At 44.8% G+C, this 144,179-nt stretch overlaps 1 protein-coding gene across 4 annotated transcripts; it reads left to right on the top strand.

The window, feature by feature from the left end:
• Nucleotides 1-31,944: 31,944 nt before the first annotated feature.
• SMARCD1 (SWI/SNF related BAF chromatin remodeling complex subunit D1) lies at nucleotides 31,945-126,277 on the top strand. 4 transcript variants are annotated; one of them, XM_075851803.1, is made up of 13 exons: nucleotides 31,945-32,220; nucleotides 34,046-34,236; nucleotides 39,609-39,651; nucleotides 39,732-39,854; nucleotides 39,937-40,059; nucleotides 42,860-42,976; nucleotides 47,685-47,786; nucleotides 47,874-48,035; nucleotides 48,119-48,216; nucleotides 48,327-48,462; nucleotides 51,580-51,702; nucleotides 51,787-51,888; nucleotides 51,992-52,995. In XM_075851803.1, the coding sequence occupies exons 2-13, from the start codon at nucleotides 34,055-34,057 to the stop codon at nucleotides 52,043-52,045; spliced, it is 1,365 nt and encodes a 454-aa protein (XP_075707918.1). In that variant the 5' UTR covers nucleotides 31,945-32,220; nucleotides 34,046-34,054; the 3' UTR covers nucleotides 52,046-52,995. The 4 variants fall into 4 exon arrangements, with proteins under 4 accessions (XP_075707918.1, XP_075707917.1, XP_075707919.1 ...); XM_075851802.1 differs by lacking the exon at nucleotides 31,945-32,220 and adding an exon at nucleotides 32,312-32,547; XM_075851804.1 differs by lacking the exons at nucleotides 31,945-32,220; nucleotides 39,609-39,651; nucleotides 39,732-39,854; ... (7 more) ...; nucleotides 51,787-51,888; nucleotides 51,992-52,995 and adding exons at nucleotides 32,319-32,547; nucleotides 84,567-84,744; nucleotides 110,117-110,257; ... (3 more) ...; nucleotides 121,329-121,435; nucleotides 124,924-126,277.
• Nucleotides 126,278-144,179: the final 17,902 nt, after the last annotated feature.

Raw genomic sequence — 144,179 nt, 5'->3', positions numbered from 1 at the left:
CTTAGGATCGAGACTACTTGCTGGCACCCTTTACTACAGGATTTTGTGCTTGGAACTGAGTGCTGCTGCTTCTCTCTGCTGGTGTGTATATATATATATATATATATATATATATATATATATATACACAGTGTAATTGGTGCAATTTTGTAGCTACATTTCATTTTAACTTTTTGAGATACAGCTGCTTTATATCCTGTATACAAAGCAGATTTATCGTTCGCTGAATCCTGCACCCGTCAGGTCCACGGGACTGACAGGTTCAGTGACAGTGGGTGCTTCCAGTTTATAACTTCGATGTGCTCGATTACAGTGACACTGAACCAGTTAGTCCTGTAGACCTGACCGATACAGGCATCAGCGCTAGATACAGCTGTTCTGTATACAGGATACAAAGCAGCTGTATCTCAAAAAGTAAAACTAATTGGTAAACTGTAATTACAAAGTTGCAAACACGCTGATATACTGCTTTATTTATTTTTTTAAATAAAATTTTCAAAGGTGTATGTAGTTTGTATGGGGGAGGGGGATTTGAATGTAAATGCCGTGTGTGGTGGGGACTTCTTTAGCATCTATACACAGGTTATGGACATAGTGTTTTTCTTTTGCAAAACCGTGGCAAATGACATGGTTATAAAGAAATTTTATGACAACTGTTGGAAAAAACGTGATTTGACCTCGACGTGTAGTAGTTCATTTGTGTAGGGTAAGGGGGCTTTGCTGTAGATGTTATTCGAAAAGTTTAGTAATTAAGTTATAGTTTTTGTGTGGGGTAGGGAGGCTCGACTATTTTGTTCTGTTAGGGTATATTCACGTGTAGCAGTTGAGTTGCAGTTAAAAGAAACCGCATCAAAATACGTTTTTTAACCACTCCTCAATCGCTACGTGTGCATTTTATATTTTACTACAGTCTTTAAAGACTATGTAAACATTTGAAGCCATTCATTGTTAATAAATCAATGTTTTATTTAATTTTAAACCACTTTTTAATTGTTATTTATTAAAAAAAAATTCAGATACAGCTTCTATGTATTCTGTGCACATAGAAGCTGAATCTTCCCGTCAAAGCTAAATCCGTCAGGTCTGCAGGACTGACAGCTTAAACGAACGCTGATCGATAATAATATCCTTCATACGAACACTTATTATTTTCAATCTCTTACCTGTGTAATCAGGGCAACAATCAGCCGATGAATGAGCTAGATTATAAAAGAAACATCAGGGGACCCAGAAACCATCAGCCAAGAATCGTCAACGTAAATGTATGACTGACAATGTGTCTTATGTTTTCATGTTCTGTTAATATGAGATTTAAAAGATAAAACGTGTGATTTTAGCATGAAAGCATCACCACCCGCCACCGTCATCTGTTGATGACGGCTGTATTCAATGCCCAGTTACCCCTGCCACCTTTATACGGCAGGTGGATGTAAACAGATTAAGGATGGGGCGCTACTTATGGGCCAGGGCAGTGTGCTAGCCCCCCAGGCTAAAATTTGCCAGTGCAGGCAGGCACGATGACATCACTGGATCACGCCCGCCTACGCAAGGGTCCTGTCTCGACATGTGGCACCATCTACAAAGGGGGAATTTTGTAGCACCATCTACAGGGGCAGTGTGTAGAACTATCTACAGTGTGTTTGTGCGTAGAATAACTATAGGGAGGATAACTATAGGGGCCATAGTCTTATAGATCTCTCCGAGATATAGATCTTTTTTTTGGGGGGGGGGGGGATAAACATAGGTCGTGGGGCTTGTGCCCCTGATCTTTTAAGAATCTAGCAACGCCCCTGCCACATGCCACTACGTCTATGAAAAAATTACATTTTGTCAGGAATATGTCAGGAAATAAAAAATATGCAGCTGTGCAGGCCTGAGGGGAATATTTCTTCTGTTTCAAGAGGCGATCTATCAAGGCCCTAAAATTAGGGAACCAGGAAGGGGAGGGCCCAAACATATCTGCTGGAAGTGTGGGTGCCCGTATTATCCCAGGACAACACATTCCAAGCAAAATTCCCCAAACTGCCAAGGTGCGGCGTGTGGACCAAAAGGGGGATAAGAAAGGACACAATTTATCAGTGCGACACTGTCCTGTACATAAAGGATTGCTTCACAGCGTAACACACATCTATGGATTATTTTACCCCATTATTATACCACCTGTCTATGCCCATGATGTACTCTGCCCAGCTGAAATATACCCCACATTATAAACTGAAATACCAGTAAAACTCCAAACAAAACTACTACCAAGCAAAATCCATGCTCCAAACGCCAGATGGCGCTCCCTCCCTTCTGAACACTACAGTGTGCCCAAACAGCTGTTTACTTCCACATACTGTATATGGCATCGCTGTACCCGGGAGAACCCTTCTAACAATTTTTGGGGTATGTGTCTCTAGTGGAACAAGCTGGGCAGAACATATTTGCCACTGAAATGGCATATCTAGGGAAAAATTAAAATTTTTACTTTACACCATCCGCAGCGCAATCATTTATCGTATCCATCCGAACTATTAGGCCCTGTTTACACAGAGTTTTTAACAGGCAGAAAAGAATGATTACTTACCGGTAATCGGTTTTCCATGAACCTATGACAGCACCCCCTGGTGAGACATCCCATTCGCTGGACAGGAAGCCTGATATAAAAAAGGACACACCTCTCCACACACCCAGTCTTGTATTTATATACAAACACACACGTCGTGTATATATACACACACACGTTTATTTATTTTTTCACCACCTTAGTGAAAACCTACCCCACGCCATAAATATATATTTATATTCATATATATCCTATATACAAGAGATTCTAAGGAAGTTACTGAAGGGGGGGGAACTAGGGGGGTGCTGTCATAGGTTCATGAAAAACTGATTACCGGTAAGTAATCAATCTTTTACCCTTTCACCTGAGACAGCACCCATGGAGATGTAAAATAGAACCCTAGTTTTTAGGGTGGGACTACGGCTTGTGGAACTTTCCTACCAAAAGCCAGGTCAGTGGCTGAATGCAACTGTAACCTATAATGCCTAATAAAGGTGTGGGGTGAACTCCATGTAGCCACCTTGCAAATATGGTCTAGAGATGCATTGGCTCTTTCTGCCCAAGAAGTAGAGTACAGTTCTAGTGGAATGAGCTCCAAAGAATTCTGTGGGTTAATGTTCTGGCCCACGTAGGCGAAGTGTATGGCCTGTTTGATTCACCGTGCTATTGTCGGTCCGCTAGCTGCCAAACCTCTATTTGGACTCTGGAACTGAATAAAGAGATTCTCTGAAGACCTCCAGTCCTTTGTGACCTCTAGCTAGTGTACTAAACACCTCCTCACGTCTAAACAATTAAACTCCTGCTCCTTTAGACTTTTTGGGGAGTCACAGAAAGAGGGAAGAATAACTTCCTGGTCTTGATGAAATGAGAAAATTACCTTTGGCAGGAAACCTGGTAAGCTCTTCATAATTACCCTATCCTCCAAAACCAAAGTGTAAGGAAGAGAGGCAGAGAGGGCATGAATTTCGCTTACTCTCCGGGCAGTGGTAACCGCTAGTAAAAGGGTCACCTTTAGAGTGAGGAAATTTAAGGACAGGAAGAGCATGGAGCAGAGGAGATGCTGCTGAATAGTTTCATTGCTCTGCCATGAACTTTTGCTACTGCAAGCACTCTCAAACTGGGAGCCACAACCAGTAATACGCCACATGCTTAAACAATATTTACAGGCTTGTTCTCCCCTGATGACTCAGTTGCCTGGAGAATCTTTCCAAGCTTGAGGATGTGAATAGGATTCCATATTTATCTATACAACTCTATTGAAAGAGACCACAACAGGAACGGGTAGGGTGGTATATACAACAAACCCCATAGCTACTACAAGTCCTTTTTCATATATGTGGGAAATATATTAGGATCGATACTTTGGAATACCGGCTCTCAAATCACATTCAATCAATGTTTTATATATGTTGCATAATTTGTGGCTTATTTTCTTCATATAGCATGAGGGTTACACTTGCAGTATTAATGTTTATTTAACCCTTTTTTTTCATTATTGAGGATGTCATTATAATATGTCCCTTTTTTCCTCTCTTTTTCTTGCATGTAGTCATTTGTTATATCCATTTTATATTATACTTCAGTAAAAGTTATATTTTATTATAAACTCCAGTGCTTTTCCAGTGATTTTTTTTTGTCCTTGAAGGTAGAAGGATTTGTCATGGGCTCCCCGCTCCCCACCCCTGAGGCCTGGCATCTGTTGTAATATTCAGGGTTGGAGACATTTCCCATGAAAGACCCTTCCTGAGATTTTCTACCTTCATCCACCACCTGTGAGAGTCTGGCTACCGAGAAAAGGTGCAGGGAGAATTTCCTCTTGTCCCACTTCTCCAATATGTCCCTCTGTAGAGGTCTGGACCTGAACTGTGCCCAAATTATGGCTGCGAAACCGGAGGTTAGAAGACCCAGAACGGACATAGCTCTTCTGAAAGAAGTTAAATGATCCAAAAAGATGTCCGAAACCCTTTCTATCAAAGGCTAGATCTTTCCCTGAGGGAGAAAAGACATTTGCCTGGATGAGTCGAGGAGGATTCCCCCAAAAAATGCATCTGTTGGACAGTGTTAAATTCGACTTTATGTTTATATTCCAGCCCCAGATCTATTAAGGTCGATTGTACTGACTGTAGATGGAGTATCAAAGTCTTGGCTGTGTCTGCCACTATCAAAAAGTCGTTTAGGTAGGGAATGAGGAGAATGTCGTTCGTTCGTATATACACGAGGTCATTTCTGCTATAAATTTGGAAAAAACTCTCGGAGCCTGAGAGATGCCAAACGGGAGGGCCCTGTATTGAAGGTGGATCAGGGAGTCGTTCAGAACTACTGCCACCCTCAGATACTTCTGGTGACTGATGCAGACCGGGACATGGTAATAAGCATCATCCAGATCTATTGATGCCATCATACAATTCCTGAAGAGTAGTGTAAAGGATCTGCCAGACACAGCTTCTGTGTCGACGCCCGTGGTTAATCAGTCTGCATCTGCTCCTAGGTCTGAAAGAGTGACTCGATCTGCTACCACTCAGGCTGGTAGGCTGAGGAGTGGGAGAACCTATCACAGACCGGCCAGACGGTTCTAGCTCCCACCCTCGGTCTATTTATACCTTCATTTGCTTCTTGTCTTTGCCTGTGATTCTCTCTTGTTTCCTGGCTCTGTTGTTCCTGCTAATACTACTGACCTCTGCTTCATATCTACCCTGGCTTTACTGACTACGCTCCTGCTCTGCGTTTGGTACCTCGTACACTCCTGGTTTGACTCGGCTCGTCCACTACTCTTGTTGCTCAAGGTGTTGCCGTGGGCAACTGCCCCATTTCCCTTAGCTTCTGTGTACCCTTGTCTGTTTGTCTGACGTGCACGTATTGAGCAAAGGTACCGTCGCCCAGTTGTACGCCGTCGCCTAGGACGGGCCGTGCAAGTAGGCAGGGGCTGAGTGGCGGGTAGATTAGGGCTCACGAGTCTGTCTCCCTACCCCAACATTACAAAATCACAGGCCCATATACCTTTTCTACCCTGGTTCCTACACTATTATGGACCCCCTTGAGACCCTGGCTCAGCAAATGCAGGGTCTCTCCCTACAGGTCCAAGCCCTGGCTCAGAGGTGCGACCAGCGTGATGCTAACCAGGTAGTGCCCTCCACCTCACCTCTTGAACCCCACCTCAAATTGCCTCACCGGTTATCAGGGGACCGGAAGACTTTTGTAATGACGGGGTAGGGAGACAGACAGGTGAGCCCTAATCTACCCGCCACTCAGTCCCTGCCTACTTGCAACGACCCGTCCTAGGCGACGGGGTACAACTGGGCGACGGTCCCTACGCTCAGTAAGTGCAAGACAGACAAACAGACAAGGGTACACAGAAGCTAGGGAAACGGGGCAGCTGCCCACGGGGACACCGTGAGCAACAAGAGTAGTGAACGAGCCGAGTCAAACCTGAAGAGAACGAGGTACAAAACGCTGAGCAGGAGAGTGGTCAGAAAGCCAAGGTCTATAACAAGCAGAGGATGAGTAGTACAAGCAGTAGCAGCAAGGCCAGGAAACAAGAAGAGAAGAATCAAAGGCAAAGGAGGAACAGTAAAGGAAGGTATAAATAGACAGTGGGCAGGAGCTAGCTCCATCTGGCCAGGCTGTGATAGGCTCTCCCACTCCTAAGCCTGCCATCCTGAGTGGTGGAAGATGGAGTCAGTCTCGCAGACATAGGAGCAGGTGCAAACTGATTGCCCACGGGCGTCGACACAGAAGCTGTGTCTGGCAAATCCTTTACAGTACCCCCCCTTTTATGAGGGGCCACCGGACCCTTTCTAGGTGGACCTGGTTTATTGGGGAAACGAAGGTGGAACCTCCTGAGCAATACCCCAGCATGAACATCCCGGGCGGGTACCCAAGTCCTCTCCTCAGGCCCGTATCCTCTCCAATGGACCAGGTACTGGAGGGAGCCTTGGACCATCCTGCTGTTCACAATCTTGGCCACCTCAAATTCTACCCCCTCAGGGGTGAGAACAGGGAGCGGAGGTTGCCTCGAGGGAGACAAGGACGGGGAGCAGCGTTTAAGGAGGGAGGCATGAAAGATGTTGTGCACTCGAAAAGACGGGGACAAATCCAGTCGGAAGGAGACAGGGTTAAGGACTTCAATGACCTTGTACGGCCCTATAAACTGGGGAGCAAACTTCTTGGATGGGACTTTAAGGCGCAAATTTTTAGAAGATAGCCACACCAGATCCCCGACCACAAACAAGGGGTTAGCAGAACGTCTTCTATCTGCCTGTAATGGCAGGAAGGAGGTGAAGGGAACAAGTGAGCCCTAATCTACCCACCGCCCTGTCCCTGCCTACTTGCAACGACCCGCCCTAGGCGACGGGGTACAACTTGGCGGCGGTCCCTACGCTGTCTAAGTGCAAGGGAGTACAAACAGGGAACAGGCAAGGGAATACAGTAGCCCACGGAACGCCGCGAGGAAATGGAGCGGTGAATGAGCCAGTCAGGATCAGGAAGTAGTGGAGTATACAAACGGGAGCACGGAGCAGAAGCAAGCCAGGGGCAGAGCAACGCAGGATAAACGGAACTGAAGCAAGGCAGAAGCACGGCAGAAGCAGGCTGGAGCAAGGCAGCAGTGGGGCCAGGAATCCAAGAAGAATAATAAGCAAGGAGGAAGAGAAAACGGCAGGTATAAATGGACAGGGGGCGGAGCTAACTCTGACTGACCAGGCCGCGATAGGCTCTCCCACTCCTGAGCCTGCCACCCTGATTGGTGGGAGCAGGTGTCAGTCTCAGAGGTCTGGCCTCAGGTGTCGACTGATTAATCCTGGGAGTATACCCAGACGTAGTGCCTGGCAGATCCTTTACAGTACTCCCCCTTTTATGAGGGGCCACCGGACCCTTACTAAGAGGACCCGGTTTAGTGGGGAAGAGAAGGTGGAACCTCCTGATCAATACCCCAGCGTGAACATCTCGAGCAGGTACCCAAGTCCTCTCCTCCGGCCCGTATCCTCTCCAATGGACCAGGTACTGGAGGGAGCCCTGGATCATCCTACTGTCCACAATCTTGGCCACCTCGAATTCCACCCCCTCAGGGGTGAGAACGGGAACAGGAGGTTTCCTCGAGGGGGACCAGGACGGGGAGCAGCGTTTTAGGAGGGAGGCATGGAAGACGTCGTGTATGCAAAAGGATGGGGGCAGCTCCAGACGGAAGGATACAGGGTTGAGGACTTCAATGACCTTATAAGGTCCAATAAATCGGGGAGCAAACTTCCTGGACGGGACCTTAAGGCGCAAGTTCCTCGACGACAACCACACCAGATCCCCGACGACAAACCGGGGGTTAGCAGAACGTCTACAATCAGCCTGAATCTTTTGTACGCTCTGGGACGCCTCTAGGTTCTTCTGAACCTGGGCCCAGACTGTGCACAGTTCCCGATGAACGTCCTCTACCTCGGGATTATTGGAACAACCAGGGGAAACGGAGGAGAACCTAGGATTAAACCCGAAATTACAGAAAAACGGGGAGACCCCTGACGAGTTACTGACCCGGTTATTCAGGGAAAATTCGGCGAGGGGAAGGAATGAGACCCAATCAAATTGACAGTCAGAAATGAAACACCTTAAATATTGTTCCAGGGATTGGTTAGTCCTTTCCGTTTGGCCATTCGTTTCGGGATGGAAGGCGGAGGAGAAGGATAGATCAATCTCCAACTTTTTACAAAAAGCTCTCCAAAATAAGGAAACAAATTGTACCCCTCTGTCCGAAACGATATTGACTGGGGCCCCATGGACACGCAGAATGTGTTTCACAAACAAAGAAGCTAACGTCTTGGCGTTAGGTAGTTTCTTAAGGGGCACAAAGTGGCACATCTTGCTGAAGCGGTCTACTACCACCCACACCACCGACTTGCCCTGAGATGGAGGCAAATCGGTGATAAAATCCATGGAGATATGGGTCCAAGGTCTCTGGGGAATGGGCAAGGAACGTAGTAAGCCCGCAGGTCGGGACCTAGGGGTCTTGGACCTAGCACAGACCTCATAAGCGGCGACGTAAGCCCTAAAGTCTTTAGGCAACCCAGGCCACCAATAGTTTCTGGTAATGAGGAGTTTGGTACCCAAGATGCCAGGATGACCAGATAGAGCGGAGTCATGGTTTTCCCTGAGTACCCTTAGCCAGTATTGCAGGGGGACAAACAGTTTGTCCCCAGGGAGGTTCCCGGGAGCTGAACCTTGATCAGCCACGATGTCAGAGGCTAAGTCAGAATCAGTGGCAGAAACAATTATACCAGGGGGTAAAATACAAGCAGGATCCTTCTCAGAAGGAGGATTAGCCATGAAACTACGTGACAGTGCATCAGCCTTAATATTTTTGGACCCAGCCCTATAGGTAACCAAGAAATTAAATCTGGTAAAGAATAGTGCCCAACGAGCTTGTCTAGGATTAAGCCTCCGGGCAGATTCTAGGAAAACCAGATTCTTGTGGTCAGTAAGGACCGTTACCTGGTGTCGGGCCCCCTCCAAGAAGTGACGCCACTCTTCAAAAGCCCATTTAATGGCTAAAAGTTCGCGGTTGCCAATATCATAGTTACACTCCGTGGGCGAAAACTTCCTAGAGAAGTAAGCACAGGGGCGGAGATGGGTGAGGGAGCTGGTACCCTGGGACAAGACGGCCCCCACTCCCACCTCGGACGCGTCAACCTCCACAATAAATGGCTCCCTTTGGTTGGGCTGAACCAGCACGGGGGCCGAGATAAAGCACTTCTTGAGGGTCTCAAAAGCCTGGACGGCCTCAGGGGGCCAATGGAGGACATCAGCACCCTTGCGAGTGAGGTCCGTAAGAGGCTTAGCGACGATCGAGAAGTTGGCAATAAATCTCCTGTAATAGTTAGCGAACCCCAGAAAACACTGTAGCGCCTTCAGGGAGGCAGGTTGGACCCATTCCGCCACAGCCTGAACCTTGGCAGGGTCCATGCGGAATTCATGAGGAGTGAGGATTTGACCTAAAAATGGTATCTCCTGTACCCCAAACACACATTTTTCGGTCTTCGCAAACAGATTATTTTCCCGAAGGACCTGGAGGACCTTCCTGACATGCTCCACGTGCGAGGGCCAGTCCTTGGAAAACACCAGTATGTCATCAAGGTACACTACAAGAAAATTACCCAGGTAATCTCTCAGAATTTCATTAATAAAATTCTGGAAGACGGCAGGGGCATTACACAACCCAAAGGGCATGACTAGGTATTCGAAATGACCTTCGGGTGTGTTGAACGCAGTTTTCCACTCATCCCCCTCTTTGATGCGGATAAGGTTATATGCCCCCCGTAGATCGAACTTAGAGAACCATTGGGCCCCCTGAACCTGATTAAAAAGATCCGGAATCAAAGGAAGGGGATACTGGTTCCTTACTGTGACCTTATTCAAGTTCCGATAATCAATGCACGGCCTAAGACCACCATCCTTCTTCCCCACGAAGAAGAAGCCAGCACCTACAGGAGAAGTCGAGGGGCGAATGAAACCCTTGGCCAGGCATTCTTGGATATACTCCCTCATAGCTTTACGTTTAGGACATGAAAGATTAAATATCCTCCCGTTAGGAAGCTTGGCACCAGGCACCAAATCGATGGCGCAATCGTAATCTCTATGAGGGGGCAACACCTCGGAGGCCTCCTTAGAAAACACATCAGCGAAGTCCTGAACAAACTCAGGAAGCGTGTTTACCTCCTCCCGGGGAGAAATAGAGTTAACCGAAAGACATGACATCAGGCAATCACTACCCCATTTGGTGAGATCCCCAGTATTCCAATCAAACGTGGGATTATGCAGCTGCAACCAGGGAAGACCTAATACCAGATCAGATGATAATCCCGGCATCACCAGTACAGAGCACTGCTCCAAATGCATGGAGCCAACACGGAGTTCAAAAACAGGAGTATGCTGAGTAAAATAACCATTAGCAAGAGGAGTGGAGTCGATACCCACTACCGGGATAGGATAAGGTAAATCAATAAAAGGCATCTTTAGAGACATAGCAAATTCCACAGACATGATATTAGCAGATGAGCCCGAATCCACTAAGGCACTGCCAGTGGCAGACCGGCCAGCAAACGAGACCTGAAAGGGAAGCAAAATCTTATTGCGTTTAGTATTAACGGGAAATACCTGTGCGCCCAAGTGACCTCCCCGATGATCACTTAGGCGCGGAAGTTTTCCGGCTGCTTATTCTTGCGCCTGGGACAGGTGTTCAGTAGATGCTTGTCGTCCCCACAATAGAAGCAGAGACCATTCTTCCTGCGAAACTCTCTACGTTGTCGAGGGGACATGGAGGCCCCGAGTTGCATAGGTACCTCCGAGTCCTCCGTGGAAGAGCGAGGAGACGGGACCTCGGGGGGGAATCGCAGGGCAGTCAGAGGGGAAAACATTGAAACGTTCATGCTGACGTTCCCTGAGACTTCGGTCAAGTCGTACTGCTAGGGCCATAACCTGGTCTAGGGAGTCAGAAGAGGGGTAGCTAACCAGCAGATCCTTCAGGGCGTCAGATAATCCTAACCTAAACTGGCACTTTAGGGCCGGGTCGTTCCACCGAGAAGCTACGCACCACTTTCTAAAATCAGAACAGTATTCCTAAACAGGTCTCCTACCCTGACGTAAGGTCACCAGCTGACTCTCGGCTAAGGCAGTCCTGTCAGTCTCGTCGTAAATGAGACCGAGGGCAGAGAAAAACCGATCAACAGAGGAAAGTTCAGGGGCGTCAGGAGCCAAGGAGAAGGCCCACTCTTGGGGCCCTTCCTGGAGTCGGGATATAATGATACCCACCCGCTGGTTCTCGGAACCTGAGGAGTGAGGTCTTAGGCGGAAATAAAGTCTGCAACTCTCCCGGAAGGAGAGAAAAGTCTTACGGTCCCCTGAGAACCGGTCAGGTAACTTGAGGTTGGGTTCTAAAGGTGAGGTGAGGGGTACTACAAAGGCAGCGTCAGACTGATTGACCCTCTGAGCCAAGGCCTGGACCTGTAGGGAGAGGCCCTGCATCTGCTGGGTCAGGGTCTCAAGGGGGTGCATGATAGCGTCAGCGTAGAAGAAATGGTAGACTAGGTAAGGGCTTGTTATTATGTAATGGCAGGAAGGAGGTGAAGGGAACATGTGAGCCCTAATCTACCCACCGCCCTGTCCCTGCCTACTTGCAACGACCCGCCCTAGGTGACGGGGTACAACTTGGCGGCGGTCCCTACGCTGTCCAAGTGCAAGGGAGTACAAACAGGGAACACGCAAGGGAATACAGTAGCCCACGGAACGCCGCGAGGAAACGGAGCGGTGAATGAGCCAGTCAGGATCAGGAAGTAGTGGAGTATACAAACGGGAGCACGTAGCAGAAGCAAGCCAGGGGCAGAGCAACGCAGGATAAACGGAACTGAAGCAAGGCAGAAGCACGGCAGAAGCAGGCTGGAGCAAGGCAGCAGTGGGGCCAGGGAATCCAAGAAGAATAACAAGCAAGGAGGAAGAGAAAACGGAAGGTATAAATGGACAGGGGGCGGAGCTAACTCTGACTGACCAGGCCGCGATAGGCTCTCCCACTCCTGAGCCTGCCACCCTGATTGATGGGAGCAGGTGTCAGTCTCAGAGGTCTGGCCTCAGGTGTCGACTGATTAATCCTGGGAGTATACCCAGACGTAGTGCCTGGCAGATCCTTTACACTGCCTGAGTCTTTTGTATGCTCTGGGACGCCTCTAGGTTCTTCTGATTCTGGGCCCAGACTGTGCACAGTTCCTGATGAACGACATCTACCTCGGGATTGTTGGAACTAACAGGTGAAACGGAGGAGAACCGTGGATTAAACCCAAAATTACAGAAAAAGGGGGAGACCCCTGACGAGTTACTGACCCGGTTATTAAGGGAAAATTCGGCGAGGGGAATGAATGAGACCCAATCATGTTGACAGTCAGAGATAAAACACCTTAAATATTGTTCTAGAGACTGATTAGTCCTCTCCGTTTGGCCATTAGTTTCAGGATGGAAAGCCGAGGAGAAGGACAGATCAATCTTCAACTTTTTACAGAAGGCTCTCCAAAACAATGAAACAAATTGTACCCCTCTGTCCGAAATAATATTGACAGGAACCCCATGGAGACGCAGGATGTGTTTGACAAACAAGGTAGCTAACGTCTTAGCATTGGGGGCACAAAGTGGCACATCTTACTGAAGCGGTCTACTACAACCCACACCACCGACTTGCCTTGAGATGGAGGCAAATCGGTGATAAAATCCATGGAGATATGGGTCCAAGGTCTCTGGGGAATGGGCAAAGAACATAGTAAGCCCGCTGGTCGGGACCTGGGAGTCTTGGACCTAGCACAAACCTCACAAGCGGCAACGTAGGCCTTAACGTCTTTAAGCAACCCAGGCCACCAGTAGTTTCTGGCAATGAGGTGCTTGGTACCCAGGATGCCTGGATGGCCAGATAGTGCAGACTCATGATTTTCCCTAAGTACCCTTAGCCGGAATTGCAGGGGAACAAACAGCTTGTTCTCAGGAAGGTTCCCGGGAGCTGAACCTTGATCAGACGCAATTTCGGAGACTAAATCAGAATCAATAGAGGAAATGATTATACCTGGAGGCAAAATACAAGCAGGATCTTCCTCCGAAGGAGGGCTGGCCATGAAGCTACGAGACAGTGCGTCAGCCTTAATATTTTTAGACCCAGCCCTATAGGTGACCAAAAAATTGAATCTGGTAAAAAATAACGCCCATCGAGCTTGTCTCGGGTTTAGCCTCCGGGCAGATTCTAAGAAAACCAGATTCTTGTGGTCGGTAAGGACCGTTACCTGGTGCCTAGCCCCCTCCAGGAAGTGGCGCCACTGTTCAAATGCCCATTTAATGGCTAAGAGTTCACGGTTGCCAATATCATAGTTACTCTCAGTGGGCGAAAACTTCCTGGAGAAGTAGGCACAGGGACGGAGATGGGTGAGGGACCTGGTACCCTGGGACAAGACAGCACCCACTCCCACCTCGAAGGCGTCAACCTCCACGATGAATGGCTCCATTTGGTTGGGCTGAACCAGCACTGGGGCCGAGATAAAGCACTTCTTAAGGACCTCAAAAGCCTGGACAGCCTCAGGAGGCCAGTGGAGGAGATCAGCACCTTTGCGAGTGAGTTCCGTAAGAGGCTTAGCGATGACCGCGAAGTTAGAAATAAATCTCCTGTAATAATTAGTGAATCCCAGGAAGCACTGTAACGCCTTCAGGGAGGCAGGTTGGACCCATTCCGCCACAGCCTGGACCTTGGCGGGGTCCATGCGGAATTTATGAGGAGTGAGGATTTGACCAAAAAATTGTATCTCTTGCACCCCAAACACAAATTTTTTGGATTCAGCAAACAGTTTGTTTTCCCGAAGGGCCAGGAGCACCTTCCTGACATGCTCAATGTGGGAGGACCAGTCCTTGGAAAACACAAGTATGTCATCAAGGTACACTACAAGAAATACCCCCAGGTAGTCTCTTAAAATCTCATTTATGAAATTCTGGAAGACCGCGGGAGCATTACACAACCCAAAGGGCATGACGAGGTATTCGAAATGACCTTCGGGCGTGTTGAACGCAGTCTTCAACTCATCCCCCTCTTTGATGCAGATAAGGTTATAAGCCCCCCGTAGATCAAACTTAGAGAACCATTGGGCCCCCTGAACCTGATTGAAGAGATCAGGAGTCAAAGGAAGGGGGTACTGGTTCCTTACAGTGACCTTATTCAAGTTCCAGTAGTCGATGCACGGCTTAAGACCACCATCCTTCTTCCCTACGAAGAAGAAGCCAGCACCTACCGGAGAAGTAGAGGGGCGAATGTAACCCTTGGCCAGGCATTCCTGGATATACTCTCTCATGGCTTCACGTTCGGGACAAGAGAGATTAAATATCCTACCCTTAGGGAGCTTAGCTCCTGGTACCAAATCGATTGCGCAATCGTATTCTCTATGAGGAGGTAACACTTCGGAGGCCTCTTTAGAGAAAACATGCATTCATTACCCCATTTGGTAAGATCCCCAGTATTCCAGTTAAACGTGGGATTATGCAACTGCAACCAGGGAAGGCCTAAAACCAAATCGGACGATAATCCCTGCATCACAGTACAGAGCACTGCTCCAAATGCATGGAGCCAAAAAGGAGTTCAAAAACAGGGGTATGCTGTGTAAAATAACCATTAGCAAGAGGAGTGGAGTCAATACCCACTACCGGGACAGGTTTAGGCAAATCAATAAATGGCATAGCTAGAGACATAGCAAATTCCACAGACATGATATTAGCAGAAGACCCTGAATCCACGAAGGCAATGCCGGTAGCAGACCTACCACCAAAAGAGACCTGAAAGGGAAGCAATATTTTATTACGTTTCATATTTACGGGAAATACCTGTGCGCTCAAGTGACCTCCCTGATGATCAGTTAGGCGCGGAAGTTTTCCGGCTGCTTATTCTTACGCCTAGGACAGTTGTTCACTTGATGCTTGTCATCCCCACAGTAGAAGCGGAGACCATTCTTCCTGCGGAACTCTCTACGTTGTTGGGGGGACACGGATGCCCCGAATTGCATAGGTACATACGAGTCTTCCGTGGAAGAACGAAGCAACGGAACCTCGGGAGGCATCATGGGGGAGTCAGAGAAGAAGGCACAAAAACGTTCAAGTCGTCGTTCCCTGAGACGTCGGTCAAGTCGTACCGCTAAAGCCATAACCTGATCTAGGGAGTCAGAAGAGGGATAGCTAACTTGCAGGTCTTTCAGGGCGTTCGACAGACCCAATCTAAACTGGCACCTCAAGGCAGGGTCATTCCACCGAGAAGCTACACACCACTTCCTAAAGTCAGAACAGTACTCCTCTACAGGTCTCTTACCCTGACGTAAGGTCACCAGCTGACTCTCGGCAAAGGCAGTCTTGTCAGTCTCGTCATAAATGAGCCCGAGAACAGAAAATAAAAGATAAACGGAGGAAAGTTCAGGGGCGTCAGGAGCCAAGGAGAAGGCCCATTCTTGGGGCCCGTCCTGGAGCCGGGACATAATTATACCCACCCGCTGGCTCTCAGAACCTGAGGAGTGGGGCTTTAAGCGAAAATAGAGCCTACAACTCTCCCGAAAGGAGAAAAAAGTCTTCCGGTCCCCTGAGAACCTGTCAGGCAACTTGACGTGGGGTTCAAGAGATGAGGTGGGGGGGCACTACCAGGGTAGCATCATGCAGGTTGTCCCTCTGAGCCAGGGCCTGGACCTGTAGGGAAAGGCCCTGCATCTGCTGAGCCAGGGTCTCAAGGGGGTCCATAGATGTGTCAGGGACCAGTGTAGACTAGGTATATGGGCCTGTGATTATGTAATGACGGGGTAGGGAGACAGACAGGTGAGCCCTAATCTACCCGCCACTCAGTCCCTGCCTACTTGCAACGACCCGTCCTAGGCGACGGGGTACAACTGGGCGACGGTCCCTACGCTCAGTAAGTGCAAGACAGAAAAACAGACAAAGGTACACAGAAGCTAGGGAAACGGGGCAGCTGCCCACGGGGACACCGTGAGTAACAAGAGTAGTGAACGAGCCGAGTCAAACCTGGAGAGAACGAGGTACAAAACGCAGAGCAGGAGAGTGGTCAGAAAGCCAAGGTCTATAACAAGCAGAGGATGAGTAGTACAAGCAGTAGCAGCAAGGCCAGGAAACAAGAAGAGAAGAATCACAGGCAAAGGAAGACCAGGAAAGGCAGGTATAAATAGACAGTGGGCGGGAGCTAGCTCCGTCTGGCCAGGCTGTGATAGGCTCTCCCACTCCTAAGCCTGCCATCCTGAGTGGTGGAAGATGGAGTCAGTCTCACAGACATAGGAGCAGGTGCAGACTGATTGCCCTCGGGCGTCGACACAGAAGCTGTGTCTGGCAAATCCTTTACAACTTTTTTCTCCTTTCGGGAGAGTTGTAGGCTCTATTTCCGTCTAAGGCCCCACTCCTCAGGTTCTGAGAGTCAGCGAGTGGTTATAATTATGTCCCGGCTCCAAGACGGCCCCCAAGAATGGGCTTTCTCCTTGGCTCCTGACGCCCCTGAACTTTCCTCTGTTGATTTTTTTTTTTCTGCTCTCGGGCTCATCTATGACGGGACTGACAAGACTGCCTTTGCCGAGAGTCAGCTGGTGACCTTACGTCAGGGTAAGAGACCCGTTGAGGAGTACTGTTCTGACTTTAGGAAGTGGTGTGTAGCTTCTCGGTGGAATGACCCTGCCTTGAGGTGCCAGTTTAGATTGGGTCTGTCAAACGCCCTGAAAGACCTATTAGTTAGCTATCCCTCTTCTGACTCTCTAGATCAGGTTATGGCTTTAGCGGTACGTCTTGACCGACGTCTCAGGGAACGACGACTTGAACGTTTTTGTGCCTTCTCCTCTGGCTCCCCATGATGGCTCCCGAGGTTCCGTTGCTTCGTTCTTCCACGGAAAACTCGGATGAACCAATGCAACTCGGGGCCTCCGTGTCTCCCCAACAACGTAGAGAGCTCCGCAGGAAGAATGGTCTCTGCTTCTAATGTGGGGACGATAAGCATCAAGTGAACTGTCCTAGGCATAAGAATAAGCAGCTGGAAAACTTCAGCGCCTAAGTAACCATCGGGGAGGTCGCTTGGGCGCACAGGTATTTCCGGTAAATATGAAACCTAATAAGATCTTGCTTCCCTTTCAGGTCTCTTTTGAGGGTAGGTCTGCCACCGGCAGTGCCTTCGTAGATTCAGGGTCTTCTGCTAATATGTCTGTGGAATTTGCTATGTCTCTAGCTATGCCATTGATTGATTTGCCTAAACCTGTCCCGGCAGTGGGTATCGACTCCAGTCCACTTGCTAATGGTTATTTTACGCAGCATACCCCTGTTTTTGAACTCATTGTTGGCTTCATTCATTTGGAGCAGTGCTCTGTACTGGTGATGCAGGGATTATCGTCCAATTTGGTTTTAGGCCTTCCCTGGTTGCAGATGCATAATCCCATATTTAACTGGAATACTGGGGATCTTACTAAATTGGGTAATGAATGCATGACGTCCTGTTTTTCTGTTAATTTTATTTCTCTCCCTGAGGAGGTGAACACTCTACCTGAGTTTATTCAGGATTTCGCTGATGTTTTTTCTAAGAAGGCCTCCAAAGTGTTACCTCCTCATAGAGAATACGATTGCGCAATCGATTTGGTACCAGGAGCTAAGCTCCCTAAGGGTAGGATATTTAATCTCTCTTGTCCCGAACGTGAGGCCATGAGAGAATATATCCAGGAAAGCCTGGTCAAGGATTACAGTCGCCCCTCTACTTCTCCGGTAGGTGCTGGCTTCTTCTTCGTAGGGAAGAAGGATGGTGGTCTTAGGCCGTGCATCAATTACCGAAACTTGAGTAAGGTCACTGTAAGTAACCAGTATCCCCTTCCTTTGATTCCTGATCTCTTCAATCAGGTTCAGGGGGCCCAATGGTTCTCTAAGCTTGATCTTCGGGGGGGTTATAACCTTATCCGAGTCAGAGAAGGGGATGAGTGGAAGACTGCGTTTAACACGCCTGAAGGTCATTTCGAATACCTCGTCATGCCCTTTGGGTTGTGTTATACTCCCACGGTCTTACAGAATTTCATAAATGAGATTTTAGGAGACTACCTGGCGGTATTTCTTGTAGTGTACCTTGATGACATACTCGTGTTTTCCAAGGACTGGTCCTCCCACATTGAGCATGTCAGGAAGGTGCTCCAGGCCCTTCGGGAAAACAAACGCTTTGCTAAATCCGAAAAATGTGTGTTTGGGGTGCAGGAGATACCATTTTTGGGTCAAATCCTCACTCCTAATGAATTCCGCATGGAACCTGCCAAGGTTCAGGCTGTGGCTGAATGGGTCCAACCTGCCTCCCTGAAGGCGTTACAGTGCTTCCTGGGGTTTGCTAATTATTACAGGAGATTTATTGCTAACTTCTTGGTCATCGCTAAGCCTCTTACGGACCTTACTCGCAAAGGTGCTGATCTCCTCCACTGGCCTCCGGAGGCGGTCCAGGCTTTTGAGATAATTAAGAAGTGCTTTATCTCTGCCCCAGTGCTGATTCAGCCTAACCAAATGGAGCCATTCATCGTGGAGGTTGACGCCTCCAAGGTGGGAGTGGGTGCTGTCTTGTCCCAGGGTACCAGGTCCCTCACCCATCTCCGTCCCTGTGCCTACTTCTCCAGGAAGTTCTCGCCCACTGAGAGTAACTATGACGTGTGCAACCGCAAACTCTTAGCCATTAAATGGGCATTTGAAGAGTGGCGCCACTTCTTGGAGGGGGCTAGGCACCAGGTAACGGTCCTTACCGACCACAAGAATCTGTTTTTCCTAGAATCTGCCCGGAGGCTAAACCCGAGACAAGCTCGATGGGTGTTGTTTTTTACTAGATTCAACTTTGTGGTCACCTATAGGGCTAGGTCTAAAAATATTAAAGCTGATGCACTGTCGCGTAGCTTCATGGCCAGCCCTCCTTCGGAGGAAGATCCTGCTTGTGCTTTGACCCCATGTATAATAATATCCTCTGTTGATTCTGACTTAGTCTCCGAAATTGCGGCTGATCAAGGTTCAGCTCCCGGGAACTTTTCTGAGAACAAGCTGTTTGTTCCCCTGCAATTCCGGCTAAGGGTACGCAGGGAAAATCATGACTCTGCACTGTCTGGCCATCCAGGCATCCTTGGTACCAAGCACCTCATTGCTAGAAACTATTGGTGGCCTGGGTTGCCTAAAGACGTTAAGGCCTACGTCGCCACTTGTGTAATTTGTGCTAGGTCCAGGACTCCCAGGTCCCGACCAGCGGGCTTACTATGTTCTTTGCCCATTCCCCAGAGACCTTGGACCCATATCTCCATGGATTTTATCACCGATCTGCCTCTATCTCAAGGCGGTGGTGTGGGTTGTAGTAGACTGCTTCAGTAAGATGTGCCACTTTGTGCCCCTCAAAAAACTACCCAATGCCAAGACGTTAGCTACCTTGTTTGTCAAACACATCCTGCGTCTCGATGGGGTTCCTGTCAATATTGTTTCTGACAGAGGGGTACAATTTATTTTATTGTTTTGGAGAGCTTTCTGTAAAAGTTGAAGATTGATCTGTCCTTCTCCTCGGCCTTCCATCCTGAAACTAATGGCCAAACTGAGAGGACTAATCAATCTCTAGAACAATATTTAAGGTGTTTTATCTCTGACTATCAATATGATTGGGTCTCCTTCATTCCCCACTCCGAATTTTCCATTAATAACCGGGTCAGTAACTCGTCAGGGGTCTCCCCCTTTTTCTGTAATTTTGGGTTTAATCCACGGTTCTCCTCCGTTTCTCCTGATGGTTCCAACAATCCCGAGGTAGATGTCGTTCATCGGGAACTGTGCACAGTCTGGGCCCAGGTTCAGAAGAACCTAGAGGCATCCAAAAGCATACAAAAGACTCAGGCAGATAGAAGACGTTCTGCTAACCCCTTGTTTGTGGTCGGGGATCTGGTGTGGCTGTCTTCAAAAAATTTGCGCCTTAAAGTTCCGTCCAAAAATTTTGCTCCCGGGATATAGGGCCGTACAAGGTCATTGAGGTCCTTAACCCTGTCTCCTTCCGGCTGGAGTTACCCCCGTCTTTTCAAATACACGACGTGTTTCATGCCTCCCTCCTGAAACGCTGCTCCCCGTCCTTGGTTACCTCGAGGAAACCTCCGGTCCCTGTTCTCACCCCTGAAGGGGTAGAATTCGAGGTGGCCAAGATTGTGGACAGCAGGATGGTCCAAGGCTCCCTCCAGTACCTGGTCCATTGGAGAGGATACGGGCCTGAGGAGAGGACTTGGGTACCCGCCCGGGATGTTCACGCTGCGGTATTGCTCAGGAGGTTCCATCTTCGGTTCCCTAATAAGCCAGGTCCACCTAGGAAGGGTCCAGTGGCCCCTCATAAAAGGGGGGGTACTGTAAAGTATCTGCCAGACACAGCTTCTGTGTCGACGCCCGTGGTTAATCAGTCTGCATCTGCTCCTAGGTCTGATAGAGTGACTCGATCTGCTACCACTCAGGCTGGTAGGCTGAGGAGTGGGAGAACCTATCACAGTCTGGCCAGACGGTTCTAGCTCCCGCCCTCGGTCTATTTATACCTTCATTTGCTTCTTGTCTTTGCCTGTGATTCTCTCTTGTTTCCTGGCTCTGCTGTTTCTGCTAATACTACTGACCTCTGCTTCATATCTACTCTGGCTTTACTGACTAAGCTCCTGCTCTGCGTTTGGTACCTCGTACACTCGTGGTTTGACTTGGCTCATTCACTACTCTTGTTGCTCACGGTGTTGCCGTGGGCAACTGCCCCATTTTCCTTAGCTTCTGTGTACCCTTGTCTGTTTGTCTGTCGTGCACATGTTGAGCGTAGGGACCGTCGCCCAGTTGTACGCCGTCGCCTAGGATGGGCCGTGCAAGTAGGCAGGGACTGAGTGGCGCGTAGATTAGGGCTCACCTGTCTGTCTCCCTACCCCGACATTACAAGTAGATTTACAGTAGAGGGGATACTCTCCATTCGAAATCTCTTGTAAATCAGGAAAGAGTTCAGCTGTTTTAGGTTTATTATAAACCTGAATATGCCTTCCAGTTTCTTTCTAGAAAACGGGGGGAAATAGGAGCCCTTCCTTATCTCTGTTTCGGTACCAGTACTATAAACCCCTTGCTGATAAGAGAAATAACCTCTCACTCTAGAGCCAGCTGTTTCTCTGAATCTTTATGCTTTTTTTGGGAAGGAATCTGTCTGGAGGGGTCACGAATAAGAGTTTGTATACTGTCTTTATGATATCTAGAATCCACAGGTTTGATAAGATCCTTTCTCATTCTTGGAAGAATAGGGATAAACGACCTCCTACCCAGCTCCCTCTGGCGTCATTGTTGGTGATCTTTATGCTTGGGATCGTTCTGAGGCCTAAACAAGAAGCCCCTATTTTTCTTGGGGAATTTAGAGCATCTAAATTCCTGTCCCTTGGGATTGGGTTTTTTATTAAACTTCCTGGGACGAAAGGTGTCTGGTTTGTTCTGAGTAGGAAACTCTTTCCAACTGTCAGATGCTTTTTTCAGATCATCCAGTGGAGGACCAAACAAAAAGTCTCCTGAACAAGGGATAGAACAGAGTTATCCTTTTGAGCCCGCATCTCCCTTCCATGTTTTCATCCATATAGCTCTTCTGGCTGAGTTGGATAGGGCTGCAGATCTAGCTGACAGACTGACAGAGTCCACTGAGGCTTCAGCCAAAAAGTATGTGGCTTTAGACAAAACCGTGAGGGAAGCCAGTATCTGATCCCTAGGAGTTTTGTCTCTTAGATGAAGCTCTAGTTTAGTTATCCAGATTTTAAGGGACCTGGCTACACATGTGGAAGCATTACCAGGTTTAAAGGCCCCAGCAGAGGCTTCCCAGGTCCTCTTTAAATAGTAGTCCGCCTTCCTATCCTAAGGATCAGGGAGGGAACCCAGATATTCAAAAGGTAAGGCATTCTTCCTGGATAAATTAGCCACTGGGGCATCCAGTCTGGGAAAACTATCCCAGTCCTTGCTTAATTCATCCTCAAAGGGATACAATGTTGGGAATGCCTAACTTTCTATCAGGGTTCTTCCATTCCCTTTTAATGAGGCTGGCCACATTTTTTTGAATAGGAAAGGTCCTTTGTTTCCTAGGACCCAGGCCCTCAAACAAAGTCCCGGATGGACAGGGGTTCCTGGGGATCATCAATATTCATAGTGGACCGGAATGCTTTAAGAAGTTGGTCCACATCCTCAGCTGGAAATAGTTTTTTTCCCCCTCCATCTTCGTCAGAGGAATATTCAGAGGAGCATAGCTCCCCATAATCCTCAAATATCTCCTCTTCACTAGAAAAACTAGAAACCCCTAGGCCCGGTCTTGTCTTACCAGACAAGCTACTAGGAAGGTCATGTTTCTTTCAAAGGGAATTCTTAACCTCTGTTCACACCATATCTTTGATGATAGTGTCAAGGCTGGTGGATTCTTCTGTCAGGATCTTATCTAAACATAACTGGCATAAACGTTTCTGATAAAAGGCTGCTAGCTTCCTACAACACATAGCACATTCTCTGTTGCGAGTCTTGTCCAACTTTTTCCTGGGACCCTCTCTGACCTAGATATATACAAGGAAGGACAAAATGAATACATGAAAAAGGGTTTGTTTTTCCTACCATGCTTCCTAGAAGATCCCATGCCGTTTAAATTACCGGACTGGAGGATCTTGCAGGGTCTGACAACTCAGGTTGTTCGGCATGTCCTGCTGCTTCTCCTGAAGCTTCCATACTGGTTGCTTGGCTGGAGAAGGAGCCATATTGGTTCATGGCTAAAATAGGCCTAGGATTGGCTGGGGAGGCTCCCAGGCTACCACAAGCTGTAGCCCTTCCTCCCCAACTGGGCGACCTAACACTGCTTCATGGAACTTTTACGCGTCACCTCCACTGGCAGTGACGTGCGCCGTGATTGGAAGTGGTCACTGCAGTTAGCCGGAAGCAGCCAAACGCTGGGCCACGAGTTCTGGCTCCCTTCTCTGTAAACTGGAGCCAGGCCTGACCCCAGGAAAAGCCTCTCCCCCGAGAGGAGACCCCACCCATTGCGGGAGCTTACCACCTCCGTAGAGGGAAGCGGTGACCGGGAGAGGAGGGGAATATACCAGCCCCAGACTTAAGGCTGCTCCCTAAGAGTCTTACACCTTCAGAATACCTCCAGGAACAGAGGTGAGTACCTGCTGGAGTTTGCAATCCTGGGGAGAGTGTCTTGATCTACAGGATAAACCCATCCGGAGGACAGGAAACCTGACTGGGTGTGTAGAGAGGTGTGTCCTTTTTTATACCAGGCTTCATGTCCAGCGAATGGAGTGCCTCTCCAGGGGTGCTGTCATAGGTGAAAGGGTAAAAAATCTGCCTCAGAATTTCTTCATGAATTTTGAGGCAGACTTTGAACTGTTTGCACGTATTTCTCCGCATTTTTTGTGGCTTTTTTGCCCGTGACCATTGAAGCTAATGCAATGGCCGTGGGAAAAAAACATTGTGAAAAATGCTCAGAAACGAGCACCATGGTTTTTTATCTGCCTCCCACTGATTTCAAGGCTCGGCTGCAGGAGATGACAGAGATTTTAAAGGGGAACTGATCCTGGAATCCTTGTTTCTCAAGCCTGGTGGTGATTTTCCTGGCATTTTTCCTGTTCTCTGTCATTTTCTGTGTTTGACCTGGCTTGTCTTGACATTCCTTGATCCAATAATCTGCGTACCTGTAATGGCAGGAAGGAGGTGAAGGGAACAAGTGAGCCCTAATCTACCCACCGCCCTGTCCCTGCCTACTTGCAACGACCCGCCCTAGGCGACGGGGTACAACTTGGCGGCGGTCCCTACGCTGTCTAAGTGAAAGGGAGTACAAACAGGGAACACGCAAGGGAATACAGTAGCCCACGGAACGCCGCGAGGAAACGGAGCGGTGAATGAGCCAGTCAGGATCAGGAAGTAGTGGAGTATACAAACGGGAGCACGGAGCAGAAGCAAGCCAGGGGCAGAGCAACGCAGGATAAACGGAACTGAAGCAAGGCAGAAGCACGGCAGAAACAGGCTGGAGCAAGGCAGCAGTGGGGCCAGGAATCCAAGAAGAATAACAAGCAAGGAGGAAGAGAAAACGGCAGGTATAAATGGACAGGGGGCGGAGCTAACTCTGACTGACCAGGCCGCGATAGGCTCTCCCACTCCTGAGCCTGCCACCCTGATTGGTGGGAGCAGGTGTCAGTCTCAGAGGTCTGGCCTCAGGTGTCGACTGATTAATCCTGGGAGTATACCCAGACGTAGTGCCTGGCAGATCCTTTACAGTACTCCCCCTTTTATGAGGGGCCACCGGACCCTTATGAAGAGGACCCGGTTTAGTGGGGAAGAGAAGGTGGAACCTCCTGATCAATACCCCAGCGTGAACATCTCGAGCAGGTACCCAAGTCCTCTCCTCCAGCCCGTATCCTCTCCAATGGACCAGGTACTGGAGGGAGCCCTGGATCATCCTACTGTCCACAATCTTGGCCACCTCGAATTCCACCCCCTCAGGGGTGAGAACGGGAACAGGAGGTTTCCTCGAGGGGGACCAGGACGGGGAGCAGCGTTTCAGGAGGGAGGCATGGAAGACGTCGTGTATGCGAAAGGATGGGGGCAGCTCCAGACGGAAGGATACAGGGTTGAGGACTTCAATGACCTTATAAGGTCCAATAAATCGGGGAGCAAACTTCCTGGACGGGACCTTAAGGCGCAAGTTCCTCGACGACAACCACACCAGATCCCCGACGACAAACCGGGGGTTAGCAGAACGTCTACAATCAGCTTGAATCTTTTGTACGCTCTGGGACGCCTCTAGGTTCTTCTGAACCTGGGCCCAGACTGTGCACAGTTCCCGATGAACGTCCTCTACCTCGGGATTATTGGAACAACCAGGGGAAACGGAGGAGAACCTAGGATTAAACCCGAAATTACAGAAAAACGGGGAGACCCCTGACGAGTTACTGACCCGGTTATTCAGGGAAAATTCGGCGAGGGGAAGGAATGAGACCCAATCAAATTGACAGTCAGAAATGAAACACCTTAAATATTGTTCCAGGGATTGGTTAGTCCTTTCCGTTTGGCCATTAGTTTCGGGATGGAAGGCGGAGGAGAAGGATAGATCAATCTCCAACTTTTTACAAAAAGCTCTCCAAAATAAGGAAACAAATTGTACCACTCTGTCCGAAACGATATTGACTGGGGCCCCATGGAGACGCAGAATGTGTTTCACAAACAAAGAAGCTAACGTCTTGGCGTTAGGTAGTTTCTTAAGGGGCACAAAGTGGCACATCTTGCTGAAGCGGTCTACTACCACCCACACCACCGACTTGCCCTGAGATGGAGGCAAATCGGTGATAAAATCCATGGAGATATGGGTCCAAGGTCTCTGGGGAATGGGCAAGGAACGTAGTAGGCCCGCAGGTCGGGACCTAGGGGTCTTGGACCTAGCACAGACCTCACAAGCGGCGACGTAAGCCCTAACGTCTTTAGGCAACCCAGGCCACCAATAGTTTCTGGTAATGAGGAGTTTGGTACCCAAGATGCCAGGATGACCAGATAGAGCGGAGTCATGGTTTTCCCTGAGTACCCTTAGCCGGTATTGCAGGGGGACAAACAGTTTGTCCCCAGGGAGGTTCCCGGGAGCTGAACCTTGATCAGCCGCGATGTCAGAGGCTAAGTCAGAATCAGTGGCAGAAACAATTATACCAGGGGGTAAAATACAAGCAGGATCCTTCTCAGAAGGAGGATTAGCCATGAAACTACGTGACAGTGCATCAGCCTTAATATTTTTGGACCCAGCCCTATAGGTAACCAAGAAATTAAATCTGGTAAAGAATAGTGCCCAACGAGCTTGTCTAGGATTAAGCCTCCGGGCAGATTCTAGGAAAACCAGATTCTTGTGGTCAGTAAGGACCGTTACCTGGTGTCTGGCCCCCTCCAAGAAGTGACGCCACTCTTCAAAAGCCCATTTAATGGCTAAAAGTTCGCGGTTGCCAATATCATAGTTACACTCCGTGGGCGAAAACTTCCTAGAGAAGTAAGCACAGGGGCGGAGATGGGTGAGGGAGCTGGTACCCTGGGACAAGACGGCCCCCACTCCCACCTCGGACGCGTCAACCTCCACAATAAATGGCTCCCTTTGGTTGGGCTGAACCAGCACGGGGGCCGAGATAAAGCACTTCTTGAGGGTCTCAAAAGCCTGGACGGCCTCAGGGGGCCAATGGAGGACATCAGCACCCTTGCGAGTGAGGTCCGTAAGAGGCTTAGCGACGACCGAGAAGTTGGCAATAAATCTCCTGTAATAGTTAGCGAACCCCAAAAAACACTGTAGCGCCTTTAGGGAGGCAGGTTGGACCCATTCCGCCACAGCCTGAACCTTGGCAGGGTCCATGCGGAATTCATGAGGAGTGAGGATTTGACCTAAAAATGGTATCTCCTGTACCCCAAACACAGATTTTTCGGTCTTCGCAAACAGATTATTTTCCCGAAGGACCTGGAGGACCTTCCTGACATGCTCCACGTGCGAGGGCCAGTCCTTGGAAAACACCAGTATGTCATCAAGGTACACTACAAGAAAATTACCCAGGTAATCTCTCAGAATTTCATTAATAAAATTCTGGAAGACGGCAGGGGCATTACACAACCCAAAGGGCATGACTAGGTATTCGAAATAACCTTCGGGCGTGTTGAACGCAGTTTTCCACTCATCCCCCTCTTTGATGCGGATAAGGTTATATGCCCCCCGTAGATCGAACTTAGAGAACCATTGGGCCCCCTGAACCTGATTAAAAAGATCCGGAATCAAAGGAAGGGGATACTGGTTCCTTACTGTGACCTTCTTCAAGTTACGATAATCAATGCACGGCCTAAGACCACCATCCTTCTTCCCCACAAAGAAGAAGCCAGCACCTACAGGAGAAGTCGAGGGGCGAATGAAACCCTTGGCCAGGCATTCTTGGATATACTCCCTCATAGCTTTACGTTCAGGACATGAAAGATTAAATATCCTCCCCTTAGGAAGCTTGGCACCAGGCACCAAATCGATGGCGCAATCGTAATCTCTATGAGGGGGCAACACCTCGGAGGCCTCCTTAGAAAACACATCAGCGAAGTCCTGAACAAACTCAGGAAGCGTGTTTACCTCCTCCCGGGGAGAAATAGAGTTAACCGAAAGACATGACATCAGGCAATCACTACCCCATTTGGTGAGATCCCCAGTATTCCAATCAAACGTGGGATTATGCAGCTGCAACCAGGGAAGACCTAATACCAGATCGGACGATAATCCCTGCATCACCAGTACAGAGCACTGCTCCAAATGCATGGAGCCAACACAGAGTTCAAAAACAGGAGTATGCTGAGTAAAATAACCATTAGCAAGAGGAGTGGAGTCAATACCCACTACCGGGATAGGATAAGGTAAATCAATAAAAGGCATTTTTAGAGACATAGCAAATTCCACAGACATGATATTAGCAGATGAGCCCGAATCCACGAAGGCACTGCCAGTGGCAGACCGGCCAGCAAACGAGACCTGAAAGGGAAGCAAAATCTTATTGCGTTTAGTATTAACGGGAAATACCTGTGCGCCCAAGTGACCTCCCCGATGATCACTTAGGCGCGGAAGTTTTCCGGCTGCTTATTCTTGCGCCTGGGACAGGTGTTCAGTAGATGCTTGTCGTCCCCACAATAGAAGCAGAGACCATTCTTCCTGCGAAACTCTCTACGTTGCCGAGGGGGACATGGAGGCCCCGAGTTGCATAGGTACCTCCGAGTCCTCCGTGGAAGAGCGAGGAGACGGGACCTCGGGGGGAATCGCAGGGCAGTCAGAGGGGAAAACATTGAAACGTTCAAGCTGACGTTCCCTGAGACTTCGGTCAAGTCGTACTGCTAGGGCCATAACCTGGTCTAGGGAGTCAGAAGAGGGGTAGCTAACCAGCAGATCCTTCAGGGCGTCAGATAATCCTAACCTAAACTGGCACTTTAGGGCCGGGTCGTTCCACCGAGAAGCTACGCACCACTTTCTAAAATCAGAACAGTATTCCTCAACAGGTCTCCTACCCTGACGTAAGGTCACCAGCTGACTCTCGGCTAAGGCAGTCCTGTCAGTCTCGTCGTAAATTAGACCGAGGGCAGAGAAAAACCGATCAACGGAGGAAAGTTCAGGGGCGTCAGGAGCCAAGGAGAAGGCCCACTCTTGGGGCCCTTCCTGGAGTCGGGATATAATGATACCCACCCGCTGGTTCTCGGAACCTGAGGAGTGAGGTCTTAGGCGGAAATAAAGTCTGCAACTCTCCCGGAAGGAGAGAAAAGTCTTACGGTCCCCTGAGAACCGGTCAGGTAACTTGAGGTTGAGTTCTAAAGGTGAGGTGAGGGGTACTACAAAGGCAGCGTCAGACTGATTGACCCTCTGAGCCAGGGCCTGGACCTGTAGGGAGAGGCCCTGCATCTGCTGGGTCAGGGTCTCAAGGGGGTCCATGATAGCGTCAGCGTAGAAGAAATGGTAGACTAGGTAAGGGCTTGTTATTATGTAATGGCAGGAAGGAGGTGAAGGGAACAAGTGAGCCCTAATCTACCCACCGCCCTGTCCCTGCCTACTTGCAACGACCCGCCCTAGGCGACGGGGTACAACTTGGCGGCGGTCCCTACGCTGTCTAAGTGAAAGGGAGTACAAACAGGGAACACGCAAGGGAATACAGTAGCCCACGGAACGCCGCGAGGAAACGGAGCGGTGAATGAGCCAGTCAGGATCAGGAAGTAGTGGAGTATACAAACGGGAGCACGGAGCAGAAGCAAGCTAGGGGCAGAGCAACGCAGGATAAACGGAACTGAAGCAAGGCAGAAGCACGGCAGAAGCAGGCTGGAGCAAGGCAGCAGTGGGGCCAGGAATCCAAGAAGAATAACAAGCAAGGAGGAAGAGAAAACGGCAGGTATAAATGGACAGGGGGCGGAGCTAACTCTGACTGACCAGGCCGCGATAGGCTCTCCCACTCCTGAGCCTGCCACCCTGATTGGTGGGAGCAGGTGTCAGTCTCAGAGGTCTGGCCTCAGGTGTCGACTGATTAATCCTGGGAGTATACCCAGACGTAATGCCTGGCAGATCCTTTACAGTACCAATCTCTGGTCTGACCCTTACCTTGCTTCCTGATACCATTTTCTGGACCTAACGCTGTCTGTTACCGACCAGGACTATTGGGGACAGCAACCTGGGAATCTCACCGGCAAAGTCCATACCTCCTTGCAAGGGTTAAGTGTGAAGAACCCCTACCTTAGGCCTCATGCACACGACCGTAGCCATGTGCACGCCTGTGATTTTCGGGTCGGCCGGCAACGGACTGTGAGCCGCAAATCGCGGGCAATGCACATGGCCGCGGCCATTATTTTCAATGAGCCCGGCCGCAGAAGACGGCCGTAATAAGACATGCCCGTTCTTTCTGCGGTGCGGGCTCCCGGGCCATGCACAGACCGTAAAAACTACGGTCGTGTGCATGGCCCCATAGAAATGAATGGGGCCGCAATTCTCCTGTGGATTTTCGGGGGAATTGCGGCCGCAAAAGCACGTTCGTGTGCATGGGGCCTTAGACTCCGTACCCCAGGTTAGCTTTTTGCCAACTCAATAACGGCTTTTGTAATTAATCCTCTTTGTCTGCTGCAAAACTTCTCCTGCACTACACACAACTCCACTTTCGACAAGTTTGTATAGTGCCACTGTATTCTATTCCTGTTTCGCTGCATCACCGCTCCTGAGCCATCATCCAGGTACACTCTTGGGATTATTGTCAGTAAGGAGCGTTACATACCCCTATTCCTGGCCATATCTGACCAGAAAGCTACATTTTAACTAATTATATATGCTTGAGAGAAGTCTTATAATTTAATCCACTGGGTTTTTATCAGAACTGAGGTATATCCTATCTGTTTTAATTGCGTTATCATTATCTCCCTCCCCAAAAAAAAAAAAAAAATACTTTTCTAAATGTAAGTCGTTAAAAAAAATGTTTCAATAGTTTGCGTGCCCAGTATGCTAATGACTTGAGTCGAAGCAGGAGTCGGGTCTGAACTTCTTGGTAGGGGTATCCCGACATGCCCAGCGTCTTCCCACAAACCCCCATGGCAGCATACAGCATCAGACTGTGAGATCTTGCTGGTTATCGTGAGCTCTCGCTGCTCTAAGGACTCATGTACACGACTGTGCTTTTGAGACCGTAATTTATCTGTATATTTGCGGATAAATTACAGACCCATTCATTTCTATGGCCCCACCGTGTTTTCATTTTACGGTCCATATTTGCGATTCACTAATAATGGTGAATTGCTGCGGATCTGTGAGTCCTGATAACACACAGATGCACAAAAAAGTTTTTTGTTGACTTCAACAGGCCCGTGGTTTTGCGGACCGCAAAGCCAGTGTGGTCGTGTGCATGAGGCCTAAAAGAGCGCGGTCTACAGCATTAATACAGCAGAGCGCTGTCTACAACATTAACTGGTTCCCAACCGCCGGCTGTCTATATACAGCTGGGGTTCGGGGTCCTTAAAACCCGCGCCATAGAGTATTTATGGCGAGTTTTAGCTTGCTGCCTGAGTGATCGAGCAGCTGCATGTCGGGTCCCCAGCAGTCAGTGACTGACGGAGACCCTGAGGAGAAGATAGAAGCAGCTTTCGCTGCTTCTGTCTTCTCTGATCATGTCTATACAGCGTTGTGTATATGAAAAGAGGCAGCGCCGCTGTCTCTATTGGTCCCGGTGATCATGTGACTGGTCACATGATTGTCGGGTGCTGTTAGTGGCAGACTGCTGCTGGGTCTAACTAGACCCAGCGCAGCCCTATTAGTGACAATAGTCACTATATGAGATCTGATTTCCCCTGTAACTAGGGCTGCACACCCAGTTACAGTGGAAAAAATAAGGTGCAAAATAAAAAAACAAATGAATAAAGTCCCCCAAAGGTCTTTTCTGACATTTGAGGGACAGGCCATAATAAAAACAAAAGTAAAATAAAGTGCAAAAAAAGTAATAATAAATACACATAAAATACCCACCCCAAAAAAAACATCCCCCCTGCCAATCATTGTCGTAACGCCCTGACCCAATTACCCTAAAATAGTTATGTAATATATCAAAATTTATTGTAGATAATGACGATCACTAATAAAAGGTCTATTTTAGGGTAAAACTATATTACCAGAAAAAAATTGCTGAAAATTAAAAAAGCATACTTTTTTACTATTATTTTCAAGTTTAAGCCTAGAAATTCTAAAATAGCAAAAAGGATGTGTATAAAAATGTTATATAAAAAAAAAAAAAAAAAACCCCTGCATTGTCTAAAAAAAAAAACACAAGAATCACGTCGCTAGCCCAACAAATAAAAAAGTTATAGCCGTTTAGCGCAAGCTAAAAATGGATAAAAAGTGTCTGGTCCTGAAGGCTCAAAATAGCCCGATCCTGAACCGGTTAATAGAAGTAGTTATCAATCAATAACGGCTGTATTAATGCTGTAGACATCGCTATTTTAGTCAGAGCTGCAAGATCTTGCGATTACTAGTGAGAACAGCCGGTCTGCCGCTGTATGCTGCCATGATGGGTTGTGGGAAGATGTAAATACTTACCTAAATACTGCCATCTAAATGAGTCCTTTTGATTCCTAATTGAACAAAAGGATGATCTGTAAGACTTATATTAATTGATTTACATTGAAATATTTTTTTTTCCATAATACAGGCACTCCATGGCAATCAAAAGTAATACTTATTTTGGCGGGAAGAACGGTTACGTCATCAATATACGAAATAAAAACACCACAAGAGGGTGCTGTTGGAACGCCACACCACTAAACTGCGCATGTGCAAACTTTAATTCAGAACGTGTAACCCGCAGTACCGCACAGAATTCATTCAGTAAATATCTGTGTTAACAAATTAACCTATGACCGACCGGAAATATTTTTTCAAAAAACTTGCCTCGGCCATTTCTAATTTGGGTTTGCCATACCACGTAGCCACTCTCAAATATTGTTTCACTGAAACTTTAAAGCAACTCGATGAGCTCTCAAGATTTACATTGGTTTTGGGTATAACGTCGTCCGAAGAGACTATCATTTAATTGCCACGGAATAAACGACATTTAATTTGCCATGTTCCAAAATGGACGTCAGGAAGAAACGCATAGGTTTGAAAATGAGTTCCCAGCATTCCAGGGTATTCCCTTATCCAAAATGGCGATAGCTTACTTCCGGAGTTTTATTCATGCCGGCCGCTTATTCTACCGCCGTTGTGCCAGCATCTCAGCCCCCCTTGCGTGACACGGTACTTCCGGTTCCGGCCCCATTGTTGCAAAGCGATGGCGGCGCGGGCTGGTTTCCAATCGGTGACTCCGGGGGCATCCGGGCCTGCTGGGGCCCCTATGGGCCCTGTAACGCCAGGCCCAGCTGTGAGGATGGGCCCTGCCCCGGGGCAAGGGATGTACCGCTCTCCTATGCCCGGAGCAGCTTACCCGGTAAGTTAAAAGGCAAGAGCCTTCTGGGCTTATGTCTACGATGTGGCGGCTGTTGGTTCTCCTGCAGTGGTTGGCGCTGCTGCTGTCTTCTATATGAGCCCTCTTCACTTTAATGTGTGGATGATGGGACCGAGGACCAGTCTGCTAAGTGGTTTTATATGGAGGGGGATGGGTGTAGTATACAGCAGACAACCGCTACATCGAAGTATCTTCTATAGAAAGTTTACATTCATCGCCACTTGGTAGTTGTAGGATCAACAGCAAGTGGAAAAAAATAAAATAATTCAGCATGACTTATTAATGTTCAAGGTGGTAGAAGAGATCTCCTCAGTCATATACTAGTGTATTTCACCATAGACTCACCCAGCATCCTAGAAACGACTGCCCGCGTGTTATCTATTGATGTCTCTTATTACTGGAGCACCAAAGTAGTGAGAGGGGCCCCTATAGATTTGCACTATTTTGTCTTTTATATCTGCATAAAATAGTTTCCCAATAATGTGAGTACCAGAGAGAAGGCAGCAGGTACCCGGCCATCAGTCCATGAGACTAAAGCTGGGACGACATTGTTACCGTCACCTCTACTGACGTGTCTGTTTTAGTAAATACTTGTATTCCCCATGAAATAATAATTCTGGAACATCTTTTCTTAGAGCTCTGCATTATTGTTCCTCCAGTATTCCTCCTAGAAATGTCTGAATTAATTTGACAACTGGTTGTTCACATAGTGGACAGGGGTGTGTCACTAAACCGGCTCGCACTGATTGGACAGTCAGTCTGTGTAAGGACACGCCCTCCACCGGTAACACCCAGATGTCCATTTATTCGTCTATTTATTGGAGGAGTAATAGAGGAACGGCAGAAGTCTAAGAAAAAATGCTGCAGAATTTTTATTTCATGGGGAATACAATTATTTACTAAGACAGACACGCGTCAGGAGATTTGACAGGTCCTGAATGATGCAATCTTTGTAGCCTACAGTGAAAATAGTTCTGCCTGTTATGGAGTTTATTGGATGTGCGACGTGTCCATAAGTATTGCCCATGAATTTGGCACAAGTACCATATATTGGTATACAGTCTGGTATAAGGCATTAAAGAACAGCAAGTATATCCTATATCTGCTGCGCTGCGTGACGATATATCCTATATGCGATGAGTGGCGATATATCCGTTGCGCGTCGATATACCGTATATGCGCTGCGCGTCGACATACCCTCTATCCGCTGCGCGTCCCTTAGTAAAGGCATCTTAATCAATCAAGGCAATTCCCTAGCATATCTCCACTGAGGCTTCTTGCTGATGAAGTTTCCAGTAGCTATGCTGCACTGCGGCCCAAAATAAAACAAATGTGTTTTTTTTTAAAATAGAATTAATAAGAAGGTTGTACTTAGTCACATGTCCATGTCATTGGACAAATGTTACATCCGTCACTGGCTTCTGGAGGGTCATTGCTTTGTATACAGTCCATGCTAATACTCTCTCCTTGTTTCAAACAGCGTCCTGGAATGCTGCCAGGCAGTCGGATGACTCCTCAGGGACCAGCCATGGGTCCTCCAGGATACGGAGGAAGTCCAGCTGCCCGCCCAGGGATGGCTCAATCAGGCATGGACCAGTCCCGTAAGCGGCCTGCACCTCAACAGATTCAACAAGTTCAACAACAACAAGCAGCTCAGAATAGGAATCACAGGTAATATACATCAACTGGTTGCCGACACAGAACGAGAATGCTCGTCCTGAGCTGCGAGTACTTGGCACATTAGGACGAGCATTCTCGTCCTGTGTGACAGCCAACTCTGTACGCGCGATCGAGAGCGGGGCAACGGCTGTAATACACAGCCACGGCCCTGCTCTGACAGCGGAGAGGAGAGAAACATCTGCTCTCCGCCGTTAACCCTTTGAATTCCCGCAATGAAAGCTGATTGCGGCGTTCAAGGAGGGGGGACTGCACTTTGAAGATAACTGTGACGCCATCATAGCCCATAACTCGTATGGCCAGACAGCCCAGGGTCCATTGTTAGGGCATACTGAGGTGTGCCCTAACAACTGCCTGTGTACAATCAGTAGCAGGCTAATGTACTGGCATATAGATCTATGCCAGTACATTGCAGTTACAAAATAAAAATGATAAATCCCTTTAAGTGAAAAAAATACACAAACACATTTTTTTTATAATAAATAAACTTTTTAAAATATAAGTCCCAAAACATGAAATAATATAGACATATTTGGTATCGCCCCGACCGTAACAACCTGCACAACAAATGTATATATTATTTATGATGATCGGTGTATGGTGTAAAAAAAAAATATATATTAAAACTGCTGTTTTCGCCAAAATAAAAATGTATAGAAATTAAACAATAATGTATTTGTACCAAAAAATGGTACCTACATAAAGTACAACTCGTCCCGCAAAAAAACAAAGTCTCATACAACTACATCGTACAAAAAAATAAGAGTTATGAGCGTCGGGATGCAAGGACGGAAATATATAAAAATTGTTCTGGCCGAAGTTGGCCGTGTCCTTAAGGGGTTAAGTGGGGGTGCTTTATGAGGCAGGGACAATTCGTTGCGACCACGTGCATTATCACTGTAGCAGCCTTGAAACAGTCCATTCATTTCCATTTTGATGCAGCAGCTGAACAACCCCTTTAGATTGTCCCTCCTCTGACTGAGGGTGTAGTTGATATACTTGTAATATTGAAGTTTTTTTATTTTTGTCGTCTTCTTGTTACTGTGCTCATGAATAGTGAAATGGGTTATGTGGATGTGTTTGATGAATCCTTAGTTGTGTATTATGGATCTGCCCAATCAGTAATTCCCTAATATGCTTTTCTCACCGAAATAATTTTCTTTACAAGCGGTAGTAATTCCGGTAATAGGGGAGAGCGGTTTTGGGGAAATGAGATTCTAACTGCTGGCCACCCAAGCGCCAATTGCAAACATTGGCTCCGGTAGAAGTCAATCTGACTCTTGTGATGGCACCATTGCGTGTGACCCCCCACAGCTGTAATGAACCAGGTCTATCTACACTATAAAGGATTATTCAATGCATAAAAAAAGGATAGAAAACCTGGGAAAAGCCCAGCTACAGTAGGTGGTTACAATCTGCGGGCAGCTCCCCATAGCATGCATTCAGTTGTGCCCTCACACACTGCATTTTATAGCCTTTGCTTGACGTATACGCCGGGATAAGCTCCCGACATTAATCGGATTCAGTGAAGGATGCCTAAAGGTCGTTTTACACGGGCCAACAGCGCAATGATCAACCGGTGAACAAGCAAACGCTTGTTTATGCGACCAATAAAATTTGTCGCTAGTCGGCAGCAAATCTCCCTGTGAAAACAGGGAGACGTGCTGCCGACATGATGGAAATGTATGGGGACGAATCCTCGTAGTAACGACCTCTCGTCCCCATACATAACCGATCATTGCTCCTTGTGAATGGAGCAAACAAGCGCAGATCGTGAGCTGGCTCGTTGTTCGGCGCTCGTATTCTCGGGCCATGTGAAAGGACCTTTTCAGTGGCATCCGTCACCCATGGTATATGATGGTATTCATTTAATGAGTCATCATGAACTCTTATGACCTTTCCATGGCTTATCCATTAAATGGATGCGGTTATAGTCTACCGGTGACCGATGCCACGGTTGGGCATCCGTTTAACAGATCGGTCATCCCTAAGCTATAATGGTATCCGTTTAATCGATACTTCATGTGCTTTTCATGATCTATTGGTTAAACAGATGCATGTTACCTATTGGCTCCCATATATACAAAAACAACCACATATACCGCACAGTACTTGTTTTTCTGCCGGATGCCTGGGTTGCTCCCTCTGCGGGTGCTGTGTTTCAGCGGCACTGGTTGCCATGCGATACTGCACTTAATCAAGTAGGATCCCACTTTAAAGAGGTCGCGGTGAAGTGGCAAGTGGGCTTATACTGTTTGATCAAAATGTAAACTAGGAACCTCATGTTCATACGTTTTTTAAATTTTGCTGGGCCGCAATAGATCAAGTAAAGCAAAGTGTAGGTGCGTTCCAGTTTTTCTTCTCTCCCCTTGTGAATTGCGTCACTTCTTGCACACGACCGAGTTCGGGCCGTGAAAAACCTGACTCTCAGCTGCTGTAAATGTGGGAGGGAATCTCACCCCCCCCTCCCCCCTCCTACAAGCCAGGAAAAGGTGTTTTCAAATTGCTAAGCAGTGTCCGGCAGCCATTGTGGGTGTGATTCTGCAGCTGGCAGAACCTATAGGACACACCAAAAGGCTAAGGGTATGTTCACACGCTTACTAAACAAAGGGAATCCAGATCCTGATTTTCAGTCGTTTTTTTTTTTTAATCAAACTCGCGTTTTTTATGGCCGTTTTTGGAGCTGTTTTTCTATAAAGTCAATGAAAAACGGCTCCAAAAACATCCCAAGAAGTGATGTGCACTTCATTTTGGCGGGCGTCTTTTTACATGCCGGTTTTGGAAAACGACCACGTAAAAAACGCCCTGTCGGAACAGAACGCTGTATTTCCCATTGAAACCAATGGGCAGATGCTTGTAGGCGTTCTGCTGCCGATTTTTCAGCTGAAAACATTGCGTGTGAACATACCCTTAGAATGATGAAAGTGAAGTGAATGACTTTTCAGTTGACCGGTTCACACGCCGTGTATTCGACACGTTTTTTTTGCACATTTTACGTGCCAAAAACCGCTTGATTACACTTGTTTTTGCGTGTTTGGGGGGATTTGTGTGTGGTGGGGGGGGGGTGCTCGCCGCTAATTCTTCAAAACAGCTGATAAGCGGCTATGAAGTATCAGCGGCGCCCGTGCACACGCTGCCACACACACACACACACACACACACACACACACACACACACACACACACACAAAAAGTCTTAATGGGGTCGTCCAGGAAAACATGGCGCCGCACCTGTCCTCAGGTTGTGTGTGGTATTACAGCTCTGTCCTATTCACTTCAATGGAGGTGAACTGCAATACCAGACACAACCTGAGGACAGGTGCAACGCTGTGTCTCCAATCCGGACACCCCTTCTGTCCTGAGATGACCCGACGGGGGAGGTGGGTGTCGGAGCCACCCACCGCCATCACTGCAGACAGAACCACACAACTACGGCATGACGGCAGGGCTTGTCCTGAGTGCACTGTCTCTTGTTATGGACAGATTTAGTCACATGAACCCCGTCTGCATCAGAACCGCTAGCCTGGGTCCGATCACATGACAGAGGGGGATCACCAAAAACCCTGTGCACCCTCAGCCCGTCCATCCAGCCCTTTCCTGGTTATATCTGCATCAGCTTTCCCAGACCCCTGAACGGTAAATCTCTCTAGTTGTACTGAGACTGTTTGGGAATGTGACTAATGAACCTCTCACTCTCAGCACAACTAGAGAGATTTATTGTTCAGGGGTCTGGGAAAACTGGGTACCACACTAACAGCGGGCATATTGTTTATCACCCAGCTTTCCCAGGACATTTACATCATGTTTCCTTTATACAGGGTTGCCCGTCGGGGGTCACGAGAGCGGCGGTCTGTGAGAGAGAGGGACAGACAGACACACCTTACCTGCAGTGCAGCTGGTCTTCATGATGGCGCCTGCTCTCTCCCTGCAAACAGCTGCTCTGCTGTGTGACTGACCTGGGTCTGCGCAGTACAGAGCCAGAGAGCAGAAGCAATGGACGGGAGCCGTTCATGGACTCCTATGCATTGTAGCTGCCGTATTCCATCTCTGTATGTGTCGTTAATCGACACATACAGAGATGGAAAAAAAAATGGCAGCCCCCATAGTGAAGTAAAAGAGAGAAAAAAAGAAAGTACAACACAAAAACACAAATAAATAAAATTTATTTTAATGACCTACTAAAAGCAATATTCTATAAAAAAATATATTTTGTGACACCTTCCCTTTAATACTACATTTATGTAAGCGGTTCTCTTCTATTAGTGTTTGACCTTTACCGGTTTAGTTTCCATTCTGCAGACTACTGTAACTTTATTCTGAACTTTTAAAACACTAATCCCACTAGTGTTGTATACATGATTTGAGCCTTAAAGGGGCAGTATCAGATTAGAAAAATGTGGCTACTTTCTTGCAGAAACCGCACCGCTCTGGACCATAGGCTGGAGCTCCTTCACTTGAATGGATCTGAGCCGCAATAATAGACTCAAAACAAGGACAAAAGTAATGTTGTTGTTAAACTGGCCACACGTTAGAGAAGTTGTTCAAGACGTTTATTTGGGCTGTATATGCCTACTCTCTAAGGTGTGTTATGTATTAGGGGGTCTCCTGACTCTGAAGGACCCAACATGCCCGCTCCTTTGTTCTGTGGCAGATAAGCCCCTTTCAAAGGGATTTGGCAACAGTTTTCCCTCTGGCCATTGATAAAAATAAAAAAAACACACATGAATGCGTTCGCTGATCATACATGTTTATGGTGGACTCCGGAGGCAAAGCTGTCAGTCAAACACTCGATATCTCAAGAATAGGGCCGGTCCAGCAAATGACGTTATCTGGTAGCTAAATGTCAGAATTTTAAATGGAGGAACAGATGGAAAACGTTTACACTCTGCCTTCTGTAATTCTTCCATAACAAATTGATAATGTCATATCCTTCACATTGTTTAGGCATTATTCATACAGTTACATTTTAGCATGTGTGTTTTTTTTGTTTTTTGTTTATTTTTTAGCCAAAACCAGGAGCAGAGAAAAAAAACAAAAGCATGAAAACTTTAATTCTAAGTTTACTCACTTTATTTTAGGCAAGGGTTAAAATGAGTTCATAGAATAAGGTGTTTTGCTGTAGATTTGCATGCCGTTTGTAAATTTGGCTTCTAAAGCATATGGAGGGGTTCACCAGTGGTTTGCAGTGTATATGTAAAACATCCATTCACTTGTGCGTTCCTTTAATCCGTTTCGGATGCCACACAAAACTAAAGGAGCAGTTTTCTCTGTTTGCTTGCACTTATGGAGCGCTGTGAGTGACAGTACAATGTGCTTTAGGGGAAGTCGTGATCTTGACTGATCTCATTTCTATCTCAATTTTGAAGTGCTAAAAAGAAGAAGATGGCTGACAAGATTCTACCTCAGAGGGTGAGTATTGATGGAACGAAGAAGCGCTAATAAACCTTGTACGCTGTTCTTCCTGACTTTCACCGATGTCTTTTTCTTAGATTCGGGAGCTGGTACCTGAATCTCAGGCTTACATGGATTTATTGGCTTTTGAGAGGAAATTGGATCAGACAATTATGAGGAAACGTCTTGATATTCAGGAAGCCTTGAAAAGGCCGATCAAGGTATTCCAGATTTTAATAGCTGTATAAAAGGACTCGACTTGCAGCTTCCTGTTGTAGTTTTAATATATTTTCTTCTTCATAGCAAAAGCGAAAACTCCGGATTTTTATTTCTAACACTTTTAACCCAGCAAAATCTGATGCGGAGGACGGAGAGGGGACTGTGGCATCTTGGGAGTTACGTGTAGAAGGTCGGCTCCTTGAGGATGTGAGTATTGATTGTTGACGTGGTCACCTAAGGTGTGATATATTGGTATTTAAATGATAGACAATCCTAGGATATTCCATACATTTCTGAAATGTGGCGTTTCACCTATTTTGGCTTTTTACACTGGAAGAACCCAGCTCAGAGTGAAGGAGGTGCAGTCGGCCTAGAGATACACATTAGGAAGAACCGTGGAAGCAGATTTAGATAAGATCTTAAAATAGCGGTGACCTTGTACTGTTGCTTCATGTGAGGGGTAAATGCCCCTTTGCACCGGCCGGTGCAGCGAGTGCCGATCAATGAGACATCGTTGATCAGCGCTCGTTTGCTCCAGTCACACGGAGCTATGTATGGGGATGAGCGGTCGTTACTCCGATCGCTCGTCCCCATTCATTATCATGTCGACAGCGCGTCTCTGTTTACACCGGGAGATGTGCTGCCGACAACCATAATATTTCACTTTTTTTTTAAAACAATACAACCTGCAGATGATCGAGAGTTTGCTCGTTCATCTGCTGATCGTTCCCGTTTACACAGGGTAATTATCGTCAACAAGCGTTCTATGAACACTCATCTGCCCGATAATCGTCCAAAGTAAAACCCCCTTAATTGTATTTCCGTCACCAGATAATCTGCCGCTCGAAAACTGCATTTACACACGGCGTAAATATTATGCTGTTTAACTGGTTTACAAATCTGCTCTGAAATCTGCACGTTACCTTTGGATATCACGCACTGCGATTACTGAAGTCCGCAGTAAAAATCTGCAGCGTTTCTGCAACAGGTGGGATATACTGCAGATTTGATCATCCCCAGCATGTCTAGAAGACACTGCATTTATTTTTTTTATTTTTTGCTCTAAGTGAATGGGGTTTAAAACCATATTCACTTACACTGTCCTGTACTTAGTTGTATTCCACAGATTCTGCAACCAAATTTTACAAATACTCAATGTGTGAATGCACCCAAAGGCCTGATTCCTACGAACGTGTTAAACGTCTGTGGGACAGCCATCGAAACAGCGGTCGTCCCACGGACCTATGTAATTCAATGTGGCCGTTCACACAGCCGTTGTGAAGGGTCCGTGGGAAAATAGGACATGTCATATCTTTTCACGCATCCCTCCATAGACTCCTCTATGGGGGATGGGTGACATCGCGTCTCGCAGCGCTGAGCACGGATGCACCTCGGACGTGAAAACTGCAGCTTTTCATGTCTGAGATGCGCAGCGTTCGTGTGAATCAGGCCTAACTGTGATGTATTAAAGCGAAACTCAAACCAAAACTAACGTTTTCCACGTGTTCCATTGAGACTCCTACATGTCAGTTTTTTTTTTTTTTTTTTTTTGCTGCTTCTAGCACCAAATATAACATTGGGGCTGTTGCATAGCAACAGTTTGAATCTGGTTTTGTTTGACACACATTTTCCACTTTTGTCAATGGGAATAAGACTGTCAGTCATACAGGCACCAGAAACTTCTGTATGATGAAACGACATGGACTGTACCACACAGGCCCTACATTAGGGGGATGCAAACTTCTATGAGTTACTGATGATCACTATGCAGGCTCCTGTCACATGTTATAATGGAGCCGATAACCGTCCAGCCTCCCTGCACCTATACTTCTAATCTCCTTAGCTTCAGAAAATACTGAGGGAGGTATAATCGCAATGTCCCCCAGCAGGCAGAGTTGGTACTGGTTCTAGCTGCTTATCTGATGTTGTGCTGAACCATCATGGGGCTATTGGGGTATGTGCACACGACCTCTTTTCAGACGTAATGGAGGCGTTTTACACCTCGAATTACACCTGAAAGGACGGCTCCAATACGTCGTCCAACATCTGCCCATTGCTTGCAATGGGTCTTACGATGTTCTGCGCAGACGAGCTGTCCTTTTACGCGTCGCTGTCAAAAGACGGCGCGTAAAATTACGGCCGCGTCAAAGAAGTGCAGGACACTTCTTGGGATGTAATTGGAGCCGTTTTTCATTGACTCCAATGAAAACCAGCTCCAATTACGTCCGTAAAAGACTCTGCGAAAAACACGTGCACTTGTAAAAACGTCTGAAATTCAGAAGCTGCTTTCACCTGAAAACAGCTCCGTAATTTCAGACGTATTTGGCGTTGTCGTGTGAACATACCCTTATAGCACAGAACAGATGAAGTCTTAAGTTCAAGATGGTATCTCATCAGAAGCCGACAGGATGCTGAAAAAGTCTTCTATACATCAAAAGACCTGAGCTGGACAGATAATAAGGTGGCGTGATGGAAAGTTGTCTCTTCAAAAGTTCACAGCCTTTAAAGACCTCAAGTAGTTTTTTGTTTTTTTAAATCCACGTTTTACGTGTTTTTAAATTTACTTTTAGAAGCTGTATCTTTCTGCCTAAGCTTATTCCTTCTGTTCAGCTGAACTGACGGCTCGGCTGAAAGCTGATCCTGCCTCTGACACACAGGATCCGAATAATAACTATCACACCTAAGTTATGAACTTTAGATGTAATTGTTAGTAACTGGATCCTGCGTGTCAGTCAGGATCAGCTTTCAGCCAAGCCGTCAGTCCTGCTGAAGTGATGTCTATGTATACAGGATACATAGAAGCTGGATCTTAAAAAGTAAAAAAAAAAAAGTCGATTTAAAAGTTGTTTAAAATCACATAACATTGATAAAATAAAAATCCTTTCAAAGGTTTACATAGACTTTCTGCACTTCATTCACATGACCCTTCACGTCATATGGCCGTGGACACTCCTCTTATTTAGTAGCCGCGTGTTGAAATGCTGTACTCCATAATTTTGTGTTGCAGGCAGCGTTGTCCAAATATGATGCCACCAAACAGAAGAGGAAGTTTTCATCCTTTTTCAAGTCTCTGGTTATTGAACTAGACAAGGACCTGTATGGACCAGATAATCACCTTGTGGAGGTATGTTCACAATCCCACCTATGCCATATTTACCTGATGTATTTCTATAGGTAGTATATGTGTCACCCCTGCAATCACTGCGGTCCTATACAAAATGTACACCTTCCAGACGAAATAATCGGTTGTACTTGTTGGCTACAGGACCATGTTTTAGATGTGCGAATTAAGATGTGCGTTTCCAGACTATTGCACACCGGCTTTCCAGGTAGAGGGGGAGGTCGGTGGCTTTAAAATAATATATCATTTCCAAAGATGAGGCTAGATTGGAAGGTTGTGGTAAAACCTTTTTTTCATTACAATGCTTGGAGTGCTGCCTCATGTGTGGAATTGCACCCTTCATCCTGTGGCTGTGCTGATATTTATTATAGAACAAGTCCACTTTTACTCATCATTGCCACATGGTATTTAACATTCTGCAGTTGCTCCTCAGCATTGGGTGACAATCTGTGCCAGTGTGATGCTGGTTTTGTTTTTTACTGCAAAAAAAAATAATAATAATCCACTGCTGCAACTGGATGCCTATACAGTTGGATCCTGTTCCCATTGACTTCTATTAGAAATATATATATTTTTTTTTTAAAACTTATACATCTGGATACTGTTCATTGACAGGACAAGAAAATACAAGTTTAGTTTATATATAGCGGCTTATTGGGTGTAACATAATGGAGTCTAGTAAGATTTGCTGCAAGGCCTTCTTCTACTTGATTCTTCAGCACTTAAACATTATTCTTAGGGAATTCACCCCGTTAACTGAAAGGATTTGCTTTTCTTTTTTTTCCCCCACGTTATTTCAAAACCACATGTTTTATTAACACTTAGTTTTTGCCGTGGGATTTATTTCAGTACGGGTGTGGGATTTTGATCACAATTTATTGCACAATAAACACCTAATAAAACTATTAAAGAAAAGTGTGAATCGGTTTCCCAAACTTATGAATCTGCAAAATATCCCTGGCTCCCCTCCTGAAAGGGGTTTTCCAGTCCCTAAAAATTGATGGCCTATCCAGCGTTGCTTCCCCTTCGTTTCTTTTCTTTTTTGAATCAAGTAATTTTTTATTTTCAGCAAAAATAAAATATTTGCGATGCAACACATATATAAAACTCCCCCCTCCCCCATCTTTCAGAGTATGCATGTTCATGAATACACAATAATGTCACACATAGCAGCACCAAATACATAATATACCATCTATAAATCCATTGCATATATGAAAAAGAATCCTCAAAATCCCCCATAGGCCAATCAGGTCGCTCTAAGCAGCACACATTGTCGACAAGGCTATCGCGTTCCAGAATGCATCTCAGCCGCAGCCCCTGCTCCACCCATGAAGACCATTTTTTATCAAATGTATGTTTATCATTCCTAGCTGTATAATATATTTTTCCATACGTGTTAACCACGTGACTTTGTTACTGAATTCCGATAACGTAGGTGGTCTGTCACCCAGCCAGTGTTGTGCAATAAGCTTCCTAGCCACATAGAACATACGAGCAACGGCCAAGTTAACATGATCAGAAATAGAAATATCCTCCACATACCCCAGAACACAGACAAACGGAGTGAAATCCACCGATACCTGATACACAGAAGAAATATTGTCCACTACCTCAGACCAGAACTGTCGCAGCTGCACACAGTGCCATCATGTGTATCAACGGGCCAGGTTCCCCGCCACACCTAGGGGTGTCCCTGAAGCCAATTTTAGTCAGAAATACCGGTGTTCTATAAACCCGATGTACCAGAAATAGATGAGAAATACGATGTGCCTCATTCATAGATCGTTTAGGGATCCGCGATAATATATCTCCCCACTGACTTCTATGGGCACAAGATCTTTTTCCCATTTACTCCTCAATATGGAGGGTGAGTCAGCTAGGAATCTTGTCAGAAGACTTTTGTACAGAAGAGATATAAGGTCAGAGGTATGAATAGCCTTGCTAATAACTCCTATCAGGACATTGTCAGTTTTTCTGACTGCCGTGCTCCTACTCTCCATGCCGTACGCATGACGAACCTGAAGATATTTATAACATTGAGTATGAGGAAAATCAAATTCTGACTGCAAACAGGAGAATAACTTCAGTTCTCAATTTTCCATCAACTGGGCCAATCTATGTACCCCTTTGTTCTTCCACAAAGCAAAATCTGTTAGAGTATTCATATGAGACAACCAAGGCGTGTCCCAAATAGCCGTATATTGAATATTTCTAACACTCCACCATATTTTGTGCATCAAATATAACGTGGGATATTTTTTAGTGTGCTGTTTAAATGTATTCCCCTTCGTTTCTACTTACTCACTGTGAATTGTCCACACGCATGTAGTGGCAAATCACGGTATTGCAGCCTTTTCTCCCATTCACTTCAATGTTAGAAGGCTGCAATACCTGTGAATCGCCACTACATGTGTGTCCACGGTTCACAGTGAGCAAGTATAAAAGAAGGGGAAGCAGCGCTCGAATGAGTGCTGCATCCCCTTCAAAACAGCTAATTGGGGGTCCTGGGTGTTTGACCCTGGCCGATCAGTTATTAATGGCCTATCCTGAGTATAGGCCGTCAATTTTTAGGGAATGGAAAACTCCTTTAAGGTGCTCTCAGCCTCTTGGCTTAGTACCAAGCCCTCTGAACTGAGATGATGCAATATAAACCGCTTTCTGTAGTCTCATTCAGGGTCAAGCTGGATCTGAGGACCAGTCAATTACAATAAAATAAACACCCTTTTTCCCATGACTTCAGGTTTTGTTTTTTTTTTAGTTTTTAGCAAACTGCTAGAAATAGCTCTTGTTCATGTTATCAGAAATAAGTAATCTTTACAATTGCTCCACCTGATGGAAGAAAGTGTAAAGGACACAAGCAAAGCCTTTCAGTGGAGGAGAGTGAGCAGCATAAGGTGATGGGCATCGGTGTTATTAAGACCATGCTTGTCACCATGTATTTTGCAGCTTGAGAGCTGCAAACTGGAACCGTGTCGATCTTATAAATGCCTCCTAGACTTTGCTAGGCCGCTTCATGTAGTCAAACCTGTGGCTCTCACGAAAGCAAGTTCTATTTTTTGAGACGTTGGTCTTGCACAAGTCCCCATATATCCATCCTACATTGTCTCTTAGCATGTAAAGGCATAGCGGGCATGCAGGGGGTTACAGCTGCTGAGGCGACTGTACTTTGCCCGGAGTATCTTAAAGAGGCTCTGTCACCAGATTTTGCAACCCCTATCTGCTATTGCAGCAGATAGGCGCTGCAATGTAGATTACAGTAACGTTTTTATTTTTTAAAAACGAGCATTTTTGGCCAAGTTATGACCATTTTTGTATTTATGCAATTGAGGCTTGCTAAAGTCCAAGTGGGTGTGTTTAAAAGTAAAAGTCCAAGTGGGCGTGTATTATGTGCGTACATCGGGGCGTTTTTACTACTTTTACTAGCTGGGCGTTGTGCATAGAAGTATCATCCACTCCTCTTCACAACGCCCAGCTTCTGGCAGTGCAGACACAGCCGTGTTCTCGAGAGATCACGCTGTGTCGTCACTCACAGGTCCTGCATCGTGTCAGACAAGTGAGGACACATCGGCACCAGAGGCTACAGTTGATTCTGCAGCAGCATCAGCGTTTGCAGGTAAGTAGCTACATCGACTTACCTGCAAACGCCGATGCTGCTGCAGAATCAACTGAAGCCTCTGGTGCCGGTGTCCTCGCTCGTCTGACACGATGCAGGACCTGTGAGTGACGACACAGCGTGATCTCTCGAGAACACGGCTGTGTCTGCACTGCCAGAAGCTGGGCGTTGTGAAGAGAAGTGGATGATACTTCTCGTCAGAACGCCCAGCTAGTAAAAGTATTAAACACGCCCCGATGTACGCACATAATACACGCCCACTTGGACTTTTACTTTTAAACACACCCACTTGGACTTTTGCAAGCCTCATTTGCATAACTACAAAAATGGTCATAACTTGACCAAAAATGCTCGTTTTTTAAAAATAAAAACGTTACTGTAATCTACATTGCAGCGCCGATCAGCTGCAATAGCAGATAGGGGTTGCAAAATCTGGTGACAGAGCCTCTTTAAGCACAGGACTTGTTAAAGGGGTTTTCCCAGAGACATTTATGCAGGTCCCACCGAACTCTAGAAAGGGGCCCCCTAAACCCCGTTCTACTGCTTAGTGTTGTGGCTGAAGCATGTGATCTCCAACCATGAATTACGGAAACAGCGTAGCTCGCTAAGTTACGCGGTTTCTGTAACTCCCATAGTAGTGAATGGCAGTTACGAAGGCAGCGTAGCATGCGAGCTACGCTGTTTTCATGACTAAAATTTGGTTCTATGCGACTTACGGGAACAGCGTAACTCCGTGACCTACGCTGTTTCCGTAATTCATGGTTGGAAATCATACGTTTCAATCACAACACAGAGAGGTAGAACTGCGTTTAGGGGCCCCCGTTCTAAAGTTGTGTGACCCGCGATCTGATATTCATGACATATCCTGTGGATATGTCATAATGTATCTGGTAAAACCCCTTTAAATGAAGAATTGAAGAACCTTCTTTTAAAAGACAAGGGTATATATCATGAGACATGAACCTACGACATTTGTGTAATGTGGATTTAAAATGTTCTTTTTTTAGGTGTTCTCCAAACTCTAAAATAAGGACAAATATATAAATCGTATTATATTCTACTAACTTAACGCCCTCTATTGGTTGTATCTTGCAGTGGCACCGAACGCCAACCACACAGGAGACAGATGGCTTTCAGGTGAAGCGGCCTGGAGATGTCAATGTGCGCTGCACTGTGTTACTGATGCTGGATTATCAGGTATGTGTGACGTCATGATCTGTACACTTTGTCGTAACCGGTTTAAGCTGTCTGCAGCACTTCTATATTACCATTGTGTTTTCCCAGCCACCTCAGTTTAAGCTTGATCCCCGCTTGGCTCGTCTTCTTGGTATCCACACCCAGACGCGTCCGGTCATCATCCAAGCACTATGGCAGTACATCAAGACTCATAAGCTTCAGGACCCTCATGAAAGAGAGTTTATAGTCTGTGACAAGTACCTCCAGCAGGTGGGAGCATAGTCTCTGTAGAATAACTTTGCCATTTTGTTGTTTTGTATTGTTCTTACCATTGCATCATTTTACCACCACAGATCTTTGAGTCTCAGAGGATGAAGTTTTCCGAGCTCCCTCAGAGACTCCATGCTCTCCTCATGCCACCGGAGCCTATCATAATCAATCATGTCATTAGGTAAAAAAGGATCCTAAATTCTTCTTATTTTTTTTTTATCTGGCATGGTTGTAGTTCCCCCTTCCCTTCTCCCCAGCCTTGTAACCTACATTGTATTGTGTTCATAACAGTGTAGATCCAAATGACCAGAAGAAGACTGCTTGTTACGATATTGATGTTGAGGTGGATGATACGTTGAAAACGCAGATGAATTCCTTTCTTCTCTCCACTTCCAGCCAGCAAGAAATTGCAGCCCTGGATAACAAGGTAAAGCAACTTAAACATGTTTGGTGGGTGCTGTTGTGCAAGCCCTATGCTAATTATGAGGTCTTCTGGCCTAATTGTTGAGGGCACCACATGGTCACAGCCGCAACCACATGCTGCCCCTCGGGAAATAAGCCTGGCAGTTACCCACCAGCTTCTGATGGAAGAAATCAGTAGATTTACTGTGGCACAGGTTTATAGCCACTTTAAAGAGGCTCTGTCACCACATTAGAAGTGGCCTATATTGTACATGATGTGATCGGCGCTGTAATGTAGATTACAGCAGTGTTATTTTTTTTAGAAAACCGATCATTTTTGACAGAGTTATGACCTATTTTAGCTTTATGCTAATGAGTTTCTTAATGAACTGGGTGTGTTATACTTTTTGACCAAGTGGGTGTTGTACAGAGGAGTGTATGGCGCTGACCAATCAGTGACCAATCAGGGTCATACACTTCTCTCCACTCATTTACACAGCAGATAGTGTTCTTACTAGAACACTACACACACACGTCTATTCAGAATCGGTAACGTTTGTGTGAGATTTACAGCACAGCAAGCGTAATCTTGTTTTAAAAAACCGTTTACAGCTGTAAATCTCACACAAATGTTACCAAAGTGTCAGGATTCTGAATAGACAACACGTCCTAGCTGGTAGTGATGTCTATTCACTGTCAGCACACTTGAGGAACGTTAATGGGTGTGTATGTGGCTGCACATAGAGATATAGCTATATCGCTATGTGCTGTGTAAATGAATGGAGAGAAGTGTATGACGCTGATTGGTCACTGATTGGTCAGCGTCATACACTTCTCTTTACAACACCCACTTGGTCAAAAAGTAAAGCACGCCCAGTTGTCCATTAAGAAACTCATTAGCATAAAGCTAAAATAGGCCGTAACTTCGTCACAAATGATTGTTTTTCTAAATAAAAACCACTGCTGTAATCTACATTACAGCGCCAATCACATAATGTACAAGATGTAACATCACTGAAAAGCATAAACAGGTTGGCATTATGTCATGTACCAGTCATCAATACTATTGTTGACCTTTCGTTTTAGAACCCATGACTAGTTACTGTGGGACCAAGATACATAGTCTAGAAAGGGGAAAATAACAATTGTTCTTCCTATGTGAACAATAAACTGAACGTTAAGCTGTGTTGATGGTTTAGATTAGATTGATTTTTACCATTGACGTGCATTAATGGCAGTAAACTACAAATGGCAGATATTCTGCCATGTATATTATTGACTCCTTGCTTTGGCACTCAATATAAAAGATGAATAAGGGATAGATGTTTGAGCTCCGTTATACCGTTTTCATGCTCTTATATTTTGAAGTATTTAACGAGACCTTCTAGTTTGTGCTGCAATTTGATCAACCTCAACTAATTGAATATTTTGTACCATTTTTAATCTGTGCGTCTCCGTCTTCTCTGCGTCAGTGATTTTGTATTCTGGAAGCTTTGCATTTTGTACTGATTCAGTTTATGCTCTTACATTGTTCCCAGGTGTGCGTTTCAATATCTATCCGTGTGTTACTTCTGCTGTTTTGCTTGTTACATTAAACTATTCCTCGTAGAATGAATTAGACTGTAGTTGGAGTAACATACGGACAAAGTTGCTTAAATAACAATTCCCCAATATAATGTTACCAGAAATAATTCTCCAGCTGCAGGAGGTGTACGGATCTACTAAAGTGTCACCAGGGGGAAGGTACAGTCATTGCTGTTTCCCAACTTCTCCATCAGTCTGTTCCACAATTCCTCTACTTCAGTCGGTGAATAAGATATTGACTACAACTGATGTAAATCCAATCCGTAGTCCGTGTCTGTAGGCTGACATATACAAGTCTATACTCTGAGTGCAATCCATTGTGTAGCCTGCCTGCCGATTTATTATGCGATCACTGATCAGACAATTTTGTAGTACACTCTTTCTTTCCTACAGCTTACATGAGTACATGGCCTTATGTTTGGGTAATGCTGTTAAAGGGGTTGTACAGGAGTGAAAAACCGGAACACACCAAGTCTCTACATTGAAGTGAATAGGCCTGATCTGCGATAACACACTATACCTGTGGACAGGTATGAATAAAGCCCCCCCCTCCCTCCCAATGGTCTTTATTGGACTTTTGAGGGATAATAAAGTAAATTAAAAAAACATACACATTCCCCCGAAAAGAGACTGCCCCTCACCAATCATTGTCATAACGCAAGCCCAATTACCCTAATATAGACTTGTAATATATCAATTATCGCTATACAATGACTAAAACAAATAAGTCTAACACTATATGATTACTAGACATTTTTTCGAAAAAAGAATTTGGTTTTAACTTTTATAAACTAAAAGCCTAAAATTCTAATAAAGTAATAATTCTGTGTGTAAACATGATTTAGAAGAGAAACCTTTTATTGGTCACGAAAAAGCACCACACAAATCACGTCGATAACCCAATAAATAAAGGTTCTAGTCGTTGAAATAACGCATGCTAAACTATGTCTGAACCTGAAGGCCCAAAATACCCTGGGCCTGAACTGGTTAAGGAAAGCGGCCATGTTTTTCTGATCATGTAGAAACCCCTTCAAGCTGCACCATTGCTGTGCTCTACCTTGGATATTGTTCATGACCAGGTATAAAAATGAGGTCCATCTTTTGGGGACATTGGCAGGTAGAAGTGTCCTGTTCGACCGTGAATATGTGGGGAGGTTAAAAGTGGCCATTGACATTAGAAGTTAGTTGACCGATACCAATGGGGTCTTACTCTGCCTTCAGTGAAAAAAAGTGTGTCTGGTTGGATTTCTACTTGCCTGATCCTTGTTTTCTGGCAATTCTCGGGCTGCAGTCTTGCCTTCTCCCTCAATTGGAATAACATATCTGTTACATCCTGCAGAGAGTGCCTGTTAATGGAGTAGTCTATGGTGAATATCTAACCGGTATGAAATGTCTATGGCTGGCTTTTCACATGTGATCACAGTCAAGGTCAGCTAGAAGGGTAATGGTATAAACATTCGTCCATTTACGTTTTGTATTGCATCAGTAGTTTCAGAAAATAACCCTGGGGCAGTTCATTACTACACAATGTAAGATGCCGAATCTGCTTTTTATCTAGATCCATGAAACCATCGAAACCATCAATCAACTGAAGATTCAGAGGGAATTTATGTTAAGTTTTGCCCGTGATCCTCAAGGATTCATCAATGATTGGCTGCAGTCTCAGTGCCGGGACCTCAAGGTGAGTGGCGAGAGGGTCATCATGTGTAATGTGCTCTGGATCGTCATTCTGAACGTCACTTCTCATTGACATTCTCTGCCTCAGACTATGACTGATGTCGTGAGCAATCCGGAGGAGGAACGCAGGGCAGAGTTTTATTTTCAGCCTTGGGCTCAGGAGGCTGTATGTCGATATTTCTACTCGAAGGTATGTTCCCCCCATAAAGGTTCAATTACTAGGCATCTTCCTTATTTAACCCATTGTATTCATTTCTATTTTTTAATTATTATTTTTTTTTTACCGCCTGCAGGTGCAGCAAAGACGCCAGGAGCTGGAACAAGCCCTGGGGATTAGAAACACATAAAGCAAGCTACCTATGGATGTATTGACCAGAGTGCACCTCCGCCTACATCTCTGCATCTTCTTGAGGCTTTAGGAAGGTGCTTTAGAATGTTTTGGATTTGAGGCCTCTATCAAACAACTGACAAGTGGAATAAGGACACACTAAAAGTTATTTATACTGTCCTCCGATGTTACAATTATTAAAGACCAGAAAACTTTGAGGGCTTAGACTTGTGCTATATTCTGAAGAATCAAGTACATTTATTTTTAGACTTCCCTTCTGTGTCATTGTTTTGTTTTCTGTAATGTTCATTATGTTTAACATAGTATGTTCTATTCCTCCTAAAAGAAAAATCCTCAACTATATCTTTTGTAGACATTAACTATTTGTGTGCTCCTATTCATTTATAAAGTAGCGGTTAATATCTATACCTCCACATACAGCACGGTATGTTTGTAACGTACACCCCGTAGAAGCGTGCTTCATCCAGGTACCGGGTAGTTTATACTGGATACCTTATGGCCGCCTCTACGGTGTGTCGGCAGCAAATATGTTTGACAATAAAACTTGTGTAATAGGAGCGCTGTGTGTACTTGTTGCAGCCTCGTTTTCTGGGACATCACACGGTTGTACAAAAAAAAACGGATTGCCCTCCCTTTATTTTTCTTTAGCTAAAATGGTTACAAGTCTTTGGACTGGGAAAGTGGTCACTAGATTTCAATAATTAACTCTTTATGCGTAAGAGTGTACAGTAACATATTTGAGGAACGGGCTCTTAATATGCTGCTTGGCTTTCTGGGGTGTATCCCTAGAAGCCGTCCAACCTCCCACCCGGATTGTGCCCCGAGCACCTCTATTCTCATAAAATGTAGCCTTTTTATTTTTAAGCGGATTATGGGTTTAAAGGACCAAACTATTGTTTTGTATCTTGTAGTCATTGCCAAGTTTTAATAAAAGCAAGTTCTGATTAAGACCAGTATCTGACGTCATTGTAGGCACTATTTGTATTGCTTACATTGGAACCAAAATATGGCTCTGCTGTATTATTTGTACAATAATAAAACCATATATTTAATCATTCACCTATGTTAAATCTCGGCGAAGAGAACTACTCAGGCACCGGTATATAGATGTCTGCTTTTTATAATAAATGATGGGTTTATTGGTGAAGTATAGAACCTGATGTTTCCCAGTTTATGCAAAGTGTGACTTGGCTATATTGGCCGAATTCCTAGCTCATTTTATTCAACATGAAAGTCCTGCAGTAAATCCATGTTACTGGAAATTATGCCATGAAATACATACAAGAAATGGGATGGTGGTCACAATGATTGGTACAAATGCTATTATATATAAGACACTTTGTAACTTTTTTTAGGTTGGATTTTTTAATATGTGGTTCATGGAATCAGTTGCTGTATAAAAATAAGGCACTCAAATTAGCAAGATGTTTGTGAGACCATCACTAGAGGGCTGGGCTTGTAAAATCTTAAAGGGGTTTTCCAGTCCTAAGAAATTGATGACCTATCCTCAGGATAGGCCTTTGATACCTGATTGGTGGGGGGCAGACGCCTGTCACCACCACGATCAGCTGTTTGTAAGTGGCCGCAGTGCTTGTACCCCCTCATTCCTTATCTGCGCTTTCTGTGAATTGCCAAAATCCAAGCATTTAGTGAAGACCTGGAAAGCTTACCTGGGCAACTATAATGCAGTGGATGTATTAGTGACCCTTCTAACCTTTTATGTTCAGGTCATTTATATATTTTTGTAAATATTTAGCACTGATGGAGAATGTATCTGGATCATAATAACATAAAAGGTTCAGATCGCTCAGATAATATATAATTGGTTCAGGGCCAGGCTATTTTGCACCTCGGGAAGCAGCGTAGCTCCCATGCTAAGCTGTTTGTGTAACTTCAGTTCACTTTTATGGAAGTTACATAATCATAGCTCAGCGAGCTCAACTGTTTCCGCAACTTCCAACCACCACATCAGACAATAGTTGGGGAGCTGACTGGGAAGGATCGGGGTCATGAGGCCCCGTTCTAGAAATAGGGGCTGGTGCCAGAGGTGGGACTTGCATCTATAGGACGTTTATGGCATATCCTGTAAATATGCCTTAAATGTCAAAGATGGGGGGGACCCCTTTAAGCCCGCACTGTAGATATACGAAGGACCAGGTTCGCCCTCTGTAATTAAAGTGGGTGCTCCTAAACTGGCTAAGTGTTTAGAAGTTAAAAAAAAATTATATTAAAATGCAGGCGATTTAAAAATGATCCCACTTATAAGATATTTGGGCTGTTTGCCTGCTGTGTTTCCATTCATTCCCAATTCCTTACATTGTATGGAATACTTAGTATAGATCATTTTAATACAGCGATTTACTTGACCTGCTCAGCTTTTAGACATAATGGAGAGGTGATGAGGTTATGTGAAGTTTGCACGGAGCGCTCTGTACTTCACATTCAATACAATGCACGCCGGACCAGGGCATGTACGGCCTGATGGCTATAGGCATAATGAGTGAGCGGGTCAAAATGAGAACTAATATTAGCTTTGCATCACCATTGATCTCAACGGTGACGGAAACATTGCTAATGGTTTCCGTTTTTGACGGAAACAATAGGGCAGTCGACTGCGCTATTGATTCCGTCACAAAAACGGAAACCTGCCGGAATGGTGACAAATAGAAACTATTAGCAATGTTTCCGTCACCGTTGGTATCAATGGTGATGCAAACGGAAGCTAAGATTTCCATTTAACTTTCTGTTTAGTGGTTCACCCGACGGAAAGCGGATGCTGATGTGAACCGGCCCTAATAGCGATGCAGGTTTTTGGAATTGTTTTTTTTTTCCCAAAGTGAATATCTTAAAGGGCTGCAGCTTTCCCTATGAATTAAAGGCTATGGACACCTTTTTTGAAGGGTGGTTTTTGTTTCATTTTTAATAAACAGGTCAGTCAGTGTGTTTGGTGTAACTTTATAATTAGTCTTTTATTTAAAAAAAAAATAATTACGTTTTGAGATACAGCTGCTTCGTATTCTCTATACAGAGCAGGTGTATCGTTCGCGAAGAGCTGAATCAGTCAGTCCCGCGTACCTCACGGGTTCAGTGTCAGCGTGTCTCTGAAACGGCAGGATCTACCCGTAATCTATCACATTTAAAGAGGCTCTGTCACCAGATTATCAAATCCCTATCTCCTATTGATTGTGATGGGAGCTGCAATGTAGATAACAGCAAAGTTTTTTTTTTTGTTTTTTTTAAACGATAATTTTTGCCCAAGTTATGAGCAATTTTATATTTATGCAAATGAGCTTTTCCATGGACAACTGGGCGTGTTTTCCCGTTTTACCAACTGGGCGTGTATTGTGTTTTTACCAACTGGGCGTGTATTGTGTTTTTGCCAACTGGGCGTTGTGAATAGAAGTGTATGACGCTGACAAATCAGCGTCATGCACTTCTCATCATTCCCACCCAGCTTCTTTCACTGCAGACACAAAGCGTGACGTCACCCACAGGTCCTTCAACCTTGGTGTCGGACAAAGAAGATACATCGGCTCCAGGCGTCCAAAATGATAATATGCTTGTCTCTAGGGAGTTTGCTATGCTTACCTGCACATGGAGATGCTGCAGCTGATACCCTCTGCCGCCTGGAGCTGATGTGTCTTCTCTCTTCCGACGCCAAGGTTGAAGGACCTGTGGGTGATCTCATAGTTCCCACCCAGCTTCTTTCACTGCAGACACACAGCGTGACGTCACCCACAGGTCCTTCAACCTTGGCGTCGGAAGAGAGAAGACACATCAGCTCCAGGCGTCTTAGGGGAAAGTGCAGAGTATGTGCAGGTAAGCATAGCAAACTCCCTAGAGACGAGCATATTAACCTTTTGGACACCAGGAGCCGATGTATCGTCTTTATCCGACGCCAAGGTTGAAGGACCTGTGGGTGACGTCACGCTTTGTGTCTGCAGTGAAAGAAGCTGGGTGGGAACGATGAGAAGTGTATGATGCTGATTTGTCAGTGTCATACACTTCTATTCACAACGCCCAGTTGGAAATACGAGAAAACACGCCCAGTTGTCCATTGAAAACCTAATTTGCATAACAATAAAATTGCTCATAACTTGGGAAAAAAATTATCGTTTTTCCAAAAAACCAAAAACTTTGCTGTTATCTACATCGCAGCACCGATCACATTCAATAGGAGATAGGGATTTGATAATCGGGTGACAGAGCCTCTTTAAGTTATGAACTTAATTGTGATAGATTACAAGTGGATCCTGCGTGTCTGAGTCGCAGGAGACGGCGTCACCGAACCTGTCAGTCCCGCGGACCTGATGGGAGCAGGATGTAGCGCTACATACAGCTGCTCTGCATACAGAATACAGAGCAGCTGTATCTCAAAATGTAAAACAAATTTTTAAAGACTAATTATAAAGTTACACCAAACACACGGACCGGTTTATAAAAAAAAAAATGCCCATCAAAGGTTTACATTCTGGGGGAATATGTTTTGCCACCTCAAATCCTCTGCAAACATAGAAAATATTTTAGTGCACAATATTTTTTCTGTTTACCATGTGCTTAGGCAGCGGATTTGGACAACATATTTCTAAAAACAGAAGACATCACAATGAATTTTGAGTTGTATTTCTGCATTGGTGTTTAATTATTATTACACTTTTTATTATTATTAAAATTTTTGTTTTCACTTTCACAGCTTAGGCCCCGTGCACGCGACTGTATTTTTCATCCCTAATTATGGGCCCATTCGTTTTTATGGGCTATGGCCACCTTACCGTATTTCTAAGCATGGGTGTCCGTGCTGTAGAAATTATAGAACATCCTTTTTTTTTGGTCTGTAATTACGGCACTGACTCCCCATAGAAGTCTATGGGTGCTTCTGTAATTACGGACGGGTACGGAAGCCTTGCTATGCGATGCTAAGGGATTACCCAAGACCCCTCCCTGTTTTTTTTGCGGATTCGTGAATACGGGTGCACTACAGACACTGTTCCGTATATGCAGATGATTTACTTATGACTATAAATTACTACAGATCCGTATTTACGGATAGATGAAATCTACAGACGTGCATGCGGCCTTATTCATCACCCACCCAACCTATTAATTCCTGCAAAAAAGAAAAAAATAACTAGTCACCCCATAGATGAATACTATGAGGTGTGTAATGTTCAAAACTATGTTACTTAGAGGTTTATTCTATTAAATATTCTAATGTTCTGGTAAATATTCAGCTGCGTATTTCCAGTAGCACCTGTGTACCCCTAGTTTTCAAAATTGAGTCCTTTTTGGGGTTTACTAAAATGCTAGTACTTTAGAGCCTCTAAACATGGCTCAGTGCTGGAAAACCATCAAAGTAGGTCTCAAATGCTGCACATCTCCCACTCATTCCTGCACCTCCTGATGTATCCTGGCTCCCAATTACAGCTATATGTGGGGTATCCGTCAGAATCCGTAGAACAAGTAATGGGGTGTGGGGTTTTTTTTTCTTCCCCAGTTGCACAAACTACATAAACTATTGCAACTGAAATGGCAGGTGTGTGGAAAAGTTGCAATTTTCACTGTGCACCATCCTCGGCACATTAATTTTTTTTGGACACCCGTGGAGTACAAATACTCACCACAGCCCTAGATAAATACCATGAGATTTCCAACATGGAGAAATATCTAAAGAGCTTTAACTGCACTAGTACCTCAAAGGCACTGCAAATACAATGTGGTGCCTGAGAGCCGATCAAGCAAAATCCATGCTCCAAAAGCGAAATAGTGCTCCTTCCATTCTGAGGGTATGTACACACGCAGGCTCAAAAACATCTGAAAATACGGAGATGTATTCAAGGGAAAACCGCTCCTGATTTTCAGACGTTTTTTACGGCTGTTTTTGGAGCTGTTTTCTATAGAGTCAATGAAAAACTGCTCCAAACAAGTCCCAAGAAATGACCTACACCTGTTTTTCAAAACAGCCCGTCGTAACAGAACGCCGGATTTCCCATTGAAATCAATAGGCAGATGTTTGGAGGCGTCCTGCTTCCGATTTTTCATCTGTTTTTCAGGCGTTTACGGTCGTAAAAACGTCTGAAAATAGGCCGTGTGAACATACCTTGACTGCTGCTGTGTGCCCAGGCCGCAAATTATGACTACATATGGGATATCACCGTACCCAAGACACCCATGTAACATATTGTTTGGTGTGTTCTTCCAGTGGCACAAACCGCAAAAAATATGAAGCATTAAATTGGCATATCTGAAAAAGTAGCAATTTTTACTGCATCACCTGCTGCGAATTCATTTTTGGACCACAGCCGTAGGGTTCAAATGATCATTGATCCTCTAGAAAAATGCCTTAAAGGGTGTAGTTTCAAAATGGGTTTCCTTCTCAGGGATTTCAACTGCCCTGGTACTTCAAACCCTTTGCAAACATGACAGCGCCTGAAAACTATTCTAGCAAAATCTGTGCTCCAAAAGTAATGGCGCTCCTTCCCTTCTGAGCCCTTTTATGTGCCCAGCAGCAGATTATGACCACATATGGATTTATGCCGTACCAGGGACTAAGAGCGTAATAAGTATTGAGGTTTTTTTTCTACAATTACACCTTCAATTAATAGATTTTACCTAAATTTACAATTTATTAGAATAAATTAAATTTTTTCTTAGAAAATGGGGTCTTAATGCTCACTACACACCTAAATAAATAAATAAATAAATCACTTGAGGGTGTTCTCCTTTAGGGCTGATTCAGACGAACGTTGCGTTTTTGCGCGCGCAAAAAACGCGGCGTTTTGCGCGCGCAAAAACCACTTGACAGCTGTGTGTGTCATCCGTGTATGATGCGCGGCTGCGTGATTTTCGCGCAGCCGCCATCATAGAGATGAGTCTAGTCTACGTCAGTCACTGTCCTGGGTGCTGAAAGAGTTAAAGAGGCTCTGTCACCAGATTTTGCAACCCCTATCTGCTATTGCAGCAGATAGGCGCTGCAATGTAGATTACTGTAACGTTTTTATTTTAAAAAAACGAGCATTTTTGGCCAAGTTATGACCATTTTTGTATTTATGCAAATGAGGCTTGCAAAAGTACAACTGGGCGTGTTGAAAAGTAAAAGTACAACTGGGCGTGTATTATGTGCGTACATCGGGGCGTGTTTACTACTTTTACTAGCTGGGCGTTCTGATGAGAAGTATCATCCACTTCTCTTCAGAACGCCCAGCTTCTGGCAGTGCAGATCTGTGACGTCACTCACAGGTCCTGCATCGTGTCGGCACCAGAGGCTACAGTTGATTCTGCAGCAGCATCAGCGTTTGCAGGTAAGTAGCTACATCGATTTACCTGCAAACGCCGATTCTGCTGCAGAATCATCTGTAGCTTCTGGTGCCGATGTGTCCTCGCTCGTCTGACACGATGCAGGACCTGTGAGTGACGACACAGCGTGATCTCTCAAGAACACGGCTGTGTCTGCACTGCCAGAAGCTGGGCGTTCTGAAGAGAAGTGGATGATACTTCTATACACAACGCCCAGCTAGTAAAAGTAGTAAACACGCCCAGATGTACGCACATAATACACGCCCAGTTGTACTTTTGCAAGCCTCATTTGCATAAATACAAAAATGGTCATAACTTGGCCAAAAATGCTCGTTTTTTTAAAATAAAAACGTTACTGTAATCTACATTGCAGCGCCTATCTGCTGCAATAGCAGATAGGGGTTTCAAAATCTGGTGACAGAGCCTCTTTAACTGATCGGCAGTAACTCTTTCAGCACCCTCGACAGTGAATGCCGATCACAATATCGAGAAACCTGTTAAAAAAAAAGAAAGTTCGTACTTACCGAGAACTTCCCTCCCGGCCGTTGCCTTGGTGACGCGCCTATCTTGACATCGGGCCCCAACTCCCTGGATGACGCCGCAGTCCATGTGACCGCTGCAGCCTGTGCTTGGCCTGTGATTGGCTGGAGCTGTCACTTGGACTGAATTGTCATCCCGGGAGGTCAGACTGGAGGAAGAAGCCGGGAGTTATCGGTAAGTCAGAACTTCTTTTTTTTTTTTTTACACGTTCATGTTTATTGCGATCGGAAGTCACTGTCCAGGGTGCTGAAACAGTTTAACTCTTTCAGCACCCTGGACAGTGAATATCTCCTGACGTTGCGTACCGGAAACCCGGTGAAGTTCGGCTCGGTTGTCCGGGTTCGCTCATCTCAAAGACACTCCGTTTGGATGTTTGGAAACAGAAAAGCACGTGGTGCTTTTCTGTTTACATTCATCCGTTTGACAGCTGGTGCGCTGTTTCAGTCGGTTCGCACGGAAGTGCTTCCGTGCGACCTGCGTGGTTTTCACGCACCCATTGACTTCAATGGGTGCGTGATGCGCGAAATACGCGGAGATATTGAGCATGTCACGCTTTTTGCGCAGCGGACAAACGCTGCGCAAAAAGCACGGACTGTCTGTACTGCCCCATAGACTTGTATTGGTCTGTGCGTGGCGCGTGAAAACCACGCGGCCCGCACGGACCCAATACACGTTCGTGTGAATCCCCCCTTAGGCTGTTCAGAACCCCTGCGAGGTTGAAATGATAAATGGAAAATATCCAAATAAAATGGAGGCCCCAAAATCCACTAGGTGCACCTTCGTTTTTAAGGCCTGCGTTGTGGAATTGTCTAACATGTCTAGCAAGAGGCGCCATATTTATCATACAGCATGCGCAACTGTGATAAATTTAACGCATCTTTTACATAGTTACATAGTTAGTACAGCTGAAAAAAGACACATGTCCATCAAGTTCAACCAAGGGAAGGGAAAAGGGAAGGAAAAATTTCTACACATAGGAGCTAATATTTTTTTGTTCTAGGAAATTATCTAACCCTTTTTTAAAGCCATCTACTGTCCCTGCTGTGACCAGCTCCTGCGGTAGACTATTCCATAGATTCACAGTTCTCACTGTAAAGAAGCCTTGTCGCCTCTGCAGCTTGAACCTTTTTTTCTCCAGACGGAGGGAGTGCCCCCTTGTTTTTTGAGGGGGTTTTACAAGGAACAGGATATCACCATATTTTTTGTATGTGCCATTAATATATTTATATAAGTTAATCATGTCCCCCCTTAGTCGTCTTTTTTCAAGGCTAAATAGGTTTAATTCTTTCAATCTTTCCTCATAACTTAAATTCTCCATGCCCCTAATTAGCTTCGTTGCTCTTCTTTGTATTTTTTCCAACTCCAGGGCATCCTTTCTATGAACTGGAGCCCAGAACTGGACTGCATATTCTAGATGAGGCCTCACTAATGCTTTGTAAAGTGGTAATATTACATCCCTGTCCCGCGAGTCCATGCCTCTTTTAATACACGACAATATCCTGCTGGCCTTTGAAGCAGCTGATTGACACTGCATGCTGTTATTGAGTTTATGATTTACAAGTACACCCAGATCCTTCTCAACAAGTGAATCCGCCAGTGTAGCTCCCCCTAGGACATATGATGCATGCAGGTTGTTGGTACCCAGATGCATAACTTTACATTTATCTACATTAAACTTCATCTGCCAAGTGGACGCCCAAACACTTAGTTTGTTTAAATCTGCCTGTAATTCATGAACATCTTCCATAGTCTGAACTATATTGCATAGCTTGGTGTCATCTGCAAAAATAGAAATAGTGCTATTAATCCCATCCTCTATATCATTAATAAATAAGTTGAATAATAGTGGTCCCAGCACTGAACCCTGGGGTACACCACTTATAACCGGTGACCATTCAGAGTAGGAATCATTGACCACAACCCTCTGGATACGGTCCTTGAGCCAATTCTCAATCCAATTACAAACTATATTTTCTAAACCTATAGTCCGTAATTTACCCATTAGGCGTCTATGGGGGACAGTGTCAAATGCCTTTGCAAAGTCCAAAAACACTAAATCCACAGCGGCCCCTCTGTCTAGACTTCTGCTCACCTCTTCATAAAAACAGATTAGGTTAGTTTGACAACTTCTGTCCTTAGTAAAACCGTGCTGGCTGTCACTTATAATGCTATTTATTGTCACATAATCCTGTATATAGTCCCTCAATAGCCCCTCAAACATTTTCCCCACGATGGATGTTAAGCTTACTGGTCTATAATTACCCGGGGAAGACATAGAGCCCTTTTTGAAAATAGGCACCACATTTGCCCTGCGCCAGACCCTTGGCACTATACCAGTCACTAGAGATTCTCTGAATATTATGAAAAGGGGGACAGAAATAACTGGACTAAGCTCTTTAAGAACTCTAGGGTGTAACCCATCTGGACCCGGGGCCTTGTGCACATTTATTTTATTTAATTTAGCTTGGACCATCTCTACATTCATCCAATTCAGTATATCAACTGATATATTAACAGCACTGGCACCGGCTACATCAGCTGCTCCTTCTTCAGTTTTATATACAGAGCTAAAGAACCCATTTAGTAACTCTGCCTTCTCTTGATCCCCTGTGATCAACTCCCCATTACCATTATCTAGGGGTCCCACATGTTCAGACCTGGGCTTTTTTGCATTTATATGCTTGAAGAATTTTTTGGGATTTGTTTTACTATCCTTGGCCACCTGCCTTTCATTTTGTATTTTTGCTAATTTTATTACATTCTTACAGATTTTATTAAGCTCTTTATATTTTACAAAGGCTACAGCTGTACCCTCAGATTTGTATTTTTTAAATGCCCTTTTTTTGTCATGTATTGCCCCTTTCACAGAATGTGTAAGCCATGTGGGGTTTAATTTGAGTCGTTTATACTTGTTACCTGTAGGAATAAATTTTGCACTATAATAACTCAAAGTAGATTTGAAAATCTCCCATTTATCATTTGTCCCATTATTTGACATTAGTTCTTGTCAGTCCATATCCTGAATTGCAGCCCTCATCCTGGGGAAATTGGCTTTCTTAAAATTAAATGTTTTTGCCCTCCCAGCCTGTGTTTGTTTTTTACAGTATAGGTAAAATGTAACTATATTGTGATCACTGTTACCGAGGTTTTCACGAACATTGACATTCCCAACAAGATCTGCATTATTAGAAATGACCAGATCCAACAGAGCTTCACCTCTAGTCGGGTCTTCCACAAACTGGCCCATAAAATTTTCCTGCAACAGGTTGAGGAAATGTCTCCCCTTTGCAGTTGAAGCCGAACCATGACACCAATTAATATCCCGGAAATTAAAATCTCCCATTATCACTACAGTACCCGCCTGTGCAGCCCGCTCCATCTGTTTATATAGCTGAACTTCCATCTCCTCAGTTATATTGGGGGGTCTATAAAGTACACCAAAAGTAATTTTTTTTTTTCAGTGTTTACCTCCCTTTCTAGTTCCCTTTCTGTTTAAATCTTAGACCACATTAGTAAATCTGCTCCATTGATTTTTGTTTCTCAGTTGGCTTCTGCGGTGTTACATTGGAAAAAAAAAATTAAATTGAATATCTGCAAAATATTTTTATTTTTTTAATTTCTCAACCTCTTTGTCTTGTCCTTTGAAACACCTGAAGGGTTATCAAACTTACAAAATGCTGTCTTCAATACTGTGAGGAGTGAAACTTTTGAAATGAGTGATTTCTGCTGGTTTTCCAAATGTAATTTCAGAAATGAACTAGTGGCAGAAAAAATATGGCTGGCCGGGTTCCCACGTAGCGTAAACGTTACGGCATTCTGTGCAGAAATTTCGCAGCATTTACAGTAGCAGCAAAGTGGATGATATTAAGAAAATTTCATGCCCACGCTGCGTAAAAAAAATGCAGCGTAAACGTTAATAAATTGACCCGCGGTCAATAAATCCGCAGCATGTCAATTTATGTTGTGTTTTTGTTGCTTTTCTGTGAGGCTGGGTTCACACGACCTATTTTCAGGCGTAAACGAGGCGTATTATGCCTCGATTTACGCCTGAAAATACGGCTCCAATACGTCGGCAAACATCTGCCCATTCATTTGAATGGGTTTGCCGACGTACTGTGCCGATGACCTGTCATTTACGCGTCGTCGTTTGACAGCTGTCAAAAGACGACGCGTAAAATTACAGCCTCGTCAAAAGAAGTGCAGGACACTTCTTGGGACGTTTTTGGAGCCGTTTTCTCATAGACTCTATTGAAAACAGCTCCAAAAACGGCGCAAAAACCGCAGCGAAAAATGTGAGTTGCTCAAAAAACGTCTGAAAATCAGGTGCTGTTTTCCCTTGAAAACAGCTCCGTATTTTCAGACGTTTTTGGCTCAGCGTGTGAACATACCCTTACAGGTTTTCCCCATTGAATTCAATAGGGGTTGCAAAATCCACAACAGAAAGCCATGTGCTGCAACTTTGTGCAGCGGATTCGCACCGATTCCGCTGCAAAAAATCGCAACTCAGGGAAAAAACAAAAAACATACCCAGAATTCTCCCCTTCTTCCTGCAGTCCGGCCTCTTGGGATGACGTTTCATCCCATGTGACCGCTGCAGCCAATCACAGGAGGGGGTAAGTATGATCGTTGTTTTTTTTCTTCCCAAACACTCTTTTCCGCAGTGGAAATTCCGTTACAAAAACTGCACCACTATGTGGTGCAATTTTTCGGATGGAGGGTGCTGCGGGTTCAAGGTCGGATACGCTGCGCAGATTTTTAAGCAGCGTATCCGACCTGTGTGAACCCAGCCTTATAACACCCTAAAAAAAAAAAGTTTCAAAAATAAATAAGACGTGAGAAATGTTATTTATTTACTAATTTGTGTGGTATCACGACTATCTGTTTTAGAAGCAGGGAAATTCACATTTTGAAAATAGCAAATTTTTTTATTTTTGCATATTTTTAATTTTGGATTTTTCCATAAACACCAAACCTACCGACCAAAATGAACCCCTAAAATAAAGTATAATGTGTTGCGAAAAATCTCAGAATTACTTGGATGAATAAAAGCATTACAAAGCAAGGGTCGTCTTAAACGGCCTGCATGGGCCGTGTTAACGAACGCCGATCATCAAGGAGCTATGTATGGGGACGAGCGCTTGTTACTCGATCGCTCGTCTCCATGCATTTCCATCGTGTTGGCAGCGCGTCTCCCTGTTTACACAGGGAGATGTGCTGCCGACAATGATAATATTTTTAGCTGCATAAACTATACGATTAGCCGATAAATTAGCAGCATCACTCATTAGCTGATCGTCGCACTGTTTACACCGGGCAATGATCGGGAATGAGCGTTCTGTGAAGGCTCGTTTTCCCAATAATTGGCCCGTGTAAAAGAGCCTTTATTCCCATATAAAGTGACACATGCCTGATTTGAAAAAATAGGGTCTGTGTCCTTAAGGGTATGTTCACACGATGAGAGGCATTTACGTGTGAAAAGACAGACTGTTAACAGCTGCCTCGTTTCACACGTAAATGCTCCTCGCATTTTTGCGAGCCGTCTGAGACGCTCGTAAATCTTGAGCTATGCTTCATTGAGTTCAATGAAGAACAGCTCAAATTACGTGGCAAAGAAGTGCCCTGCACTTCTTTGCCGAGGCAGTCCATTTACGCGTCGTCGTTTGCCAGCTGTCAAACGACGACGCGTAAATTACAGGTCGTCTGCACAGTACGTCGGCAAACCTATTCAAATGAATGGGCAGATGTTTGCCGACGTATTGTAGCCCTATTTTCAGGCGTAAAACGAGGCATAATACGCCTCGTTTACGCCTGAAAATAGGTCGTGTGAACCCAGCCTAAGGGGGTATTCCAGTTGTAACAAGTTATCACCTATCCATTGGATAGGTGATAACTGTAAGGGTATGTGCACACACACTAATTACGTCCGTAATTGACGGACGTATTTCGGCCGCAAGTACCGGACCGAACACAGTGCAGGGAGCCGGGCTCCTAGCATCATACTTATGTAAAACTGCCTCGCGGGAAAAAGAAGCGACATGCCCTATCTTCGGGCGCTTCCGCCTCTGACCTCCCATTGACTTCAATGGGAGGCAGAGAGAGCGTATTTCGCGCTGTTTTATGCCCGCGGGGCTCAATGGCCGCGGGCGAAAAACGCTGCGAAAATCGCCGCGAAAATCGGCGTGCAGGGAGAGGAAGGGTATGTTCACACGAGGGCGTCCGTAACGGCTGAAATTACGGGGATGTTTCAGCCTGAAAACATCCCTGTAATTTCAGCCGTAACGGCATGTGCAGGCGCTTGAACGCCGCGTCCATTACGGACGTAATTGGCGCTGCTATTCATTGGAGTCAATGAGTAACGGCTCCAATTACGGCCAAAGAAGTGACAGGTCACTTCTTTGACGCGGGCGTCAATTTACGCGCCGTCATTTGACAGCGGCGCGTAAATTACGCCTCGTGTGAACAGACAAACGTCTGCCCATTGCTTTCAATGGGCAGATGTTTGTCAGCGCTATTGAGGCGCTATTTTCGGACGTAATTCGGGGCAAAAACGCCCGAATTACGTCCGTAATTAGTGCGTGTGAACATACCCGAATATCTGCCTCAAACTTCCAAACGGAATTTTGAGGCAGATATTCCTCCTGCAAAATACCCCGTGTGAACATAGCCTTAGATTGGCAGAGGTCTGATGACTAGGATCCCCACCGATCACCAGAACGGGGTTCCATGTCCCCCGTTACCCACAGGAGGAATTTAATGGATTGGGAGTCGAGCATGCACCCTGCCGCTCCATTTAAAGTCTATGGCAGGGATGAAAACTGCCAAACGCTGTGCCCCGCCTGCTTTGAATTGCTGAACGGGGTCAAGAAACGCTGTTTACCTGACAGGTGAGGGTACCAAGGGTGGGAAGCCCACCAATTAAGACATTTATGGTGTATCCTGTGGATATACCATAAATGTCTAAGATGAGAATAACCCTTTTAAATCACAAGTTCTACAGCTTGCAAATAAATCTACTTTCATGTTTTAATTCCTCACTACCTTGTATACACACAGAGGCTGAAAACCTGTCCTGTTCATGCCCAACTTGTTACTAGTTATATCTCTGACTAGCCCTGTATCTGTGTCAGTTGGACAGGACAGGTTTTTAGCCTCAATGTAAAAACAATGTGCTTCCATTCACATACAGCAAGCAGAGATCTTGAACACGGTGAGGAATTGAAACACAAATTCTATTAGAAATGATATTAACATATGCGATGGTGTTTTGTATGTTCACACGCTGAGACACGTCCTGATTCTGTCCTGACCCTTTTTACAGTCCAGGTAATTGAATGAAAGTGTTAATGATCTGCCGTGTCCACAGCGACTCCCTCAGTGCACAATGAATCAGCTCCACTGACAGCTGCAGGTCCTGGCACTGCACTGTCTCAGGCAGACACGGGGAAGGCAAGGACTCACCTCTCAGCCAATCAGCGGCCGGGGGCGGTGCCGGAGTTGCACAAGAATGACAGCTCGGGTTTAAATGCCAAGAGTTTGGCGCTGGGTGAAAGTGTCAGAGAGCTGGTGTGAGCAGGGAGGGTGGCAGCAGCACAGACCTGTCTACACCCGGGGAGCGTTCTGCACTGCAGTCTGGGCACATCGTCATGGCACTGAAAGTTTGCATCGTTGGCTCTGGCAATTGGTTAGTATTTGCACATGATCTGTGTGATCTGTTGTTTCTGTCTTGTTGGCCATTACAAGTCCGGGTATAAGGAGCGCAATATCCTGCAGGACCAGCTAAAGGAGCTATTCACAATCACCCCCATACAGCAGCATGTGATCCTGTGGACTTTACAGAAATGCCTTTGTTTATTGTTCATTGAGCAGCAGCAGCAGGACATAATCCACCCACAATAATAGTCATGCTGAGCTGCGCCTCCCACAGATCCCTCTCTGTACAGTCCTAAGATCTGTCATTTATTGACTCTTCATATTTTATATAACTGTTGCTATCACATTGTCATTTATTATATATCACTGACACATTCCACAGATGGTCCCTGTCCGATGGGCTCGCAGTGTATTTTGTCTACCTCAGATACCCACTGTTTTGTTGGAGCGAGTGGGAAACCAATGAAAGCCCAGGGAGAACTTGCAAATGTAATGCTGATTGTGCCCTATTCAGACTTGAACCCATGGCCCCAGTACCGCCAGGCAGACTAGAAAAACTAGCCAGTGCCCATAGGCGGGTGTTCATGGCCAGTGTTGTCTACAAAGTTCTCCATGACCCTTTACACTAGCGATCCTGCAGAAGTGTTTACTGCAAACACAGTATATTCCACAGATTATCTCAAGGGTATCGTGTGCCCATGATGTAACCTCCGAAATATGGTCCTTAAGAGAGCCAATTCCACCTTCTATCTTCTCACACCACAGTAGGTGGCAGGGAATTTACTAGAGGTTAAAACCTTTAATACAGAATTGGAAGGGGCATTTTGTTTTGGGACCAGGAGCGTGACACTTGACATTTATATAAAGTGGTTCTGTACTATTCTGAAATGACTGAGCACAAGAAGTTATGGCACTTTAGAAGTCATTTGTTCTTATGGGATCCCTGAGTTCTTGGCTGTGGGTGATGTGTTTATTTACATGGAGACATCTATAGACACAACTTGTACTATGTCACCGAACCCCAGTGTACAAAAAGTCAGCGTCTTCTGTGTGCAGGTACGGCTGATGTTACACCTGTACAGTTTACGTGATCATATGTAGAAGTCTGAGTGCTATGACTTTTAATTCTGCTGAGCCCTGCAGCCCAGGGTAAACGTTAGAAGGCCATGTCTGTTCCATACAGAGGAAATGTAGTAGTGTCTTTAGTTTTCATCTTGACGTATGGTCTCTGCATTGCATTGGTCTGATGTGTAATATTGGAATTCAGTTATCCTTCATATGTCTGGCAGGGGGCGGGCATGGTGAATTCCGATACAGCGCCCGTCTTTTGTACGTCAGGCACCATGGATGTGTTGAATTGGGACGCAGTGCCCCCTTCTTTATATAAAGACAGTTTGTAGGGGACAGAAAGATAGAAAACTGCCCCAAAATAATTTGGAATCTCCTCCAAGTTCCTTTTTACCCTTGTGGTGATTGAATCCACTTAATCCAATCGCCAATGTGGCAGGAATCTTATTGAGAGAGGTTTTAAGTGACCAAGATGCTTGGAGTAGAGGTGTTAATTGTAGATCCAATACTAATAAACTAAATCCAGTGACCAAGCCGGCAACTTTTTTTTTGGTTCTGTCTAAAAATATTCATATAATGATCCAACTACTTTCCTTGCAGTAAATCACATGTCAGCCTTACTTGCCCATCCCTGATATAATGGTGTAGCTGCGGACAGTATTCGGGATTATAGTCTTGAATTGTCATTTCAGCGCACTCCGTAAACTACAGATCCAATCATGAACTTTGTTCCTCTATCTGATGTGAATCTCGTCTACCCCAAGTACTGTACACTAGTGCACATGTACGTTCTGCATTCCCGGCGCTCTGCGAGACACAGCACTCTCCTCACAATGGCCACAAGTGCCCTCACTAATAAAACTATTTTTCATTGGTAGGTCAGTAAGTAGCGTGCTCTATTGAATATCGCTAGCAATTTATTATAATTCTGTGAAATGCAGTCCATGACGCCGCTCAGGGCCGGCGTCTGCTCCCGGCGAACCCAGGCGAGTGCCGGGGCCCACTACCCTTGGGGGGCCCACACATTCGCCGGGTGCTGACGCTGCCGTCGTCACGGCATCACTGTCCATATATGGACAGTGATGTCAGGAGCAGAGCAGGAGAACCGGGGCAGAGTGCTAGTAGTGCTCTGCCCGGGACTATGGCTCTGAGGCTGCCTCGGAATACACTGTCCATATATGGACAGTGACATGAGGGGCTGCTCCTGAAGCGGAATCCCCACCCAGAGTGTCGGCAATGCTCTGGCTGGGGATTCCACTCCTAGAGGGACCCCCAAAGGCGCAACCTAAAGGGAGGGTGGCTGTGTGGCACTACCTGGAAGGTGGGGGCTGTGTGGCACTACCTGGAAGATGGGGGCTGTGTGGCACCACCTGGGAGAGTGGTCTGTGTGGCACTATCTACGGAGGGTGCTAAACTTATGGGGGTACAAACTGAGGGCCTAACGTCTATATGGGGGCACACAGTGACATTTTACTGCTGCCATGAGTTCCCCCACAAAGGGTCCTACTAGGTCGTGTCGCCCAAGGGCCCACATAAACCTGGAGCCGGCCCTGACGCCGCTGTTGAAGAAGAGCGGTCTCCCCTTCATGTGTGTCGGCGGGTCATCCCATGTGACCACTAGGGTGCTGACACTGATGTCCCTGTAGAAGTAAGCCCCCCCCCCCTAGCGGTCATGTGGGATGATGATGCGCTGACACATCTGAAGGGGAGACCGGTCACCTAATCGCATAATCTCCACAAAGAACTACCGGACTTCCAGTGACCTAGTAGCGTATTACCAAACAGAGAAATGTTACAGTAAACCAAAGACCTGTACCATAGTAAGGCCCCATGCACACGAACGTGCTTTTGCGGGCCGCAATTCCTCCCAAAATCCACGGGAAAATTGCAGCCCCATTCATTTAATTGGGAACCATGCACACGATAGTGGTTTCCATGGTCCGTGCATGGCCCAGGAGCCTGGATCGCAAAGAGAACAGACATGTCTTATTATGTTTTGCGGTCCAGGCTAATAGAAAATAATGCACGTGGCCATGTGCATGGCCCGCGATTTGCGGGTGACACTCCGCAGCCGGCTGACCCGAAAATCACGGCCGTGCACATGGCTACGGTCGTGTGCATGAGGCCTAAGTGTGCCCGTATCTAACATTTATTTCATTATGGGAACGTTTTTGCTCCCTGGATAACCCCTTAAGATGCTAGAACTGTATTGCATGTTGGTGTCATGGGCCTAAACTCCTAGGACGGCTGTTCCTGTTTGACACTACTCTAGAGGACCAGTTACCTTGGACCGTTACCAGTCCCCCGCCCCCCCCCCCCCCCCCATAAAGTTCACAGCTCCTCGACTGGATTAGAGGAGATTTCTTTGTTTATGTAAATAAAGATTCATCATTGTATAGCAAATCTTTTTATTACTTTTTGGTATACGTTTCAATCCTTCACCATTTTCGAGATCTTTGCTTGTTGTTGGTGAATAGCAACATTCTTGATTCCCTACCACTGAGAGTTTGCTACATCGTCTTTAGTCTTGGCAATCCTCTGTGCATTAAATACAACCAAATAACATGTTTTCTGTCATTATAGTTGCTACAATACGTCAGGGTAAAATGTATCTTTACCGTGTATGGCAAGAAAGTTTTCGACGTTTCACGCTAAAAGTGTCCATAGGGCTCCATTAGTCCGACTCAAATAGTGTCCTTTTGTTGTGTTGGTCTATCTTTTTTTTCTTTTTGGTATGGAATAGCGTAGTAGACAATGTTGTTCCATACAACAGGATCCCGTAAAAAAAACTACAAGTTGTCTATGGGTGACATATACCACTGAATGGCATGTGTCAGGTATCCCTTAAATGTATGTCATAAGCTTTTACACAGCTTTTCATGACCTGTACATTATACAGACAGCATAACTATCTATGGGTGACAAAAGCCTGCGACAGTAACCTAAAAGTGGCATCCGTCACCCATAGACTGTTATGGTGTCCATTTAACATATGTCAGGTACTTTATGCATAAGATTGGATTTAGTCAGGAAAATGCGGGACAAATGGAGCAGATATTATTCATCTCCTATAGAGATATCCAAAGCTTCATAGATTTTGTAATCAAGTGATGGCAACAATTAATACCAGATACAATACATCAATTATGTGTATTCTGGGTGAACAATTGCTCAACTATAGTATATGGCAAGAAAGTTGACCACCGAGTACTGATACTCAAGAGTCTCAAATATAAGAATTAAATTGGAAACCCGAAAAGCCTGTCTCTCTTTCTCCCGCCGCCCCTCCCCCCCCCCCCCCCCCCCCCTCTCCTGGGGTTTTGGATGGGGGAAGTCAGTAAGGGATGTAATCCTTTTTATAAAGGGAATTTACATCATAAGTATTTCCCTGGGATATTCTACTGACACGTTAAACGTGTTCGTAGAATATATGGGGGGACTATGGGTTCGGTATATATGTCAGGATATTTTCCCGATTTTTATAAGCGCAGAATGTACACCACAAATGTAGTGTGAATAAAGTATATTCTCTACAAGCTCCCAATAGGGAAAGACCCAGCAGTATTTAGGCTTGAGCCGTATACGAATATATTTCTCCTATAGACCCATGCGGCATTGAAGCAGCTTCCAGTATTGCAGCCACATTACACCTCACCTCTTTGTCTATGGATGTGACACAATACTTTGGCTATAACAGGATGTGATGTTTCTGTGTGACATTGTATCCCATGTCACCATCTATCTCCAGCCTTGCTCAGTGCTCCAGAACAGACACTTGTATTGTCCTAAAAAAAAGTTTGAGCACAGAATTTTTTTTGCTACCCCTCTCGGTAGTACAACTATTAACATGATCCTTAAAGAGGCTCTGTCCCCAGATTATAAGTGTCCTATCTCCCACATAATCTGATCGGCGCTGTAATGTAGAGAACAGCAGTGGTTTTTTATTTTGAAAAACGATCATTTTTGAGCAAGTTATGAGCAATTTTTGATTTATACTAATTAGTTTCTTAATGGCCAACTGGGCGTGTTTTTACTTTTTACCAACTGGGTGTTGTACAGAGAAGTGTATGACGCTGACCAATCGGTGACCAATCAGCTTCATACACTTCTCATTGTTCCAGCCCAACTTCTTTCACTGCACAATCACACTGTAACAATGGGCTGGAACAATGAGAAGTGTATGACGCTGATTGGTCACTGATTGGTCAGCGTCATACACTTCTCTGTACAACGCCCAGTTTTCTATTAAGAAACGAATTAGCATAAATCTAAAATTGTTCATAACTTTGTAAAAAATGATTGTTTTTCAAAATAAAAACCACTGCTGTTCTCTACATTACAGCACCGATCAGATTATGTAGGAGATAGGGCACTTATAATCTGGTGACACCCTTTAAGGTGGCCTTGCCCTTAGAGAGGACGTGTCACTTCTCCTGACATGTCTGTTTTAGTAAATACTTGTATTCTCTGTGTAATAGCAATTCTGGAACATATTTTCTTAGAACTCTGCATTGTGCCATTCCTCTGTAATTCCTCTTAGAAATGTATGAATAAATTGACAACATTAAAATGTACTCAGATTGCTACTTGGCATCAAGTACATTTTTTTCCTTTTTAGGGAAGATTAGTTAATGCCTTTTTATTTATTGTTTAAACCTTCCTCTGGCTCAATAGGGGTAAAACAAAGCTCTATAGTTTTTCCCATCCCTTCCCTTCTCCCATTTCTTGGTTGAACTTATCTTTTTTTCAACTGTAACATATGTAGTGTGTTCGTAGACCAGTTATCAGCAAGCTGTGGCATCGGTGCCACAGCCGGCTCGTGGGGCACGGTTTTCTGGAACACTTCCCTCTCCCGGGGTGCAGCACCGTTGTGTCTTTGGTGGCGCTGAACACGGACTGAGCGGCACTTTCTTTATGCGCTTGGTGGCGCTAATCACCAAGAGAGCGCAGTGCTTCATTGTTTGTCGCTGCTGCACACTTTTCAAGCACAAAATGAAGCACTGCCCTCTCTCCTGGTGTTCAGAGTCCCCAAGCGCATAATGAAGCGCTGCTCTCTCCCGGTGATCAGCACCGCAAGGTGGGAGTTCAGCAACCACTCTGTAAAAGAAAGTTACCAAAAGTTGGCAGCTCTTTCTCTCAGTTGTCAATTTATGAAAAAAATTTCTAGGAGGAATAACAGAGGAACGGAACAACTCTGTTCTAGAGTTCTAAGACCATATGTTCCAGAATTGTTTCACGTAGAATACACTTAATTAATAAAAAAGACCTGACCGGGGAGGTGACTCTTTTAAGATTGCTGTTGGCTGAACGCTCGTACAGCTTGCAGCTGTTCCTCCTCTCTTCACCATCATTTTTCAACTTAGTAGAGTGGAATAAGCGACTACCTGACACCTCTGGCAGTGGCTTTTCTTCCGCAGGAACTAAGGTATGTTGACGTCCAGCATGCAAAATGCTTTTTTTTTCCCCCACATCTGACGTCGGCACATTCCCTATGCATATTAGATAGTCAGGCGATCCTGGCAAAAGTTAAAAAAAAGTTTTAGCACCCCTGAGTCCTGACAAGTCACGCTTGTGCAGACATACAAACTTCCTATCACTATTAACAAAGTTATCTGGAATTTGTGAGTGTGCCGCTATCACTGGCATTAGCTGGCAAAAGTAAATAGATTTCGTAAAAGGTACAGAAGGGCACTCCAATAAAGTACCATCCAGCGTGTGATAACGGCACAACTGATAACATGCAGACGAGATGACAAGGGAAATATTACAAGATGGATGTTAAAGAAGAGGCTGGACGCAGCTGCAGGCTTGAGGGAAGCCGACATGACCGTCCTGGTAGGGAAAGGGTTAATGTTAAGAGGTGAGGGAAAGGTGAAGAAGCTGAAGGAGGGACGGGGAGGAGCTAGGGGGGACGGGGGGGCCGTTACTGCGCTTCCCGCTGTTTCTCGGCATTGAGCCGGAAGCAGCGGGAGGAGTAGTACACAAGAAGCAAAGCTCCCCGTTGCCCGGCTTTTTAGTATGGCAGAGGCCCTGATTTTAGAGCGGCTGCGTGCCGCTGCTGTGCACCACGGTCCCGGATGGCTGGAGGAGACCGTGGCTGCATTAACGAGGATCCCGGACGCCGTTTCGCCACGTCGGGCACGGCGTTCGGGGTCTGTTGTAAGGGACAGGCTCCCCTCCCCCGGCCCCCCTACGAGCATGGCTATGGCGGCGGGGGGGGAGTCGGCAACAACCGCTCCTGCGCTGGGCAGGCAGAGAGCGGTAGCAGGGGTGACGGCGATGTAGGCTGTGTCGACCCGTCCCTCTCGGCGGTCCCGACCTCCAGAGCGCCTGAGTCCGGAGGTAGTCCCGCGGACACGGCGTCGCAGAGGGAGCCCGATCCCGGACGCTGCAGGCCAGGCAGCTGGGAGGACCGCCCCTTCCCAGGCCCTGCGTCCTGGCAGGAATCCCAGGCCGCGACGGGGTCCGGCGGTAAGCAGGGAGTCGCAGGCCGGGCTCCCTGTCACCCCTCCCCCATCAGATGGAAGATGTCAAGAGCAAGGTACGGCCGCCCCGCATGGTGATGTTCCGGCCAGGGGGCAGGCTTCGTCAGGATCGTCTAGACGGACGACTAGATCTGCAGCGACGTCGAGGCAACAGGTCCGGTCGGAAGTCTGGGTCCCGGCGGTCGGGCGGCAGGTTGCCGGCCCATCGGTCAGCGCGTCCTCATCCCCTTTCCGAAGAGGTCGTTGGGAGGGACAGTCGTCGGCGAGAGAAGAACTGGAGGAAGGTGAACTGGACGTCGATCGTCGAGGTCAGGATGGTCCGGCTGACGGGAACACAGCGCCTGTGCAGCCCGGTGAGTGTATAACTCCTTTATTGTCTTATCCAGCGATTTTTATGTCGGGTGTCGGCGGGGGGGCTGCTAGCATAGCATCGGGGGCCGGTAGTGGCGCGGGCGGACGCGACGGAGCGGGTTTGGCAGATTTAGTGGGTTGCTTACGGGAGCTGGTGGGGCGCCTGGATAGGGCCGCGGCGCCGGTAGTAACGGAAGTGTCCCCTGCGGTAGTTTGGGAAGGCCCCAGGGAAGTGGGATCGTTGCAGGCGCGTCCTGTGGTGGCGGTTAGAGAGGCGGTCGCGGTGTCGGTGCAGACTGAGGCACAGAAGGACGGCGATCGAGTGCGCATGGACGATCGTGCTCGGGGGGAGGTGTATGTTTGTTTTGAGGGTCCGTTGGGGGCGCATTTAAAGCAGGAGGTGCGTGATCGGATCTGGAAAGATGAATATGTTGAAATTTTTTCTCTCTTGCCGCTGGCTAAATTCAATTTGGATAAGGGCAAGCGGGATGAGAGTAAAAAGGACGAGGAGGAACGGCGGCGGTATAGGCTTATCCCGCAGACGTTCGTTAATTGGTCGCAGGCGTTCGCCATATTGGCTAGTGTGATAGGGGAAAAGGCGCCGGAAAATTGTTCGGCGTTATTTTGTTATTTTGATGCTATTGGGGAGGCTCATAGGGCGTATGGGGGTCAGGCGTGGCTGCGATATGATGAGCAATTCCGTCAGCGGAAGGCGGTTCGGCCGGCGATTCGGTGGGACCAGAAGGATATTGCTCTCTGGTTACGGGTTACGGTTCCGGTTAGGCAGCCCTTTCCCGGGAGCGGTGGCCAGGGAGGCCAGACTAGTCAGAGTGGACCAAGCGGCGGGGGAAAGGCGGGGTTTTGTTGGCAATTCAATGAAGGCCAGTGTAAGTTCGGGGCCACGTGCAAGTTCAAGCACGTGTGCTCCGAGTGTAATGGTGCATCACACGGGGCGGCAAAATGTCTGCGTAAAAAGAGGTCCGGGAACCAGCACGGGGCTGGTCAAGGGGGTGTCGCCGGTGAGGGTGGAAAGGATGGCCCCTTATCTAAATGAGTATCCGGATAGGGCGGCGGCTAAGTTGCTCTATGAAGGGTTTAGTGTTGGTTTTGTTATTCCTCCGCCTCCTTATGAGGTTCCGGTTACGCGGAGAAATTTAAAATCGGCTTACGTGCATGCGGAAGTCGTGTCGGAAAAGTTGTTAAAAGAAGTTTCGTTGGGGCGCATGTCGGGGCCATTTGTGGAGTCGCCGGTGAAAGATTTAGTTGTGTCCCCTTTGGGTATTGTCCCTAAACGCGAGCCCGGAAAGTTTCGTTTGATTCAACATTTATCGTATCCCAAAGGTTCGTCGGTAAACGACGGGATTGATCACGAGTTGTGTTCCGTAGTTTATACCTCATTCGATAAGGCGGTGGGGTTAGTGCGGGCTGGGGGTCCGGGGGCGCTGCTAGCAAAAACCGACATCGAGGCGGCGTTCAGGTTGTTGCCGGTGCATCCAGAAAGCCAACGGCTGTTGGGCTGTTTTTGGAATGGGGCCTTTTACGTGGATCGGTGCCTTCCGATGGGGTGTTCTCTTTCTTGTGCATACTTCGAGGCGTTTAGTAGCTTCGTGGAGTGGGTAACGAGGGGAGTATCCGGGGTCGATTCGTTGATCCATTACTTAGATGATTTTTTGTGCGTTGGCCCGGGGGGTTCGCCGGTTTGCGGTAACTTGCTTCATGCCCTGCAGAAGGTGGCGAGGGATTTTGGGATCCCTTTGGCGCCGGAAAAAACGGAGGGCCCGGTAGCGACGATTTGTTTCTTGGGAATCGAAATTGACTCGGTGGCAATGGAGTGTCGGCTCCCGGCGGATAAGCTGGGTGCTTTGAGGCTGGAGGTGCGACGGGCTTGTAGAAGGAAGAAAATGTCGTTGAGGGAGCTTCAGTCGCTGCTGGGGAAGTTGAATTTCGCCTGCCGGATTATGCCGATGGGGAGGGTGTTTGGTAGAAGGTTGGCGGCGGCAACGGCGGGAGTGCGGGCGCCGCATCATTTTGTGAGGCTCAAGGAGGAGCACCGAGCTGATCTTCAGGTTTGGGATGACTTCTTGGGCCAGTACAATGGTCGCTCGCTATGGATGGCCCCAGCGCAGGATACGAGTGATCTGAATATTTTCACGGATGCGGCTGGGGCGGGTGGCTTTGGAGCTTACGGGGGAGGTCCGTGGTGCGCAGGTCAATGGCCGGCTAGCTGGGTGTCCAGTGGATTGACGCGGAATCTGGCCCTGCTCGAGCTGTTTCCCATCGTGGTGGCGGCTACCATTTGGGGGGACAGGCTCAGGGATAAGAAGGTCCGTTTTTACTGCGACAACATGGGTGTGGTGCTTGCCATTAATAACATCACGGCGTCCTCTCCTCCGGTAGTTCAATTGTTGCGACATTTAGTGTTGGTGTGTTTGTCGCTGAACGCGTGGGTGGTGGCGGTGCATGTCCCGGGTGTACGGAATTGTGTTGCTGATGCTCTTTCTCGCTCGCAGTGGGACCGGTTTCGGCAATTGGCTCCGGGAGCGGAACGTATTGGTTTGGCGTGTCCGGATCATCTATGGGATCTGGTATCGGTCCCGTAGAGCAGCTGTTACAAAGGTCTTTGGCGGGCACGACGTGGAGGGCTTATGCTGCTTGTTGGAGGCAGTGGGAGGAGTGGGTAAGAGAGTTGGGTGATGTCAATACGGATAGAGACAGGTTGGTGGCACTTTTGTATTGGTTAGGGGATGCCTGGGAGGCGGGGTTTTCAGTAGCGAAGGTGAACCGGTTTATATCCGCGGTGGCGTTTGGGCTTAAGTTGCGGGGCTTGCAGGATGTATCGAAGGAATTTCTGGTATCGCAGGCTTTGAAGGGGTTGCGCAGAGGTAGGGTGGAGGCGGATAGTAGAAGGCCGGTGTCGTTTGCTTTGCTGGGCTTGTTGGGTGGTTCATTGGCATCGGTATGTCGTTCTTCAGATGAAATGGATTTGTTTCGGTTGGCTTTCTCGTTGGCGTTCTTCGGAGCATTTAGAATAGGTGAGTTGGTGTCGCCAAGTACTAAACAGGCAGGGGGGCTGAGATCGGGGGAGGTGAGCCTTTTTGCAGATCGGTTGGAGGTATGGTTGCGTAGATCAAAAACTGACCAATTAGGGAAGGGAAAACTGATAGTTTTGTCGCTCTCCCGGGGTCGGTCATGTGCCCAGTAGAGTGCATGCGTGGTTTTACAAAAAACAGGGGGTCTCCAGATTTGCCTTTGTTATGTCATGTGGACGGGTCGTTCTTGTCCAGATTTCAGTTTGGAGCTGTTTTTAAAAAATGTTTTTGACGGCGGTTGGGGTTGCGGCAGGCTCATATTCATCTCATTCCTTCCGGATTGGCGCAGCAACGGAAGCAGGGCGCTGGGGGTTGGATGATGAGGGGGTGAGGCGTATTGGTCGTTGGGAGTCTAAAAGGTTTAAGTCCTATGTCCGCCCCCATATGTTGTAATTTTGTTATTTATGCTTGCAAATGTATATGGTGGTGCCTAACTGTGTTTTCCGTTTCAGATTCGCCTCCTTGTCTGGTGTGGTTGATGGGTCATTCGTACGTGCACTGGGGGGCTTTGAGGGCGGACGTCCGCCCGGATGGTCGCCAGTTGCGCATTCCGCGACAGGATGCGGTTGTGCATTGGCTGGGGTTTAGAGGTATGTCGTGGAACAGGGTGTTGGCGGAATTCCAGACATATGTGCGGCTTGATAGGGTTCCGGAGGTTTTAGTGTTGCACGTGGGTGGGAATGACTTAGGAGTCCGCCCTTTTCGTGAGTTGGTGCGGGATATCAAACATGATTTGTTGTGTTTGTGGGTATCTTATCCCAAGTTGGTGGTAGTGTGGTCGGACATAGTCCCAAGGAAGCATTGGCGGTTAGCTAGATCGGTGGAGAGAGTCAATAAGGCTCGGATAAAAGTTAACCGGGCGGTGTCCCGTTTTGTGGCAAAGAACGGGGGCATTTGCGTGAGGCATAGGGATTTGGAGTCAGGATTGGGAAATTTCTGGAGGAGTGACGGGGTTCATCTGACCGAGGTTGGCATTGATATTTGGAGCTTGGCTATAGCAGAAGGCATAGAAAGGGCGGTGGTGGTGTGGAGGAACTCACAGGCTTAAGGTGGTCAAGGCCTGTTTCGCGGTGGCGGGGGGAGTCCTTGAGGCCAGTCAGTACAAAATGGTGGGGGGGTCGCATCGGGGGTATGCGTCCCCCAAAAAAGGTACATGGTTGAAGACTTCATCGGGTGTTATCCCTTTGAAGTGGTCTTCTGGTAGAAGGTATGTCACTTGAAGGCTTCATCGGGTGTTATCCCTTTGAAGTGGACTTCTAGTGGTCGGTATATCACTTGAGGGCTTCAACGGGTGTTATCCCCTTGAAGTGGACTTCTAGTGGGTGGAGCCATCTGCAGAGGTGAACGGTGCTTCCGAGCTGGTTTACGGCTGGAGGTAATTAGTGGTTTGCAGATGGCTAATTCGGTGTGTTCTTGAAAGGAACATCTGAAGGGGCTTCAAGGACTTCCTCTGCTCGGGTTAATGTTAACGTTTAATGGTTATTTATGATTCTGACCCATGTTGGGTCATGTGAATTATTAGGAGGAATTCTCTGGTGGATTCCTAACTAGTTATCCGAATGTTTCGGATTTAAATTGTTTTTATAAAACTGTGAAATTAATAAACGGCTGCTGTGGCCATTTCACATCCAACCTCGGTGTCATGTGTCGTTACTAAATGGGGGTGGGGGATAGTATGGTTTAAGGTTAACACACGACTCTACCTAGGCAGGTCATGGAAAATATGTTCTGTTTTCTGGTAAATACTTCTGAGAAGTTTGAGAAAATTTAACCTGTTTACGGTATATACTTGTTATCTGTTCTGTAGCAAACACACATTACAATAAACGCAATAATCATATAATGAACATTACCGGCTCTACATAAGGGGACTGTTAGTACAGAGAATACAATGGATAGTATAGTTTTACAAAATGGCGAGATGTTCAAGATGGAGCATTAAAGAGGAACTCCAGCAACAAAACAATGGGGCACATTTATCAAACTGAATGCGCCACAAAAGGGGCATAACGTGCCATTTATTTATTTCTTTAATTCCCATTCTGCAACATGTACTAGAGGATTTGAAAACCGATGTATGAAAGGCACACGGCACACAATTCACAATGTTTGTGCCCAATTTATTATGGAACAGAATAATTTATTTCATGTCATACTGGCATAGAAACACAGAATTTGACATCCGCAAATAACTTACAGGTCCATCCAGTAACATACGTGAATATTTACGGAAACAACAGCTTAGCGAGCTGCCAGCGGCCGCCTCACTAGATTGGATCGGGAGAACCCTGTTCGGGAGAGATGTGCGGGTCCTAAACCTGGAAGCCACATCTAACAGACCTTTATGGATAAGCCATAATTGTCTGTCCTGACAGAGGTGGTTTCCAGAATTTAATAATTTGAAGCAAAATAACAGAAGCTCCCACCCCTATAAAGATATTTTATGACATTAATCAGAATATCATATGGGACCAAAAAACCAAAACAATGTTCAAAGTTGGAGTTAAACTTTAACTACTGTGGGACAGAGTTATCAATGTATCTTTTAAAAGGGCGTCTCAACAAGACCACTTTACATATGCTACTGCTCGGGGTCCCCTTTGTTTGCCAGATCGGAGATCACTAACAGAATGTCTCTGGTGGACCCAACCCAGTAATGTACATGGTTGGTCATTCATTACAATGGCAGTCATGTAATACCTAAAATCCCCCATGTTATTACGCTACTGTGGTCACACCATCTCCACGCAAAGCAATTAATCTTCACAATATCCTTGGACTTCATGGCCCGCATTTACGTATGTTACACCAGACTAAGTAAAGGAGTGAGTTGGAGTGAAGTTGAACGCTCGAAGTCAGAACATCAAATCTATACTGTTATGTGCAGGTATAGATTTGCGCCACAATTTGCACCGTTTTATACTTAGTTTGTCTATAAAAAAATACGTCTCCTTGGAAACCACGCCAACTCTTATCGTCCATTTTTAATTCTGAGTTTTTGGGTGCAGTATACGGCATAAATTGCATAGTGAATGTGGTCCAGTGTTTGTTTTTTTTTGAGCCATTACAGAATCCAGGACGTGGCGAGGGCAGGTATTATTTTACACGTTGTATGTTCAGTCTTCTTGATCGGACCGATGAAAGTACCTGCTGCCTATCTCATCTGATGTCACAATATCATTGCAGCCTGAGCTTAATTGAGTGGGAATAATAGTAACTCGGACTAATCGCCACCTTTTATATTCCGTCACCTCGGCTGTGATTTTAGATACATTGATTGAGTGCACTTATTTATATCAAACGCAGCACATGGAATATTATCTTTCTGTAAATTATTTACCTTGACAAGAGAATACACGCATACAAAAAATCTATCCCCAGTATAGGCTCCCTTTAGATGAGGGTATCCTATCTTAGATGACCAACCGTCTCTAAAGGGGACAGGAAATTCCTTGTGATGCACTCCTCCCCACGGACCGTAAATTTGACATGTGAATTCTCTTTGCGTAGTTACAGTATGTGTCCGTTAGCACATGTGGCATCTTATTTTATTGGTCCCTGATTGTGGGGTCATTTAATGGGCACCATTCTATGCATTAGATACTGCAGAATCCGTAATATTGATTATATTCTTTGTGGTGATACAACAACTTCTTCCAGTTTTCTGAATGCAGTCCGTAATGTAAAATTATGTTTTCATGATGGTTGCAATGACGCGCTCACTTGGCTTTTAACATCTCCTATAAACTATAATGAAGAGTGATCTCTGATGTGCGTCTGTGCATATTCCATTGCAAACAGAGGATATTGGACATTAAATGCAATATGCGGCCATTTGCTGGAATCGAGGACTGCATATGAGGCTGCTGTGATGTGGTTGGTCGACTACCACTGCTCTTGTCTATACCTGTGTGTCATCCTGAAGTGGACCGCTATGTGTCAAGAGTTATCCACTCATTAGTTTGGAGGATGGGAGTGTGGAGTTTTTCATGTCCAGAATCCAGCAATGTATGGCTCTTGGCTATAAGGCCTCATGCACATTTGTATGGAGCCATAAAATGGTACCCTTCTCTTCTCTGTACCTCCGTATGCCTCAGATTTCAAATCCTGGCATGCTCCATTGGATGCCAAATGTACAACGCGTTTCTTCCCTAGAAGCATTGTTGATAGGGGAGAATTTCTGCGTACATATGGCACCCAACAGATCACGGTATAGCAGCACATAGAGTCCCATATGGCTCCATAGTGGGGAGCCGTAGGAACCCCATGTGCTGGCGTACAGAATCTGTGTCTTGTGCTCGAATCCTAATGCTGATTTTGTCTGACTAAGCGAATTATGTGGAAATAATCTAGATATTATGAGTTATTCGCGTCTTCCTCCCCGCCTTCCAATAGCCATAACCTCTTTGTTTTTCCGTCGACATAGCCATATGAGGGCTTGTTTTTTGCGTAACAAGTTGTAGTTTATACGGTACAATAAATGGTGCCATGATAATGTACTGGGAAGCTGAAAAAAAAATTATTTGTGGGGTGAAATGCGAAAAAACCACGATCACACTATTTTTTTTGGGGGGGGGTTTGTTTTTACGGCGTCTATCAGGCGGTAAAAACTATGTGCACCTTTTTCTACAGGTTGATATGATTAAGGTTATATCAAATTTATATATTTTGTTTTATGTTTTACCACTTTAAAAAAATAAAATAAAAATGTGCTGAAAAAAAAAAGGGTTCTAAGAGCCATAATTATTTATTTTTAATTCCGTCAATTTAGCGATCTCGGGGCTTAATTTTTGCAGGGTGAGGATTTGTTTATCATTGGATCACTTGAATAATATACTGCAATACTAATGTATTGCAGTATATCGTGATACTGACCGTCTCCTTTGCAGCTCTCAAAGGCTGCCATAGCAACCATTGTCACCGGCCGGTTGTGCTGCGGCGGGGGCGCGATGGCGTGCTTGAGGGGGTGACTCCCTGATTCAAACACTTTAAATGCCACTGTCACGATTGACCGTGGCATGTAAGTTGTTAAACGGGCGGAATCAAAGTGATTTTTGATTCCACCCATTGCAGTGAAGTGTCGGCTGTGTAACACAGCCGTCACTCGCTGAATTTGGAGCTCACTCAGACTGTGATCGCGCTCCATGCTTCCCCTTGGCGACATTTCAGTAATAGTGCGGCGTATGTCGCCAAGGGGTTAAAGGGAAGGTCCAGCTTCGCAACCGTTTTTGTTCTAATGCGTCTAGAATGAAGCCTTCGTTACAAACTCTGTATAATGGGTATGTGGACCCACCAGGCTTCTCCGCTGTAGCGGAGTAGCAGCTGGCCAAACAGTCAATGAAAGTCTTTAGGACAAGAGTGCCTGGGTAGAAGATGGGCAGACATTTGGCGTGGCAAACACTTGGCACAGATAACAAACTCTACTCCGACACTATGCTTCCTATTGGAGTGAGCATCAGACTGGGCAGTACATGCCGGCGTTCCCGGGGAGGAGGGGGAACACCAGCACAGAAGTATTAGATGTTGGCGGCCGCCAAGGGAAGCCGTCAGCGTTGCTCTGTGAAGTCTGCCATGCTTCTGTCCCCTATTTCTTGCTCACCCCCCCCCCCCCAAATGTGCCTTAGTAAAAAGTAGGGAAGAGAGTATAACTGCGGGATCAGACTACACAGGGTTTTGTAGTCTATTACCATCGGTCTGCAAAGGCGCTGTAGACACAAAATGATCGAAGATTTTCAATTAAAACTTTGCTTCGTTTTACTTTTTAGATGCTTTTGAAGCAACAAATTATTTTTTTGTAAGGATGGACCTTGCTTATAACATCCTCTTAAAACCGTCACTTACAATTAGCAAAAGAACAAATCGTACGTAATAATTTTTGTTTGTCTTTAAACTTGGCACCATGAGAATAACTGGTTTGGATCCGTTCAGCAGATTTTCTTCATCCTGCAGTCAGCCTGGAAGAAAAATTGTTCCCTGAGCAGTAACAATCTTTATGTTCATTCATGGTCTATTGCCTAGAGTTAACATATTCATGTCTTCACAGGGGATCTGCCATTGCGAAGATTGTCGGGGAGAATGCGGCTAGCCTCCCTCAGTTTGATAATGTGGTGAACATGTGGGTATTTGAGGAACTAATATCAGGGAAGAAGCTGACTGAGATCATAAACACTGAACATGAGAATGTGAAATATCTCCCAGGGCACAAACTTCCAGCCAACGTGGTAAGTGCGCATTTCATTGTTTTTTGTGTTTTTTTATCTTTATCCCAGAATTACTCCTCTGACTCGAGCATTTTCTTTTTAATAACTGAAAGTAGACTGAAGCTTTTGTGTTTTTAATTCCTTTGAATTTAATGTGTTCTTTGCAAAAATACTTATTTTCCCCCAACGCTGGTAATAATGTTTGTTCTTTTGTACTTAGTTAAGTATTTTGCTCAGCGTGACTTTACCTGATGGCTGTTTACACGATACGATGGCGGATTAGCAAAATTGTTCCTGTCATTCAGACTATTCTGTTTGTAACTGATGAGCGGAACGATAAACTGCTCTATGTTCATGGGACGTTGTTCGCGTTTTTATATATAAACTGTCTACTCTGTCAGTGATGAATAAGGTTTTTACCTTTTATATAGTTGATCTTTCGGCTCATTTATATAAAACACTTCTTGTTAGGACGGGCATTTGTGATCGTGCAAATCCAAATGTGAAGCGCTTTTGTGTCGGAGATAAAAATGAACTAATACTTGATGTAAGCGTGTGTCTTATAATTAACAAAAAAGAATAAAAGACAACCGCCCAGCGATCAGATAATCCACATGGGACCAACGCTAACATTTCCCATACATATTGATCCACTTTAGGCTCTGTCCACATCTGCGCGGTGGTTTCCAATTATAATGGCAACCACGACGCAGTGCCCCATCCTATGTCCGAGGGATCCTTTGCATCCTTCTCCGTACAAACAGCCTTGAGTGATAATGGAGTCTATTGGTTTCCATCGTGGTGTCCGTAATTTTGATGGAAAGAACAGTCCAGCGTTTTTTTTTTGTTTGTTTTTTGTCAAATCTGACTATTTGCGATGGAGAAACCTGCAATACTAAGAACAGAGCATAAATCTAAAATAACGTTTTTCAGTGTACTGTCCTAGGACTTTTCAGACTTCCACTTTGGTCTACTGTAGTTCAACACCAAACATTAAAGAGACTCTGTCACCAGATTATAAGTGCCCTATCTCCTACATAATGTGATCGGCGCTGTAATGTAGATAAGTGTTTTTTGTTTTGAAAAATGATTGTTTTTGAGCAAGTTATGAACAATTTTAGATTTATGCTAATTAGTTTCTTAATAGACAACTGGGCGTGTTTTTACTTTTGACCAACTGGGCGTTGTACAGAGGAGTGTATGACGCTGACCAATCAGTGACCAATCAGCGTCATACACTTCTCATTGTTAGTGTGATTGTGCAGTGAAAGAAGCTGGGCTGGAACAATGAGAAGTGTATGATTCTGATTGGTCAGCGTCATAGACTTCTCTCCACAACGCCCTCTTGGTCAAAAGTAAAAACACGCCCAGTTGTCTATTAAGAAACTAATTAGCATAAATCTAAAATTGTTCATAACTTGCTCAAAAATGATCGTTTTTCAAAATAAAAACCATTGTTATCTACATTACAGCGCCGATCAGACTGTAGGAGATCGGGCACTTATAATCTGGTGACAGAGACACATTAAATTATTTTGAATGGTTTTTCTTGTCTTGTAGCATTTTTACTATTCAGTTTTTATAGGAGTTAAATGCATGTAAACTGTACGATAATATGATTGTATTCAGTTTAAGCAATCCTCTGAGCTAAATCAGGAAAAAAAAAAAATCTGATAGTTTGCTACAATGTATGAGTCTGCAGTCCAACCAGTTTAGCTCACAGAGGATTGTATATACTGGTTCACCTTCTGAATGTAAACAAGTTTATTTACTGACCGCAAACAAAGATCTTGAATATGATGAGGAATTTAAACTCAAAGGGGGAATTTATGGCGTTTCATGCGCCAGTCTTAGGGCCTGTTCACATCAACGGAAAGGCAAACCATAGCTTCCGTTTGCATTTCCATTGATTTCAATGGTAATGTTTCCGTTTGTAAATGGCTTACGTTTGTCTCCATAAGGTTTCTGCTTTTTTGTTTTTTTTTGTTATGGCAACCATAGCGCAGTTGACTGCGGCCATTTGCAACGGAAGCATTACCATTGAAATCAATGGAAATGCAAACGGAAGCTCTATGGTTTCTGTTTGCCTTTCTGTTGATGGGTTCCTCCGACAAAGGTCTGACTGAACCTAACGCTGATGTGAACACAGCCTCAGGCTACATTCACATCTGCGTCAGGGCTCCATTCCGTCTGAGCTTTCCGTCGGAACGGAGCCCTGACTGACAAACAGAAACCAGAGGTTTCCATCACCATTGATTTCAATGGTGACAGTGCCGGTACCAATGGTTTCTGTTTGTCTCGGTTGTGCAGGGGTTCCGTCGAGTTCCGTGAATTCCTAGCCTCAGAATAGGCCATCAATAGCTGATGGGTCGCCGTCCGACTTTAGGGACTCCTGGCAATCAGCCTATATGAGCACTGCTTCCCCTTCATTTCTTCTTGCTTACTGTGAATCGTTGACATGCATTTAGCGGCGATTCACAGGTAATATAGCCTTTTCTCTCAGTGAAGTGAGCAAGGAGAAATGACAAGGAAGCTGTGCTCGTACAAGCACTGCGGCCCCTTCAAAACAGCTGATCGGCAGAGGTCCCAAGAGTCTGACCCCGACCCATCAGCTACTGATGGGCTATCCTGAGGATAGGCCATACATTTTTAGTGGCTGGAGAACCCTTTAACAAAACAAGCTGGTGGTATATACATAGTTATACGGTTGAAAAAAGACACATGTCCGTCAAGTTCAACCAAGGGAAGGTAAAAATTTCTACACATAGGAGCTAATATTTTTTTGTTCTAGTAAATTATCTAAGCCTTTTTTTTTTAAAGCCATCTCCTGTCCCTGCTGTGACAAGCTCCTGTGGTAGATTATTCCATAGATTCACAGTTCTCACAGGCTGGATTCATACAAGGTCATTACGTCCGTAATTGACGGACGTATTTCGGCCGCAAGTCCCAGACCGAACACCGTGCAGGGAGCCGGGCTCCTAGCATCATAGTTATGTACGACAATAGGAGTCCCTGCCTCGCTGCCGGACAACTGTCCCGTACTGAAAACATGATTACAGTACGGGACAGTTGTCCGGCAGGGACTCCTAGCGTCGTACATAACTATGATGCTAGGAGCCCGGCTCCCTGCACCGTGTTCGGTCCGGGACTTGCGGCCGAAATACGTCCGTCAATTACGGACGTAGTGACCTCGTGTGAATCCAGCCTAAAGAAGGCTTGTCGCCTCTGCAGGTTGAAACTTTATTCCTCCAGACGGAGGGAGTGCCCGCTTGTTTTTTTGAGGGGGTTTTACATGGAACAGGATGTGCCATTCATATATTTATATAAGTTAATCATGTCCCCCCCCCCCCCCCCCTTAGTCTTTTTTTTCAAGGCTAAATAGGTTTAATTCTTTTAATCTTTCCTTCTAACGAAGATTCTCCATGCCCCTTATTAGCTTCGTTGCTCTTCTTTGTATTTTTTTCCAACTCCAGGGCATCCTTTCTATGAACTGGAGCCCAGAACTGAACTGCATATTCTAGATGAGGCCTCACTAATGCTTTGTAAAGTGGCAAAATTACATCCTAGTCCCGCGAGTCCATGCCTCTTTTAATACACGACAATATCTTGCTGGCCTTTGAAGCAGCTGATTGACATTGCATGCTGTTGTTTAGTTTATGATTTACAAGTACACCCAGATCCTTCTCAACAAGTGACTCCCCCAGTATAGCTCCCCCTAGGACATATGATGTATGCAGATTGTTGGTACCCAGATGCATAACTTTACATTTATCTTCATTTGCCAACTGGATGCCCAAACACTTAGTGTGTCAAAATCCGCTTGTAATTTATGAACATCTTCCATAAACTGAACTATATTACATAGCTTGGTGTCCTCTGTAAAAATGGAAATAGAGCTATTAATCCCATCCTCTATTATTAATAAATAAGTTGAATAATAGTGGTCCCAGCACAGAACCCTGGCGTACACCACTTCTAACCGGGGACCATTCAGAGTAGGAATCATTGACCACAACTCTCTGGATACGGTCCATGAGCTAATTCTCAATCCAATTACAAACTATACTTTCTAAACCTATATTCCTTAATTTACCCATTAGGTGTCTGAGGGACAGTGTCAAATGCCTTTGCAAAGTTCAAAAACACTATATCCACAGCGGCCCCTCTGTCTAGGCTTCTGCTCACCTCTTCATAAAAACAAATGAGGTTGGTTTGACAGCTTCTGACCTTAGTAAAACCGTGCTGGCTGTCACTTATAATACTATTTTTTTTTTGTAACATAATCCTATACATAACGAACGAGGATATGACCCTTGGTAGCTGGCGGGCACAATATACATAAACATAGAAAAAGCTGTCTGCAACAGCCAACCCTATTTCCCAGCCACCACTAATAAATGAATGAAAAGAAGTTACAATTTTATTAGCTACTTATAGCTGGACAAACCACAATTAGGATTTAAAATTATCACCAGCCGAGATCGGACAAACACATGTATGACCTGATTGACCAGGCATATCTGCATGTAACATAGGATAATGTCTTCCCTATTCAGTTAAATTGTTAGTAACTAGTAGCAGCAATAGGTCCGATCAGCAGCAGTGTCTAAAATTTGAACAGCCCCCCCGACATGTTTCGCCACTAGGTAGCGTCCTCAGGGGTACACGGGGCTAATGGCGGCGCGGAATAAAGGAGATCCTGATATAGACACGTAAGATGATGTGTCAGAAGGTGTGTCGGGCCATTTGGCCAATAACAATGAGGGAGACATAGAGGCCTCTCAGCTGTGTTCAGCCAGCGAATGAATGACATGATAAGGTGCCTCAATCAGAAAGGGGAGGCGACGCATGCGCATAAAGATGAAAGAACGACTTAGTGCACTTGTCCAAATTAAAGCTGCGAATCGACTCGCGCCTGCGCAGATGCACAGAGCCGCAACTTAGTACCGAAACGGCTCGCTCTGGTCAGTGATGCGTTAGCATCATATATAAAGACTCAGTTCACCCATCCAGATTCAAGCCGCAAGTCGAATCGCGCCTGCGCACCTGCACAGAACAGCAACCTGGTACCAGAACGGGTCGCTCCAGCCAACGATGCATCAGCATCACATACACACTGAAACCCCTTGCCGTCTCCATAGAGAAGTGACATCCCAGCAAACATTCAAACACCTACAGTGCCGGCATACAGCGGGACAGGATTGGAATGCATGTCCCCGACAGTCGGTCGCCACATTGCAATCCACATAGCGGACCAGGTTAGTCAGCTGAAGGTCAACAAGTCCAGTCAGGTCAGTTCACAGCTAGAAGGTATCTCCAAACGCCCCTCTCAGGGATATGCGACATTTCTGAAAATCAATCCAGGATCAATAAGTACACATAAGTAATACATCAGTGACAATAAAGCCGCCTCCTCCATGTGGTCAAAGCTATAATCAATGTAGATAGGTGGATCAGTCTAACCTTTGATTAGAATTGATTATCATATTATTACATTATTTTGTTATTAGTATAAGTTCTCCAAAAAACTGTAAAGAACGCCATGGCAGGTAAGTATTGTTCACATTCTAAGTAGTTTCTATATGTATATACATAATTCCCAGGGGTCCAAAAGTATGGACAGAAACATCAACGAGAAAGATTCTCGATGTCCAACTGTGGAATTAAAGGAAAGCACTGAAGGTAAAACCCTCATTCAGACCTAATGGAGACATGGTATTAAGTTGGTGAATCCACCTTGCCTCCTCCTGCAGAAGTTTACGGTCCAAATTGCCCGCTCTAGGTCCCATTTTGACCTGGGCGATACCCCAAAATTTAAACGTAGTGCGGTGTTTACCGATTTTTCTGAGTCGGACACCTCAGGCACGGAGGAACTTAGAAATAGTGACGATAGTCTTAGACTTGGTACCAAACGGAAAATAAAAAATAACAGACCAAGTTTCTCTAAGAGAACCCCGTCTGTGCCCAGACAATTTAATACTAGCGTTCCTAACCGTGCTACAACATGTCCCTCCAACACCTTAAGTTCCTCCTTTGCTTCGTCTATGCCTGTTCCTACATCCATAACAAACCCTGTGAATATATTGTCTACCCCTCACTCTTCTCGTACCAATCCAACCCTGTATGGAGGGGACAATGTAGTGAAACAAAGTATTGGTCCCCCCACTACTTTTCCTTTTTTAGGTCCACCCAGTCTGAACTGGGGGACAAAATCATAAAATCGAATATACAGGCAGAAAGAGATGATGAGATGCAGATAATAAATTTGTCTTCATGCCAACTAAATTCCCACCAACTAACTTTACTTAAAAAGGGCTTGTCATATACTCCTACTCCATCTTACGATGAATTCATGTGGGTTAAGGACATTAACCTTTTTGCACGAAAATTGGCACTACATAAGTACTTCAAGGGTAATATATCTGAAAAAATCTCTCAGGATCGTACAGAATGTAACACCTTGAGGGATCTAGAAAGTTTGCTCCATGAGAGCGAATTTGGTGTTGTGGATGCTGTTGGACCACTTTCAACTTTGCGCCCTAAGTCTAAGCTCACACCTCCATTCTCACAGTATAGCCATATCGACACCTTTGTCAGGATGGTGTGTAACGACCTTAAAAAACTTAAGACCAAGAAATCCTATGGTTTTAGTAATCTTAATGATGATGAGAGGCAGGCATTGGATGCCTTGTGCAGAGATGATAGTTTGGTCCTCAAACCCTCTGACAAGGGGGGTAACATTGTAATTATGAGCCATGCTGACTATGTCCGCATGGTTCATAGATTACTTGATGATAACACCACCTATGTCACTCTAGATGTAAATCCTACAGTTAAATATCTTGCTGAATTATATTCCCTCCTCAATGGTGCTAGGAATGAGAAGTTCATCACCACTGATGAATTTAAGTGCCTCTACAATTCCACCCCCACTCTGGCGACCTTTTATGCGCTGCCAAAGGTGCACAAGGCAACCTCTCCTCTTCCTGGCAGACCCATTGTGTCGGGTAATGACAGTCTGACACAGGGTATTAGCCTCTATGTCAACGAAATGTTAATGCCGTTTGTCTCCTCTCTGTCCTCTTACCTTAGGGACACCGTCACCAGGATCCATGAGATCAACGTCACTTCTACTACAATGATAGCGAGCATAGACGTGGAGTCACTTTACACCAATATTCAGCACGAATTAGGACTCACTGCTGTTAAACATTTTCTGAACACTAAAGGCATTCAATTTCAACGTCACAATGATTTCGTTTTGTCACTTTTGCGTTTCTTACTCACTCACAATTATTTCATTTTTGATCATAAATATTATCACCAAATAAAAGGTACGGCGATGGGTACGGTCTGTGCACCCACTTATGCCAACCTCTTTTTAGGGTGGTGGGAAGACACTATAGTTTTTTCTGATAATTTTTCTTCTTTTACTTCACACATCTCATTCTGGGGGAGGTATATTGATGACATCCTCATCCTTTGGGATGGGGATGTCAACACTTTCCGTGACTTCATGTCTATGCTCAATACCAATAACATCGGCATGAAATTTACATATGAAATTCATGATCATACCATAAACTTTCTTGATCTTAAGATATCGTTGGACCCTGGTGGCGGTGTCCAAACGGATGTTTTCCGGAAGGCTACCGCGACCAACAGTCTGCTGCATTGGCAGAGTTACCATCCCGCTGCCCTCAAGAGGGGCATACCAATTGGCCAATATCTGAGGGCTAGACGCAATTGCTCGAGCGAATTAGCCTTCCAAACTGAGTGCGATGGTCTTTTTAACAAGTTTACAGCGCGCGGCTACCCCAAAAAGTGGCTACATAGGGCATATGCTAGAGCAAGGGCCACCGAGAGGAGGGATTTGTTGTCAAGTAGAGGCGATATTACTAAAAAGTCATCTGGAATTATTCGGTGCATTGGCACCTTTGACGCCTGCTCTCCCCAGGTAGTCCAAATTTTGAAAAGACATTGGGCTATACTTACGGCTGACCCTGACCTCAGAGATGCAGTTATGGCTAATCCAGGCGTCACTTACCGTAGGGGCAGGAACCTGCGGGAATTCTTGGTACACAGCCATTATTCTAAACAATCTAATGTCTCGTCGACTTGGCTCAAGTCACCTCTGAAGGGCTTCCATCCGTGTGGCAGATGTTCCTTCTGCCCTTTAATGCCGACTGTTAAAAACTTTTCCAATCCTGTCGACGGTAGGATATACCGAATCGAACAATTTTTGAACTGTCAGAGCAGTGGAGTGGTCTATGTTGCTAAATGTCCCTGTCCCAAGTTGTACGTGGGTAAGACCATTCAGGAACTGAGAAGACGTGTGTCTAGACATATAAGTGCGGTGACTTGTAATGAGGATACCGCCCTCTCTAGACACATTGTCAAATTTCATGGAGGTAATCCCAAGTTGCTTAAATTTTGGGGTATCGCCCAGGTCAAAATGGGACCTAGAGCGGGCAATTTGGACCGTAAACTTCTGCAGGAGGAGGCAAGGTGGATTCACCAACTTAATACCATGTCTCCATTAGGTCTGAATGAGGGTTTTACCTTCAGTGCTTTCCTTTAATTCCACAGTTGGACATCGAGAATCTTTCTCGTTGATGTTTCTGTCCATACTTTTGGACCCCTGGGAATTATGTATATACATATAGAAACTACTTAGAATGTGAACAATACTTACCTGCCATGGCGTTCTTTACAGTTTTGTGGAGAACTTATACTAATAACAAAATAATGTAATAATATGATCAATTCTAATCAAAGGTTAGACTGATCCACCTATCTACATTGATTATAGCTTTGACCACATGGAGGAGGCGGCTTTATTGTCACTGATGTATTACTTATGTGTACTTATTGATCCTGGATTGATTTTCAGAAATGTCGCATATCCCTGAGAGGGGCGTTTGGAGATACCTTCTAGCTGTGAACTGACCTGACTGGACTTGTTGGCCTTCAGCTGACTAACCTGGTCCGCTATGTGGATTGCAATGTGGCGACCGACTGTCGGGGACATGCATTCCAATCCTGTCCCGCTGTATGCCGGCACTGTAGGTGTTTGAATGTTTGCTGGGATGTCACTTCTCTATGGAGACGGCAAGGGGTTTCAGTGTGTATGTGATGCTGATGCATCGTTGGCTGGAGCGACCCGTTCTGGTACCAGGTTGCTGTTCTGTGCAGGTGCGCAGGCGCGATTCGACTTGCGGCTTGAATCTGGATGGGTGAACTGAGTCTTTATATATGATGCTAACGCATCACTGACCAGAGCGAGCCGTTTCGGTACTAAGTTGCGGCTCTGTGCATCTGCGCAGGCGCGAGTCGATTCGCAGCTTTAATTTGGACAAGTGCACTAAGTCGTTCTTTCATCTTTATGCGCATGCGTCGCCTCCCCTTTCTGATTGAGGCACCTTATCATGTCATTCATTCGCTGGCTGAACACAGCTGAGAGGCCTCTATGTCTCCCTCATTGTTATTGGCCAAATGGCCCGACACACCTTCTGACACGTCATCTTACGTGTCTATATCAGGATCTCCTTTATTCCGCGCCGCCATTAGCCCCGTGTACCCCTGAGGACGCTACCTAGTGGCGAAACATGTCGGGGGGGCTGTTCAAATTTTAGACACTGCTGCTGATCGGACCTATTGCTGCTACTAGTTACTAACAATTTAACTGAATAGGGAAGACATTATCCTATGTTACATGCAGATATGCCTGGTCAATCAGGTCATACATGTGTTTGTCCGATCTCGGCTGGTGATAATTTTAAATCCTAATTGTGGTTTGTCCAGCTATAAGTAGCTAATAAAATTGTAACTTCTTTTCATTCATTTATTAGTGGTGGCTGGGAAATAGGATAATCCTATACATAGCCCCCTCAAACATTTTACCCACAATGGATGTTAAGCTTACTGGTCTATAATTACCCGGGGAAGACCTAGAGCCCTTTTTGAAAATTGGCACCACATTTGCCCTGCTCCCATCCCTTGGCACTATACCAGTCACTAGAGAATCTCTAAATATTATAAAGAGGGGGACAGAAATAACTGAACTCAGCTCCTTAAGAACTCTAGGGTGTAACCCTTCTGGTCCCGGGGCCTTGTGTACATTTATTTTATTTAACTTCGCTTGGACCATATCTACTTTCAGCCAGTTTAGTATATCAACTGATATATGAACAGCACTGGCATCGGCTACATCAGCTGCTCTTTCTTCTGTTGTATATACTGAGCTAAAGAACCCATTTGGTAACTTTGCCTTCTCTTGATCCCCTGTGACCAACTCCCCATTACCACTATTTAGGGGTCCCACATGTTCAGACCTTGGTTTCTTCGCATTTACATACCTGATGAATTTTTTGGGATTTGTTTTACTATCCTTGGCCACCTGCCTTTCATTTTGTATTTTTGCTGATTTTTATTACCTTTTTTAGAGATTTTATTAAGCTCTTTATGATTTACAAAGGCTACAGCTGTAACCTCAGATTTGTATTTTTCAAAAGCCCTTTTTTTTTTTGTCATGTATTGCCCTTTTTACAGAAGGTGTAAGCCATATGGGGTTTAATTTTAGTCGTTTATGCTGGTTACCTATAGGAATACATTTTGCACTATAATTACCCAAAGCAGATTTTAAAATCTCCCATTTATCATTTGTACCATTATTATATAGAAAGTGCTGCACTAATATTGTGGGCATATAATATTATACTGAAGTTAAGAATATCGTACCTTTTCAGTTTCTGAACATGTGGAGTAGATTAATGTACAGGGTGGGCCATTTATATGGATACACCAAAATAAAATGGGAATGGTCGGCCATTTTGTATCCAACTTTAGTTTTTTCAATGGGAAGAGGATCATGTGACACATCAAACTTATCGAGAATTTCACAAGAAAAACAATGGTGTGCTTGGTTTTAACATTACTTTATTCTTTCATGAGTTATTTACAAGTTTCTGACCACTTATAAAATGTGTTCAAAGTGCTGCCCATTGTGTTGGATTGTCAATGCAACCCTCTTCTCTCACTCTTCACATACTGATAGCAACACCGCAGAAGAAACGCTAGCACAGGCTTCCAGTATCAGTAGTTTCAGTTGCTGCACATCTCGTATCTTCACAGCATAGACAATTGCCTTCAGATGACCCAAAAGATAAAAGTCTAAGGGGGTCAGATCGGGAGACCTAGGTGGCCATTCAACTGGCCCAGGACGACCAATCCACTTTCCAGGAAACTGTTAATCTAGGAATGCTCGGACCTGACACCCATAATGTGGTGGTGCACCATCTTGCTGGAAAAACTCAGGGAACGTGCCAGCTTCAGTGCATAAAGAGGGAAACACCTCATCATGTAGCAATTTCAGAGATCCCGTGGCCTTGAGGTTTCCATTGATGAGGAATGGCCCCACTATCTTTGTACCCCATATACCACACCATACCATCAATTTTTGTGTTCCAACAGTCTTGGAGGGATCTATCCAATGTGGGTTAGTGTCAGACCAATAGCGGTGGTTTTGTTTGTTAACTTCACCATTCACATAAAAGTTTGCCTCATCACTGAATAAAATGTTCTGTGTAAACTGAGGTTCCTGTTCCAATTTTTTGTTTTGCCCATTCTGCAAATTCAGTGCGCCGATCTGGGTCATCCTCGTTGAGATAATGGAGTTTGTAAGGGTGCCATTTGTGAGTAGCTAATATCCGCCGAAGGGATGTTCGACTGATGCCACTCTCCAGTGACATGCGGCGAGTGCTATGCTGTGGGCTCTTGCTGAATGAAGCTAGGACAGCCACTGATGTTTCTTCATTAGTGACCGTTTTCATGCGTCCACATTTGGGCAAATCCAACACTGAACCAGTTTCACGAAACTTGGCAAGCAGTTTGCAAACTCTAGCATGGGAGATGTGTGGTCTCGTAGGGTGTCTTGCATTGAAATCTGCTGCAATGACCCGGATACTGCGTTCACCAGACATCAACACAATTTCTATCCCGCTCCTCACGTGTTAACCTCTGCGACATATCAATGGCTGTAAACAAAGAGAAGCTTGTAAATAACTCATGAAAGAATAAAGTAACGTTAAAACCAAGCACACCATTGTTTTTCTTGTGGAATTCTCGATAAGTTTGATGTGTCACATGACCCTCTTCCCATTGAAAAAACTAAAGTTGGATACAAAATGGCCGACTTCAAAATTGCCGCCATGGTCAACACCCAGCTTGAAAAGTTTCCCCCCTCCCGTATACTAATGTGCCACAAACAGGAAGTTAATATCACCAACCATTCCCATTTTATTTAGGTGTAGCCATATAAATGGCCCACCCTGTATATCGATGCCCTGAACTGTTTTACCAGGTTACATAATCTACTCTTTATTCCCATACAACAAGGGATATGATCAATCTTTACATTTCATGGGAGTCTAAGGGATTATCAAAACCAACAAGACCATTTTATTGCTCACGAATGCAACACGGCCTTTGCCCTGGATACATAAAACCTACCGTACTTCTCAGAATACAATGTTCTGCTTGGTTTGATCTGATGTTGTACTACAGACCATGATTGATTGATAGCCACAAGTGTTCGTCATTTGTCAATGTTAAGCAAAACAGCTGTTTACTTGGCTGAAATTGTATCATTCGATGAGCGGCATAAATATACTTTAATATTATGGGGGAAAAAGACACCTCTTATAATGTGGCTCCATGTGAATTAGAAAATTGAGTTGTCCGGGACCATATCATTGATGGCACATACTGAGGATATACAATTAATGTTTGATCAGTAGAGGTCCTCTGTACCTATGTACACAATAAAGGGGACATGGCGTTGGTGTGCCAGAAAGGGAAATGGCTCATAGCTGGTGTCAATTTCGACTATAATTTGACAGATTCTGGCAAAAATTATATTTAAAGTAAATGGGACGACGCTGCAATACCATGCTATTTTAGTCACGGAATTAGACTGAAACCTGTTGTAAACATTGAAGAGACTACAGTCGTCGCACGAGCGCCGCAGCCCCTTCAAACAGCTGATGGGAGGGGGTGTCGAAAGTCGGACCCCTACCGATCTAATAATGGCCTATCCAATACAGTAAAAACTGTGTGAATCCAGCCTTAAGGGGTTATGAGATAAGAACATAAGGTCTGCTTCCAGATATGATTACACCAAATAATAGGAGACGCATGCATGTAGTATTCCTTTTTGAGCTTTTAAGAGAATTTCATATATGGCTTATGCCGTATGATGTGAAAGGCTAGAAGAAGAAGGTCTGAGCCATGATTAAGAGCACAGCCAGTGCTTGAAACGCGTAGGCTTCATTTCGTGCCATTTCAACCACCTTGTTACCCTCCTGGTGTTTTCTGTCACTTTGTTGTATTATCCGTGTGATTATTTTTCCAATAAAGTGGGAACGGAGTTTCCCCCACCTATACTACACATCGCTGGATCATTCCTCTTTTTTGCTACTGTTACCTGCCGTGAGCCGTCGCGGCTGATCCGGGCGATATTGAACACAGGAGTGTGAAGCTGGTGAGCTGGAGGTTTCCTCCCATTCCCTTTTTCCCTGCTATTATCACTCTAAACATTTATATTTAGTGACTCACCGGTGGTGACTTCTCAGATTGGAGTTGTTAGTTTTTCTTTTCCATCTGGTCCAGACCTCTATGATAACGCCTCCTGGCCACGATCCATTTCTGCAGTTTGCCGCTCAGATCTCTTCAGCTTCTCGCTTTTCCAACATTTCCGCAGCTATAAACGAAGAGAAAATTCTCATGGTGCCACACCCAATGCTCCTAAATATAATAGTACCATACACCGTGCTCCTGAATATAATCATACCATACACTGTGCCCATGAATAAAATTGTGTCAAACACTAAAGTAATGCACCACACACACACAGTGCCCCCTGTAGATCGGGCCCCCTGTGGCTTTATATATATATATATATATATATATATATATATATATATATATATATATATATATATATATTCGTTCCCTGTAGTTAGTGCTCCCTATATAGCCCCCTGTAGATAGGGCCCCCTATATAGTCCCCTATAGACAAGGGGGAAAAAAACATTATATGCTTGCCTGTCTTGTCACCGCTCCTTCCTCCAGCAGAACGACGCAGCGGCACGATGACTTCATCGCGCCACTGCATCATCACTAAAGCACTGAATGGCAAAGCATCCTGTGCCTCGCCAGGGCAGCGCCTGGCAACTCCTCCATTGTATCGACATCTGAAGGACACGGATACAATTGAGTGCAGGGGACCGGTTCCGATTTCCCGCTTCACCCTGGTTCTGCGAACCGGCGGTAATTTTAACAACCAGTTTGGGAGAACCAGGGTGAACTGGCCGGATCCCACCCCTGGTCACATGGTATGAAATGTTATCCCAGGAGGCCGGCCTGGATGAAGATGCACAGAATTCTGGGTAAGTATAGGAATTTTATATTTTTTCTGAGTTGCGTTTTTTTTTTTTTTGCGGTATTAATCGCAGCTTTTCAGCCGCAAAAATTGCATCTGCTTTTTGTTGTGGGATTTATCTCCCTATTGAATTCAATGGGGAAAACCTGCAACAAGAAAGCAGCGATTACGCAAATACAATTGACATGTGGATTAAAAAACCGCACCGCACACTGCTGCTACTGTATTATGCTGTGGATTTTCCAATACGAAATCCACAGTATTCATGTGACGTGTGAACTTACCTTAAAGTTTCTCTATCTTTACTAGTGTGTTTTTACATATTTTTCTATGACTGATAATTCTGAATATTCTATACCTATCGGGTCCCTTTCATGCCGAATAAAAGGAATTCTACTGTCTATGTATTCTTGAGTCTACTTGCACGGTACAGTTGGAGTCTGTGTATGGACTTGTCAGGGTGGCATGCTATTTTTACGCACCGTTCTGCCTTGACTGAGCCAGAATTACAGCCTGTTCACTGTGATTTGCTGACATCCTGGATCATTGAATCATGCAGGAGCAGCCCCACCGGTTCAGTGGTGTTAGTAAAGCAGAATGGAAAATAACAGCACGTTGCACATCGTAACATTTCGCATGTTCATAGGAATTTATTTTATTTGGCTCTTGTCTGTTGTATTGACTATAGACAAAGTGAGCTCTTAGTTTTTCTGAATGCATACTCATCAACTTAGCAGGTGGATAAACTACATATATTTATGGTACGCTTCTTTTTTTATTGGTAATTTTACATGCAGGATTCAGGACATTTTCAAATTTCCCACCATGGCCCTTTAAATCCGTCAGCAGTTTTGGGATTATTTACAGACTACAGGATGGATAGACAGTAGCCTGTAGTCTGCTGAAAGATTTGTAGGATTTGCTATGTTATTCTAAAGATTTAATCCATGTCAATGGCTTCCGCTTCAGGACATTAAAAATACGGAAACCTTGACACATGCATGAAGGCTGTATGGATCAGCTGTAATACACGTGTGCTGATGTCTACCGAGAATATTTATTATATGTGAATGACTTGTTTCAACCTTTGTACTTCCACTACAGTTCAGGAGATTAAGGCCCTGTTCACACTGCGTTTTTTTTTTTTTTTGCAGACAGAAAAAAAACTGCCTTTAGAATTCCTTCAGGCTGGGTTCACACAACCTATTTTCAGACGTAAACGAGGCGTATTATGCCTCGTTTTACATCTGAAAATAGGGCTACAATACGTCGGCAAACATCTGCCCATTCATTTGAATGGGTTTGCCGACGTACTGTGCCGACGACCTGTAATTTACGCGTTGTCGTTTTGACAGCTGTCAAAAGACGACGCGTAAAATTACAGCCTCGTCAAAAGAACTGCAGGACACTTCTTGGGACATTTTTGGAGCCGTTTTCTCAGACTCTATATTGAAAACAGCTCCAAAAACGGCCGGAAAAACGCCGCAAAAAACGTGAGTTGCTCAAAAAACTTCTGAAAATCAGGTGCGGTTTTTCCTTGGAAACAGCTCCGTATTTTCAGAAGTTTTTGGCTCAGCGTGTGAACATACCCTTAGGAATGCTGAGGCAGATTTTCAACTGCCTACGGTTTTGTTTTGTTTTTTTGCCAGCGGCTATTGAATCTAATGCAAGGACCGCGGGCGAAAAACGCTGAAATTATCGACCAGGTTTTCTGCCTCCCATTGACTTCAATGGGAGGTCAGAGGCGGAAACCGCAGCATGAAAGAACATACCACTTCTTCCTTTTTTTTTTTTTTTTTTTTTCCCCCCCGTTCGTCTGGAAAAATCAAAGGGGGACAGATTTTTTTGGTGCTGATTCTGAGGCAGTTTCTGCATCAAAATCGGCGCCAAAAAACTGTGTGAACTGACCCTAAGGCTGTATTCAAACATCGCATATTTGTTGCAAATTTCTATTGCGCCAATGCCAGAAGTGGTTTAAAAAAGGATGGGAAATATAAGGGAAGAACTTATACTTCTTCTTCCTCCTGGATCCACTTCTGGCTTTGGCCCAAAAATCCGTACCAATATCTGTAACCAATACGTGATGTGTGACTTTAGCCTAAGGAACACCGTTTCAGATCCTTAAATTACATTTAAATATTTACAGATCATGAATTCATAAAAAATATATATATTTTGAGTGACCATAAATCATCTGGTGTGACGTTCCGTAATAATGGAACTCTGAAAACGCTTTTCCACAGCCACGTATATAGACTGACTGTGCTTTATGCAGCACAATTTATGTATAAAATCATTCAAGCGCCAAGGACATTGATACATTAGAAATAACAGGTCATATACTTATATCCATTACCAAAACCTGTGGACACTTGTTTCAACTTGAATTTCCGGTTCCCAACTAAATGTAACAGAATAGAATTCGGAGCCTGTTTAACCACTAGCCATTATCTAAATGACTATCTACATCCTGACGCACAGCGTGTTCACCTGATACAACGTAGATAAAGGTCCTGCGTATGTGTTGGCCATCCAGCATGTGAAAGTACACTGCCATTGTAACCAGGCTCTGTAAAAACCGTAAGGGGTGCTCCCCACACCAATTGCAGCCCAAAATAATTTTTGATGCCCCGTAATGAAAAGATCAATTACTCAGTTTCCTAAACTGATTGCATTCAGCGAATGGAAACCTTCCTGTTTACTTGCAGTCCAGTTCAAACACATGCACAGCTTGATACAATAGAAGACTCTGATTCACTTCAAGGGATTTCCCATCATTTAATTTAATGGCATATTTCTAGGATATAACATTATGATCGGTGTGGGTCCAACCTCTGGAACCCCTGCTGATTTAGAGAATGAAGGGACATTGGTCTCGTAGGCATTTCTCCTGCAGAGTGGTGCTCCCAGCCAATCGCTGTCTAGAGAACTGCAACAACGCTCCATTTAAGTGAAGGAGCCACGGTGCTTAACTATCCCTGTTGCCTCTTAATTTTAAGGATTGCAAAGGTCCCAGCGATCGAACCCACCCCCCCCCCCCCCCCACGGTCAGTAAACTATGGCATATAGCCCCTTTTACAAGGTATTTCTTTGCAATCTTTACTAACTTTTTTTTTTATTGATCCAATGCATCCAGCCTAAAAAAAAAAAACGCTTTACAATTATTCTTGATTAATAATATCCTACCGTTTTGTGTCTACAGCTCCGATGCTGACCTATTTGTTTCCATGGTTGCCAACAGACTACAAACAAATCCTGTGTAGTATCATATTCCCTATTTTATTGCTACCCTACTGAATGTTGGTTTGTCAGATTGGTTGCAAAGACATATAAGGGTAGACCTATAAGGGTGGATGTATAAGGGTACATTCATGTTATAATGCAGGCGGAGAAAGACTGTAGGGATTTTCATCAAAGCTGTAGTCATTCGAACGTTGAACAGTGGTTCGTATGACAGCAGATTTATATCTGATGTCTGTGCCCATGTTAAACTTCACTGCTTTCTGTGTTCATAAGTGCAGAATATGTTTGTGCTATATAAATAAGTGATCCAGGGGGGCGTGGCCGTGAGCGCATGGAGTAGGACGCGTTTTGCCTTAGCTCCGCTGCTCCTAGGCTATTATCGGCTCAAAACGGCTCTTACAAAAATCTAAACTAGACCTACAGTGTCACATAAGGACACCGGAACGATGCCTGCACTTATTTGTCATGGGCAGAATAAAGAAAAAGACGGTGGCGGCAAAACACACGGCGTTCTTCCCGGCGGCAAGGATCCAAGATGGCGCCGACGTGCCTGCAGTGGAACTTCAGGGAGACTTGGCTGCAAACAGGAGGTTGTCAGGGGCTACTAGAGGTGCGGTCCTCGCAGTCTCGTCACCGGGTCTACCTCGGTCCACCGATGCTTCACTGCGGCACTCTGCTTCCTCCCCAGCTGGACTGTTCTCCTCCAGGCCTCCATCTTCATCTGTGAGTAGCATTTGCTCTCCTGCAGAGCACGTGTTGAATACAGCGCCTATGTTAATGCAAACTGAGGGACCTGACAAACAAGTCACTGAAGCTTTATTGCATGATCTTAATGCTTCTATACAAATATCAATTCAGAATGCATTCCATGACCTGCAGAGAGATTTTATAGCTTTAGGAGACAGGACGTCCCATATTGAAACAAAGATGGCTGAATTCTCAACTTCTCATAATGCTCTGGTGGATACTACTACGGGGTTAGAAGAACAAGTGGAGGCGCTGACGCACAAAGTGGCAGATATGGAAGACAGGTCACGCCGCAATAATGTTCGTTTTAGAGGCATCCCTGAAGATATCACAAATACTCGATTGGTGGAATACTTGACGGATCTTTTTGTGGCTCTCCTGCCTGATACGCCTCAATTAGACCTGCTGATTGATAGGGCACATCGTATCCCTAAACCACGTTCCCTGCCTACTTCAACGCCGAGAGACGTCATTGCCCGGATCCATTATTATCACTTCAATGATAAACTTCTCCTTGCAGCACGGTCTGCGAACTCCCTTCCTGACCGGTTCCGGGACGTTCAGCTATTTGCGGATTTATCTGCAGCTACCTTATTACGCAGGAGAGAATTTGTGTCTACCACAAAGGTTCTTCGGGATTGCCAGATTCAGTATAAATGGGGATTCCCTGTTAAGCTCATTATTTCATTCATAGATTCGAAGAATGTAGTGGAGTCTCCGACCAAGGCTGCAGCTTTGGTTGAAAGTTGGAACTTGAACGCTGTGAGAAGTAGTAATCTCGGTACTTTCTCACAAGTTCGTGCTGGATCGTCACCTAAGAGCTCCCTTCGCCTGGATGCAGAATGGCGGGAGGTACATAATCACCGTCGCTCTTCTGTGTCTTAATTATGCATTGCAATTTTCACTTCAAACAATGGAGTATAAATGTAGTATTCTGTTATATTTCCTGATGGTAACACTCTGGTGTACATGTCTTATGCTTTTCTCCTAGTTAGGTCTTTTAGGTTCTTTCATTTGTATAGCCTAGGGTGGTTTCATGTCTGTACCATGGTACTACAGATTTCCCTCCCGTCTAGGATTGCACTGTCGGACCGACAAGTGCGCACTAGATTGCAATACTTGGTTTGGTTTGTATTTTTTGTTTGCCTATTTTGTTCGGGTTGTTTTATTTGCTCAGCTCACAAGACAGGACATATGTAATCTACATATAATGTTATGAATCTATGATGCCTTGAAAAGGACGTGGAAAGTTTCATACGACAAATGTTCTTTTATAACTTACAATGGTACTTAGATTCTCCTCATTAAACACTAAAGGGTTAAATAGTCCATATAAGAGGTCGATGCTATGGGCCGAGGCCAAAAGGTTGAAGGCCTCTGTGTTTTGCCTGCAAGAGACACACTTAAACCTGACAGATATTGGTAGGCTTAAGCATAAACATTACCTGCATGTATACTCTGCTCCGGCTGTCTCAAAAAAAAGGGGCGTTTCTATAGCAATTCATCAGTCAGTCGCATTTGTACAAGATTTCATTCAGGTTGATAAAGAAGGCCGATACATTATCCTTGTCTGTCATTTGAACAATGTACAATACACTATTGTTAATATGTATGGGCCAAATACACACCAGATCCGTTTTCTTAACAAATTACTTAAACAGATCCATAAGTGTCAAAAAGGACGTCTTATACTAGTAGGAGATTACAACAAGATTATGTGGCCGTCTTTAGACTCTTCAGCACCAGGAGCTATGCATTCTTCTTCGGATTTGTTTCAGGTCATGGCTAAAGAGGGGTTGCTAGATGTCTGGCGTATGCAACATCTGAACGAAAAGGACTTCACGTTCTTCTCACATCCACATGGGACATATTCACGAATTGACATGTTTTTTGTGGATAAGTTGTTGTTTGAAAAGATTTCCTCGTCCCACATAGGTCTGATTACCTGGACGGATCATGCGCCCATTTCAATGTTGATATCTGAGAACTTTAATAAGCCTCCTTCCTTCCCTTGGAGAATTAATCATTTTATATTGAACTCCCCTAACTACCAAGACTCACATAGTTCCACTATGGAAGAGTTCTTTAAATTTTAATACTACTCCTGATGTGGCTCCTACAATGGTATGGTGTGCTCATAAGGCTTTCATGAGGGGTCATTTTCTTAGCTTAGCAGCTAGGGAAAAGAAAAATAGAGAAGCAATGCGTCTTCGCATACTAGAAGAACTTACCCGCCTTACACAATTAAACAAAGACATGCCAGGCACAAATCGGTCTAGGTTGATCAGTCATCTCCATGCACAACTACACCAGCTTGACTTATATAAGTACGACAAGGCTCTACGAAGATTAAAAGTAAAATATTACAGACATAGCAACCGGGCCGGGGCTTTACTAGGACAACAAATGAAAGCCAAGGCCTTTAAGGCCAGAATACCCTTTCTTCACAATCGGCAAAACGAGGTTATATTTAATCCTCAAGAAATTGCTAACTCCATTGCACAATACTACTCCTCTTTGTACAATTTAAATCAAGATCCAGCGGTTCCGCAACCTACTCCCACGGCCATTAGGGACTTTTTGGCTTCCATTTCACTCCCGAAAATTGGGCCCTCCAAGCTAAATGTGTTGTCCCAGCCCTTTCAGTTGTTAGAAATCCTGGATGCCATAGCCACTTTAAAACCACAGAAATCCCCCGGTCCTGATGGCCTTACAAACTATTATTTAAAAAAATTTAAGACCATTTTAGCCCCCCAACGCCTCCAATTGTTTACGCATATACATTCCACCGGTCAAATACCTCCAGAAATGCTTCAAGCGACCATCATAACTTTGCCCAAACCGGGCAAGCCTGCGGATAGACCGCAAAATTTCAGGCCTATTAGTCTACTCAATACTGATTTGAAACTATACTCAAAAATTTTGGCCCTACGACTGGCCTCAATATTACCTGATCTAATCCACCAAGATCAGGTTGGCTTTGTTAAGCAGAGATCATCTGTAGACGGAACGAGAAGATTTATAAATCTTATAGACTGGGTGGGGCGCAATCAGACGTCTTCCTTGCTCTTATCTTTAGATGCGGAGAAGGCATTTGACCGAGTCCACTGGGGGTACTTGGATGCGGTGCTTGGCAAGTTTGGAATTGTGGGGAAAGCGTGGGATATTATTATGGCTTTGTATACCCAACCCTCTGCCACTGTCCTAGCTTCAGGTTATCAATCATCGTCCTGCTCTATATCCAATGGCACACGTCAAGGTTGCCCACTCTCTCCGTTAATTTTTACATTGGTGATGGAACCTTTGGCAGAGGTCATAAGAGCAACTCCAGATAAGAAAGGGGTTACTATTGGGCATACTGAGCACAAAATTGGTCTTTTTGCAGATGACGTACTTATGGTCTTATCAAATCCTTGTACCTCTCTTCCTTGCATTATGTCAATTCTGAAAACATTTAGCGCGGTTTTATATTATAAATTGAATGAGAACAAGTCCAAAATTATGAATATGGGATTATCAGCGCAAGATGTTCATACTTTGCAAAATTTATATACCTTTTGAGTGGACTTCTCAAGGGCTTCCATATTTAGGGGTTCAGCTGGTCCACCCTGTGTCACGACTGTATGCTCTTAATTATACCCCTTTATTTTTGCAGCTGGAAAAAGAGCTCGATGACCAACTAAAATGTGAAATTTCGTGGGTGGGACGTATTGCAGCCCTTAAAATGTTGATTCTTCCTAAAATTCTTTATTTATTTAGAAATCTGCCTATATGGGTCCCCGCTTCATATTTACATAAACTACAGATGCTTTTAGTCAAATATGTCTGGAAGAAACAAAAAGCGAGGGTGGCTATTCAAATCTTATGTCTTCCTGTAGCTAAAGGAGGGTTGGGATTTCCCCATATGGCAGCATATTACCATTCTTGTATCTTGGATCAAGTACGACAATGGCTTAACCCCGTCCCTTCAAAGTCGTGGGTCTTCATGGAAGAGTCCTGTGGACATTTTGACTCTCTTTTTACCTATCTATGGGCTGCAACACTTAAATTGTCTTTCCCTACCTCACCTCTGTTAACCATTAAGGCTGCTATATGTTCGTGGAAATTAATGGTGGTTCAGAAGGCTCTTTTTCCTCTAAGAATTTCAGACATGTCTATGCGGACCCTTTTCACATTTACTTCCTAATCTAAATTTGTCACTGTGGGAAACTCTGGGAATTGAAAGAGTTGGGGACATATGGAGTGGAGGTGGTCTTTGTACATTTACAGAGCTGGTCACTAGGTTTTCCTTACCATCTACAGAATTTTATAAATATATCAGGATTCAGCATTTTTTGCAAACTATTGGCAGCAGCCCCCTCCCTCCTGAATCACTTTACGAAGAATATTTTTTTCGATTTTTCAAAAACCACAAAGGGCGTTTCCAAGGCTTATTCAGCAGTTTTAGATGTCCAGCCACAGCCAAATCTCCAATGTGTTAAGAGGTGGGAGGGGGACCTAGCCTTACCTCAGGATAGTGTGGATTGGGAGGCCACCTTCATTGGCCTCTCAATTATCCAACTCTACACATCATCTAGAAGCTACCAGAAAAATGTTCTACAGATGGTACTTGACACCTTATCGTCTTTCATTGATATATCCTACCTCGTCTAATATTTGCTGGAGATGCAAATCGGGAGTAGGGACACTGAAACATCTTTTTTGGTACTGTCCGGCCTTCAAATCTTTTGGGGCAAGATTGCTAAACTGCTATCAAATATCCTACAATACCCCCTAGTTTGCACTCCTGCTTTAGCTTTGCTTAATGTAGGGTTAGTTGATTTTCATTTTCATGATAGGTCAATAATTTTTCATGTGCTATGCTCTGCTAGAATCCTTATAGCTAGATATTGGAAGAACACCTCCACTCCAACGTTAACTGAGGTGATACAGTCGGTTAATTATACATGTATTATGGAAAGAACGATTTTCCTACAAAGATCACAAACTTCTCAATGTCTCCAATGGGATAAATGGACTTCCTCTAAATACTATGTAGATTCTCTTTATACCTGATTCTCCTGGTATGATGTAACTTCTATGACCTTGTGAACTGAGCTGAGTTTGTTTAGTTTCTTTGTTTTGTTATGTTTGTTCTATGGCAAATTACTGACTTAGGCTATGTTCACACGGGGTATTTTGCCGAGTTTTTTGACGCGGAAACCGCGTCGCAAAACTCGGCAGAAACGGCCCGAGAACGCCTCCCATTGATTTCAATGGGAGGCGTCGGCGTCTTTTTCCCGCGAGCAGTAAAACTGCCTCGCGGGGAAAAAGAAGCGACATGCCCTATCTTCGGGCGCTTCCGCCTCCGACCTCCCATTGACTTCAATGGGAGGCAGGAGAAAGAGTATTTCTCGCTGTTTTATGCCCGCGGCGCTCAATGGCCGCGGGCGAAAAACGCCGCGAAAATCGGCGTGCAGGGAGAGGAATATCTGCCTCAAAGTTCCAAACGGAATTTTGAGGCAGATATTCCTCCCCCAAAATACTCCGTGTGAACATAGCCTTACAGTCTTCCTCCTCAAGGTGCGCATCTGTTTTGGCTTTCATAACACCCTGCGACAGTGAATGGGACAATATTTCTAACTTTTGTTAAAGTGATTATGGCCTTATGCAAAGTTTATATGCTCAAATCGTGCACTATATACTGTCAATTTTGTTTTATGCCACTGTATGTGATACCTTACTTTTCTCTCAATAAAAACTAATGTTGTAAAAAAATAAGTGATCCACTGACACCTTACACATGCACTCACGTGGTCACTCACAATTTGTACATGCTAACTGGATCATTGCTGGGTTCTCTATGGCACTTATGTTGAAAAACCTTTTGTCAACTCAGTTACAATGTTCACGCAGAGCAATATAAAGAGCTAAACTGCTTGGCCTGGAGCTGAAATTAATGTCTCCGGACTCTGGAACCCAAGGCTGTTGCTGACTACTTAATTCAAGTTCTGTTCCGAGTTTTTGCATATCTGAAGGACATATAAAAATTTCCTCATAGACAAAGTGAATTTAATTTGTTTTGGATGGTTATAAGATTCATTATAAAAAAAATAAATATATATATATATATATATATATATATATAATTAGAGATCATAGTGATGTACGCTCAATGTCTGTAGGTGACATAGAAAGGCTCTCCAATTATTGTAAGCTCTACGGAATAGTCCACTATTCCATTAAAGAAATTGTCCAGCCACCGTTACATCTGAGAGTTTTTACCTACAATGATACAAACTATCAGCACAGGAGGAAGATTTGTACTTCCGCACTCGGCTGTTTCCGTAACTCCCTATTGAGTTGGTATGGAGTGGCGGCACGTGTATTTGACTGCTGTTCCAAACAGACTCTTCACCATAGATATGTGGGTGACAGGGCGTAGCACCAGGTCAGAAACCTCAACTTGCAGCCAAAAAATATGATCTTATGATATGTGGGGGTTCCAGTGATCATACTGCCATAAACCGCAAGTGATGCCATATCATCGTATTATGCCATTACTTGCTTAGGTGGGAATACCCCTTTTTAAAGAGTTTTTCCAATAACACAAAGTGATCGCATATCGCTGGGATATGCCATCCCTTTGAGATCGGTGGGGGTCCAACTGCTGGTATGCCCACTGATCCAGAGAATGAAGGGGCTGATTTAGCTGCCAGACCCCTCACTGTTTTTCCTTGCACAGTGGCGCTCCCATCCACCCGGCTGCACAGGGATGCTGCAGCTGTCCCCATTCACTTGACTTGAGCTGTGTTGCCATTCCATGCACAGGGGGTGGCAGGCAGTGCCACTGTGCAGGGAACAGCAGTGAATGGGAATAACCTGTCATGCATTATTTATATAGCACTGGACAACCCGTTAAATGTGTTGTGCTTATTTTGATCGAAATATGACATTATTTATCTGTGGTTTCTCGTTCGATAGGTGGCAGTGCCGGACCTGCTGGAAGCCGCAAAGGGGGCCGATATTCTAATCTTTGTTGTGCCCCATCAGTTTATTGGTAAACTATGTGAACAGCTGAAATCTCAAGTAAAGAAAGACTCATTTGGAGTGTCGCTCATAAAGGTGTGAGTGATCATTCTTGTTCTCATGTTATTTGTGAAGACTGGATCTAGGGCTACATGGCATTTTATTGGCATAGTCACATGCTGATGGCTGTAAAACAAAATAAGAAATTCTGGGGAAAAAATACTGTTCTATTTCTTTCCTATTATTAACCTCACATACCGGCCTTGCAGATTTGAGTAGTTAAAAGCACAATGGAGAACAATAGTTATTGTGGTATTCAGTTGTGTCGTGTGAAGACCCGCACAAAATTTGCTCTTAAAGGGAATGTGTTGCCAGCAAAACCATGTTGGTTTTTTTTTTTTTTTAATTAAACATTTAGTGTGTAGGTGATTAAACATTGTTCTAATTTTTTTTATTTTTTTCACGAGTCAGGAAATATTATAAATTAGATTCTAATTTATAATATTTCCCATTGCTGGTCACTAGATGGAGCTATTCCCAAAATTGCAGCATTGCATGTGGTAAAGCAACCACATTGCTTTTTGCTGCAAAATTGGGAAAAAAGCACTCGCTCTAGTGAGCTCTGAGAATCCCCCCCTCCTTTATCCTGGCTAGTGCCGGGATAAACGAGGGGTTTGAACGGTCTAACCTCCTACACTGTGTGTCGCCATTTTTTGAGCTAACACACAGTGTAGAAGGTTTACATACAGTAGTAAACACACACAAACACGAACATACATAGAAATCTCTTACCTGCTCCTGCCGCCGCGGCTCCCTCCGGCCCGTCCGCTCCGTCTGCTGCCGCTGGTCCAAGTGCACAAGTCCGGAAGCCACGACCGGAAGTAGTAATCTTACTGTCTGGCCGCGACTTCCGGTCCACAGGAAAATGGCGCCGGACGGCGCGCATTTCAAATTGGACTGTGTGGGAGCGGCGCATGCGCAGTTCCCACACAGATGGCGTACACAGAAGTGGATGGGACGGGACCCGTTCGCAGTCCCTATGGGACTGTGGCTGCCGTATTCCATGTCTGTATGTGTCGTTAATCGACACATACAGAAATGGACAAAAAAATGGCAGCCCCCATAGGGAAGAAAAAGTGTAAAAATAAGAAAGTAAAACACAAGCACACAAATAAATATAAACGTTTTTAATAAAGTACTAACATCTTTAACATATTAAAAAAAAAATTGTGATGACACTGTTCCTTTAATATACGCAGCATACAGTAAAATTAACAGATTATATTTTTGACTACGTTGCAATATATTACGAAGTACACCGTACATGAGATGAAGTTCCAATGTAACAAACTAGGGATATACAGATGCAATTATCTAACTCTTTAGAACCACACTACTTGTACACTGCAGTCCTGTGTAAAACCAGCTAACACATGGTGCATGAGTTGCAATATAATGGTAGACTGTACAATAATATTTTATATAACCACTACTTTTTATATGTGTAAGGAATATATTACATATAGATATAATATTACATATTGGCTTTAAAATTTTATCTTTTTGATTCTTTCCAGGGTGTAGATGAGGGTCCTGAAGGCCTTCGGTTGATATCTCACATAATTCGTGAGAGGCTAGGCATCCAAATGAGTGTGCTAATGGGTGCCAACATTGCCAATGAAGTTGCTGATGGAAAATTTTGTGAGACTACAATTGGTAAGATTTCTCACCATACCAGGGGCATGCACAGAGATAATATGGTCTCATAGCAAAGGTCAGGATGGCTCACACCCACACTGAAAGCTCAGATAAGTGTTTAATGTTCATCATAATTTTTAAAATGTATCAAAATATGGGTCGGAGCGTTGGTTTTTACACACAAAGCTTTAAATCCCCGGTTTTCCTTCACAAAGTCAGTATTAAATATTATAATTCTGGCTGCCTGCAGCCACCACTAGGGGGACCTCATTACATATGGAGTTACACAAACTAGTATTGAAAACAGTAAGCGCTGTAACAATCTGTGTGACAGGAAGCAGTTCATTGCTGGGCCTTCTATCCGAATGGGCCCCACAACAGTGTGTGGCCTGTCTCTATGGTAGGTACACCACTGCGCCGTTCTTGATGTAAAAACAATTGATGGCAAGGTCTAACCACTGATTATGTTGGCATGTCCTGTTGCTTTCCTGCAGGTTCCAAAAATAAGGAACAAGGCAAGATCCTAAAAGAGTTGTTCCAAGCACCAAACTTCCGTATCACAGTAGTAGAAGAAGCAGATACAGTAGAATTATGTGGAGCTCTGAAGGTAGGAGAAGTTATTGTAATAAAATACACAGCTGGATGCTTTATTTGTAGAACAGTGGTATGTTTGTTTGTTTTGTTTTTTTGGTTGTACTTCACCCAAAACCTGATTAAGGCTTCGTTCACATCTGCGTTGGGGTCCCGTTCTGACACCGGAGGTTTCCATCAGAACGGGACCCTGAACAGACACAAACTGACACCATTGATTTCAATGGTGTGTGTGTGTGTGTGTGTGTCTCCCCCCCCCCCCCCCCCGTCGATTTTGCCGGAAGCAATAGCTATTGCTTCCGGCAAAACGATGGGTCCAGTGCACAACAGACACAAACGGAAACCACACTAGTTTTGCACAGGCGGACAAACTTCTATCACCAGCTACAACTGATCTTTAGACAGGTTCTTGTAGGACCGGTATAATGTAGAAGAATATAGCACAGCCTCCCTGTCTGTATACTTATGGTTTCTCAGCTTATTTAGGAGAATATAGAGAGAATGATTATCACCGTGTACCCCAGCAGGCAGAAATGGTATGGTCTTTAGCTGGTCATGTGATGCTGTGCTTAAGCATCATGGGATTGATAGCAAAACATAGAGGAAGAGAAAGCTGGGGAAATCTAAGAATCAAGATGGGGACTTTTTTTTTATTTGTTTTTAAAGCCCAGACAAGGCAGCAGTTCAAAAAGTAAGTACAGGATACATAAAAGAAGTGTAGAGTGTGGTATATAGTCAGGTGGGGAATGCAGATATGGAAAGTTGTGTCTTCACTGGAGGTCTTCCCTAATATAATAGTCTCGGAGAACCCCTTTAAAGGCATTGCCTGCGTTTAGACCCCTATCTGCATTTGCCCTTTTGGGGCATGTTTAACTAATAGTAGGGGTCTTTCTTGGAGCAACCCTCCCCACAACTACCTAAAACCGCTGCACAGCACAGCTTTTGAGACAAATGAACTGCAAGGACATTGGAAAACATAATGGGCAACATGTATGCCCATTGGGTTCAACAGGCATGAAATGGTCATGAACATTGTGGTTGCACCTCTGCCTTTGATTGAAATGTATTTGGGGGGGGGGGGGGCTACATTATAGCACTACTTCCCAGCACAGGATGTTAAAAAAGACAACCAGTAACTAAGTTGCATAATTTGTATTTAAGGTAATCAGACAATATATAAGTATTAGACTATAAAAAGCCGGTTTCTGGGGTGTACAAAGAGCTGGGACTACATCATGTATTGCCAAAACCTTAACTGATCACAATCCGACAAAAAGCCGGACTGCCCAAATTTTACACCTGACTGTTGGCAGACATGGTGGCCATTCAGCCATAATGATTCTGATCACAAACAAGGACGTTTACTTACTATTATGCAAATGAGAACTATTGACTTTGGCTTGGAGGTTGCTGCTCGCCCTGTTACTGCCAGGCTTGGAGTCTCAATAGATCTTTATTTAGTTAATGTTTAAACAAACAATTCATAGGACTTTATTCTCCGTCAAAATGGACACTTGTTAGTCGACTATTCAGTTTACAATATGATGTTTGATTGCTGGTAACATGGCAATGAGGCGGCATAAAGCTAACAGGATTGCAATGTGGCGAATAGTTTATGCAGCACAACGATTGAAGGGTATTCTATGCTTGCAAATAAAAAAAAAAATAATATATATATATATATATATATATACACGCAGTATTTATATTTCTTAGGCCCCTCTTATAAATATGGCCACACAGAGCAGTGTCACATAATGTGAACATTAACACAACCGTAAATACTTGGTCCAAATGCCACGAAATACTGCCATACAGTGCACACAACTGTAGTTTGAGACTACTATTTGGGCAAACAACTGATTTTAGACGGACAATCTGACGTATTGGTTTGGATTGCCTGTGAATGGTTTTGGATTTTCCATGTGGTAATCTGCCATACTTTGCTAATCAGTAGCTGAACAGAAATGGATACATTTATTTTTGGCTTTCTTTTCCTTCTCCATTTTTTTTATCTGAGAATCTTTTAAATGGGTTTTCCAACCATTGACATAAACGACTGATAGGTCCACTGTTGTGCCAAGTCCCTGTTTCAGCCATGCCTGTAGTGCTTTATGGCATAGTGGGGGTCACAGGACCCCTGTGCTCCATTTAGGTGGGGACCCACCATAAGACCTCTATTTATGTATCTCACCGATACAGCATAAAAGTCAATGGTCATAATACCCCTTTTAAATATACTATGTTTGTAGTGGTTTTGGCCAGTCCGATATCTGTCAACCAGTTAAAATCTCATGTCTAAGGTCAACCGCTCCAGGCTCACCACATCATGTACAAAACATATCCAAGAATCAAACCATTCCCTCGCCATCTATCCTGATTGAGAGTGGCCCATAGTAACCGTATTTCTAATAGTTGTATATTAGACCGGGTCAGGGCTTACACTGGTAAAATACACGTATAGCTGTTGTACTACCCCTTTAAGTTCTCTTCCGTTGACACGGAAACGACTCGTAGGACTGAGGATTTCAGTGTCTCTATTTACAGACACTGTCAAGCGTTACTGACTCTATTCAATGTGATATAAAAGGACAGATTAGTAGTTTTCTAAATGCTCAGTAAGTGTGAACAATTTAATTATTGTTTAATTCGTATTTTATTTAATTTGGTTTCATTAGGAGACATTTCTGCTACTATAGTTTTATATTTTCCTACCTCGCCATCTGCTGCGATCAGGTTTATTAGAATAATGGAAGAACATTCTGCTCCGCTGAGCAATGGATTGGTTAGGACAGTGAACAGCTGTATTTGTATCAGGATAGAAATGAATAGGCTGTATACAGTCGGGTAAGGCCTAGATAAATTTAACTAGATGAGCAGCTTGGAAAAGTTATTTATTTTTTGTTACTGTTATGGTCTTCCATTCACAATTGTATCCGTAGTTATTTTCTGCTTTTACCCGATGGCACAAAAGCTGATAAATAAACTCCATTTAGTAGTTAAACGAACTATTCATTTTTATTGCTCCCTATTGTTCTATTTTTAAGGAGTTGTCTCAGGATAGACATTGATGACCTATATCGCTGGCATAAACCACAAATGTCCAATTAGTAGGGGTCTGACCACTCTGAAGTGGCAGCAGTAGTAGAAAAGCACCGTGCCGCTTCGTTCTAGTAATCACAGTGGTCAGAATCCCACCAATCGCACATTGGTGGTTTACCGTGGTGGTTACAGTGGTCAGATACCAGTCATATCCTAGCGATATGCCACCAATGTCTATTCTGAGACTAACCCTTAAAAGGGAAGTTCACATTTAATAGCATTGAACATTTTTCATAACTCATTAGGCTTCTCATAGTAACACTTTAGAATTATTGGTCTGCAATAACTGATCACATGGACTGTGACTGTTTGTTTCCAGAGGTGTAGCTAGTCGTTCTCTTGCTTAGGGCAAAGATTCACTTGTCTTCTCATTGGCACCTCCTACCCTCACCATTATCTGGTGCAAATGCCCTGACAGCCCCGCTATCTATGCCCCTGGGTAGCTCAATGTACAGTTTTCCTCCTGAGCGCTGCTTACATGGACATGACTATGTTCACTAACACCACCACGTCCTTAGACATAGTCTCATGCAAACTATGATTTGTGGAGTCAACCGATCCAGACTTGAGAATTGACTGCTAATTGTTTTTACTCTCGTGGCAGAACATTGTCGCTGTTGGAGCTGGCTTCTGTGATGGACTTGGTTTTGGAGATAACACAAAAGCTGCCGTTATCCGCCTAGGACTAATGGAGATGATAGCCTTTTCTAAACTGTTTTGTGCTGGACCGGTTACATCTGCGACCTTCCTGGAAAGCTGCGGCGTAGCTGATCTCATCACTACATGTTACGGGGGCAGGAATAGGAAAGTTGGTGAAGCGTTTGCCCGCACTGGCAAGGTAAGAACATGTGGATTCCTTCATGTTTAATTAGATGGGGAGCACTTAACCTTTATAACACCGGAGATGCCACTGCATGGATAGTGCTGTTTAAAAATACTTTTCCCTTTTATACAAAAAAGTAAGATTAAATAAAGGCAACCTGGATAAAGATCAGAAACCATTTTGCAATAATCGAAGAGACACGTGTCCCTGTCATACAGGTGGATGTAGATTATAATGTTGGAAATGTTTGTATTGCCATACAAGGGATGAGACCGAGATTCTCTTACGTTCTCCCCCCTATAAGAGCTTTGTGTCATGGAAGACGACTTCAGCACCAAACGCATGCAGAATTAGTTGAAACATGTATCTTGTTCTAATGAAATAGACCACCATACACGAACTTCCTGGCAAACTTACGATGGGCTTGTTCTTATATATAGCGGCCAATGTGGAAAGCGTTGAAGAGTGACATATAGGGACAGAGCATTACAATAAAAGATCAGGCCATGTTCAGATCTGCGTTCTGTTTTCCGTTGTTGTTCTCCGTCATACGAGCAGAACAGCGAGGAAAACTGAAGCGCCAGATCCGTCACATGATGGAAACCAATGGCGCCTCATGGAACCCATTGACTTTAATGGGTTTTGTCAGGTTTCTATCATGGTTTCCATCATTTCACCGGGAAAAATTGCACTACATTCTGCGCTTTTTTTGTATAGCAAAAATTACAGAATCTGTGACGGAGGAGAGCCTTTTCCTGCCTGTGATGAAAATGAGTTGACTGCAGAAAATAAGATTTCAGTAAAGTTTTTTTTTTTTTCGTTTTTTTTTCTTTTTTTTTAATATGGTGACATGGGGGGGGAAAAAAATCGCCACCAAATGTTTTTAACATAAAAACCTGATTCAAACAATAGATCATTGTCGGACGATCGATTTCCCTTTAAAAATAAAGCAGCTGACACGCATCCAATAGAAAATTTGCAATGAAACCTAGTGAAGAACTGTCACTTGAAGCCCGGCATCCACTTCACATTGCCCATTAGGTGAACTATTTATCTCATAGACACCTTGCTTAAAGTTCACCAACAGCTTTCCATATCGTTTTCGGGGATATAACGAAGATATAAAAATGTAATGTATATCTGCATTTAAAGGGGTTGTCTCATCAGGGACAACCCCCTTAAAAATACGTCAGACAGGATAATCTACTGATCGCCCCAGGTCCCACTCCCGGCACCCCCAACAAACAGCTGATTTTGCCAAGGGCAGTTGCGGTCCGCAAAATGGACCCATTCACTTTCATTGAACGCGGACACCTTTCCGTAGCGCTACGGGTGGGTGTCCATGCCGTAGAAATGTTCAGAAAATTATGGAACAGGTCCGTTCTTTTGCATCTTACAGGCCGTGCTCCCATACTTTGTATGGGAGCACGGCCCGAAAATGCGGGTGACAGTTGGCGGCCATGCCCGCAATCGGGCCGTGATTGCGGGCACGGTTGTGTGCATGGGGCCTAATTCCTGGCACAGTTCTGCGGCACGGACACATCCGTAGCGATACGGAAAGGTGTCCGGGTTCAATGGAAGTGAATGTGTCCGTTTTTGCGGACCGCAAAAACTGTTTTTTTTACAGTCGTGTGCATGGGGCCTTAGGCCTCATGCACACGAACGTGCTTTTGCGGCTGCAATTTCCCCGAAAATCCACTGGAGAATTGCGGCCCATTCATGTCTATGGGGCCATGCACACGACCGTAGTTTTTACGGTCCGTGCATGGTCCGGGAGCCCGCACTGCAGAAAGAACGGACATGTCTTATTACGGCCATGTTCTGCGGGTCGGGCGTATTAAAAATAATGGCCACGGCCATGTTCATAGCACGCGATTTGCGGGCGGCTCGCGGCTGACAGTCCGTTGCCAGCCGACCCGAAAATCACGGCCGTGCACATGGCTACGGTCGTGTGCATGAGCCCTAACACATTGCGCCCCTATTGCATTTCATTTGTACATTTTGCACAATGTTGTAAAATGATGTTTCTTGTCTAGCAAATGAGAGGAAAGTTCAAGTTAAAGTTTTGCTTCTTCCTTTTCACTTTTAAACCATTAAGGAGACTCCTTCTAGGGGTCATATATCAAGTAGACCTACTAAAAGCTTTGGTGTCTGGGTAAGATCTTCAGTTAACAGCTCTTGTTATAACCTTTTTGCCATGATTTTTTTATGTGAATACAGCCTAAGGCCTCATGTATATGGCTGTATTACACAGCTGTAATAGGGCACCCATAGAGGTTCATGTGGCCCTACTGCACTCCCATATGACTGATTTCATACAAAAGCGTATAGAGTATTGTTTTCGGTTTGGATTCCATATGGATTCTGTTGCTTCTACCGGAGAATATCCCCAACATACCTAACCAAACTGTATGGGGCTGCAGGGGACTCTGTGTTGATGTAAAAGCCTTTTGCACGCATTGGAGCAACATAACTCTACCAAAAGAAAAGCCTTTTTCTCATAAATAAAATCAGATATAAATATTCACCAGAATAAAAGGCATAGAAAGTTCTATTTTGAAAATTTGCCTTATAATGAAACTCTAAAGTATGTATTCAATACATTAAAAAATAATTATAGTAGCAGTAATAATATATTAATTACTATTATTGCTACTACTACTACTATAATAATAATAAGGCCAGATCTGGTTAGTTGGATAAGCTTTTTAATTGTAATGCTACGTTCTACAAACCCGTTTTGCGATAATGTTGGCTCCAGGCCACCTGTTAGGCTGGGTTCACACGACCTATTTTCAGACGTAAACGAGGCGTATTATGCCTCGTTTTACGTCTGAAAATAGGGCTACAATACGTCGGCAAACATCTGCCCATTCATTTGAATGGGTTTGCCGACGTACTGTGCAGACGACCTGTCATTTACGCGTCGTCGTTTGACAGCTGTCAAACGACTACGCATAAAAATACAGCCTCGTCAAAAGAAGTGCAGGGCACTTCTTTCAGACGTAATTTAAGCCGTTCTTCATTGAACTCAATGAAGAGCAGCTCAAAATTTACGGCTGTCAGAGAAGCCTCGCAAAATGCGAGGAGTAGCAATTACGACTGAAACGAGGCAGCTGGTTTCTCCTGAAAACAGTCTGTCTTTTCAGACGTAAAGGCCTGCTATCGTGTGCACATACCCTTATAAAGCACATGGCTAAATCTATAGATTATAGAGCATATTACAATCGTGCAAAGGTCACATTTCACCATTGTGTACTTGATCAAAATACTACTTAGTGTAATAATAATTTCACACTTTTTATACAGTAAGAATAAATAAAATCAATATATGAATTAAATGTCCAAATTATGTCCGTAAAGGTAGGAGGTTAATATATCTACATACATCTGGACACTGTGATTACCTGTAAAATGCAGGTAAACGGCTCTTTCCAGTTGTACACCATGGCAAGTTAACAGATTACACATACAGATATGGCTTCAGCATTTTGTACTGTAGGTTACTCTAGCTTTACTGCTGCAAAGTCACAGAATTTGTACCATTCGTTTCTTATTTGGAACCGATATTGACACTTATTGTATTAGAAATCCGTGTTAGCAGTGTAAGGAGTTAATTGAGATTAATGCACTCACTGTAAAAACTAGAGTGGCCAAAGTGGGTCTCAGAAGGCATATTTGGCTTGCAGACCTGACTCCCAAACCTTAAGTCTTAAGAATTCTGTGTGACGAATCCTAAGAAGTAGTTCCTATTAGTGGAGAGCAGTGCAGAAGTTAGCGCAGTACTGGATTTACATCTCATGAGCCTCTAGGCACAGATTGTCTGGCACCAAGGACTCCGTCCATCACCTTAAGTCATGTATGGCTTTAAAATTATGATCAGTCAATTCATATGCATTTTTTCCCTTCAGTAGGCGCTCCTCCTCCAGGGCTGCCTGTAGGCTTAGGCCTATACATACATTTGGCCCTGGGTTCAACTGTATTTGCAGACACCGCCCGGAATATGGGACTGTACCGCTGAATCCGGGAATGTTGGGCGGTATGGTTTTGGGTACAATGGTATGGACAAGACTGTCTAGCTGCTCACTGTACTGGCACTACTATTCGGCCTACATCTGGCAGATCTGCAAACCAGCACCACTGTGTAGGGCCTGTGTATCCCTAGTGTGGAACAATTTAGGGGTGTCATTGGAGTCACTAGTTCCAGGCACTCCGAGAATTCAGAATTGTCTTGAGATTGTAATTAGGGTTAGTAGTATGGGTGTGGTCAAAGTAAAGTGGTGGGGCTAGGAAGGGTTTTACATCTGAAGAATTTGATGGGTGGGACAAGCTCTCTTGGTGTCCACCAATCTTGCTTTCAAACACACTACACACACTGAGCCTAGGGGCACACTACAATGCCCCCCCCCTCCCCTCCACCTTGATCAGCAGTAGCTCTTCTAGTGATAATAATCATACAGAAATCTGCAGCTGTTCCTATTTTTAATTATGGCTTGCTGACACCTGCCCGCAGCCATGTTCTCTTTCCTGTTCTGATCATAGAGATAAGTCCAGGAGCAGTAAGTTTCATGTGCATTCCTCAGGTGGTGAATTCCATGTAACTTTCTGCATCTCGCTGAACATTGGGGGGGTACCATGGCTGACGGTAAGGTGACACCATTATTGGGGAGGAACATTTTGGCATTTTTGTCTTCGGCGACAAAAAGAGCTTGTCCCGCCCCTGATATTTACCATTCAAAATCTTTCTTACATTTTATGTGTTGGAGAATAAAAGAGAAGACCTTAGAACCACAGTAAGAAGCTGCGATGTTACTGAAGTTTTTTTCAAATTTTATTATTTTACCTTCAAATCTTGAGATCTGTCTTAAAAGCGCCTTTTATTTCTGTTGATGATCAGATGTCGTATGTTGTCTTCAGGCAGATTTGACATAAGAGATCGCTTTTCTATTCCAGTCTATAGAGCAGCTGGAGAAGGAAATGCTGAATGGACAAAAACTGCAGGGACCACAGACCTCAGCTGAGCTCAACCACATCCTGAAGAGCAAAAACCTGGTAGAGAAGTAAGTAAAGATAGGCCTGGGATTGTAATCCTAATGTATATTTTGTCTGCATATTGCTTGTAACATACATAATTAGCTCTAGGTTGTCAGTTTTACAAATCAAATTAATGTTCTAAAATAAAAAAAACAAAGGTTACTCAACTGTTAAATCCGTCATCGCTCCAAAGCTGACGCTTTGGTTGTTCCTGGCAATCCTTGTGTACTTGTCCTGCAGTGGTGATGTGCCATTCATCCACGTGATTGCTGCAGCCAATCACTCTCGTGCCGTTAATGCTAGCATCAACGCGGAGGCCAGTGATTGGCTGCAGAGGTCACGTGGGTGGTCAACATCTCATCGCTGCAGAAAAAGTAAACCAAGACCCGCAGGGATGATCGGAGCAGAGGCTACGGGCAGGCTTTTGGATGATTTTGTTGTAGCAAGGGGGTCTTCGTAAAATGTAACAGTATGACCTACGTATGCCATCCATTTAGTTTCCCTTGAATGAGGATAGCCTTCCTATACAAGGATGCTGAACTAGTGCTCAAGTCAGCATCATAGTGGTCCTATCATATGGGCCGTCAAAAAACGAGCGTCGATCGACGAGACCGCTCATTGATCAGCGCTGGATTGCTCCGTTCACAAGCAACTATGATTGGTAATGCGTGGGGACAAATGATATTCGATTTTCATCATGTCGGCAGAGCATGAATCCTGTTTATACAGGGAAATGTTCTGCCGATTAGCAACAATTTTATTGGCTGCATAAACGAGCCGATGAATGAGCAAACATAGGGCAATTTCGGGATCAAGCATTCGTATGAACGCTCGTTTGCCCGAAATTAAAGCATCGTAACACACTACTTCTAGCCAGTAGATTACATTGTTGTAAATGCCATTTAGAAAACATAGCCAGATACCTATATGGCTGGTTACATACTAAAGACCCGTTATTCTACCTGATCATGTCTGTTTTTATAATGTGGCAATCTCCATTGCAAAACAATCCGCACACGTCCGCATATAATTTACTGGATGTAATAACAATAATGGTAAATGTGCCATCTGAATGGTTTTATTGCAGTGCGGCATATTACCAGACATAATAGTCACAATGAAAAGTAAATCCGCCGCTGTCCCTCACAAGTTACCGCATCAATAGCTGGCACAGCATGCTCCTGTTTTCCTCTCTGGGGCAAAGATGTCTCTGCTGACTGGTTCTAAATTTGGTTACAGCGGGGATCAAAATGTATATCTTCTATATTCTATTGTTTGCGCTATAGTGGGTGTTAATTTGCTAGTGAGAATGTATCCGAGCTGCTGCCTGTGTATTGGTGCTAGCCAGAAGACTGTACCCGACATTGAATCTCTCCTCTGTGCAGCCTTATTAACAAACTGTCTCTAAATGAGTCACCTAGCAATGTGTCACGCTCAAAGCCGATATCCCAAAATGAGAAGTGTTTCTATCAGAGGACATTGTGACACCGAAGTCTTTGATCGGGACTGCCAAGCTGTGAGTCTCTGAATTCTTCTTGCTGAGACTCTGAATCTTGCAAAAAAAAAAAAGTATATGTAATAAAGAACTTTTATTTATTAGTCTTTATAGGAAAGAAAAAAACCTGCACTAATACTGTTTCAACAGTACTCCCCCCCCCCCCCCCCCTTTCGTTTGATAATCATAGATTTTAAATGTGTTTAATATTTTTCTATGTTATCTTTGTAATTTACCTTGTTACTTTTTTTTGCTTCTTCGCCGATTCATGGTTAAACCGCATGTCTGCTTGGTTTTTGGTCAGACCGAGGCCACGATGTGTGTCCATACGTTCTTTTTTTTTTTTTATTCCATTTTTTGTTATACGCTGCAGAATAACATTGGTCTCCTAATGCTCTCTGAACTGCAGATGACAGATCTTTTTATTTTTTTAATGTCTCCAAATACTTTAAAGGCACAAGGTCGTACTGTTATGAATGGGCAGTAGATTTGATTTACTCATTAGACAAGCTCAATAACACAATAACCAACAGCAGTACAGCTCATTAAAGGGATTGTCTCATCCCTTTAATATGGAAGCTGCTACATCGATCAGCTGATCACTGCAGTTCCAGCTTCCGGCAACACTGCCGTCAAAAACCGCTGCCAGGGAAGGCAAGCCAGCCAGGCAAGATCGTGCAGGGCAAGTGTAGAATTACTTGGCGGCAATTCAGATAAACTGTCCATGTATCACGTAGATGGTCATTCGAGTCCAGGAGGGTCCAGTGTGGGGGAACCCCTTCTATGATGTCCATATGCCCTAATAGGGCACACACAAAAAAGAACTGTAGCTATCTTGGTTGTTAACTATCTCCAAGTGGCAACAGGAGATTTTTTTTTTTCTTTACTCCAGTGTCCAAAAAAAGAACTGTGAAACTAGCTGTAGGTTTAAGCTTCATTTTAATAGGGAAAATAGCCTATGCATTTAAGACTACTATCACACCGCAGTATTTTGCTTCGGTGTATGTAAGACAAAACCATGAGGGTACAAATCTTTCCATTATACTTTTTTCAATGCGTAGGTTTCAGTTTCCAAATACTGATGTAAAATACTGAGCAATGTAATGCCATGTGAAAGTGGCCTTTAGAATATCCTTCTCTGTAGACCATTAACAGGATTCGATCACACGATTATTTCGATTTGATAGGTAGCCATGCCTGCCAAAAATGTCTTTCCTGTTATCAGCCAATGATACCTTCACCTATGGCAACTTGGAGCTGTCAGAAAGGGCTATTTCGCATTAACTTGTCTCAAAAAGGCTCACAAAGTGAAGACCCTCTAATGCAAAAATTTTATTTTATTTTATTTTTTTTCCGACATTTTTTGACAAAATAAAACCAATGGTGAAGCGTCCCTTTAAAATGTGTTTTCATGTCTTTAATAAATGTATATATGTGTATCCATTCTGGTTATTACCTTAGGTGGAAAAACCACAACTTAGAGATGTGTCCTCCTCTACTTTCTCTTTAATTCCAACATAAACCAAGATGTATGGCGCGAGATGTTAAACGTGTAAAAAAAAAATAATAAAAAAAAAAGTATACGTCTGATGGATGCCATCTGTTGCCCTTGCACTCCCATTTTAAGAAAACGTATACCTTACAGCCATCTAGTAAAGCAAAGTATACACTTATTATTTTTTTTAACATGGGAGTCTATGGGTGACGGACGGCTGACAGGTGGCATTCATCGGCCGTCTGGACCCCCCCCCCCCCATAAACTCCCATGTTAAAAAAAAACCTATACGGTTATTGTATGTGGTTTGTTTTTTTTTGTTTTTTTTACTGGATGACAGTGACGGATGCCTCTATCGGACTTCCATGTTAAAAAAAATAATACAAAAAAACGTATGTACATTTACAGGATGGAGCAATATTGTCTTGCCCTGGTATCATGACAAATTTTAGGACAACGCAATTCAAGTAAAAGTGAGGATGGACACCTCTGATAACGCTGACATAATTATTTTTGCCTTGTAGGTTTCCGCTCTTCACTGCTGTATATCAGATCTGCTATGAAGGAAAGCCAGTGACCGGATTCATAACCTGCCTCCAGAACCACCCTGAGCACATGTAACCTGGCCTGGGGCAGTGAACTCCGACCTTCAAACCCTCCTCTTCATGGGTTTTTCTGTAAAAAGCAATCCCATATTATAAGTATGTTTTTGTATGGCTATGATCTTACACCGTGCATAGACATATCATAAACGTATTACTTGATTCTAATGACCCCATTGCCTGGAAATTCAGAGATTCTCTATACCCGGTGCTTACACCCAGAATAATGCAAACGTTGGCAGGTTGGACTCTCTCCCTTACACATGTTTGTTTTGAGATTTTTAAAGTATGTTCCCAAAGGGAATTTTTTATTTTGTTTTTAAGAAAAAAATATTGATATCTATAATCTACATCGACTCTTTCGTAATGTGAGGAATAACATTGAATTGTTACCTGTCTGGCGGCAAACCAATAACGCCAGCAGCTAATTGAGGTAATAGTGTTCAGACAAACGCCACGAGTATTTTATTAAAACGACCTTCAAACTTTTAGGGTATATTCACGTGTGCCTGATTTGTTGCAGAGATTTCTGTGACTGTCTGAACGAAATTTGAAAAAAATCCATGAACGTGCTGCAGAAACAACCCCACTTAGATGTATGGAATGGGTTTTCAGTTGCAGAAATTGTGACAAATCTGCCGCGTGTGAATATACCCTTATTGTCCTGTATAAATTAAGACCGGTTTTAGTCTTACAGGTTGTAATAATTATTAGGCCTGATTCAGACGAGTGTGTCCCTTTTTCGTCCACATAAATTATTTCATTCATTTCGGTTCCGTGTGCCATTATTGTGCGTTCTGTGTGGCATCAGTCTTTGTTGGTGCACGTTTTATTTGTTTTTTTTAATTATTATTTCTCAGCATTTCTTTAGCAACTGTTGTGTGAAACACGGATAGCACATGGATGACGTCTGTGATTTTTACGCACCCGTAGACTTCAATGGACCGCAAAAACAGACCAGAATAGGACATGTAGTGAGTTTCACGCAATGGAAACCCGCTGAGTGAAAAATCATGGACGTCTGAATAGCCCGATTTGAATTGCATAGGTCCGTGTACTGTCCGTTTTGTTTTTTTTAACGGGCAGCACGCTGACATATAAAACGTAGTTCGTCTGAATAAGGCCAAAGTAAACAAATCCTCATTTTATAGCAGGAGATAGTACAGCATTGAATCCTTTACCTGCCTAATCCATAAATGTCAAAATACTTTTTCCCAAGGATGTAATCTGTCCATAAAAATTGTCTTTTGATCAAAATACAGACTGATGAATAACACGAATGGTCTTGTGTGAACTTTTCTTGATGTACTGGTAGGTATATTAACACTTCACAAAACAACTCTATCCTATTTTAGCTCTTTGTAATTATTACTGACGGTATATTGTCCTGCCGTCTGTTTTGTCAAACGGGCTTGACAAATTGACCTATATGGGTGAATCCACACAGATGATACTAAATTGTGTAAAGTTATTAACACTCACAAGGACCATATTCTCTCACCAATGGATCTGGATAAGTTGGAGGCTTGGGCAGAGAAGTGACAAATGAGGTTTAACGCTGATAAATGTAAGGTTATGCACTTGGGAACGGAAAATACAGGTCACTGTTACACACTAAGGGTATGTTCACACGGCCAAATTTCAGACGTATACGAGGCGTATTATGCCTCGTTTTACGTCTGAAAATATGGCTACAATACGTCGGCAAACATCTGCCCATTCATTTGAATGGGTTTGCCGACGTACTGTGCAGACGACCTGTTATTTACGCGTCGTCGTTTGACAGCTGTCAAACGACGACTCGTAAAAATACAGCCTCGTCAAAAGAAGTGCAGGACACTTCTTTCAGACGTTTTTGGAGCTGTTTTCTCATAGACTCCAATGAAAACAGCTCCAAAAACGAGTTGGTAAAAAAATGAGTTGGTAAAAATTCGAGTTGGTAAAAAACGTCTGAAAAGCAGGGTCTGTTTTCCCTTGAAAACAGCTCTGGATTTTCAGACGTTTTGGTTGACTACGTGTGAACATACCCTTAAGGGGAAAACACTGGGAAAAATTGTACTTCTCGCACTGTGGAGATAAGGGACAACCCCCCCCCCTAATATACCCTATCATTATATTGAGCCTGCCAACATAGGGGCCTGGGCTTTATCCACCCTATGAGTTAAACCCTATAACTAATCATTAAACACCTCTCCTAGCCTACCTAAAACTTCCCCCTTACTTAACCCTTTTATTTACACAGTCAAAGGCCCTGCAGCTAGACGCCTATGGGCCTATAAGACTATATATAAAACCATATACCTGTGATATCCGGCCTTGGTTTAATGCATGAAATAAAACAAGTTACCAAATGTATTTCTATGAAGTAGGTTGACTCTGGGTCGGTCACAGATCTTTATTAAATAAATTCCTTAAACACAATAACTTTCGCTTTATTGGCAAACAAAGTCAATAACTCAACCATTTAACTACCAGTCTATTCAACCCGAATGCCAAAACTGTCTGCTCAAGGAGTATGTGGGTAAGACTATTTAACTTAAACTGCCTCCAACAAGGTGGATGTGTACTCCTAACTATATAATCCTCGGACCCCCAGTCAACAGAAACAAGGCATTCACCCCGTCTTTAAATTCCGGACAAAAAGATATCCAATCCAATATCCATTAGATGGACACCGTCGGACAAAAGCAAACCACAATTGTACCCCTCTGTGACTGACCGCTACACCCCGTTGGGACCTGATAAAGCGCAACGCCACATTATTCAAGAGCCGTTGCCCCGGCTCAATGGCATTAACATCCCACGCCACATGCCATACCATTCAAGCGATGATCACCGATTAGACTAACACCAACTACGGGAAGAATTAAGCGAATTGTTCCAAATCTGATTGAATTAAAGCAATCTGTTCACCCAGACCAATATTACACATATCATTGCTCCATGTCGATGACCTACACTGTCAGAACCAGCCGGTGCCTGCTAAAGTCGACCACTTTGAGTAAAGCCTGCAGCCAACAAAAACCCTGGAAACCACGCCAATCGATGTCAACTGGCATAATACCCAGGGAACTATTTCCCGGCCGGATTGTAGTCCTGTATTCCTCCTAGAAGACGGACTGTCCGATTCTCAGTACCGAGGGGTGCAAATTCTAAACAAACAGAAGTGCGTGAAGTAGTAGATCAGGGAAAACCTCCTCAATCGGCAAACCGAACTCACTGGCCGTGGTAGCCACACCTATACAAAACAAGTGCGCTCCAAATCCGGTAGGCGGAAAGTCATCGTGCATCAAAGCTCATTTAAAATCTTCGTAAAACTGGAAACGTACTGCCACAGAGGAAAATATTCTAAAACACCGTTGTGATGAGCAGTCAACCCCTCTAGCAGGGTGAAGAGAGACCCAGCTACCCTTACCAAAAGTGTCGGTCTTAGAATGGTGAATTCTGAAACACAAGCCGGTTTGAGATAACGCCACTGGGCCAGGAGTCTACTGAAGGAAGAAAGATCCACATCACTATCCCCTAGAGAGAACCTATCCTCTGAGGGGGCTAGGTCATGCTACCTGCCAGACACCATGGCCTGTTGGCTGGCAGGCCGGAAACTAGAGTACATAATGGTAGGATGAGGTGGAGGGCATAGGGGCATCCCTAGAGAGCACTACTACAAGGCCCATGCCAGCCGCTGCTGCAGCCGGTGCCGCAGCCATATCGTCCTACGCCACCACCGCTGGACAGGGGCCGTGCCCAGCCTGGGCCAAAGGGAGAAGCAGATGGGGGAGTGGAGGGAACAAACTGGGAGGCTGGCGCTGTTGTAGAAACCGGATGTAGCTGGGCCTATAAAAGGGGCCTTGATGCCTCCCTTGAGTGTAATAATAAATGGGTAATGTAAATTTAGCTTTTGGGGGTTTTTGCTTTCCTCTGAATCAACATTGCAGTATAATAGGCTGAACTAGATGGACTTATGTCTTTTTTCAGCTTTACAAGCTGTTGCTATGATGATAAGCACATGCAGTGTTATGCCCGACTGCATATATTGATGCCACCCAGCAGTTAGGGGTAACTAAATAAAATTCCTAGAACGGGGGTCACAAACCCCGTTCCGCCTCACTGCTGGCACTCCATTCAATCTCTATGGGGCTGTTGGCCGTCGGACTTCTAGACATTGAATTAAGTGGTAGCCCTCATGCGCGACTGACGCTCCATTCACTGCGATAGTGCAGTAAGTAGAAATGGGGGCCACACCTTTCCAGTGATGGGGCCCTGAGTTATCATACATTTATCACCTATTCTGTGGGTAGGTGATAAATGTTAATTGTGGGAAAACCCCTTTAAAGGGAATGTGTCGCAAATTAAACCTTTTTTTTTAAGTGTCGTTACTTATTTCTATTCTATTTTTTTACGTGTTTTGCTGTATTTTATTTTATTTTTCCGTATGGTGGAAAGTATTAAAAATGAAATAATACTTTGACATGTTTTCCAATGTTGGCCACCAGGGGGAGTACTTCCCAGAATTACAGCAAGGTGAATAAGGCAAAGCAACCTGACTCACAGCTGCTGTAAATGTGGGAGGGAACCTCACTCCCCCTCTCACAAGCCAGGAAAAGGTGTCTTCAAATTGCTAAGCAGTGTCCGGCAGGTGTGATTCTGCAGCTGGAAGAAGTTATAGGACACACCAAAAGGCTAAGTGTATGTTCACATGCTTACTAAACAAAGGGAAAACCGCTCCTGATTTTCAGCCATTTTTTAATCAAACTTGCGTTTTTTAACGGCCGTTTTTGGAGCTGTTTTTCTATAAAGTCAATGAAAAACGGCTCCAAAAACGTCCCAAGAAGTGATGTGCACTTCATTTTGGTCGGGCGTCTTTTTACGTGCCGTTTTTGGAAAACTACCACGTAAAAAACGCCCTGTCGGAACAGAACGCCGTATTTCCCATTGAAACCAATGGGCAGATGCTTGTAGGCGTTCTGCTTCCTATTTTTCAGCTGAAAACATTGTGTGTGAACATACCCTTAGGGTATGTGCACACGCTAAATGCATTTACGTCTGAAATGACGGAGCTGTTTTCAGGAGAAAACAGCTCCGTCATTTCAGACGTAATTGCTCGTACTCGTGTTTTGCGAGGCGTCAATTACGGCCGTAATTTGGAGCTGTTCTTCATTGAATTCAATGAAAAACGGCTCAAATTACGTCCCAAGAAGTGTCCTGCACTTCTTTGCCGAGGCTGTTATTTTACGCGCCGTCTTTTGACAGCGACGCGTAAAATTACAGGTCGTCGGCACAGTACGTCAGCAAACCCATTCAAATGAATGGGCAGATGTTTGCCGACGTATTTTAGCCGTCTTTTCAGGCGTAAATCGAGGCGTAAAACGCCTCGTTTACGCCTGAAAATAGGTCGTGTGAACCCAGCCTTAGAATGATGAAAGTGAAGTGAATGACTTTTCAGTTGACCGGTTCACACGCCGTGTATTTGACATGTTTTTTTTTTTTGTGCACATTTTACATGCAAAAAAACACATAAAAAACGCTTGATTACACTTGATTTTGCGTGTTTGGGGGATTTGTGTGTGTGTGTGTGTGTGTGTGTGTGTGGCGGGGGGGGGTGCTCGCCGCTGATTCTTCAAAACAGCTGATAAGTATCTATGAAGTATCAGCGGCGCCTGTGCACACTCCGCTCTGCCACACACACACGGGAAAAGTCTTAAAGGGGTTGTCCAGGAAAACATGGCGCCGCACCTGTCCTCAGGTCGTGTGTGTGGTATTGCAGCTCTGTCCTATTCACTTCAATGGAGGTGAACTGCAATACCAGACACAACCTGAGGACAGGTGCGGCGCTGTGTCTCCAAGCCGGACACCCCTTCTGTCCTGAGATGACCCGACGGGGGAGGTGGGTGTCAGAGCCACCCACCGCCATCACTGCAGACAGAACCACACAACTACGGCATGAGGGCAGGGCTTGTCCTGAGTGCACTGTCTCTTGTTATGGACAGATTTATAGTCACATGAACCCCGTCTGATGAACCGGTAACCTAGGTCCGATCACACGACAGAGGGGGATCACCAAAAACCCTGTGCACCCTCAGCCCGTCCATCCAGCCCTTTCCTGGTTATATCTGCGTCTGGGAAAGCTGGGTGACCACCATTACCCCTCCTACTGGAGTGTTTAGGGATGTGACTAATGAACCTCTCACACTCTAGTGGGAGGGGTAATGGTGGCCACCCAGCTTCCCAGACCCCTGAACAGTAAATCTCTCTAGTTGTGCTGAGACTGTTTGGGGATGTGACTAATGAACCTCTCAGTCTCAGCACAACTAGAGAGATTTATCATTCAGGGGTCTGGGAAAGCTGGGTGACCACCATTACCCCTCCTAGTGGAGTGTGTTTGGGGATGTGACTAATGAACCTCTCACACTCCAGTAATGGTGGTCACCCAGCTTTCCCAGACCCCTGAACGATAAATCTCTCTAATTGTGCTGAGACTGAGAGGTTCATTAGTCACATCCCCAAACCGTCTCAGCACAACTAGAGATTTATCGTTCAGGGCTTTCCCAGTACAGTTTCATCATGTGTCCTTCATACAAGGGGGGCCCGTCGGGGGTCACGAGAGCGGCGGTCTGTGAGATAGAGAGTGGGACATGCAGAGACACAGACCTTACCTGCAGTGCAGCTGGTCTTCAAGATGGCGCCTGCTCTCTCCCTGCAAACAGCTGCTCTGCTCTGTGTGACTCTGACCTGCGTCTGCGCAGTACAGAGCCATAGAGCAAAGTCAATGGAACGGCTCCTGTTCATTGACTCCTATGCACTGTAGCTGCCGTATTCCATCTCTGTATGTGTCGTTAATCGACACATACAGAGATGAAAAACAAAATGGCAGCCCCCATAGTGAAGTAAAAGTTAGAAAAAAGAAAAAAGTAAAACACAAACACACAAATAAAAGATTTTATAATAAAACACTAAATGCAAATTGATATCAAAATATTTTTTTTCGTGACACTCGTCCTTTAAGGTGGACATTCCCCTTTTGACCATTTGAAGCTTTAAAGGGGCTGTTTCATATCCCTAGTTCCCGCTCCTGTCACCCCCAGTGAACAGATGATTTTGCTGGGGAAGCAGCGGCCAGCCAGATGAATGGCCATCCATGTAATACAAGGATGGCTTGAGTCCACCAGAATGGGAGCCTTCAGTATAGAGCTGGCCTCATTTTGGCTCTTAGAAGGGTGTCCCAAGCCAAGTACCCCCCTCTATGATGTCCCTATGCCCTAATGAAACATATAGACAGGGGTTGTCTTCGTGGGACAACCCCTTTAAGCACATTATCTTGTTTGTAACAGAATGTGTCAAGACTTATATTCCCACCACTAGAAGTTGCTGAGAGAAACTGTAGCTTTGACTATTTTTTTTCTTCTGTTAGTAATAAATGGCTTTGGACCCTTATTAATCCAGCAGCGCACATTTTAGTGTGTAGGCTTTTGCTGTAAAGCCTGTGATTGTGTAGTTTATATCATTTGTAGGGAACCTGGCGTGATTCTGTGAATTTTATACATTGTGCAGACCTGTGATTCAATAAAACTCTACAGGGGGGTCGTTCCTATCAAATAATCCCCTCCAGAGAGACCATTTAAAAGGCTAAAAATGCCAGCAATGTAACTGGGAATTACGGATTTCTAAATTATATAATACAATGTGAGGAATAAATGAAGTGTGTGCTGGATGTAGCAGAGCGAGGTGCTGGCTGAGGCCATATGATGTAGCCCAAAATAAGTCTGCCACGTTAGTCTTGCACATTCATTCTTCTTGTTTTATATAGACGGAGATGTTGTCATTGCACATTCTGTGACATTGTGATCAGCTAAATGTGTGTAAGCTGCTATTTTATCAGCCTTACATAATGTGATGCAAAGTATGACGGCAAAATCTCATTAACATCCACCATCTGCGAAGGAAGTGTATTTTGTATGGCAGGTTTTTTGTTTAGTATTATGCTTATTATTGCAAGCATTGGTTTACCTTGGCCACTTCCTTCCATAGTCCCAGAGACACTTTCATCTATTGAGCCACACCGGGTATTTAAAGGGAAAAAGTGTAACGTCTATGGCAGCGGACCGTCGTTCAGACTTGCCCTCTGACGGCCGCGGCCATGGACGTCTGTCTTCTCGGCGGCGTCTCCCTCCAGGAAGACGCCGACACTCACTTCCGGGTTCTAAGACTGTTTCCCGCAGGGCGCGCGCACCCTTAAAGGGCCAGTACGCGTCCAGTTGTTAAAAATCAGTAATTAGCCCAGAATGCTGCTGGACTATAAAAAGGGCTCTGCCCACTTTGATCTTTGCCTGAGCGTATTTGTATACCTAAAGTTTGTCTTGCAAATGGTCTCCTAGTTTTTTCCAGTTCCCAGTATTACCCGTTCCTGCTGCCTGTATCCCGTGCTACCGTGCCTCTGCCATCTACAGTGAAAGTCAAGTCGGGTCTTCCGCTGCATCTACTGTGCCATCTACAGTGAAAGTTAAGTTGTCACCGCTACTGTCTACATTGCCTCAGGTACCCTTTCTGGACTATAGACATTGTATTGTACCTAGTTGGCCAGCTGCTATCGCGCTACGCGGTACGGCCCAGTGGGTCCACACCCCGCACCGTGACAAAAAGTCTATCAAAGATCTGACAATGGCCAGTGTTAATTGCCAGATGTATGGTTTTGACCCGAGTGCTAATTTTCAGAAATACTACAGCATCACTGGTGCCACGAGGCACAACAGTGTTTAGAAGTGCCAACCGCTGAAGAGCCACATGGGGTATCCCTGTCTCCAAACATTTTTGGAGTATATCTTTATAAGGTAGAATGAGAAAAGCAACTTACGTATTTAGTAACCCTTAGTTTCTCCCTTAAGTTGGGTCAGCGCAAAATTAGGGACTGTTAGCCAGGCTGTATAATGGGTCAGTCAGGGGCATAGCTATAGGGGGTGCAGAGGTAACAATCGCACCTGGGTCCTGATACCTGAGGGGGCCCAAAGCCCCTTTGCCACAAAGGGCCTTCCCCAAACTGTTGCAACAAAGTTGGAGGCATACAATTGTTTAAAATGTCTTTGGATGCTGTAGCACTAACATTACTCTTCACTGGAAATAAGGGGCATAGACCAAACCCTGAAAATCAGCCCCAGACCATTATCCCTCCTCCAACATAATTTAACAGTACTCCCTGTCCATTCTAGTAGGTAGCATTCTAATGGCATCCATTCACCAAACCTAGATTCATCCACCAGACTGCCGGATAGTGAAACATGATTTATCACTCCAGAAAAACGTTTCCACCTCCAGGGTCCCGTGGCGGCGTGCTTTACACCACCTCAGCCAATGCTTGTTATTGTACATGGTGATTTTGGGTGCAGCACGTGTCGACAATGGAAACCCATGAAGCTTCCGACGCACAGTTCTTGTGCTAGTGTCCCTTCCAGATGCAGTTTGAAGTTCCGTAGTAAGTGATGCAACAACGGATAGGCGATTTTTTTTTTTTATTTTTTTTTTTTTTAACACGCTATGCACTTCAGCATTCAGCAGCCCTGCTCTGAGTTTTCTTGGCCTGCGGCTTTGTTACAGAGCTGCTGTTTACACCTAGACAATTCCACTTCACAATAATATAACTTATAGAGGAACGGGGCAGTTCTAGCAGATCAGAAATTTCACAAACTGACCTGTGACAAAGGTGGCATTCTATGACGGCTCCACGTTTAAAATCATTGAGCCCTTTAGTACAAACCATACTACTATTAATGTTTATTTATAGAGATTGCTTGGCTGTGTGCTTTATTTTATGCATCTTCTTGCAATGAACGTGGCTGAAATGCCTGAACTCCATAATTAGGAGAGGTGTTATTGGCCATATAGTACATTAATAAGTTATTAGCCATTTATTTTAAAATACCTCTCCCTTTTGCTATGTTAATCTAAATCGCAAAGTGATGCAATGTACTTTTACCTTTTATTTATTTGCTTCATTCATCAAATAGTACTGGCAAGGGTTTTAAATTTATGGTGAAATACCTGCAAACATGGCTGATAGAGAATGGCCATGTTTGATCTGGAGCTGCAATACCAGAAACAACCCATGAACACGTGTGGCACTGTTTCTGAAAGAGAGCAGCCGTGTATTTTTATCACTGTACAACCCCTTTAAAAATTGTATGGAAGCATTATAAGGAAAGGCTTAAAGGGGTTTTCCCATCTTGGACAGTTATGGCATATCCACAGGATATGGCATATATGTCAGATAGATGCGGGTCCTAACTCTGGCACCTGAACTCCTCTCTAGAACAAGGTCCCCTGACCCCCGTCTGGCTCCTGCAGCTCCCCGGCCACAGTCTGATGAGGTGATCAGGACTATGGAAACAGCCGAGCTCACTGAGCTACGCTATTTCCGCAACTCCCATAGAAGTGAATGGGAGTTACGGAAACACTGTAGCACGGCGAGCTACGCTGTTTCTGGAACTCTCTAGCAACGGAAACATTCAATTCTATGGAAGTTAAGGAAACAGCGTAGCTCAGCTGTTTCCATAACTCCTGGCTACCTTGTCAGACAGTGGCCGGGAGTAGCGGAAGCCGGACAAGGTAGGGCTGTGATCAGGGGGCCCGTTCTAGAGATAGGTGCGGGTCCCAAAGGTGGTCTAAAGTAAGCCAAATGAGAGGTGGTGTAAAATTAGACAGATGTGTCTAAAGATGCGCCAAATGTATCATCCAGATCAAGCCACTGTGATTATAACCAATAATACCACTATACAATGGACAAACCATACCGCGACACCACGACCACATATTTTCACCACATAGTGACTGCATAATATACTACCAAACTGTTACTCAATAACACCTCCACAACATGACCACATATTACCATCACATAGTGAGTGAAAAATACCACCATAATGTTACCAAATACCTCCACGCCCTGACCATATATTATTACTACATAGTGACTCAGTAATACCACCATACTGTTACTAAACAATACCTCCACACCATGATCACATATTACCACCACATAGTGACTGAATAATACCACCATAACCACATATTACTACTACATAGTGAGTAAATCATACCACCATACTGTTACTGAACAATACCGCCACACCATGATCACATAACTATATGGGAGACAAGGACGATGTGGATCCAGCGGAGCTGTAGATAAAACGGAACTTGTTCCAAGTTTAATGGGCAATTTTCTTAAAAAGATTCAGGAGCAATCCAGACGATGTCCTGATTAAGAACGCAGGAAGCGTTTGAAACGCGTAGGCTCCTTAAAATCCCGCACATCTCTCCTAAGCACCTCAGGACATCGTCTGGATTGCTCCTGAATCTTTTTAAGAAAATTGCCCATTAAACTTGGAACAAGTTCCGTTTTATCTACAGCTCCGCTGGATCCACATCGTCCTTGTCTCCCATTCAGTACATCGCGTGCCGACGCGAGGATCCGTGCGGCATTTGAAGTGCAAAGTCTACACACAAAAGGTGAGCTGGAGGTTTCGTCTCCCCCTCTTGTATCACATAACTATACATAGTGACTGTATAATACCACCATACTGTTACTGAATAATACCTCCACACCATGACCACGTATTACTACTACATGTGAGTAAATAATACCACCATACTGTAACTGAATAATACCGCCACGCCATGACCATATATTACTACATAGTGACTCAGTAATACCACCATACTGTTCCTAAACAATACCGCCACACCATGATCACATATTACCACCACATAGTGACTGAATAGTACCATCTTTGTTACTGAATATTCCCTCCACACCATGATCACATATTACCACTACTTGGTGACTCAATAATACCCCCATACTGTTACTGAATTTAACCACTATAATAAAACCGATATCTACCACTATATGGTCACTATATAGTCGTAATATCAGTCCTACAAAGTCACTCTGCAGACCATATAAGTGATTACAGTACAGTTATATCCAGTTATTCACAGGTGACTTCTTTTATGGTTGTAGTAGTTCTCTTTTTCGTCTCCATCCAGCCCAGACTGCCATGACAACTTCTCCCAACAACGACTTCTCTCTGTAGAATTAGACATACAGACATCTTTGTCTCCTCGATTTTTCCAGCACACTCCCTACCCTCTATACAAAAACTCACCATCCATAGTGCCCCAGACAGTAATAGTGCCCCCTTTAGGCCCCAAACAATAATAGCTCCCCACACAGTAGTATTTTTCCCTTTGAGCCCCCATACAATAATAGTCCTCTTTTGTGCCACCATATAGTAGTTAGGCCCCCAAATAGTAGTTAGGTGCCAGCATATAGTAGTTAGGCGCCCCCCATGTAGTAGGCCCCCATATAATAGGTGCCTTCATATAGTAGTTGGGCCCCCCATATAAAAGTTAGACCCCCATATATTAGGTAGTCTCCCATATTGTGCTTAGACCCTGCATATAATGGTTAGGCCCCTATATAGTGGTTAGGCCCCCATACAGAAGTTAGGTTTCCCCTGTATAGTAGTTAGGCACCCAATATAGAAGTATATTAGTTAGGCGCCCCGTATATTAGTTAGATGCCCCTCTTATAGTGATTAGGCCCCCCACGTATAGTGGTTAAGCACCCCATATAGTATTTATCCCCTCCCCTAATTAATAGTTCCCCGTTGCACCAATAGGAAAAAACAATAAACTCACCTAACCCCATTCCCATAACAAGCTGCTGGATCTTCTGCCCGGCACAGGCATCGCGATGCAGTGATGTCATCGTACTACCTGTGCCGGGATATCAAGCTGACGTCCTCTCGACATCTAGTAGACCACAAGGCTAAAACCGCCTGTGGCTCAACAGAGTAAGCCGTGGGGTATGTAGCCAATAGCTCTCTGCTCTGCCATAGTAAAGTAAGCGGGCTGGGCCCACCTTCCCCTCCGGTTGCGCCTTGTGGAGTACGGGCGCCATAGCAGTCACTATGGTTGCTACGGCGGTAGTTCTGCCACTGTCTTTAGTGATAGAACTGGCAGCACAATGGATCCTCATACTGGTATTACTGCTGATTATTGGCTATCAGGGCCGCCATCAGGGGGGTATTACTGGTACTCCCGTCAGGGGCCCGGCCACATGAATGAAGTAAAAGGGGCCCGCCGGGCTGCCGTCGCACCCCCCCCCCCCTCGGACTGTTGCCCCCCCCCCCCCTCGCAACGCTCACGGGCCCCCCTCGCAACGCCCGCGGCACCCCCCTAGCGTCACCCCCCTAGCGACACTCCCCTAGCAACACTCGCGGCAGCCCCTGCATACCTGTTGTAGCTTCACTGGAGAGGAAGATGCAGCATGTGCTGAAGCTGCGTGTGGAGATCCCGCCCCCCAGCTCCTCTACACTGCCGACCGGACCTGCAGGCTGGTGAGTATGTTCCCCTATCCATTCTGATTCCCATCCCCCTGACCCCATTTGTAGATTGTATAAAGTTGGTTAAAAAGTTTTTTGGTATTTTTTCGTTTTCCTAGCGCTTTTTTGCCGCGATTTTCGTAATCGCGGCAAAAATGGCGCAGTTTCGCCGCGATTATATAAAAATCGCGGCAAAACCGCGTGATTTGTGCCGCAATTACGAAAATTGCATAAAAAAAAGATACAAAACATGAAAAGTGCTGTTAGGCTATATTCTCACAGTGCGGTCAAGTCACGTTTTTTTGCAAAAATTGTGGCAAAAAATGGGATTTCACCGCACTGTGTAACTAGACTAAGGCCTTATTCAGACGGCCGCATTCGGTCCGTGACATACGGAGCGTGTATTGGCTGTATCTCACAGGCTGACCACAATTCATGAAGCCGGACTCCTAGCATCATAGTTATCAGTGTTGCTGGGAGTCCCTGCCTCTCTGCGGGAATACTGTCCCATACTGTAATGATGCTTTCAGTACGGGACCGGGGACAGTATTCCCACGGGAAGGGAGGGACTATGATCATAGATAACTGTGATGCTAGAAACCCGGCTCCCTGAACTGTGGTCGGTCCGGGAAATATGGCCCATACACGCTCCGTATATCACAGACCGAACATGGACATCTGAATAAGCCACTTACTTGCCTCCTATTTTTGGTGCGGATTGTGCACTGAAAATTCACTACAAATGACAATATAAGGCCTTATTCACACGAACGTGTTATACGTCCGTGATACTTATTACGTCGCACGGACTTATGTTAGTGAATGGGGCCGTTCAGACTGTCAGTGAATTTCACGCAGCGTGTGTGCGCTGTGTAAAACTCACGACATGTCATATACTTGCCCGTGTTTCGCGCAGCACACACCCATTGAAGTCATTGGGTGCGTGCAAATCGTGCACGGCACACGGAAGCACTTCCGGGTGACGCGCGTGATTCGCGCTACACAGGGCCGCCATCAGGGGGGTATTAGGGGTACTAGTGTAGGGGGCACGGCCAAACTTAATTGAAAGGGGGGTCCGGCAACTGCCGCGACTTGCCTTTGGTAGAAAAAAACAGGCCCCTGCAATGGGGCCTGTTCTTTTCACCAAAACAATGTCGTGAGCTGCGGGCCCCCCTCTCGTCAAACACCGCCGTGAGCTGCGGGCCCCCCTCTCATCACCGCCGTGAAACACCGCTTGCGCGCGCGAACGACCGCAAGCTCGCACCCGCGCGCGCATGACCGAAAGCGCGCGCCCACGCGCGAACGACCAGGCGCGCCGCCGAGAGGGAGGCGGTGCGCCCGCAACACAAGTCCGATCTACGGGGAAGGACAGCCACACAGGGACAGCAGCGCACAGTTTACTTACCTGCTGGCCCGCCTCCAACTCCGCCTCCTCGTCCGACTCCGCCTCCTCGTCGTCCTCCTCGTCCGACTCCGCCTCGTCCTCCTTCTCCAGAGCGTAGCTGCGTAAGGAGAGGGGGAGGAGTCTAGTTGTTGCGCGGCGGCAGGAGTTCTACGATCCCCGCCATTTTCTGGAGCCTGGAGGTCAAGGACGACATCTGGACCGAAGAAATCGCCTGAAGAGGACTGGAGTGGGAGCAGCTCTTCTGACACGGTGAGTAAAGTGTCTCAAAGTGCTGTTTATGTATGGCCCTGTTCACACAGAGTATTTTGCAGGCCGAAAAAATCTGCCTCAAAATTCCTTAAAGAATTTTGAGTCAGATTTTGACCTGCCCACACTATCTTGCCGCGTTTTTTGCTGCGTTTTTTGCCCGCTGCGATTGAGGACAGCAGACAAAAAACGCAGCGAAAAATGCATTTTCTGCCTCCCATTGATTTCGATGGGAGGTCAGAGGCGGAACCGCGGCAAGAAAGGATGTGCTGCTTTTCCTTTTTTCCGCGACTGGCTCCCATTGATTTCAGATTAAATCAATGGGAGGCGGTTTTGGAAGTTGTTTGGTGCTGATTCTGACGCAGTGTCCGAGTCAATATCAAGGCCCAAAAACTCTGTGAACTGGGCCTTATTGTTAGGGCTTATTCAGACGAACGTGTAATACATCCGTGCAACGCCCGTGATTTTCACGCGCCTCGCACGGACCTATGTTACTCTATGGGGCCGTGCAGACTGTCAGTGATTTTCACTCTGCTGCGACTGTAATACGCTGCGGATTTTCCACAATAAAATGTGTTGCATAAAATCTGCAGTGTTCATGCCTAGTGTGTTCCTACCCTAAGGCCGGATTTACATGAGCGTGTGCTTTTTGCGTGCGCAAAAACGTGGCGTTTTGCGCATGCAAAAGGTCCATAACAGCTCCGTGTGTCAGCAGCGTATGATGCGCGGCTGCGTGATTTTCGCGCAGCCGCCATCATGATGACACTCTGTTTGTATGTTTGTAGCACGTGGTGCTTTTCTGTTTTCATTCATAGTTTATACGGCTGCGGAAGTGCTGGGCGTGATTTTCACGCACCCATTGACTTCAATGGGTGCGTGATGCGCGAACAATGCACAAATATAGGACATGTCGTGAGTTTTTTACGCAGCGGACACACGGACACACGCTGCATGAAACTCACTGACAGTCGGCACGGCCCCATAAACTAACATAGGTCCGTGCGAGGCGCGTGAATATCACGCGCATTGCACGGACGTATTACACGTTCGTCTGAATAAGCCCTAACAATAAGGCCCAGTTCACAGAGTTTTTGGGCCTTGATATTGACTCGGACACTGCGTCAGAATCAGCACCAAAGAACTTCCAATACCGCCTCCCATTGATTTAATCTGAAATCAATGGGAGCCAGTCGCGGCAAAAAGAAAAAGCAGCACGTCCTTTCTTGCCGCGGTTCCGCCTCTGACCTCCCATCGAAATCAATGGGAGGTAGAAAATGCATTTTTCCCTGCGTTTTTTGTCTGCTGTCCTCAATCGCCGCGGACAAAAAACGCAGCAAGATAGTGTGGGCAGGTCAAAATCTGCCTCAAAATTCGGTGCGCGGTTCCAGGCGGTCGCGGGTGGGCATGCGCGGGAGTTTGCGGGTGCGCGCGATCGGTCGCACGGGCGGCAGTGTTTGACGGCCCCCATGACGACCCCCATGCTACCCAGGGCCGCCATCAGGGGGGGTATTATGGGTACTGATGTGAGAGGCCCGGCCAAACCTAATTGAAAGGGGGGCTCGCAGCTCACGACATTCTTTTGGTGAAAAAAACAAGCCCCATTGCAGGGGTTTGTTTTTCTTTTCTACCAAAGGCAAGTCGCGGCAGTTGCCGGGCCCCCCTTTCAATTAGGTTTGGCCGGGCCTCTCACATCAGTACCCATAATACCCCCGCTGATGGCGGCCCTGGGTACCATGATATGGTGCTGGACGGAGTACCGTTAACAGGCGGTGCCACGGTAGGGGGGCCCAGAAAATTTAGCTGTAGGGGGCCCTGAAATTCCTGATGGCGGCCCTGTTGGCTATGCTGATAACAAGTGTGTTCAGTGTCAGATAACTATTTACAAAGTGTAGCCTTCAAAGTCATTATGAGACTGATAAGAAGTTGTAGCTTCATATTAACAGCCAGGGCAAAGCAAACCTCATGTTCAGCATAGGCTTTAGGGAAAACAATTACGTGTAAAAAACTGAATCTAGGGAAAAGGTTACACCAATATGTAGTCTTTGGAATTATGTTAAAGGCTATGTAAACCTTTTGAGCACAATTTTTTTTCTATATAAAACAAAGTATTAGATGATTTTAGGCCACTTTTTTAATTGTTTTTTATTAAAATAGTTTTTTTTAAATAAAAATTAGCTTTTTTAATAAAAAGCTTTATGGAGATGCTGATTTCATTTTCCAGCAGGACTTGGCGCCTGCCCACACTGCCAAAAGTACCAATACCTGGTGTAATAACCACAGTATCACTGTGCTTGATTGGCCAGCAAACTCGCCTGACCTGAACATCATAGAGAATCTATAGGGTATTGTCAAGAGGAAGATGAGACACCAGACCCAACAATGCAGATGTGCTGAAGGCCGCTATCACAGCAACCTGGGCTTCCATAACACCGCAGCAGTGCCACAGGCTGATCACCTCCATGCCAAGCCGCATTGATGTAGTAATTCATGCAAAAGGAGCCTCGACCAAGTATTGAGAGCATATACTGTACATACTTTTCAGTAGGACAACATTTCGGTATTAAAAAAAAACATTTTTGATATCGAGCTTATATAATATTCTAATCTTCAGAGATACTAAATTTGGGGTTTTCACAAACCGTTACCATAATCATCAACATTAACCCCTTAAAGAGGCTCTGTCACCACATTATAAGTGTCCTATCTCCTATATAAGGAGATCGGCGCTGTAATGTAGGTGACAGTAATGCTTTTTATTTAAAAAAACGATCTTTTTTCACAACGTTAGGAGCGATTTTGGTTTATGCTAATGAGCTTTCTTAATGCCCAAGTGGGCGTACTTTTACTTTCGACCAAGTGGGCGTTGTACAGAGGAGTGCATGACGCTGACCAATCGGCATCATGCACTCCTCTCCATTCATTTACACTGCACTAGCGATATAGATATATCACTATGTGCAGCTTCATACACAAACCCTAACATTACTACAGTGTCCTGATAATGAATACACATGACCATCCAGCCTGGACGTCATGTGTACTCAGAATCTTGACACTTCTGAATCTTTTTTTGTGAGATTCCGGCAAGTGAAACCAAATCTCGTTTGGCTCTGTAATCTCGCGAGATTTGGTTTCACTTGCCGGAATCTCACAAAAAAAGAGTCAGAAGTGTCAGGATTCTGAGTACACATGACGTCCAGGCTGGATGGTCATGTGTATTCATTATCAGGCCACTGTAGTAATGTTAGGGCTTGTGTATGTAGCTGCACATAGTGATATAACTATATCGCTAGTGCAGTGTAAATGAATGGAGAGGAGTGTATGATGCCGATTGGTCAGCGTCATGCACTCCTCTGTGCAACGCCCACTTGGTTGAAAGTAAAAGTATGCCCACTTGGGCATTAAGAAAGCTCATTAGCATAAACCAAAATCGCTCCTAACGTTGTGAAAAAAGATCGTTTTTTTAAATAAAAAGCATTACTGTCACCTACATTACAGCGCCCATCTCCTTATGTAGGAGATAGGGCACTTATAATGTGGTGACAGAGCCTCTTTAAGGACGCAGCCTAGTTTTGGCCTTAAGGCTCAGAGCCCAAATTTTCTAATCTGACATGTCTCACTTTATGTAGTAATAACTCTGGAATGCTTCTACCTATCCAAGGGATTCTGAGATTGTTTTCTCGTGACACATTGGGCTTTATGTTAGTGGTAAAATTTGGTCGATATATTCAGTGTTTATTTGTGAGAAATAGCAACATTTAGAGAAAATGTGGAAAAAATTGCAATTTTCTGAATTTAAATGTATCTGCTTGTAAGACCGATGGTAATAACAAAATTTCAAAAGCCTCCTTTTTTTTTTATGTGGCAGTCCAGTTCTGAAGTTTTTTTGACGGCCTTCTATATTAGAAACCCCCATAAAACACCCCATTTTAAAAACTAGACCCCTCAAAGTATTCAAAACAGCATTTAGAAAGTTTCTTAACCCTTTAGGCATTTCACAGGAATTTAAAACAAAGTAGAGGTGAAATTTACAAAATTTCTTTTTTTATAAAAATTTTTTTTCCCCTGTAAAAAAGAAGGTTTTACCAGGGAAACGCAACTCAAGTTATTGCCCATATTCTGCAGTTTTTAGAAATATCCCACATGTGGCC

This window comes from Rhinoderma darwinii, chromosome 2, assembly GCF_050947455.1.
Source record: "Rhinoderma darwinii isolate aRhiDar2 chromosome 2, aRhiDar2.hap1, whole genome shotgun sequence".
Lineage (NCBI taxonomy): Eukaryota > Metazoa > Chordata > Amphibia > Anura > Rhinodermatidae > Rhinoderma > Rhinoderma darwinii.
This window is presented reverse-complemented; position numbering and strand designations above follow the sequence as displayed.

Coding starts and splice junctions, on each gene's coding strand:
- SMARCD1 (XM_075851802.1), top strand. CDS start 32,392: ATGGCGGCGCGGGCTGGTTTCCAATCGGTGACTCCGGGGGCATCCGGG. Junction 34,237..39,608: donor GCTCAGAATAGGAATCACAG/GTAATATACATC, acceptor TCAATTTTGAAG/TGCTAAAAAGAAGAAGATGG. Junction 48,036..48,118: donor GTGACAAGTACCTCCAGCAG/GTGGGAGCATAG, acceptor TTACCACCACAG/ATCTTTGAGTCTCAGAGGAT.